Source organism: Bombina bombina, chromosome 7 (genome assembly GCF_027579735.1).
Source record: "Bombina bombina isolate aBomBom1 chromosome 7, aBomBom1.pri, whole genome shotgun sequence".
In the NCBI taxonomy this organism is placed as follows: Eukaryota; Metazoa; Chordata; class Amphibia; order Anura; family Bombinatoridae; genus Bombina; species Bombina bombina.
This window is the reverse complement of record NC_069505.1, coordinates 274,913,535-275,057,713: the sequence shown is the minus strand read 5'-3', so window position 1 is coordinate 275,057,713 and position 144,179 is coordinate 274,913,535.

Here is a 144,179-nt window from a genome sequence, read left to right as displayed (position 1 = left end):
TCAGTAACATCACTACTATATATACCAATGGGTCAATTTATATTGGATGTGAGATACATTGATTTACATCTTACAAGTGAATATTACTATATGTACCCTTCAGAAACAACTATTGTGGATGGGAGTTATAGTACAAGAATATGTTAGAAATAGGATAATATTACCTTTTTTGGGCCATTTCCACACAGGCCTTATTATATGTTTTAACAATATTAGTGTACTAAAACACCCCTCACATGGATGTGGATGACAATTATATGGTAAAAAACAGAGGACAAGATTTATGGTGAACTATAACAATATATATTATTTTTTTTTGGCTTCTTGGATGAGGGGGCAGAGGTGACTGGAGTGGATTTCCTGGATCTCCTGGTTTGGGAAGCTTCAGATGATTCTGCTGGAGTGCTGGCCACAGATGAAAGGCTGGAGGCAGTGTCCTGCTGGTGTCTAAAGTGCTCAACCAACACACCCAAGAGTTGGTTTTGTTCCCACCATCTGTCCATCTGTATCTGTATATCAGACTGGATTCTCATCATTTGAGACTGATTTTGGACAATTCCATTTAATGAGGCTGCCACGTCCCTCTGCAGCTCGATGCTACGCTTGAGTAGCCTCTCTTGGCTCCTATGAAACCTATGTTGGCCTCTTTGAATGCTTTCGCAGCTTGTTATCAGCCTCCTCTGTAGTGAAATGTATTCCTCTCCCAGGGGAGAATACAGTGGATCTACAGGCTCTTGAGCAGCAGGGATTCTAGGCGCAGGTTCAGCTCTAGCTGCTGGTGCATCATGGACATCCTCAGCTGCTGCTGCATCAGGGACATCCTCAGCTGCTGCTGCATCAGGGACAACTACAGCTGGTGCTGCATCAGGAACAAATACAGCTATATGCTCCTCTTCAGATGGTGGAGCTCTTCCAAGGGAAGCGGATGGTGGAGCTCTCCGGGTGGACTGGTAGTCCCATTGCCGACTGGTGTGCGACCACTCAGCCTGTCCAGTTTGCATGTCCTGTGTGTAAAAGCCCTGACTGCCCTGATATTGGTGGGGGGGGGGGGTTAAAGACATGTACCCTTTGGGGCTGACTTGGCTTCCCCTCAAAGCCAAAAGAATAATCCTCCAGCCAGGTATCTTGCTAGGGCTCGTCTGCCAATGTTGGTGGCATCACGTCTGGGTCCTCAACAGAGGCAGTCCAACCCAGCTCATGCCTGGGAGCATACTGTCCTTGTTGATGGATTCTTTGGACTGGTGGTTGCGGTGGAGGCATTCTTTGGACTGGTGGTTGCGGTGGAGGCATTCTTTGGACTGGTGGTTGTGGTGGATGCATGCCCGTTTGCACCCTGGTGACAGGAGGTTCTGTGGAGGAGTCAAATGATGAGAGGGATTAGTACAATCATATATATGTCCATGTGGGCATACAATGTACATTGATACATGCTAGGGCCTATACTCATTCTCATGTCAAACTCTATAACATGCATGTGCACATTGTGATTTGTGATATGAGGGTTTTTAATATGCAAAGTATACATGTATGTGTTTCATACAATAGTTATGTGTACATGTCAGTGATGGAGAAAATGTGTTCTTTAAGTGACACTATGGTCACACAATTTCCTTTAGCCTGATGTAGGCACATAACGTGCTTTCTTGAGCTAAAAGTATTGTGATGGCGAAAGTGTCCATTTACTGAAAACTCTACATGTGGCTTGTGGCCTGTGTTACTCTGAGACATGTTAGTATTTCACTATTCCACCTCATATCATGAATTTCAATGTGTTAAGTAGCATTAAATGGACATTAAACCCATTTTTATTCTTTCATGATTCAGCTAGAGCATGCCATTTTAAACAACTTTCTAATTTACTTCCATTACCTAATTTGCTTCATTCTCTTGATATTCTTTGCTGAAAAGTATAATATCTAGATAGGCTCAGAAGCTGCTGATTGGTGGCTGCACATCAATGCATCATGTGATTGGCTCACCCATGTGCATTGATATTTAATAAACAAAGAATATCAGAATAATGAAGCAAATTAGATAATAGAAGTAAATTGGGATGTTGTTTAAAACTGTATTCTCTATCTGAATAATGAAATAACAAGATTTGGTTTAATGTCCCTTTAATGTGAAATATAATTGTAGATGTTTTTGTTAGTAGGCCAAATATCATGCTCCTCATTTTGTACATGAACGTGTGATATTAAAGGATGTTATATCTCAAATACATATAATACTGGTGTGTGGGATGTTACTCACCAGCATGCTGTGCTGATGTTGCAGCCCCTGAGTCATGAGCCCCTGGAAGTCCACAGACTGCTGTGACGCTCAGGGACCTGCGTATTATCTCCTGCCATTTATTATATTCAGCCTCCTGGGCAGGACCACCGCCTGTTCCCCTCTGGTGCATGGCTTCTTGGCCCATTTTCTCCTTCACCCGCCTCTTGCAATCATTCCATCTTTTCTTTAGGTTGTCGACAGTCCTCCTCTGCAGGGCCACGCTGTTTACTGCCTCCTCGACCAACAGCCATGCATCCTTACGCCGAAGGGCAACTCCTTTGCCCTTCTCCTGGCCAAAGAGGGCAGTGTGGTTCTCCATGACAGCCTGGACTAGCGCTAAATTCTCTGCGAACGAGAAGTTCGGGCATCTCATGCGCTCATCATCCGTGGCCACCTGGCTTCCTCCTTGGGATGTCCCTGGTGTGGGTTCCTCCCTATCCTCTCCCTCCTCCCCCCTTCTGTCCCCATGTGCACCCTCTATCCCTCTTCTAAGTGTGCCTGGTCTCGGGGCAACCCCACTCCCATCATCCCTTCTGGCTCTCCCTCTCCCCACTCCACTTACTCCCTGACGGGGACCCTGCTGCTCCTCCTGTCCATAATCCTCTCCCTGCAACTCCCCTCCGCCCTACCTCTCCCTGTCATCCTCAAACTACACACTCACACACTCACACTCACTCCCACTTCAATCACACACAATCACAACCAAACACTCAGCCTATCACACTGTAAAAGATAAATAAAATGTGTGAGGTGTTAGAAAAAGAAAGTGTTGTGTATTTTGTATATGTATGTATGCAAAATGTGTGCAATATGTAGAAAAAATTGTAAGTAAATGTACAGGCTTAACCAAACAAAAATCCGACCTAACTAACTTTGATGAATTGCGCCTCTCTCACTGCTCTTACTAAATCACTGTACTAACTGTAGTGTGCTGTAGCTCCAAGAACCAACCAAACACACTAAAGAAAATAACGGCTGTGCTGGGTTTATGTATGAATTTTGAATGGCGTAATTACGTGGTGCATCTTTTAGAACTGGCGGTTATTTTTTACGATTCGTAGCCTAATTTGCATAAAACTACTCTTTATTGAGACTTTACGTGAACAAAATACTGGCGTAAGTACTTGCGACAACTAAAATGTGTATTTGCGCAGATTTTAGTTGATCGCCGGTTTTTCCTACTTACGCCAGTTTAGCATCTGACGGCGCGGTATATTGGATAGCTCGAGTTGCAAGGTGAAATTACGGGCGGCCCGGGTTCCCTCGCTTGCGCCGAAAACTACGCCGTATATTGGATCACGCCCCAGAAGCCCACAGGCTGAAATATGTAAAGAGATGACTCTAGAACCATTCACTGGCTGTCCATGCATGTGAAATAATCAGTAAGGTAAACTGCTAATCATTCTGTAGTCATCACCCAGAATGTTTGACCTCAGCTGATGACTTTACATGTCTGATAATGTCTAATGCAAATGACTCCAGAATGGTATCTAAAGCAATCCTGTTTGTCTTGGGTATTGAGCAGCTTCGTTAGTTGTCGAACGTGGAAGTAGGTGGCCCCTTGTTGACTTTGGCTCTTTTCAGAGCCACACTAAGATCATAGTCCAGATCATAAATTTGGCTCAGAAAAGAGCCAAAGTCAATGAGGGCCCCCCTACCTCCTTATTTGACAGCTAACAAAGTCGCTGATTACCAATTTCTTCTAGTAATGATTCTTTTGTAGTTGTGCTCAGCAGTTTAAGGGACAATACAGGGACACAGTAGTCAAAAATGGAAATGTACATGCATTTCAATACTGAATAAAATAATTGTATTTTTCTGTAACAGATATAATTGTTTCCTTAACTGCTTTACAGTGCACGGGGCATCCACAGCATATCTTTATATGCCCAGTACACCCACAATGAAAGTCCATGCCTGCTCAGAGACTTGTGGTGGCATTTATAGTGTTGTATTGTTGCCAAAGGGATACAAGCCATGGCTACCTAAGTAGGTGAGGTGTTTCAGTATGGGCGCACCCGCTCACAGTAATAGGTATAAAATCAATGACAACTTTTACATTTTTTGTTAAATGCTTCTATTCATAATTGAAATGCATTCATGTACCTTTCAATTTTGGCTAAGAGTCAAATTCAGAACCCTGAAAGGGAACCAAATAAGGGGTGTGCTGAATGATTGGTATACCAGTCTGTGCACAAACCGTCAATCAGATGAGTAGATGGACACAAAACGGATGGCTCCTAAGTAACGAAAATGGAGTGGAACACAAATCCGTGGTGGCTGCTCCTCTGATCCTCCTCTGAGAATTTAGAAGTAAAAAAGAGGGCGCCACATAGCGTAATAAAGTTTGATCAAAAGCAAACTGTGAAGAATCAAAAAGGCTTACCAAAGAGATATGCACCGTACTGTGACCGGTGCTATCGGGCAGACTAACACTCTCAGTGGTTAGTACACTGGTGAATCTGTGGTCTGCTGCGTCTGGACGGAGGCAAGTGGATTCTGTCAGACTTTGTGCCGGGTGAACAACTTTCTTGTCAAGCGTGGTATCGCAATGCTGCAGAAAGTGTAAAAACCGTTGGCCCTTGCAACGTGAGAATCAAAGCGAAGGACAACTTCCGTGAATATAAAAGATATTTATTCCATATAAGTACCGCTATGCGTTTCTCGACCGTAACTGGTCGTTTCCTCAGGCATGAAACAATGGATACAATTGATACAAAGTAAAAACCTTAAATACAGGTGTGTTTTAAAAAACGGAAGTTGTCAGAGTACCTAAAAATGACCAATAGTAACTTAGTCTGCACGGTAAGTATAGTTAACGCTGATTGCAATATTGACCCGTGAGTTAACCCATTAGTCTGCTAAAATTATATGACTAAAAAAAAAAAGGTTGATAAAACATCAACAAACATGATACACTGTTGGCACAATGATCGTAACTATATTAGAGTTAAAATCCTAACAGTAGACTCAAAAAAAGGGAGAATGAAAAAGGTTTGTTTGAATCGAAAAAAATATTTTTTTGTCAACAGGGTGATATAATACTACAATAAGTGTATTGAATATATGTAGCTTAAAAATATGTAAATTGCAGAAAGATGGGATTCCCCGGCTCTGGGACAAAAAGAGAAATACACCCGGGGAGAATTAGCACCAAAGCCCAGTAATCAATTGGACTTCGAGGTTCTATTTTTTAATAGTGAAGAGGATTTGTAGTTTGATTATTAGTTCTTAAATTTTCTGAACATGGACTTTGGGAAATGTCTAATTAGAAAATTCATTATATTAGCACATAAATTAAAAAAATTATTATCACTTTCATATACCATTCCGACATTCTCTGCCTTCACTTTCTCATAACACTCACCAACAAATTGCTATTATCAATTTTTTGTAATTTTCAAACTGTTTTCAGACTTTTACACCAGATATATATACATGGACAATATCATCGTCCATATCAATAACTTTACTTGGATATCAGATTTTTTTCCCTAGTACAGACCTAGCTACGACATCCCTTACACTAGTAACATTTCCACATGCACACTAGATCAAGATATCTAAGTTTTAATTACATTTTCATATTTATATATACTGGATTATGTATTTTATTTTGAGTTTACACATATTATGCAAATTAATTACGAATCTTCATTTTATCTAACCACAATCGCATACATGATCCATACAATAATGATTTTTCACAGTTCATCCTTTTCGGAATTATACGGTAATTATGGACCATCATCTCCATAACATAGACACTATAGTAGAACATAACTTATACTAATTAATTTAATATACATATATTGCATTTCACTATACACAGAGTTTGTCCCACCAGTTAGAATCCCAAAACAGCGGTTATATTATGATTTCACAGATTTTTTGCACCCATTCACACACTATCCTATATATACGGATTTATTTGAAACCAGACAAAGGTTCATGCAGCATTGTGATTATATTCACTATGTTAAAGTTATGCAAGGACATTCTAGTGTATGTCCGTATAGAGTTTACTTTATCAGTTAGAATTCTAAAATAGCAGCCTCATTAGGATTGCATAAGCACTCATTTTTATACGACCCAGTATATATACGGATTGATTGGAAATCAAATAAATGTTCATGTAGCACTATAATTTTATTTATTATGCCACAGTCATACAAGGACACTATAGCGTACTATTAAGATGACGCTACTATTAAATAACTTTTTGGGAAACACTCTTAAAGAAAAAATCTTATTAGATTTACACCTCCTTTACACATTAAGCCTACTTGAGGGATTGACTTATTTTCTTTTATTATACAAGTTTCCTAAAAACAATATATCACATTTTGACATTGTTAAAAATGTATGTGCTAATATAATGAATTTTCTAATTAGACATTTCCCAAAGTCCATGTTCAGAAAATTTAAGAACTAATAATCAAACTACAAATCCTCTTCACTATTAAAAAATAGAACCTCGAAGTCCAATTGATTACTGGGCTTTGGCGCTAATTCTCCCCGGGTGTATTTTTTTGAGTCTACTGTTAGGATTTTAACTCTAATATAGATACGATCATTGCGCCAACAGTGTATCATGTTTGTTGATGTTTTATCAACCTTTTTTTTTTAGTCATATAATTTTAGCAGACTAATGGGTTAACTCACGGGTCAATATTGCAATCAGCGTTAACTATACTCACCGTGCAGACTAAGTTACTATTGGTCATTTTTAGGTACTCTGACAACTTCCGTTTTTTAAAACTCACCTGTATTTAAGGTTTTTACTTTGTATCAATTGTATCCATTGCTTCATGCCTGAGGAAACGACCAGTTACGGTCGAGAAACGCATAGCGGTACTTGTATGGAATAAATATCTTTTATATTCACGGAAGTTGTCCTTCGCTTTGATTCTCACGTTGCAAGGGCCAACGGTTTTTACACTGTCTGCAGCATTGCGATACCATGCTTGACAAGAAAGTTGTTCACCCGGCACAAAGTCTGACAGAATCCACTTGCCTCCGTCCAGACGCAGCAGACCACAGATTCACCAGTGTACTAACCACTGAGAGTGTTAGTCTGCCCGATAGCACCGGTCACAGTACGGTGCATATCTCTTTGGTAAGCCTTTTTGATTCTTCACAGTTTGCTTTTGATCAAACTTTATTACGCTATGTGGCGCCCTCTTTTTCACCTTTCAATTTTGACTACCATATCCCTTGCATGAAATTGCAGCTTCATGTTTGAGAAGAATACAATGTTAAATACCTCTTTGTTTTGTCAAATTAATATATTTTCCTTGTTTTTTCTTTTCATGGATTTCACTGTCTCATTGCTAACCAATCACAACATTGTCTAATATCTTATGTGATGTGAACAGGTATTGTTGCTCACATACCTGCAGTAGGAAAAAAGAAAGGGGGAATCCTACTCTCTTCTCTTCAGATGGTTAAAGGGACATAAAACCCAAAATACATTATTCTTTCATGATTCAGATAAAGCATACAATCTAGTTTGATTTTTTCTCTTGGTATCCTTTGTTGAAAAGAATACCTACTAGCTCTCAGGAGCAGCAATGCATTACTGGGAGCTAGCTGCTAATTGGTGGCTGCACATAATGCCTCTGCTGATTAGCTGAGCTGATGTGTTCAGCTAGTTGCCAGTAGTGCAGTGCTGATCATTCAACAAACAATACTAAGAGTACAAAGAAAATTTGATAATATAAGTAAATTGGAAAGTTGTTTAAAATGTTATGCTCTGTCTGAATTACGGAAGATTTTTTTTAGCTTTAAACTCAGATTATTCTAAATTTATTAACAGGACAGTAAAAAAGTTACAAGTTACTGCAACACTTGGGTCATGTGAATTTGGCGCTCATGATGGGACATGAAGTGTCCCTCTAAAAGCAAAATATAGGGATCTCTCCTAAACTTATTGCCACTAAGTCTTTTATGGGGAACTTATATACATCTTAGATACAATTTGATGGTTCTCTGCTCGACGGGAAAGGTTATACAGTTATGAGTTTATTGTTTTACAGTTTCAAAAGTTTATGTTTAATGTTTATAATTATTAAAATAAAAGGAAAACACATTAGAAAAGGGAGGGGAAGGAAGACTATAGATAATTTCGTTCCTACTTCATAAACAGGACCTCATATACAGGGAGTGCAGAATTATTAGGCAAGTTTTATTTTTGAGGATTAATTTTATTATTGAACAACAACCATGTTCTCAATGAACCCAAAAAACTCATTAATATCAAAGCTGAATAGTTTTGGAAGTAGTTTTTAGTTTGTTTTTAGTTATAGCTATTTTAGGGGGATATCTGTGTGTGCAGGTGACTATTACTGTGCATAATTATTAGGCAACTTAACAAAAAACAAATATATACCCATTTAAATTATTTATTTTTACCAGTGAAACCAATATAACATCTCAACATTCACAAATATACATTTCTGACATTCAAAAACAAAACAAAAACAAATCAGTGACTATATAGCCACCTTTCTTTGCAAGGACACTCAAAAGCCTGCCATCCATGGATTCTGTCAGTGTTTTGATCTGTTCACCATCAACATTGCGTGCAGCAGCAACCACAGCCTCCCAGACACTGTTCAGAGAGGTGTACTGTTTTCCTTCCTTGTAAATCTCACATTTGATGATGGACCACAGGTTCTCAATGGGGTTCAGATCAGGTGAACAAGGAGGCCATGTCATTAGATTTTCTTCTTTTATACCCTTTCTTGCCAGCCACGCTGTGGAGTACTTGGACGCGTGTGATGGAGCATTGTCCTGCATGAAAATCATGTTTTTCTTGAAGGATGCAGACTTCTTCCTGTACCACTGCTTGAAGAAGGTGTCTTCCAGAAACTGGCAGTAGGACTGGGAGTTGAGCTTGACTCCATCCTCAACCTGAAAAGGCCCCACAAGCTCATCTTTGATGATACCAGCCCAAACCAGTACTCCACCTCCACCTTGCTGGCGTCTGAGTCGGACTGGAGCTCTCTGCCCTTTACCAATCCAGCCACGGGCCCATCCATCTGGCCCATCAAGACTCACTCTAATTTCATCAGTCCATAAAACCTTAGAAAAATCAGTCTTGAGATATTTCTTGGCCCAGTCTTGACGTTTCAGCTTGTGTGTCTTGTTCAGTGGTGGTCGTCTTTCAGCCTTTCTTACCTTGGCCATGTCTCTGAGTATTGCACACCTTGTGCTTTTGGGCACTCCAGTGATGTTGCAGCTCTGAAATATGGCCAAACTGGTGGCAAGTGGCATCTTGGCAGCTGCACGCTTGACTTTTCTCAGTTCATGGGCAGTTATTTTGCGCCTTGGTTTTTCCACACGCTTCTTGCGACCCTGTTGACTATTTTGAATGAAACGCTTGATTGTTCGATGATCACGCTTCAGAAGCTTTGCAATTTTAAGAGTGCTGCATCCCTCTGCAAGATATCTCACTATTTTTGACTTTTCTGAGCCTGTCAAGTCCTTCTTTTGACCCATTTTGCCAAAGGAAAGGAAGTTGCCTAATAATTATGCACACCTGATATAGGGTGTTGATGTCATTAGACCACACCCCTTCTCATTACAGAGATGCACATCACCTAATATGCTTAATTTGTAGCAGGCGTTCGAGCCTATACAGCTTGGAGTAAGACAACATGCATAAAGAGGATGATGTGGTCAAAATACTCATTTGCCTAATAATTCTGTACACAGTGTATTTCCTACGCCTGAAGGCAACTTCAGTAGGTGGGAGCTTTTCCTAGGACTCTATGAACTTTCAGAGATTTCAGTAATGATGGAGATACATTGGGAAAGCCGGATGGATATACTAATTGCTGAGAGAAGTTGTTTCATCCTCCAACTCTTTTTCATGTTGTTTGAGACAGATATATGGAATTATAAAACTTTATTGAACATGATAAGAGGTCCTGAGACTGTAACAATGAATATAAATATGTTTATCTGAACTAGGGGCATGATGTATTAGATATGTCTCTTGTCTTCCTTTCTGACAATAAAGATTATTTCAACTAAAAGCAAAATATAGATCTGCATACAGAATAAATGTTTTTAAAGTCACTATATTAAAGGAATAGTCAAAAATAAACTTTCATGATTCAGATAGAGCATGCAATTTTAATAAGATTGCAGTTGACTTATTTTATCTAAATTCCATTATTTTTTTGGTATATTTTAATTAAACTCATATCTAGGTATGCTCAGCAGTAGCAATTCACTATTGAGAGCTTGCATCTGATTGGTGGCTGCAAATGTATATCTCTTATCATTGGCTCAACAGATGTGTTTAGCTAGGTCCCAGTAGAGCATTGATGCTCCTTCAACAAAAGTATACCAAGTGAATGAAGCAAATTTGATAACAGAATTAATTAACTCATTAATTAATTAATTAATTGGAAAGTTGTTTAAAATTGTGCATTCTATCTGAATCATGAAAGAAAAAGCCCCCTCTTTTTTATCCTACTTTCATAAATTTAAAGAAGACCCTAAATTAACCAATCTCACTCACATATAATCTAAAATACTCAGTGACATAAGTATACATTACACTTGCTTTTTGTTATTTGCAGAAATGTATAATATATTATAGGGCTTGGAACTGAGAGGGTTGGTTATACCAACACTTTAACAGCTATTGAAATTACATGGCTGGCTGGCTGGCTTTATTTCTCTGATTTCATACTTACTGAGGTGTTTTTTGGATTCAACCCTGCCCAAAAATTGCATTAGTCACTTGGTGAAAATATGAGATGTTTTGGCTAATTATATTTGGGCTGGATCAATAAAGATTAGGATCTGAGACCATATAAGGAAAGGAAAATAAAGTTTTGTGTGTTGAATGTTTCATATTGTTGGATGTTGCAGGCACCATAACTAAGATATTGTGCCGCAGAGAGAAGATACCAGGTCAAGCTATGGAACACAAGTATTATTGCACCTGCAAAACTAATGCTGAAGAGAAACCTCATGCAGATATATAAATGTCTGTAATCTAATATGCAGTATGTTTGCTTTATTCACAGTAAAATAAAGTATAGGCACTAGTCAACAACATCAATAATTTAATCTGTATTACTGTTTATCATCATCATTATCATTTGTATGAGAGCTTGTTAGATTTGATCTGATTTTTTTAGTTATCTCCTCCCCTTCACTCCCATGGTACAGAAAGCCCCCATATGTTTTGCTGGTGAGCCAGATTACTTTGTTTGGGAAAATTTGAGCAGCAGAATCAAACAGGACCATAACAGCTTCAGAGCCAAGGTGGTCTAATTTAGATATGTGGCAGTGAGAGGGGCTGCAGGCTAGTGGGTCTGACTTAGATATGCGGCAGTGAGAGGAGCTGCAGACTAGTGGGTCTGACTTAGATATGTGTCAGTCAGAGGGGCTGCAGGCAAGTGGGTCTGATTTAGATATGTGACAGTGAGAGGGGCTGCAGGCTAGTGGGTCTGATTTAGATATGCGGCAGTGAGAGGGGCTGCAGGCTAGTGGGTCTGAATTAGATATGTGTCAGTCAGAGGGGCTGCAGGCTAGTGGGTCTGATTTAGATATTTGTGGCAGTGAGAGAGGCTGCAGGCTAGTGGGTCTGATTTAGGTATTGGGCTGACATAAAGGCAGTAGGATAAGTGGTGGGATGTTGGTATGGCACTGACAGACAAGTTGCAGGACCAGAAGTTTGATGGAATATGGCATATGTCTTACAGTGGAGCTGCAGGGACAGGAGTCAAATCTGCTGTAGGTATGGGGCTGAAAGAGGAGCTGCAGGGCCAGGAGTTTGATCTAATGTGGGCAGGCGGCTGACAGAAGAGCTGGTTTATAAGGGTTGTTGTGCAATTTGACAATGAGGCTGAATATATCAGGCAATATGAAGTGTCATAGATGCCATGTTAGCAAGACCCAGCATTGACCCTGTTTACTGCAGCGCAGAGTTGCGTTAAAGGCATATTGTTAGTAGCAAGTTTTATTTTAGTATAGGGTTTTTTTTTGTTTGTTTTTTTTAAAAAAAAGAGCTTAAAGGGACATGAGACCCACATTTTTTCTTTCATGATTTAGAAAGAGAATGCAATTTTAAACATATTTCTAATTTACTTATATTATCTAATTTGTTTTATTCTCTTGAAATTCTTTGATGAAAAGCATATATAGATATGCTCAGTAGCTGCTGATTGGTTGCTGCACATAGAAGCCTCGTGTGATTGGCTCACCATGTGCATTGCTTTTTCTTCAACTAACGATATCTAAAAAATGAAGCAAAATAAATAATAGAAGTAAATTGTAATGTTGTTTAAATTTCTATTCTCTATCTGAATCATGAAAGAAATATTTTGGGTTTAGTGATGCCCTTTTTAGGATTTTTTTAAAGATAGTTTTGTTTTTTATAATGTTTGAGCAAAAGAGCTGTGATTACTTCAGGGTAGTACTTGACAAGTGCCCTTCTCAGGACAATTTTAGAGTAGTTTTTTTTTTTTTTAAAGACGAAGAGGTATTTCTACAAATATGGTGCAATGTAAAGTTTCATCAATGAAAGTGCCCCTGGTTTTAATAGTATTTTTAAAAACGGGGCACTACATGATGAAACTTTACATTCACTTTAATACCAAGTCAGAGCTGGTGAGTCCCTGTGAGAGATCTGGTGGTCCGGTGAGCTTGATCTCTAGTAGGACTGCTATTCTGTATATGCATTCTGATGATTTAATGAAGAATTCCCTTTCATTAAGAGGAGAAGCTTACTTAGCCCTGTATCGTTATATACGAACTGCCACTCCTTGTCGATACATTCAGTGATATTTCATCATGTGGAACTTTAGCAGATTGCTGGTTACTTTGTCTCATATTATATGACTATGATATGATAAGAGTTGCAACACTGTAACCGGTATTAATTATTCAGGGATCCCTGATATAGGCTCAGGTGAATTTGTTTTTATTGCCCTTATAAATATTATTTTTCATTTACTCTACTATGAGTGTGCTGTATACACTGATTTGTTCTTAACGGAGAGGTGTCTGGTTTTTGTATTTGACTTGCATAATAGGGGGTTGCAGGATTAGGTTTGCTTTTTGCTCCCTTTTTTTTTTTTTTTATCAATTTAATCATTTAACCTTCCTGCACCAGGATCGCCACAATTAATTATATATGTGGGGTCTTGTCCCTAGCTACTTATATATTTCCACTAGCAATTTATAGATTATATATATAAATATATATATATATATATATATATATATATATATATATATATATAATTATTTTTATTATTATTTTTTCATTTTTTTGGTGGAGGGTTACCTTGGTTTTAGTATAGGGTTTTGTGATGCAAAAGAGTTGATAATTTCACCTCGGGCGCTGCCAGAAAAATGCCCTTTTCAGGACAATAGTTGGATTTAGTTTTTGTATAGGGGGCTTCTTTTAAATGGCTCTTTAGTTTAGGGATAGGGCTTGTACTGGTTGGGTTTCTAATTTTAGGCTAAAAAAAAATGTGGGTAATGACAGTGTTTTTTGAATTTTTGTAACTTAAGGAGTCTTAGTCTAGGGGTCTTGGGGCATTAGCTATTAGGAGGTTAGGGGGTAGTCTGCGATGGGGGGTTGTGACGGTTAAGGGGTAGTTTGCAATGGGGGTAATAGTGGCTTAGGGGTTAAGTAAAGTAGGGAGTTTATTGCGGTGAGGGTATTCGTGGTTTAGGGGTCAAGTAGAGTAGGGTTTATTGCTGTGGGGGTATTGACAGTTTTCGCTACAATGATTACCATGCTCTGGTTAGCTCTGGCTAGCTGTTATGTGAGTCAAAAAAAGTGTCACAAAACACATCAAAATGTAATTATGTATTATGAAAAATACATAGATATATATATAGCAAAAGATAGAAGACAGCACTCTCTGGTCTTAAATACAAAGGTTGTTTTATTTGTAGTGACGTTTCAGGGAAAGCTATACCTATATATAATCATGTGTGTGTGTATATATATATATATATATATATACTGTATATAGGTATAAATATATATTTGTGCAAAAAAAATCATATATATATATATATAAATATGTATCTTAAGAATAAATAGAACATTCTCCTATGTGCAGAACATTGGATTATGAAATATACAATATTATCTTCTTATGTTGCGCTTTTAAATAACCGTGATCGTGTTTGTTAGTTTTTTTTTTACTTTTTCCACTACATTTAAGTCTATGGGGGAATGCGATCTTGCGTTCACTACTTCTTAAAGTCTCTTTGTTACCACGACTTTGCAAACGTTAATCTCTGAGTGCAAAAAATGACTACTATCAGTTTTAACGATTGAATTCAAGCTCAAAATACTGCTCCTCTCGTAATCTGGTCCATTGTGGATGCTGAATGCATAGTTATATGCAATAGTGAAATAATTAAATGCTTAATCACATTAGAGCATTTACATTTTACATTTTTATTTCCCTTCAATTTTCTTTTTTTGGTCTCAGGATGTCAGGATAATTCCGAAAGATTCCTGGTATGCTCATACTCATTTGTCATTACATTTTAGAACTACTAATTTTAGAAGCCACAGTAGGAATCAATTTATCACCCAAACATTTCTGAAGTGCACACGTCCTCTAAAATCCCCAATAATGAACCTGTCATGCAGAAAGCAGCTTATTTTTACCATCATTATAAAAAAAAATGAACTCTTTCTTTTTTTACTTCATAGATAATATTTTAAATACTGTTCTCTGGAGACGTCAATCCCTTAGAAAATGTCTCTGCCGCATGTTGGATTCTATTATCTAATTTTATAACAGGCCTATACTGCGCAGCCTTTCTAAAACAGGTCACATGCCCTCAGGTTTCAATCACTTTGTCCGTTGTGGAATAATCGCTAGCTCTCCTATATTTACTTAGGAGCAATGTTACCTCTAATTTTTTTTCCTTGTGTGCAATTATTTTGTGGGTGTGTGCAGGCTTGAAACCGCTTGTGTGCGGCACAAGAACAGAGTGTTTATATGTATAGTATAAGATAATATTGTATATGTCATAATCCAATGTTCTGCCCATAGCAGAATGTTCTATTTATTCTTAAGAGATGTTTATTTATATATGTATATATACGCCTATATATATATATTCTGTTTACTCTGTCTTGGTCTTGCAGAACTTGGTATGCAGATATTATCAGATTTTCTTTTACCAAATTTGGGGCAAGATTACAAGTTGTGTGCGTTATGATTTTTCTGGGTGCGATATTGTCTTTTCATAAATCTATTTCCATTGCACAGATATTATAAGTCTTGAGAAATCGTGCTTGCACTTGCGCATTCGCCTTTTACACAACAATCCTCGAAGAGCTGTAGTTAATGGTTTTGTGCAACATAAAAGTTTCATGAAACACTTCAAAAATACATTACAAAGTACAGTTATACTAATATTAAAGGGTCAGTCTAGTACAAAATAAACTTTCATGATTCAGATAGAGAATGTCATTTTAAAGAATTTTCCAATTTACTTTTATCACCAATTTTGCTTTGTTCTCTTGGTATTCTTAGTTTAAAGCTAAACCAATGAGGTTCATATGCAAATTTCTAAGCCCTTGAAGGCCGCCTCTTCTCTAAGAGCATTTTGACAGTTTTTCACCACTAGAGGGTGTTAGTTCATTTGTGTCATATAGATAACACTGTTCTCAAGCACGTGGAGTTCCAGTGAACCAGCTCTGATTGGCTAAAATGGATGTCTGTCAAAAGAACTGAAATAAGGGGGCAGTTTGCAGAGGCATAGATACAAGGTAATCACAGAGGTAAAAAGTGTATTTATATAACGGTGTTGGTTATGCAAAACTAGGGAATGGATAATAAAGGGATTATCTATCTTTTTAAACAATACCAATTCTGGTAATGGGTAGTGGCTCACGGCAGCCATGTTGATTTCTGAAAAAATGCCGTTTGAACAACCATGGTAGAGAAACTTTCCAGACGCACATATGCAAAATAGCGCTTCATTCGACTTAGCTGTTTCACAGAAGAATATGTTTGAAGTTTTTTCACTATCCAAGATGGCAGCCACACCATCAGGCCCATTTGTCAAGCTCCGTACGGAGCTTGAAGGGCCGAGTTTCTGGCGAGTCTTCAGACTCGCCAGAAACACAAGTTATGAAGCAGCGGTCTAAAGACCGCTGCTCCATAACCCTGTCCGCCTGCTCTGAACAGGCGGACAGGAATCGCCGGACATCAACCCGATCGAATACGATTGGGTTGATTGACAGCTCCCTGCTGGCGGCCGATTGGCCGCGAGTCAGCAGGGGGCGGCGTTGCACCAGCAGCTCTTGTGAGCTGCTGGTGCAATGTTAAATGCGGAGAGCGTATTGCTCTCCGCATTTAGCGAGGTCTTGCGGACCTGATCCGCAGTGTCGGATCAGGTCCGCAAGCCCTTTGATAAATGGGCCTGTAAGTGACTAATGCACTTCTCTTAAACAATCTTAAATCTAGGTCACAGCAGCAGTTAACACATCAAGTTTATATGGAAGTTGGTATCTCCTGAACGCTGTTTTGGGCTGGGTGAGCACAAGCGCATGTGCAGTTGGGTGCCATTCATGACTATCGATCTTCAGAAATAGTGCATAAATTTAAGGTTCACTGCTGTTTGTGTTATCTCATATGATCATATGATGGATGATCATAGTTACTACATTAAACACTTCTATGTATTAATTGAGATATATATATATATAAATATAAATATATATATATATATATGTGTGTGTGTGTGTGTTTAAATTAAATTAAACTTTCATAATTAAAATTAAACATTCATGATTCAGATAGGGCATGCAATTATAAACAACTTTCCAATTTACTTTTAGTATCAAATGTGCTTTGTTCTTTTGGTACTCTTTGTTGAAAGCTAAACCTAGGTAGGCTCATATGCTAATTTCTAAGCCTTTCAAGGTTGCCTCTTATCTCAGTGCATTTTGAAGTTTTTTAACAGCTAGACAGCACTAGTTCATGTGTACCATATGTGTAACACTGTGCTCACTCCTGTGGAGTTATTTATGGGTCCGCACTGATTGGATAAAATGCAAGTATGTCAAAACAACTTAAATAAGGGGGCAGTCTGCAGAGGCTTAGATACAAAGTTATCACAGCAGTAAAAAGTATTTTTCTATAACAGTGTTGGTTATGCAAAACAGTATATCAATGTTAAAGCCTTTATAACTTTTTGTGCATTATTTTTTAAGTAATTTTTATTAGCCAGTGTTAATATGAGTGTAACTGTACTTTGTAATGTATTTTTTATGTGACACTTTTTTTGTTTCGGAAAACAGTTAACCAGAGCTCTAAACACACTGTAAGGATTCTAGGTGAATAACTGTACAGCCTCAGCATATTATATATTTCCATGTCCCTTTAAGGTACGGACAGACATAATTCTGCTGCATCAAATGACTCTGACTATGAACGGCTGGGTATGACTTTAGCTAAAGTTTGCTTAGTTACTTTATCTATAAGTGTGTAGGCTATAGCCTCTTTTCTCAGTCTTTGATATATATAGCAAAGTTCCTTTCACAACCTTTTCATTTAATGTACCTGAAATGGAAATTTAACTGAACTCCATCTTCTTGGTGCCATGCAGTCTGTTTATTGACAAGAATAATCATTTCTTAACCATGCCATTTGTGAAAAACCTTTCTCCAACTGTGTTCATGCAGAAAATGAAGACTGATTTCCAAACATTCTCATAAATTTCAGCCTGCTGAGATATTGCATCTGCCAGGGATTCATAGACAAGCTTTGGCACAGTCTTTTTTTCCCCATGTTTATATATTGAGTAATTTTGCCAGGGTTTTTCAACACTTCATTTGCAAATGGAGGCCAAAAGTAATCATTTTATATAATCATTTTACAAATAATTAATACAGACACCTAAGAGGACCCGTCCTCTGGACAATCTTGCTTAAAGCCCTTGTGTATCACTAGTAAAATACATCAAGGATCAAATATTACCTAGGAAATTTTACATAAGATATAAGCAAATTCTTTAGTCTGTTATGTACTTATTTTAGCACAATTCTTTGTCATGGTGTACCCCTACATTTCCACTCAGTGCTACTGAATTTTGCTGAGCTATACAAAAGATAATATTATTAAATATAGTTGCAAGCAGCAGCAAGGGTAGCCATACATAACAGTTTTGCAATGGCATACAAGCAGCTAAGTCACAGCATAATGTTATACAGCAAATTTCATAGCTCTAACATAAGTGGTTGCAGAGAAAACACATTTTTGCATAAACCAAGATGGCTGCCAGACCATGTGACATATAGAGGTTGAATTATCAAATGTCTGTCCGACCTGATCCGACAGTGCGGATCAGGTCCGACAGACATCGCTGAATGCGGAGAGCAATACGCTCTCTATATTCAGCATTGCACCAGCAGCTCACAAGAGCTGCTGGTGCAACGCTGCCCCCTGCAGACTCGCGGCCAGTCGGCTGCCAGCAGGGAAGTGTCAATCAACCCGATTGTACTCGATCGGGTTGAATTGTGGCGATTCCTATCCGCCTCATTAGAGCAGATAGACAGGGTGCCTGCAGGCTCGCCAGAAACACGGGGCCTCAAGCTCCATTCGGAGCTTGATAGATAGGCCCCAGAGCCTCATTATTACACACAAAAGTGCTCACTATAGACGTCAATAATTGAAGCATCTTGAACAAATCCGAATCTAAGTCCTTGCATAACTCTTAACAAAATTTCCCATCTGTCTCATATGCGGTTTCAGAGAAAAATACTTTTTAGATTTTTAAAAAGATGCTTACGAAACAAAATGGCTGCAGACTGTGTACTATATAGCTTTCAGATTGCAAGTACTAATGCTCACCATGGCCATACAGTATATATATATATATATATATATATATATATATATATATATATATATATATATATATATAGGTATATAAAGATATTTATATGAATATCTATTTTAAAATACATAGAACATTTCCCCCATGTGAAGAACATTGGAATGTAAAATATTTACAGTACATGCATACTAAACCATATGTGTTTAAATGTGTATATTTATATTTATATATATATATATATATATATATATATATACACACATATAAAAACATAAATACACATATAGATACATATATACGTACACATATTTAGACATGTATATGTATGTATATATATTATAGCTCTTTGCATTAAATTATCTTGTCATATACCATATACCTTTGAACCCTTATAACTTTTTTTTATTAATATTTATATGTATATTTTTTTAGATAGTGAATATTTGAGTGTGACACTTTTTTTTTAATGTTTATATGTTGTGTTTGGTGCAAATTTTAAATGTAGTCCTAACCATATAGGTCTAGCTCTTCAGTCGCACTAACTTGACGAGCGCAAATTTAGTTTGCGCTCGTGTTTACTTTTAACTTGCAATACGTGCTTAAGTTAACGCTGGCGCGATATATCAATATTGAATGCACGCTAATGTTAGCGCTCCACTTGTAATCAAGCTCTTAGGGGCCAAATTATCAAGGGCTGAATGGCCCCTGATACCCATGTTTCCGTGCGAGCCTTCAGACTCGCTGGAAACAGCAGTTATGAAGCAGCGGTCTTAAGACTGCTGCTCCATAACTGGTCCGCCTGATCTGATGCTGCGGACATCTCATACGATTGGGCTGATTGACACCCCCTGCTAGCAGCCGCGAATCTGCAGGGGGCGGCATTGGACAAGCAGTTTATAAGAACTGCTTGTGCAATGTTAAATGCCGACAGCGTATGCTTTCCGCATTCAGTGATATCTGGAAAAAAAATGCATGAACGGTTTACATTTGTAAGTAATCTTTGTAAGTCAGGTCATGTTGCCCAACTACATTTTTTTTTAATAGACAGTAATCTTATGTGTATGTATAATGTACACTGAAAATAAGCAATATATTTTGTTTTATGTGAGGCAATCTCAGTAGCAGTCGGTCGTAAATACATAAACATTGCATGGTTTTAAAGCCAGTTGTACATAAATAGCTGCTTATTTTATAACTACAGCTTGTATATTTTTATTTAACAATCCAAATGTTTAAAGCTTAGTAGGACATAATACCGATATTCTAAATTATAACAAGCTGACAAGAAAATATCACCTAGTCAGCTTTTTACAGCTATGCTGCAAATATTCCAAGTGCTTCAACATTTTGGTATCATGTCCCTGTATCTAAAGGAGAGTAAAATGTGTTAGTGTGTTAGGTATGAGGAGCGTTAGTTATGTGTAGTAGTAGAGGGGAGTTAGGAGCAGGTACTGATTGAGTGTGTTGGGTATGAAGAACGTTAGTTATGTGGAGTGGTGGAGGGGAGTTAGGGGCAGGTACTGATTGAGTGTGTTAGGTATAAGGAGCGTTAGTTATGTGGAGTGGTAGAGGGGAGTTAGGGGCAGGTACTGATTGAGTGTGTTGGGTATGAGGAACGTTAGTTATGTGGAGTAGTAGAGGGGAGTTGGGGCAGGTACTGATTGAGTGTGTTGGGTATGAGGAGCGTTAGTTATGTGGAGTGGTAGAGGGGAGTTAAGGGCAGGTACTGATTGAGTGTGTTGGGTATGAGGAATGTTAGTTATGTGGAATGGTAGAGAATCGTTAGGGGCAGATACTGATTGAGTGTGTTGGGTATGAGGAGCGTTAGTTATGTGGAGTGGTAGATACAGGTTAGGGGCAGGTACTGATTGAGTGTGTTGGGTATAAGTAGCGTTAGTTATGTGGAGTAGTAGAGGGAAGTTGGGGCAGGTACTGATTGAGTGTGTTGGGTATGAGGAGCGTTAGTTATGTGGAGTGGTAGAGGGGAGTTAGGGGAAGGTACTGATTGAGTGTGTTGGGTATGAGGAACGTTAGTTATGTGGAATGGTAGAGAGTTGTTAGGGGCAGATACTGATTGAGTGTGTTGGGTATGAGGAACGTTAGTTATGTGGAGTGGTAGATACAGGTTAGGGGCAGGTACTGATTGAGTGTGTTGGGTATAAGGAGCGTTAGTTATGTGAAGTAGTAGAGGGGAGTTAGGGGCAGGTACTGATTGAGTATGTTGGGTATGAGGAGCGTTAGTTATGTGGAGTGGTAGAGGGGAGTTAGGGGCAGGTACTGATTGAGTGTGTTTGGTATAAGGAGCGTTAGTTATGTGGAGTAGTAGAGGGGAGTTAGGGGCAGGTACTGATTGAATGTGTTGGGTATGAGGAGAGTTAGTTATCTGGAGTGGTAGAGAGTCGTTAGGGACAGGTACTGATTGAGTGTGTTGGGTATGAAGAACGTTAGTTATGTGAAGTGGTGGAGGGGAGTTAGGGGCAGGTACTGATTGAGTGTGTTAGGTATAAGGAGCGTTAGTTATGTGGAGTGGTAGAGGGGAGTTAGGGGCAGGTACTGATTGAGTGTTTTGGGTATAAGGAACGTTAGTTATGTGGAGTGGTAGAGGGGAGTTAGGGGCAGGTAATGAGTGAGTGTTTTGGGTATAAGGAACGTTAGTTATGTGGAGTGGTAGATACAGGTTAGGGGCAGGTACTGATTGAGTGTGTTGGGTATAAGGAGCGTTAGTTATGTGGAGCGGTAGATATAAGTTAGGGGCAGGTACTGATTGAGTGTGTTGGGTAAGAAGAACGTTAGTTATGTGGAGTGGTAGTGGGGAGTTAGGGGCAGATACTGATTGAGTGTGTTGGGTATGAAGAACGTTAGTTATGTGGAGTGGTAGAGAATCGTTAGGGGCAGATACTGATTGAGTGTGTTGGGTATGAGGAACGTTAGTTATGTGGAGTGGTAGATACAGGTTAGGGGCAGGTACTGATTGAGTGTGTTGGGTATAAGTAGCGTTAGTTATGTGGAGTAGTAGAGGGGAGTTGGGGCAGGTACTGATTGAATGTGTTGGGTATGAGGAGCGTTAGTTATGTGGAGTGGTAGAGGGGAGTTAGGGGCAGGTACTGATTGAGTGTGTTGGGTATGAGGAACGTTAGTTATGTGGAATGGTAGAGAGTTGTTAGGGGCAGATACTGATTGAGTGTGTTGGGTATGAGGGACGTTAGTTATGTGGAGTGGTAGATACAGGTTAGGGGCAGGTACTGATTGAGTGCGTTGGGTATAAGGAGCGTTAGTTATGTGAAGTAGTAGAGGGGAGTTAGGGGCAGGTACTGATTGAGTATGTTGGGTATGAGGAGCGTTAGTTATGTGGAGTGGTAGAGGGGAGTTAGGGGCAGGTACTGATTGAGTGTGTTTGGTATAAGGAGCGTTAGTTATGTGGAGTAGTAGAGGGGAGTTAGGGGCAGGTACTGATTGAATGTGTTAGGTATGAGGAGAGTTAGTTATGTGGAGTGGTAGAGAGTCGTTAGGGACAGGTACTAATTGAGTGTGTTGGGTATGAAGAACGTTAGTTATGTGAAGTGGTAGATACAGGTTAGAAGCAGATACTGATTGAGTGTGTTGGGTATGAGGAGCGTTAGTTATGTGGAGTGGTAGATACAAGTTAGGGGCAGGTACTGATTGAGTGTGTTGGGTATGAAGAACGTTAATTATGTGGAGTGGTAGAGGGGAGTTAGGGGCAGATACTGATTGAGTGTGTTGGGTATAAAGAACGTTAGTTATGTGGAGTGGTAGAGGGGAGTTAGGGGCAGGCACTTATTGAATGTGTTGGGTATGAGGAGTGTTAGTTATGTGGAGTGGTAGAGGGCAGTTAGGGGCAGGTATTGATTGAGTGTGTTGGGTATAAGGAGCGTTAGTTATGTGGAGTAGTAGAGGGGAGTTAGCGGCAGATATTAGTTGAGGTTCTTGGGTATGAGAAGTGTTGAATATGTGCAGTGGGAAATAGATACAGTTCGGATGTTTGCAGCAACGTACATGAAATAGAGTTACTGGTTGAGGTCCATAAGGGGCATGATTACTCCACAGAGATTTATACTTGAGTGTTTGGTTGTCAAGGAGAAAAAAAGCCTCCAGATGTTTACTAAAATATCAGTGATTGTACATTGCAATATTTAATTGTAGATAATAGTGTGCATGGTTTCCCAGGAAAGATAAAGGCTTTTATGCATTTGGAAGAGCAAAATCCATCTGTTTCAATTTAGATACGCTACGGATATGTACATGACTGGCTGATCCCATGATGGCTGGTTTGTCATTTTAAGTAAGCAGATTGAGGACATTTTTATTTCAACATATCAGCACAAAATAATGACTCGATTAGAATAATATCATTACTGTTGCTTAAAGAGACACTGAACCCAATTTTTTTCTTTTATGATCCAGATAGAGCATGCAATTTTAGCAACTTTCTAATTTATGCCTATTATAAATTTTTCTTCATTCTCTTGGTATCTTTATTTGAAAAAGCAGGAATGTAAACTTAGCCAGCCCATTTTTGGTTCAGTATCCTGGGTAACTCTTGCTCATTGGTGGCTACATTTGGGATACTCTATTGGGAGATAACTGTGTGGCTACATATCAGCAGCTAGGTCCCAGCTCCTGAACCTTCCAAGGTATGCTTTTCAACAAATGATATCAAGATAACAACACAAATTAGATAATAGAGGTAAATTGGAAAGTTGTTTAAAATATTATGCTCTATCTGATTCATGGAAGAAATGTTTGGTTTCATGTACCTTAAATATTAAAAACATTTTAGTGCCACACAATGTATAATGGGCACGAAAGTTTCCACAAATCCACTGGTTATGCTCTAGTAAGGAATTGCAATAGACATGTACTCATTTTGTCTTTTTCTTACTTTTCAAATTTAGTGGACTTGTGTCTTCTCTCACGACTAGTCTTTTTGTTTTCACTGGCTGGTAAATTATAATGTCTTTGTCTAGCCTTTCTAAGTATCATTGAATTAATGGAGTTCTGTGGTGTTTAAGGCATATCAAAATTAACAAGGGGGTTAAACATGGGGGTGAGGTGCATACTAACTTAATTGGAAGTCTTTGACTTTTGCTTCTGGGTAGAATTTATCTGTTTAAATGAGCATTCCCCCCCCCCCCCTTATATTTTATACCCTCTTCTTGTTGCCCTTTTTATTGACCAAGGCTGATTTATACATACTGACTTGAGCAGTGAGATCAGGGTGGCCACGCATTGCAATCAGAAAGCTAAGCATAACCTTTTTGGATGGCGGACTACGGTTCCCCGACTGGCAACTAGGTACTCATCATTTTTGTGACGCAGATCTGAAAGAAGTTCTAGGTGCCTATACATTATCTTACTTCCCTTGAGTGTTAGACTTAGATATTACTGAAAAGGTCTCCTCAAAAATTCTTTATAAAGATGCACTTCAGGCCTGGTCTCTAGCTCACAAATATCTTGCACAAAATAAAGTGGTTGTACCATGTATCCCAATTATAGGAACGCCGGTATTTAGAGTCGTGGCTGAAGTGAGCGTTAGAAATCTAACGACAAGACTCCAGCCGCAGAAAAAAGTCAGTAGTTAAGAGCTTTCTGGGCTAACGCCGGTTTATAAAGCTCTTAACTACTGTGCTCTAAAGTACACTAACACCCATAAACTACCTATACACCCCTAAACCGAGGTCCCCCCACATCGCCGCCACTCTATTAAACATTTTTAACCCCTAATTTGCCGCTCCGTACACCGCCGCAACCTACATTATACCTATGTACCCCTAATCTGCTGCCCCTAACATCGCCGACCACTATGTTATATTTATTAACCCCTAATCTGCCGCCCCCGCTATCGCTGACACCTGCATATTATTATTAACCCCTAATCTGCCGCTCTGTACACCGCCGCAACCTACATTATCTCTATGTACCCCTAATCTGCTGCCCCTAACTCCGCCGACCCCTATATTATATTTATTAACCCCTAATCTGCCGCCCCCAACGTCGCCTCCACCTACCTACAATTATTAACCCCTAATCTGCCGACCGGATCACACTGCTACTATAATAAATGTATTAACCCCTAAAGCTAAGTCTAACCCTAACCCTAACACCCCCCTAAGTTAAATATAATTTAAATCTAACGAAATAAATTAACTCTTATTAAATAACTTATTCCTATTTAAAGCTAAATACTTACTTGTAAAATAAACCCTAATATAGCTATAATATAAATTATAATTATATTGTAGCTATTTTAGGATTAATATTTATTTTACAGGCAACTTTGTAATTATATTAACCAGGTACAATAGCTATTAAATAGTTAATAACTATTTAATAGTTACCTAGTTAAAATAATTACAAAATTACCTGTAAAATAAATCCTAACCTAAGTTTCAATTAAACCTAACACTACACTATCAATAAATTAATTAAATACAATATCTACAAATAAATACAATGAAATAAACTAACTAAAGTACAAAAAATAAAAAAGAACTAAGTTACAAAAAATAAAAAAATATTTACAAACATTAGAAAAATATTACAACAATTTTAAACTAATTAAACCTACTCTAAGCCCCCTAATAAAATAACAAAGCCCCCCAAAATAAAAAAATGCCCTACCCTATTCTAAATTAAAAAAAGTTCAAAGCTCTTTTACCTTACCAGCCCTGAAAAGTGCCCTTTGCGGGGCATGCCCCAAAGAATTCAGCTCTATTGCCTGTAAAAAAAACACATACAATAGATCCGGTCGGCAGATTAAGGGTTAATAATTGTAGGTAGGTGGAGGCGACGTTGGGGGTGGCAGATTAGGGGTTAATAAATATAATATAGGGGTCGGCGGTGTTAGGGGCAGCAGATTATTGGTACATAAGGATAATGTAGGTTGCGGCGGTGTACGGAGCGGGAGATTAGGGGTTAATAATAATATGCAGGTGTCAGCGATAGCGGAGGCAGCAGATTAGGGGTTAATAAATATAACATAGTGGTTGGAGATGTTAGGGGCAGCAGATTAGGGGTACATAGGTATAATTTAGGTTGCGGCTGTGTACGGAGCGGCAGATTAGGGGTTAAAAAAAATATGCAGGGGTCAGCGATAGCGGGGGCGGCAGATTAGGGGTTAATAAGGGTAAGGTTAGGGGTGTTTAGACTCGGGGTACATGTTAGAGTGTTAGGTGCAGACTTAGGAAGTGTTTCCCCATAGGAAACAATGTAGCTGCGTTAGGAGCTGAACTCTGCTTTTTTGCAGGTGTTAGGTTTTTTTTTCAGCTCAAACAGCCCCATTGTTTCCTATGGGGGAATCGTGCACGAGCACGTTTTTGAAGCTGGCCGCGTCCGTAAGCAATGCTGGTATTGAGAGTTGCAGTGGCGGTAAATATGCTCTACGCTCCCTTTTTGGAGACTAACGCAGCCCTTCTGTGAACTCTAAATACCAGCGGTATTTAAAAGGTGCGGGAGAAAAAAAGCCAGCGTAGCTAACGCACCCCTTTGGCCGCAGAACTCTAAATCTAGCCGTCTGAGAGCTCCAACAGCAATTTGATCTCCTCCAATAATCATTTTTAAGCCTACTTGCATTTGCCTCATTATGCTACTGAACTAATGTGAAACAATCAAGAATTCTGGAACTCACCACCCATCTCACTTGATTGTGTTGCTTATAGGTTATGCAAATTCTATCAAGTTTTACTAAAGCTAAGATCAGATAACCTTCATTCCGTTTTAGTGGAGGATGGGTTTCCTCTTTGGGAGAGGAAGTCACATTGAGCAAGATGAGAAGAAGCATAGTGAAGGCCACATTTTCTTCAGCTCCAGGAGAATCATACACAAGAATTTTACATAGAAATTACCTCACACCTCACTGTATAGAATCACAGTTGTGAAAACAAATGCACAAAATGTGCACTTTCTGCATTACTTTTTCTTATGCCCTAAGATTAGTCAGTTTTGGGCCCAGGTTAAATGTTGGGCCTCAAAGACTTTTCACAATGAGTTATGGAAAGTTGCTGCTTTCGTTTTCTTCTAATAATGGGATTAGCACCTTCCTAAAATACATTCTATTTTTACTTTAATTTTTATTCTTCCACACAAATTTTGAAAAAAGTGGGTGTCGGCCAAATCTCCCTGTTTACAGCAATTAAAAAATATGTTGGTCCACTAACTTATAGACAGTGGTGTCACTAGGGTTGGTGTCACCCGGTGCGGTACGTTATGGTGTCACCCCCCCCTCCCCCCAGAAAGCAGACACACACAAACACAAAAACACAGGCACACACACATACAAACACTCAGACACACTTAAAAACACACTTGGATGCACACACAAACATTCGGAAACACACTCAGACACACGCACAAAAACACTCAGACACACGCACAAAAACACTCAGCCACACACACAGAAACACTCAGGCACACACACAGAAACACTCAGGCACACACACAGAAACACTCAGGCACACACACAGAAACACTCAGACACACACACACACAAAAACACTCAGACGCACACACACACAAAAACACTCAGACACACACACATACAAAATATGTAAACTGCACTGCATTAATTAGGAAGCTCATGCCTAGAGCTGCTCCCTGGCTCAGCAGAGCATCAAATGAAAGATAAACAGAGCACTCTAAAATAAACCACTGAAGAAAAGGTTTAGGCATGCAAACTATTAAAATTCTGCTCTCTGACTCTGTTCCAAGTCTGTCAGTGCACCGTCCCGGGCCGCGTGTCTACTGCTTCTTATGGCCAAGCACCTCTGCTCTCTGCCCACCCCCAGACCCCGCCTGCCCTCCCCTCCTACCTCTTCAGTGTGAACTTAGTATACTGTAACCGTACCGGTCTGGTGGGCATCATACATGACTCCTTCGCTTTAGAGACAGTGTCAGACAGTCATGCGGTCAGGTGCCAGGCACCCCCCTCATAATTTCCCAGTTCCCTATTAGAGAGACAGCACAGCAGTGAGTGACTCCACTGCTCCACACGCCACTGAGCAGTGAGCACAGATAGGCAGGTAGGTTTAGGCTAGCAGTGCAACTTTGCAAGCCCCACGGCACGCCCACAACATTCATAGTGAAATTGGGCAGTGGAGGAGCAAAGTACAAACAAGCAAAAGCAGCCGGGAAATCTATTTGTGGAAATTGCAGCGCTGTCTCAAAAAAATGAAGTGTCTACAACTTCCCCAGTCCCACTAATGTTCACAAATGCTGGCCCCTCTAATAAAAAATATATGCATCTCTACATTGTATTTCTTTGAATTTCAATAAAATTAGAAAAAAAAAAAAAATTGTGGTGTCACCCCCTGGAGGGTGTCACCCAGGTGCGGCCCGCACCCCCCTAGTGACGCCACTGCTTATAGAACAATATAATGCCAGGTTGGATGTTAATAAAAGGTTCAATATTTTCCCCAAAAACGGCACCCATACATAGAGACCTTAAAGGGATATGAAACCCAAAAATGTTCTTTTGTGATTCTGACAGAGCATACCATCTTTTTTTTAATCAAATTTGCTTTGTTTTATTCCCATGATATTCTGTGTTGAAGAGACACCTAGGTAGGCATCTGGAGCTCTACATGGCAGGAAATAGTGCTGCCCTCTAGTGCTCTTGCAAATGAATAACATTGATCCATTATGCATCCAAAGACCTGTAATTATGGATTTTGCTAATCAAAAAAGTTTCACAAAACCCATAATAAATATGTTACAAAGTACACTAACTCCCATGAACTACAATATTACCACTAAACCACCATCCCCCCTCATCACGACTTCTAAAATAAACCTATTAACCCCTAAACCGCTGTCCCCCCACATCGCAACTACTAGAATAAACATATCAACCCCTAAACTGCCATCCCCCCACATCGTGACTACCTAAATTAAACTATTAACCCCTAAACATAAAACCCCCTAAATTTAAATTAAAGTTACAATATACTAACTACCTTTAAAATAAATAAAAACTTACCTGTGAAAATAAAATCTAAGCTTAAACTACAAAAAAAACTAACATTGCAGAAAATAATAAAAATCTAAAATTACACCAAAAAAACTAACATTACATTACAAAAAAAACCCTAACATTACAACAAAAAAAAAAGCTAAGATTACAAAAAATGAAACCCCTAACATTACAGAAAATAACAAAACGAAAAAACCACCCCCCCCCAAAAAAAAAACTTCATCTATAAATAAATTACCAATAGCCCTTAAAAGGGCCTTTTGTAGGCAGACATCCCAACCTGCAAAAACTAATTTCAGGGAGGTTGGCTTCACTGCCTACTGTGCTGCGCGCCGCTGCCCCCCCCCGGTTATATACTGGACACCTGGAAACCCTAAATAAGATAGAGACTTATCATTAAAGTAGCTTCCCACTAAACTCACATTTAAAAAAAGTAGCTTTTTTGCACAACCACATATAACAAACCTATTTTCCAGTGATCGTATGCTTGTTGAATGCTCAAATATTTTAGAATGCGAAGTTTAATTACGTGCAGTAAATAAGGTAGTATTTGTGTTTTATTTAGTTTTTTAAATAAATTTTTTTATTGAGGTTATAAGAAAGTTTCACAACATATTTATCCGGTAACAATAATGGCGTAATTCTGGAAAATACATCCTTATAACAAACTTAATTTTAAACCAAAGAAATAGCTAGTCTTGAAATAAATTGTATATGCCTTCGGAGGGAAACGTGTATAATAGTCACGTAAGTTACATCTGTGTCCCGTAGTTATAACCCCCTTATGAAAAGGTAGACATTAACAACAGATAATAGGCATACGAGATTGCTAGAGTTAACCTTATAAACATGGATGTTGATAACGGGATATATGTTTGTACATAAGATAATGGAACATCAGTTTTATATTTTGTAAATAATAGGTATGGCCCATGACTTACCATGAAGAAAATTAATATGTTTATTTATTCTAATAGGGTTGAGGCAGTCGTGGGGCAGTATTTATTTAGGCGTACTCAGACCAAGGTGGTCTAGAAGAGGGAAGAAAGAGTTCAGCGGGCAAGAGCCGCTTTTGTTAGAAAAGAAGGGGAATGAAAGGGAGTAGGGGGGCGGAGCTATCTAGGAGGCCAAATTAACAATGTAAATAGGGCTATTAGGAGGCTTGTTATATAGCTACGAATTTTCAAATTTAAAGGTAGCGTTATGTGTAGAGGAGAAGATTCAAATATATAGAGGGTAGGAGGCTACTGCATGGGCTCCTCTCCTGGGGTAGTGCCAACTCTAGGCGATGTGGATAAAAGGGATATGGGTATGACCCGCAGGTAACAAGTACCGGCGGGAAAGGGAGGAGAGGGGCTCAGCAAGGACCGGCATTTTATCCAAATAAAAACTATCACTCAGGGAGTGTGATTCATTAGGGGTCTCATTATCATAAGGCTTTCAATGCATTTCCTACAGGTGACTCAAGTGACAAATTCTAGTGGACCAGAGATCTGTTAATTGCTGCACTTTTATAACAAACTTAAACAACACATTTAATATTCAATCATAGCAGTCTAAGAAAGAAAGATTATGTTATAGAATGTTAAACTATTATAGGCCTGAATCGCCGTACTATTCTTTGAAGTATATCATTGAGACTATAGGGTACCTGGTTTCTAGCACAGATGTTTCATAGACTAGTGAACACAGGCTGTTTGGCAAAACAGCGATCACGTAGTGAATTTTTCCTTCTCTATATTGTCAGGCCAGCCTCAGAAAACACAATAAGGAGTAGCTATGTAGGGGCCCTAAGGCAGTGCTACCTGTTAAATATTATTTTGTACCAAGTGTAGTTATTCTACATGGATCTGTAAAGGAAAATTATATATCTATAGTCAGACTTGTGTACCTGCATAAATAAATTATAAGTAGACCCATTAACTTAAACTTAAACCATGTGTCCTGTATTAAAAATATATGTATATATTGCAGTGATCCTACGTTGGGGATTTTTATGAGATAATAGTAAACACTAATAGTGTACATTAGAATGGCATAGATACCTTAAACTATATCTACTGATAAGGCAATATAACTTTTGTAAAACAAAATTTGACGTTTACAACATGAATATAGATTTAAAGGTAAATCTTATGCAATAAAGCTCAGCTATTACAAACACATCATAACCCTGACTGTAATTTATTTGTGTTTTATTTTATTAAAATCATAGGGGGCTTTTTGGTTACTGATGCATGCTTTGAGGGTTCCATAGCGTCCCAGCATGTGAAGTACTCAGTATAGTTGTCCCTGTACGACTTTTAGATTTTGTGTCTGGGAGCGTGTGTGATTTTGCGTTTGAGAGGCTATTTGTCACAGTAGAGTCAGTTTGATAAGGACCTGACAGCAAGGGTGTCTATATCCTCCCTTACAGGGGCGCACTCTCTTTGCACTCTTTCTCGGTTTCTAATCCTCTTCATGCGATTGTCCACCGCACACTAATGATTGAATTCAAGGTATCCTTTTTATATTGGAGTACCCTTGCATTCCTATTGGCTTAAAATTCAAATTAGCCAATAGGATGAGAGCTGCTTACGTCCTATTGGCTGATTTGATCAAAGTCTAATCAGCCAATAAGATGTAAGCATCTCTCTTCCTATTGGCTGATTTAAATTTTTTAGCCAATAGGAATGCAAGGGTACCCCAATATAAAAGGGGTACCTTGCATTCAATCTTCAGTGTGCGGCAGACAATCGCATGAAGAGGACCCTCCACATCGCTGATGCCTGCTGCCCCAACCGAGGACCACCGCTCTGGATCCGCGCATCAGAAGACCGCTCCGCACCTCCGGCAAGAAGAAAGTCGATGATCCCACGATGGATGAAGATGGATCCGCCTGGATGAAGACTTTTCTCCTCCTGCAAGAAGATGGATCGCCAGACTTCAGTAATGGTGAGTACCTATTATGGGGTCAGTGTAAGTTTTTTTGTTTTTTTTTACATTAGAGCTTATTTTTTATTTTTATGGGCAGTAAAAGAGCTTATTGCCCTTTTAAGGGCAATAAAAGAGCTGATTGACCTTTAAAGGGCAATGTCCATACAAATGCCATTTAGTGGCAATGGTTAGATTTGTTTTTTTTTTAGTTAGGTGTTTTTTTATTTTAGGGGGTTGGGTGTGTGGGTGGTCTTAATTTTAGGGGGTATTTTGTATTTTTTTAAGGGCAAAAGAGCTGTTAAACTTAGGACAATGCCCTACAAAAGGCCCTTCAGGGCTATTGGTAATTTATTTATAGATTAGGGTTTTTTTTTTTTTTGTTGGGGTGTTTTTTTTTTAGATTAGGAATAGATTTATATTAGGAATAACTTCTTTTATTTTGAATCATTTTGTTTGTTATTTTCTGTAATCTTAGGTTTTTTTATTTTTTGTAATCTTCGCTTTTTTGTTGTTGTAATGTTAGGTTTTTTTCTAATGTAATGTTAGGTTTATTTTGTGTAATTTTAGATTTTTATTATTTTCTGTAATGTTAGTTTTTTTGTAGTTTAAGCTTAGGTTTAATTAATAAGGTAGTTAGATGAGAACTGTACCTATATAATTTCTACACCAGACCAGGGAATGAAAACCCTTCAGTCATTAGGGCTTCTTCAGTCCACGGACCGCTTATCTAAATCTGCCGAACAGGTGGGGAACCTCAACCTTTCAGCTCCTGAATGGCAACCCCTTCCCAGGAGGCCCGTCCCACAGGCGAAGAGAAAAGATGTTCCAGACCCCAAGAATCAAGCTTAGCACCTCGGAAATCCACTGACTCTCCGTTTAAGGGTCTCCAATCTAGAAGTAAAGTAATCTACCAAGACATTTTTGTGAAGCACACATACAGGTACTTATCTTACCCTTCTTACTCCTTTATGCTCACTTAACCAATTCAGGATATGCTGGACAATGGTAGTGGACCCCTGTTCTCCAGGCTTCAGCTGTGTTTTGAGCTCACACACGGGTACTCTCCTTACCCTCGTCATAATGACTGCTCAACCACACTGCTCTTATTTTGTTTATTAGTTTAACAAAAACTGACCAAAATATTAGCCTAATTTAACTTGATCTAGGTAATCTCACTAGATACTGTGGGTTTTGGGCATATCTTCATGTTATTAACACCTGTTTTCAATATATTGTTTATGCACCTAATACTGATTTACAATGTTACACAGTTAATTGTTAGTTATTAATTTAAACTATTGATCTAACCCTCTCCTTCTGGACCTTTCCAGTCTCATATACCATTCTATCAGACTTTCCTCTCTCCCCCTGATTGAGTCACACTTCTTTTCAGAAATTCTTTCTTACCTTTGTTCTTTTTTTTTTTTTTATTATTCTTTTTGTTTGGGGGAAATCTATTCTTTCACCCCTGGCTTCTCTACACATATAATTATTTCTGCACACATATCTTTCTACACCCCCCTCATTTATGTTATATATCTCTAAGATCCTCTCCTTACTTTACCCTGCTCTTCAGCTGCCACCTTGCACTTCTAATATTCCCTTATACTTAGAAGGGGTAATACACTATACTCTCAGTCTTCTATTTTCCCTATCTCTATTCTTAAGCAGCTACTGTCTGCTGTATCCCCCCCTTGCCTTTAAACCATTTAGTTACGCAGCTAGATTAGATTACATTCTAAACCCAGATCACATCTCACATTTGTCTATTTCTCTCCTTATTTACATGGATCTGTGTAGATCAAGAAAATCACCTTTTGTTCTTTATTGTTCAAATTGCATATGACATTTTCTTTTGCATATTTAATCTAAGTAAAAAAGAAAAACTCTGAGGTGTAGGGTTCTAGGCTCGGACGATAACAGGCACAATACAGACATAAACTGTGACCATTACGCAACTCTATGCAAGTTATGGGATCTGCTATGTTGCCATTTTCTGTTATATAACTTTGCGACATTTTTTGGTATACCCTGATATAATATGGTATTGTATTATTTTTTTCCCTGCATGAATGTTTGAACTTGCTTTTCAATAATATAAAAATAAATAAGTTTCACCTTCCCCATTAGAAGGCTTCGCCCCTCCACCACCACCCCCTTATATTTTGAGCGGCTTTTGTCTGCTGACTTTCCCTCTCCCCCTATATACTTTGGTCCAAGAGTGGCCGATACATATGCCAACTCCCCACATTTTGGCATCTCCGAGTAAGATAGCTTTAAAGAGTATTTTCTCTTTCATTGTGGGGATCACTCGTCGCATAATATAATATAAACTCAAGTTCCATCCTATCTCGTCCAAATGCCTGTCTAATGCCATTTTAAGACATGTTATGTAATTTTATCTTTGCATATTCATTTTTGTTTTGTTGATTTGATTGGTTTACAGCCAATGTGTATCTCATTCTGATGTAATGATTGTTCAAGGATGAATTTTGTTTTTTAATATTTACCACAACTTCAATAAAAAATTATTTAAATAAAAAAAAATAAAAAAATAAGGTAGTTAGTATATTGTAACTTTAATTTAAAGTTAGGGTGTGTAAGGTTTAGGGTTTAATAGTTTCATTTAGGTAGTCACGATGTGGGGGGATGGCGGTTTAGGGGTTAATAGGTTTATTTTAGTAGTAGCGATGTGGGGGGATGGCGGTTTAGAGGTTACTAGCTTTATTTAGTGTTAGCGATGTGGGGGACAGCAGTTTAGAGGTTAATCAGTTTATTTAGTGTTGGTGATGTGGGGGGACGGCGTTTTAGAGGTTAATCACTTTATTTAGTGTTGGCAATGTAGGGGGATGGCGTTTAATAGCTTTATTTAGTGTTGGCGATGTGGGGGAACGGCGGTTTAGGGGTTAATCAAGTGCGTTAGGCTCCAAAAAGGGAGCGTAGAGCATAATTTAACGCCACTGCAACTCTAGATACCAGCGGTGCTTACGGACGCGGCCAGCTTCAAAAACGTGCTCGTGCACGATTCCCCCATAGAAAACAATGGGGCAGTTTGAGCTGAAAAAAAACCTAACACCTGCAAAAAAGCAGCGTTCAGCTCCTAACGCAGCCCCATTGTTTCCTATGGGGAAACACTTCCTACGTCTGCACCTAACACTCTAACATGTACCCCGAGTCTAAACACCCCTAACCTTACACTTATTAACCCCTATTCTGCTGCCCCCGCTATCGCTGACACCTGCATATTTTTTTTAACCCCTAATCTGCCGCTCCGTAAACCGCCGCTACCTACATTATCCCTATGTACCCCTAATCTGCTGCCCCTAACACCGCCGACCCCTATATTATATTTATTAACCCCTAATCTACCCCTACAATGTCGCCTCCACCTGCCTACACTTATTAACCCCTAATCTGCCGAGCGGACCGCAACGCTACTATAATAAAGTTATTAACCCCTAATCCGCCTCACTCCCGCCTCAATAACCCTATAATAAATAGTATTAACCCCTAATCTGCCCTCCCTAACATCGCCGACACCTAACTTCAAGTATTAACCCCTAATCTGCCGATCGGAGCTCACCGCTACTCTAATAAATTTTTTAACCCCTAAAGCTAAGTCTAACCCTAACCCTAAAACCCCCCTAAGTTAAATATAATTTTTATCTGACGAAATAAATTAACTCTTATTAAATAAATTATTCCTATTTAAAGCTAAATACTTACCTGTAAAATAAACCCTAATATAGCTACAATATAAATTATAATTATATTGTAGCTATTTTAGCATTTATATTTATTTTACAGGCAACTTTGTATTTATTTTAACCAGGTACAATAGCTATTAAATAGTTAAGAACTATTTAATAGCTACCTAGTTAAAATAATTACAAAATTACCTGTAAAATAAATCCTAACCTAAGTTACAATTAAACCTAACACTACACTATCAATAAATTAATTAAATACAATACCTACAATTATCTACAATTAAACCTAACACTACACTATCAATAAATTAATTAAATACAATATCTACAAATAAATACAATGAAATAAACTAACTAAAGTACAAAAAATAAAAAAGAACTAAGTTACAAAAAATAAAAAAATATTTACAAACATTAGAAAAAAATTACAACAATTTTAAACTAATTACACCTACTCTAAGCCCCCTAATAAAATAACAAAGCCCTAACCTATTCTAAAATAAAAAAGTTCAAAGCTCTTTTACCTTACCAGCCCTGAAAAGGGCCATTTGCGGGGCATGCCCCAAAGAATTCAGCTCTTTTGCATGTAAAAAAAACACATACAATACCCCCCCAACATTACAACCCACCACCCACGTACCCCTAATCTAACCCAAACCCCCCTTAAATAAACCTAACACTAAGCCCCTGAAGATCTCCCTACCTTGTCTTCACCTCACCGGGTCCCGATCTGTCCAGAAGAGGGTCCGAAGTCTTGATCCAAGCCCAAGCGGGGGGCTGAAGAGTGACGTACATCCTCGGGCTGAAGTCTGGATCCAAGCGGCGGCTGAAGAAATCCATCATCGGGCTGAAGTCGGAAGTCCATCATCGGGATGAAGTCTTCTATCAAGCCGCATCTTCAATCTTCTTTGTTCCGGAGCGGAGCAGAGCCATCTTCTTCCCAGCCGACGCGGATCCAACCTCTTCAAGCGACGCCTACTAGCCGAATGACGGTTCCTTTAAATGACGTCATCCAAGATGGTGTCCCTAGAATTCCGATTGGCTGATAGGATTCTATCAGCCAATCGGAATTAAGGTAGGAAAATTCTGATTGGCTGATGGAATCAGCCAATCAGAATCAAGTTCAATCCGATTGGCTGATCCGATCAGCCAATCAGATTGAGCTCGCATTCTATTGGCTGTTCCGATCAGCCAATAGAATGCGAGCTCAATCTGATTGGCTGATCCAATCAGCCAATCGGATTGAACTTGATTCTGATTGGCTGATTCCATCAGCCAATCAGAATTTTCCTACCTTAATTCCGATTGGCTGATAGAATCCTATCAGCCAATCGGAATTCGAGGGACGCCATCTTGGATGACGTCATTTAAAGGAACCGTCATTCGGCGAGTAGGCGTCGCTTGAAGAGGATGTTCCGCGTCGGCTGGGAAGAAGATGGCTCCGCTCCGCTCCGGAAGAAAGAAGATTGAAGATGCGGCTTGATAGAAGACTTCATCCCGATGATGGACTTCCGATTTCAGCCCGATGATGGAGTTCTTCAGCCGGATCCAGACTTCAGCCCTAGGACGTCACTCTTCAGCCCCCCGCTTGGGCTTGGATCAAGACTTCGGACCCTCTTCTGGACAGATCAGGACCCGGTGAGGTGAAGACAAGGTAGGGAGATCTTCAGGGGCTTAGTGTTAGGTTTATTTAAGGGGGGTTTGGGTTAGATTAGGGGTATGTGGGTGGTGGGTTGTAATGTTGGGGGGGTATTGTATGTGTTTTTTTTACAGGCAAAAGAGCTGAATTCTTTGGGGCATGCCCCGCAAAGGGCCCTTTTCAGGGCTGGTAAGGTAAAAGAGCTTTGAACTTTTTTATTTTAGAATAGGGTAGGGCATTTTTTTTATTTTGGGGGGCTTTGTTATTTTATTAGGGGGCTTAGAGTAGGTGTAATTAGTTTAAAATTGTTGTAATATTTTTCTAATGTTTGTAAATATTTTTTTATTTTTTGTAACTTAGTTCTTTTTTATTTTTTGTACTTTAGTTAGTTTATTTAGTTGTATTTATTTGTAGGTATTGTATTTAATTAAATTATTGATAGTGTAGTGTTAGGTTTAATTGTAACTTAGGTTAGGATTTATTTTACATGTAATTTTGTAATTATTTTAACTATTTTAGCTATTAAATAGTTATTAACTATTTAATAGCTATTGTACCTGGTTAAAATAAATACAAAGTTGCCTGTAAAATAAATATTAATCCTAAAATAGCTACAATATAATTATAATTTATATTGTAGCTATATTAGGGTTTATTTTACAGGTAAGTATTTAGCTTTAAATAGGAATAATTTATTTAATAAGAGTTACTTTATTTCGTTAGAATAAAATTATATTTAACTTAGGGGGGTTTTAGGGTTAGGGTTAGACTTAGCTTTAGGGGTTAAAAAATTTATTAGAGTAGCGGTGAGCTCCGATCGGCAGATTAGGGGTTAATACTTGAAGTTAGGTGTCGGCGATGTTAGGGAGGGCAGATTAGGGGTTAATACTATTTATTATAGGGTTATTGAGGCGGGAGTGAGGCGGATTAGGGGTTAATAACTTTATTATAGTAGCGTTGCGGTCCGCTCGGCAGATTAGGGGTTAATAAGTATAGGCAGGTGGAGGCGACGGTGAGGGGGGCAGATTAGGGGTTAATAAATATAATATAGGGGTCGGCAGTGTTAGGGGCAGCAGATTAGGGGTTCATAGGGATAATGTAGGTGGCAGCGGCGTGCGGTCGGCAGATTAGGGGTTAAAAAATGTTAATAGAGTGGCGGCGATGTGGGGGGACCTCGGTTTAGGGGTACATAGGTAGTTTATGGGTGTTAGTGTACTTTAGAGCACAGTAGTTAAGAGCTTTATAAACCGGCGTTAGCCCAGAAAGCTCTTAACTACTGACTTTTTTCTGCGGCTGGAGTTTTGTCGTTAGAGTTCTAACGCTCACTTCAGCCAAGACTCTAAATACCGGCGTTAGAAAGATCCCATTGAAAAGATAGGATATGCAATTGACGTAAGGGGATCTGCGGTATGGAAAAGTCGCGGCTGGAAAGTGAGCGTTAGACCCTTTCCTGACTGACTCCAAATACCAGCGGTAGCCTAAAACCAGCGTTAGGAGCCTCTAACGCTGGTTTTGACGGCTACCGCCCAACTCTAAATCTAGGCCTTTGATTTTATTGCTATTATCTCATTTGTTTCATTCTATTAATATCCTTTCTTGAAAACCATATCTAGATAGGATCCGTAGCAGCTGATTGGTGACTACACATAGATGCCTTGTGTGATTGGCTCACCCATGTACATTGCTATTTCTTCAACCAAGGATAAACTAAGAAGGAAGCAAATTAGATAGTATATGTAAATTGGAATGTTGTTTAAAATTTTATTCTCTATCTAAATCATGAAAGAAAACTTTTGGATTTCATGTCCCTTTAAATGGACAGTGAACTCTACACATTTCTATTATACATATTAAATAGCACTGAAGCTAGAGAGTCAATAAAGGATATTTAGTGAATTTTAACTACTATAAATCTGAAGAAAAAAAAGACAACACAGCAATGCTTACTGCTGAGCTAATCATGTGCTGCTCTCAGACATTTTGCCAGTATTCTCTTAAATAATTAATCTCATAGTTAATCAATGCCATTTCAAGGGATTCAACGTTAAGATATTAATTGATTTGATTTACTTTACTTGATTTGTAGCTCTTCTATTAAAATGTATTCCATTTAATTTAAAAGAAAAGTGACATGATTAAAACCACAGTTTTCTTTAATTCATCTTAAACAGAATAAAATACTATTTCTGTAAACTTCGCTTTTTTTTTTTTTTAATACAAGACTTGGCCGGTAGTATTGGTAATAATGAGAATCAATAAGGACTGTATATTGTGTGACTTTTTTTTAAAGACACAATAAAGGGACATTGAACTCAACATTTTATTCTCCATAAAATGTTTAATTATGTATATTTTTATAGTATTTTTTTTATTGAGGTTTGAAATTAAAAAAAAAATATTAACAATGTGAAAGTTACAAACATTAATCAATATTGCCATGGTTCCAGAGTTGAGCCAGTGTTCTGTGGAAATTTGCTACTGTGTGTAGATTTGCTAATTATGTAATTGCACCCCCCAAATGTTTCAAAAGAATGTGTGGAATGTGATTAGGTAATTACAAGCATGCACAGATGACAGAGAGGAAATGTAGTCCTCGTATTTCTTCTTAAAGCAGCCATGTACATGCGCGCATGTGCACAGCATTATTTCTATTCAATTACACATGTAATAAAAAATAAAGCATTTCTCTACTTCTTAATTAAAGGTCAATATGTAATCAAAATAAAATAAACCTTGTCTCCACCTCTCCATCATTTATTAATATGCACATTAATTAAGATTACTCCTAAATGTATTAAATCTAGGCTATGTTGTCTCGTCTACTTAATCAGCTCCTGTAAGCTTACAGTCAATGATACACAGGAGTAGCAAATTTTAATGTGGAAGCAAATGACTACAGAACACCGGTGTTGTGTCGAATCTGGGGATCATCAAAAATGGGAATTGGCAATTCCCGGAACCCCGCCCACACATCTCTAACCCGCCCATACATCTCTAGTAAGCTAATACATACTATCCTAACGTCCGCCCAGGCTACCTCCCACTTCTACTAAACTCCGCCCAGGAACCTCCCCAGTCCCCACTCCTCCAAAATGCCAGCTACGTTGGGACAGATGAGCCGTTACATTTACTAGTATGTTGACAACATAGTATTTGTGACAGCTTGTCACGTACGAGGCAGGGTATTTCGTATTACTATATAAAGTGGAAGAGGCAGAGTATTTCGTATTACTATATAAAGTGGAAGAGGCAGGGTATTTCGTATTACTATATAAAGTGGAATATACTAACACACTGTGTATATAAACACAATAAGTATGGTGATATATTTAAATATTCTCTTTAAATAATGACAAATAAACGCTGCCATATTCTTACTAGAGATGTATGGGCGGGTTAGAGATGTGTGGGCGGGGTTCCGGGAATTGCAGATTCCCATTTTTGATGATCCCCAGATTCGACACAACACCGGTGCTCCGTAGGGGCTGTGCTAAGTTTGCCTGCAGGATTTCTGTGAGAGTCTGGGGATGGGCAATAGGCTTGGGGTTGTGTATAGCAGCCAAAGTCCAGAGCTGCACTAAGAGATATCGGATTAGCGTTGCTAAAAAAGCACAGGATGCGCTGTGTTAAACATGGATCCAGGAAGTTGCGCTATGTTTAACGCACAGGACTAAATGTGTTCCCTGCTATTTGTGCAAACAAAAAAGGGTGGTTCCTGCCTTGAATGTTTAAAAATGGAGCTTTATTACTTCCTATCAGGGTCCAAAGTGCAAAGTAACAACGTTTTGAAATGTTATTACATTGTACTTTGGACCCTGAAATGAAGTAATAAAGGTCCCATTTAAACCATCCAAGGCTGGAACCACCTTTATTTGTTTATATATGTGGAAGTGGTGACACCAAGGTCCTGTGCCTAAAACGTTTTGTGCTGTTTTGCAGCTCTGTTTGTGACCTGGACGTCGGAAGTGACCCTGCAGGTAATTTCGCGCCAAGACCTATGGGGGAGGTGCTAAAATGCCCCTGCTGCCAGTCTGGTGCTTGGTTATTCTTTATGGAAATCCTGACGTTCTTGTTTCTGGCCTGAACCTTTGATCCTGACCCTGACGTGTTTCTTGAATTATGCTCCTTGCCTCACCCTTGCCTGTACCTTGAACTGTGGACTGGTTATCTGGCTGCTGAGCTAAGGACAGTACTCTGGATTATTTTCATGCTTTACCCTGACCTGACTACCGACTACTGCTCTGATTACCCCCTTACTACTGGCTCCCGCTGCTGTTATCCTCTAGGGTCCCATTCAAGTTTTTGTACCAGCCCTCGGCCTCTCCTGCAGAGTTGGTTCCAGCAAACGATTAATGTAACTACCTATTTACCTTATAAATATGTACTTATCATAACAAATCTTCCACATACAATTAGAATGCAGTAAACAAAATCCATTATGGGCCTGAAAGAAAATGTAAGATCCACATTTTTGATAATGTAATTGGCATTTGAATACAAATACACATACTAAGTATATTTAGCAGAACCTGCTTAATCTTATAAAGTGCCGCTGCATCATTGTGGTACTATTAATACTATGAGACGATATACTGAAATTAGGGGACCACTTTTGGACCCCATATTATAAACCTCCTATAGAATTACTTATAAATAAAGAACAAATGGGAAGCAGAGGAACAGTGATGCATATCACCTCTCATTGCCATAAGAGGATTCATAATAATAAAAAAAGGTAAATCACAACATTGTAGTTGAAAAGAAACATAATATCACATATTCCCCGAGATATAGAAATCCTTCTACTGTCTACACAAAGACTTATCTCATGTGGGATTGTCATGGGTTGGGAGGTATGTCCCTGTCACAACGCCTCTGAGTCCTGGTTTTACGAGACAGACCAAGATCCGCCCAAGACCCACTTTGCCACGCCTACAGACATCTCGGACACGCCCAGAAACCACTGTATTTTGATCCGTCCCATATGAACCCTGCCCACTGGCCATTGTCCACAAGTTTTTAACCTCCCACATCCAGTAAAATCATCTGGAAGATGTTGAGAGGTATGCAAAGTCACCACTCTTGGACCCCATCAAAATTGTAAAAAATTTAATTAGTTTTTTTTTGAAAGGATATCAGGTCTATAGCAAAAGAAAGTCAGGTGTTGCTTGGGCTGAACCTCACAACTGAAATACTTATTGACAGAGAGTGAGGTTTCAAAAAGGTTAATATCATACTATTCTCTTTCTACTACCAATTGTAAAAGAAAAAAAAGAAAACTGCTTAATCATGCTAGCGTATAACCTGAACACCAATATCCTGTAGAGTTCTTTGACATCAATTGATAAAAGAATGGTGTAATTATGCATAATTTAAAAAAATTCCAATGCACTTTTATTATTTATTTTGCCTGTTCTTCCTGTAATTTAAAGGGACACTAAACCAATTTTTTTTCTTTAATGATTCAGATAGAATATACAATTTTAAGCAACTTTCTAATTTACTCCTACTATCAATCTTTATTCGTTCTCTTGCTATCTTTATTTAAAAAGTAGGAATTTAAAACTTAGTAGCCGGTGTTCTAAAATAAGTCTCGACTTATAAGAATGCGGGACCCGCGTCACTTCCGGTGACATGACATCAGCTGTTGGAATTGTGTGGCACTCACTGTGCATGCGCAAGTGGCCAAACCTCTCAAAATCAGCTGTTTCAGTAGCAGCAAAGGGTCTAGGAGTTATATGGAGATTAGCCTTTATTGCGCATGCGCTCCCGACACACTCCGCGCATGAGCACGGCATCATTTATGGAATTAAGTTAACATTTTAATTTAAAAGTGTTTTTCCCTTAATGTGTTTCCAACGGTTTGTTATACCAGTTGCAGAGTATAAAATGTAAGAGAAATTTTGTATATGAAATAGCTAGTTTTGTTCTTTGAAACCACAACCCATAAAATCAGGATGAGCTTGCAGGGAAATCACATGTTCTTATTTTATCACTTTCAGTACACACACAGGCTTTTTTATATTATATCTGTCTGTATATCAAAGTCGAATATTTAGAACAACTGAAAACTAACATTTTATTGCGTATTTCTCCTACCTCACACTCGGGGTGTTGGCTCTTTACACATCTTTTATATAGCTTATACTAAAGTATAGAAAATGTCAGTGTAGCTAGGGATACCACAGGCAAAAATCAGCTATTTCAATTGCTGATATAAAGGTAAACAAGCTATTTGTAAACAATTGAATACATTCCAGCAGGTAAAATGTAAAATTGGGAACAAATTGAAGAGTGGAAAACATTAGGGTAAACTTTCCCTATAACCTTCAGATTGTATTTTTTCCTACTGCTCCAGGTTAGGGGGTATCATGCATCACCTAGAACTAGAATAGACACCTAGAATATTCTGCATCAGTGATCAGTGCAGCAGTTCAATTATATCTGTCCTTAACTGGCAATAGCAAAAGAGATAAGATTAAAGGGACCTTGTACACTAGATTTTTCTTTGCATAAATGTTTTGTAGATGATCCATTTATATAGCTCATCTGGTGTGTTTTTGTAAAAATGTATAGATTTGCTTATTTTTTTAATAACATTGTGCTGATTTTCAGACTCCTAACTAAGGCCCAATGTTTTGCTTGTGTAAAGGGTCTTTTCATATGCAGGGGAGGGGAGATGTCTGCTCTTCTTGCTTTCTCAGTCCCTTTCACTGGGTGACCCAGCCTAACCTCATTAACAGTACTAAACTGGGAGCTTCTAAGTAAGTTTTTATGCTGTATTTTTATAACAATATCTGTGCATATTCTTCTTTATAGTAGTGTCTATTACATGCTGTTATATGAAAATTGGTGTACACTGTCCCTGTCCCTGTAACATATTCAAGAGGTATAAACCTGGACTGCAAAACAATGTGAAAGCTTGCTTACAAAATAACATTTTTAAATGTATTTCAAACATTTGTTTTGTGTGCAGATCTTTTGTAATTCTCCTTTGCTGATATGTATTATGTATGTGTGTGTATGAATAGATAGACAGATGATAGATAGATAGATAGATAGATAGATAGATTGATAGATAGATAGATAGATAGATAGATAGATAGATAGATAGTGGAACATGAGAACATTTAATGTTCATAGCTCGTGAGCGTCAGTTCTAAGAACTTCTGAGACATAATAAGCCTTGGGTAAGAAGCCAGCAGAATCTCATCAGAACGTTGTGGTTTTTGGTCAGAAGATAAACTAAGAATTATTGTAAGCTCTACAATTTCTGGCACAATGCTTTTTAATTTCACTCTTTTATCAGTCACTGTATCCCTGTTGCCTTGTCAATGGAAATACACAGTTTAGGAACCGTCATTCCTTAAAAGGAAAACTTAAGTCAAAATGAAACTTTCATGATTCAGATAGAGCAACTTTTTCAAATTCACTTCCAATATCAAAATGCACATAATCTTTTTATATACACACTTTCATGAGCATATATATATATATATACGTTTTGTGATTGGCTGATGGCTGTAACATGATGCAGGGATAAGGAAAATGTAACTTTCAGAAAAAAATGTAATACTTGTTTGAGAATTAGACTAAGGGGCCGATTTATCATAATGCGAGTGGACATGATCCGCTGTAGCGGATCATGTCCACCGCACATCGATAAATGCCGACAGCATACGCTGTCGGCATCTATCATTGCACAAGCATTTCTTCAATGCCGCCCCCTGCACATTCGCTGCCCATCGGCCGCTAGCAGAGGGTCTCAATCAACCCGATCGTATCCAGTTGGGCTGATTGCTGTCTGCCGCCTCAGAGGTGACAGACGAGTCTTATGACCGCTGCTTCTTAACTCCTGTTTCAGGCGAGTCTGAGGGCTCACGCGGAAACAGATGCATATTGCGGCTTGATAAATTGGCCCCTATGTGATTATTCATCTTTTTATTTGTTGATTATGCAATTCTACTGTATTTAGAGCATCTTTAAAGAGACATTCTAGTAATTATATATATATATATATATATATATATACAGTCGTATGCAAAAGTTTAGGCACCCCAAAGTTCACAAAAGTCTGGTGAATGTAAAGGGGAGACCAATAGTTGCAGGCATTGGGTCATTATTGGAACCATTGTCAAAATGGGTGGATCAATTTCTACAACCCATTGTCAAATTAATACCCAGTTATGTGAGAGACACTACCCATGTCCTGCAACTAGTGGATAATGTTCCATGGCTAGAAGGATACAGTTGGTTGACTATAGACGTCACCTCCTTGTACTCCTCAATCCCTCATCACCAAGGTCTAATTGCTATAGATTATTATCTAAGGCTTTATTCGGACCTTACGGATGAAAAAAGAGTGCTCTTTGTTCAAGCAGTCAGGTTCTTATTGGAACATAATTTCTTTGTGTTCCAAGACACTTATTACCTCCAGAGACGTGGGACTGCTATGGGGGCAAAATTTGCTCCCTCCTACGCCAACCTATTCATGGGTTGGTGGGAGAGGTCCCACGTCTATGGAGGTAATATTGATCACATTGTTCTATACTTGAGATTCATTGACGACCTGCTCATAATTTGGTCGTCAAGTGAGTCAGAAGCAAGTAATTTTGTTGATAACATTAATATGAACAATGTAGGATTAGTATTTACCTCAGAATGGGACAAGGATAGGATCAATTTTTTGGATGTTACCTTGACAGGAAATGTGGAGAGTGGAAGGATTGTCTCCACCCTCTATAGAAAGCCTATTTCGGGTAACAGTCTTTTGCATGCTCGTTCTAGCCATCCACAGCATGTATTTAAGGGCATCGCTAAGAGCCAGTTCTTGCGAGCCAAAAGGAATTGTTCACTTGAAAGTGACTTTCTGTCTGAAAGTAGGGATCTCAGGGATAGAATGAGTGTTAGGGGTTATCCCAAACAAGTCATTAACAAGGCCTTTTTTGAGACTAAAGGAATAAATAGGAATGCCTTATTAAAGACAGACAGTGTTTATAAAAAACCAGAGTCTAAGGCAAACGAACATAAACCAAAGTTCATTACCTCTTTTTCCACACAATATGATGCGGTTTGCAATATTGTGAGGAAAAATTTACCTATTCTAATGGGAGACAAGTCTCTTAGACATACTATAGAAAAAGGCTGCATGTTTGTCCCTAGAAGAAATGTTACCCTGGGTAATATGCTAGCACCTAGTATGCTAAGGAGTGATAAAAAAAGTAGCCAGTTCCTGGTTACATCACAATGGGACATTTAAATGTGGCAGGAAAAATTGTGGCTCATGTGACCATATTCACAGTGGTGAGGTATTCCAATCTACTGTTACCGGCCAAACATTTTCCACCAAGGGATGTATTAATTGTAGGAGTACCTACATCATTTATTTGGTGGAGTGTATTTCTTGCCGGAAACAGTATTTAGGAAGAACGACAAGAGAGGTGGGAAAGCGTATAAAAGAACATTTGTCATATATAACAAATAAAGTGACTTGTTCAGCGCTATCAAAACACTTCATAGAGATACACGACCAGAATACAAAAACACTGAGATGGCAAGCTGTTGAACAGATCAGAAAACCTCCCAGGGGTGGAGATAAGCTTCCTATCCTATGTAAACAAGAAACCTATTGGATATTTAAAATGCAAAGTTTGCTCCCCCAGGGCTTTAATTCTGAGTTCGACATCATAAACTATTGGCAAAGATGAATAAGCATAATCTATAAATAATTAAAATTGCATTCCATAATTTTCTGTATTAGATATGCTTAAGAGCTTTATTATGTCTATATGTTTTACACAATTGTTTAATGATATGTCCTGATAGCAAGTGTTGTTGCTATAAATTTGAATAACTCGTAATAACGCTGTTGCAGTAAGTGTACGCACAGTTCAACATTGTTTATTAATGTGTGTTTACTTGTTTACTTGATTACTGTCAAATAATGTAAATCATATTTCTAGCTATTCAGCTAATGTCTCAGTTTATGTTCCTATCTTTGAATTTAGCTATCTTGTGAATGTACATATACATATGTATCAATATGTTAGCACATTGAATACCCCTAATTTGTTCACACACTTTTGTATGTAATAACACAGAGTGATAAGCTCATTAGGTCTAATTTTTTGTCTTCAATATCACAATATGTTTTAAAGAGGGTTTAACTGTTTGATATGTATACCCATCTATTAAATGTGATTAATTGGTGTCAGCAAGCATGGAGTTAAAATTTCAGATTGTTTGTTTTTAGCCAATCAGGAGAAGTTATTTGCTATTTAAATGTATACCACATATGTTATGCATCAGTCTATGATTACGGTCAGGAGGACCGAAAACGGTCAGACTATGTTCTGATATTTTTACTGCTTGTCCTGTGCTTTTATCCTGGAATAAAGCATTATTGATTCTGATTTACACTGTTTGGCTGCTAGCATCTTTATTTATCCTATTTATCCGGTGGACTGTGGGGTGTCTACCTTTAATTAGCAGCCTCACATACTGTTCTAACCTTACCCCTGCTCGATATGCATTATACCATCTGGGATATTTAAGAAGAAAAGGTCGGTTTTTATGGTGGCGCTATCTTGGATCTGCCTGCACTTTTCAGTATTATTGCCTGAATGTACGGATGCTGAAGGAGCTGGATGTATTGTGTACTGTCACAGGATTCCCCGGCTGCATCACGGGCTCAGTGATAGCCCAACAAGGTATCTGATTGGCGGGCCAGCAACCACGTGACGCGTGACACGGACAGTCACGTGATACCGGAAGAGTATTATCCTCATTTGTGGACGCCGAGACAGCGTGGTTCCTTGGAAATAGAAGCCTCTGCTTTGTGAATCCCTGAAAGCCGCATTCTGGGTGAGTGTACCGGCATCTACTCCCACGTTGTGTCTGAGGACCTAGTGGGAAATTGTTCCGGTACTAGTTTAATTTCATCTGGATTCTACTGACCATGATGCTTCCCATTTCGATTTGGGACTGTAACCAGTAATAGCTACATGTCTAATCTGCATTTCCACACAGATTTATCGTCAATAATTTGTGTTTAGGACTATGGGACTAATTGCTCATTGAAGATGGGACTTATGGTTTATTGCTAGATTTATCTGCCTGCATATTTATGTCCTTTTTGTGATTTGACTATAGGCTTTACTGTCATCTTAAATATCTTTATATCTCCCTTACTGCCTCTTTATCTTTCTAACAAATATATATACAGTCGTATGCAAAAGTTTAGGCACCCCTGACAATTTCCATGATTTTCATTTATAAATAATTGGGTGTTTGGATCAGCAATTTCATTTTGATCTATCAAATAACTAAAGGACACAGTAATATTTCAGTAGTGAAAAGAGGTTTATTGGATTAACAGAAAATGTGCAATATGCATCAAAACGAAATTAGACAGGTGCATAAATTTGGGCACCCCAACAGAAATATTGCATCAATATTTAGTAGAGCCTCCTTTAGCAGAAATAAAAGCCTCTAGATGCTTCCTATAGCCTGTATTGAGTGTCTGGATGAAGGTACTTTGGACCATTCCTCCTTGCAAAACATCTCCAGTTCAGTTAGGTTAAATGGTTGCCGGGAATGGACAGCCCGCTTCAAATCATCCCACAGATTTTCAATGATATTCAGGTCTGGGGACTGGGGTGGCCATTCCAGAACATTGTACTTGGTCCTCTGCATAAATGCCAGAGCAGATTTCGAACAGTGTTTTGGGTCGTTGTCTTGTTGAAATATCCAGCCCCGGTGTAATTTAAACTTTGTGACTGATTCCTCAACATTATTCTCAAGTATCTGCTGATATTGAGTGGAATCCATGTGACCCTCAACTTTAACAAGATTCCCAGTACCGGCACTGGCCACACATCCCCACAGCATGATGGAACATCCACCAAATTTTACTGTGGCTAGCAAGTGTTTGCCTTGGAATGCTGTGTTCTTTTGCTGCCATGCATAACGCCCCTTGTTATGACCAAATAACTCAATCTTTGTTTCATCAGTCCACAGCACCTTCTTCCAAAATGAAGCTAGCTTGTCCAAATGTGCGTTTGCATACCTCAAGCGACTCTGTTTGTGGCGTGTGTGCAGATAAGGCTTCTTCCGCATCACTCTCCCATACATCTTCTCCTTGTACAAAGTGCGCTGGATTGTTGAACGATGCACAGTGACACCATCTGCAGCAATATGATGTTGTAGGTCTTTGGAGGTGGTCTGTGGGCTGTTTTTGACCGTTCCCACCATCCTTTGCCTTTGCCTCTCAGATATTTTACTTCTGGCCTTAACAAGAACTGTGCCTGTGGTCTTCTATTTCCTCACTATGTTCCTCAGAGTGGACACTGGCAGCTTAAATCTCTGCAATAGGTTTTTGTAGCCTTCCCCTAAACCATAATGTTAAACAATCTTTCGCCTAGATTTAGAGTTTTGTCGGTAAAGACCCGCGGTGCTAACGCTGCTTTTTTTTCCAGCGCACCCTTAAGACAACGCTGGTATTTAGAGTTGTCTGAATGGCTGCGTTAGGCTCAGAAAAGGGAGCGTTGAGCGTTGAGCATAATTTAGCTCCACTTAAACCCTCAATACCAGCGTTGCCTACGGTAGCGGTAAGCTGGAAAAACGTGCTCGTGCATGATATCCCCATAGGATACAATGGGGCTGAGCTGGCTGAAAAAAAACCTAACACCTGCAAAAAAGCAGCGTTCAGCTCCTAACGCAGCCCCATTGTTTCCTATGGGGAAACACTCTCTAAGTCTACACCTAACACCCTAACATGAACCCCGAGTCTAAACACCCCTAACCTTACATTTATTAACCCCTAATCTGCCGCCCCCGCTATCGCTGACACCTGCATTATACTATTAACCCCTAATCTGCCGTTCCGGACACCGCCGCCACCTACATTATAGCTATGAACCCCTAATCTACTGCCCCTAACAATGCCGACACCTATATTATATTTATTACCCCCTAATCTGCCCCCCCCAACGTCGCCGCCACCTACCTACACTTATTAACCCCTAATCTGCCGACCGGACATCGCTGCTACTATAATAAATTTATTAACTCCTAAACCGCCGCACTCCCGCCTCGCAAACACTATAATAAATTGTATTAACCCTTAATCTGCCCTCCCTAACATCGCCGCCACCTACCTACACTTATTAACCCCTAATCTGCCGACCGGACCTCGCCGCCACTATAATAAATGTATTAACCCCTAAACCGCCGCACTCCCGCCTCGCAAACACTATAATAAATTGTATTAACCCCTAATCTGCCCTCCCTAACATCGCCGCCACCTACCTACAATTATTAACCCCTAATCTTCCCCCCCCCCGCAACATCGCCGCTACTATAATAAAGTTATTAACCCCTAAACCTAAGTCTAACCCTAACCCTAACACCCACCTAACATAAATATAATTTAAATACAATTAAATAATATTCCTATAATTAAATAAATTAATCCTATTTAAAACTAAATACTTACCTAGAAAATAAACCCTAATATAGCTACAATATAACTAATAATTACATTGTAGCTATTTTAGGATTTATATTTATTTTATAGGCAACTTTGTATTTATTTTAACTAGGTACAATAGCTATTAAATAGTTAATAACTATTTAATAGCTACCTAGTTAAAATAAGTACAAATTACCTGTAAAATAAATCCTAACCTAAGTTACAAATACACCTAACACTACACTATCATTAAATTAATTAAATAAATTACCTACAATTAGCTAAACTAAAATACAAATAAATAAATAATAATCTATAATACAAAAACAAACAGACAGAAAATAAAAAAATATTACAAGAAGTTTAAACTAATTACACCTTAGCCATCTTCCAAGGAGCCGACGCGGAGCCATCCTCTTTATCCGGAGTCTTCTAACACAATGACGGTACCTTTAAGTGATGTCATCCAAGATGGCGTCCCTTCAATTCCGATTGGCTGATAGGATTCTATCAGCCAATCGGAATTAAGGTAGGTAAAATATGATTGGCTGATTCAATCAGCCATATTAGCCATATCCGATTGGCTGATAGAATCCTATCAGCCAATCGGAATTGAAGGGACGCCATCTTGGTTTTTTAAGGGGGGTTTGGGTGGGTTAGAGTTGGGGTATGTGGGTGGTGGGTTTTAATGTTGGGGGGGGGTTGTATTTTTATTTACAGGTAAAAGTTGTTATATTTTAATATCACCCTTCCACCCACACAAAAAAATAATTGATCTATATATATATATACATACACACAGAGCTGATATCAGCGCTACAGGGAAAACAAACCCAGTAACATGGAGAGAAACACACCAGTCTCTAAGATTAAGAGTCTTCCTGTATGGTAGAAACATTCACTTCTATTTGATAAGTGGAAGGAAATCCAGGACCACCTTGCTGCCTGATTCCCAAAGAACAGAGCCAACCAAAAAGTGAGTCCCAGCTAAATCTACAGCAAATAGAAGAAGGAAAGGGCACACAGAAGGACTGGATCTAGGTGTAGTATGGTCAAATTTCACAAAAAGAACTCACAGGTTAGCACAAGTAAAATTTGCACTCACTTGTAACACCCTCAAACAGTGTGAGGTATGGTGGTTGCACAGGGACTATTCATAGCCTAAAGGGGAGAACCGTATGATTACTTGTACCACTTCTTTGTCTCACTTGGAAGGGTTCCAGAGAGTAGTAACGTACTCCCAGCAGTCCAGGGAAACTCTCATGTATAGGCACCTATAATGATGCTAGCTTCTAAACCGGATCTGAATGGGGATCTCTGACTCTAAATGTCTCTTAGGCCTGCCCAGAGGGATATGTACTGTAGTATAGCTGCACCACAGTACATATCCCTCTGGGCAGGCCTAAGTGGCAGCAACCAGGTGAGGAGTGCAAAGACAAGTGTGTCTTGCCTACAGTCAAGCATGGTGGTGGGAGTGTCATGGTCTGGGCCTGCATGAGTCCTGCCGGAACTGGGGAGCTACAGTTCATTGAGGGAACCATGAATGCCAACATATACTGTGACATACTGAAGCAGAGCTTCAGAGACTGGGCCGCAGGGCAGTATTCCAACATGATAACGACCCCAAACACACCTCCAAGACGACCTCTGCCTTGCTAAAGAAGCTGAGGGTAAAGGTGATGGACTGGCCAAGCATGTCTCAAGACCTAAACCTTATTGAACATCTGTTGGGCATCCTCATACGGAAGGTGGAGGACTAACATCCACCAGCTCCGTGATGTCGTCATGGAGGAGAGGAAGAAGATTCTAGTGGCAAGCTGTGAAGCTCTGGTAAAATCCATGCCCAAGATGGTTTAGGCAGTACTGGAAAATAATGGTGGCCACACAAAATATTGACACTTTGGACCCAATTTGGACATTTCCACTTAGGGGTGTACTCACTTTTGTTGCCAACGGTTTAGACATTAATGGCTGTGTGTTGAGTTATTTTGAGGAGACAGCAAATTTACACTGTTATACAGGCTGTACACTCACTACTTTACATTGTAGCAAAGTGTCATTTCTTCATTGTTGTCACATGAAAAGATATAATAAAATATTTACAAAAATGTGAGGGGAGTACTCACTGTTGTGAGATATACATACATATACACACATATACATATATATACACATATATATATAAATATATATATAATGAGCCAATCAAATACAGATGTAGGTGTGTCACTGTAACCAATCACACCTACACACTCTATACACACAAATATTTATACTGTACTTATATATAGGTATATATACACACATATAGTGTATTGCCTATAATGTCACATGACTTTATATATATATATATATATATATATATATATACACTGTATGTATATATATATATATATATATATATATATATATATATATATATAGGGAGTGCAGAATTATTAGGCAAGTTGTATTTTTGAGGATTAATTTTATTATTGAACAACAACCATGTTCTCAATGAACCCAAAAAAATCATTAATATCAAAGCTGAATATTTTTGGAAGTAGTTTTTAGTTTGTTTTTAGTTTTAGCTATTTTAGGGGGATATCTGTGTGTGCAGGTGACTATTACTGTGCATAATTATTAGGCAACTTAACAAAAAACAAATATATACCCATTTCAATTATTTATTTTTACCAGTGAAACCAATATAACATCTCAACATTCACAAATATACATTTCTGACATTCAAAAGCAAAACAAAAACAAATCAGTGACCAATATAGCCACCTTTCTTTGCAAGGACACTCAAAAGCCTGCCATCCATGGATTCTGTCAGTGTTTTGATCTGTTCACCATCAACATTGCGTGCAGCAGCAACCACAGCCTCCCAGACACTGTTCAGAGAGGTGTACTGTTTTCCGTCCTTGTAAATCTCACATTTGATGATGGACCACAGGTTCTCAATGGGGTTCAGATCAGGTGAACAAGGAGGCCATGTCATTAGATTTTCTTCTTTTATACCCTTTCTTGACAGCCACGCTGTGGAGTACTTGGACACGTGTGATGGAGCATTGTCCTGCATGAAAATCATGTTTTTCTTGAAGGATGCAGACTTCTTCCTGTACCACTGCTTGAAGAAGGTGTCTTCCAGAAACTGGCAGTAGGACTGGGAGTTGAGCTTGACTCCATCCTCAACCCGAAAAGGCCCCACAAGCTCATCTTTGATGATACCAGCCCAAACCAGTACTCCACCTCCACCTTGCTGGCGTCTGAGTCGGACTGGAGCTCTCTGCCCTTTACCAATCCAGCCATGGGCCCATCCATCTGGCCCATCAAGACTCACTCTCATTTCATCAGTCCATAAAACCTTAGAAAAATCAGTCTTGAGATATTTCTTGGCCCAGTCTTGACGTTTCAGCTTGTGTGTCTTGTTCAGTGGTGGTCGTCTTTCAGCCTTTCTTACCTTGGCCATGTCTCTGAGTATTGCACACCTTGTGCTTTTGGGCACTCCAGTGATGTTGCAGCTCTGAAATATGGCCAAACTGGTGGCAAGTGGCATCTTGGCAGCTGCACGCTTGACTTTTCTCAGTTCATGGGCAGTTATTTTGCGCCTTGGTTTTTCCACACGCTTCTTGCGACCCTGTTGACTATTTTGAATGAAATGCTTGATTGTTCGATGATCACGCTTCAGAAGCTTTGCAATTTTAAGAGTGCTGCATCCCTCTGCAAGATATCTCACTATTTTTTACTTTTCTGAGCCTGTCAAGTCCTTCTTTTGACCCATTTTGCCAAAGGAAAGGAAGTTGCCTAATAATTATGCACACCTGATATAGGGTTTTGATGTCATTAGACCACACCCCTTCTCATTACAGAGATGCACATCACCTAATATGCTTAATTGGTAGTAGGCTTTCGAGCCTATACAGCTTGGAGTAAGACAACATGCATAAAGAGGATGATGTGGTCAAAATACTCATTTGCCTAATAATTCTGCACTCCCTGTATATATATATATATATATATATATATATATATATATATATATATATATATATAAAAAGGAAAGGAAAATACAACTCCGCACTCAGAAAAGAAATCCAATTCTCGGCCACCAGATAAAATCTTGAAGTTTATTCGAAACATACAGATCCAGGTAAAAAGTGTAAAAGCACAAGGTATACACTAGTGCATAGCTGTACGTGTTTCGGGCTCCACCTAGCCCTTGCTCACCAGCTGTATGCTCCTTATTATTATAATTATATAATAATTATTATTATTATTTCTATAATATATGTCCTCCATTGTTTACGATAATGCATTATTTATTCTATTTTGTTAACAATATATATGATTTGCGCCCCTGAAAAAAGGTGCCTCGGATCTGACCAAACACTGGATGGGACTACCATTGACTGTTTCAGGCAGGATAGCTCTCATCAAAATGGTCTTATTTCCCAAGCTGCTCTACATAATGCAGATGTTGCCACTACACAAGAAGGACTTACTTTATTGGAAGTCACTCTTTTTGTCTTTTATCTGGGCTGGGAAAAAACACAGAATTCACTCCAGTAGAATGATGAGCACAGTTCCCTCGGGAGGTATGGTGGTCCCTAATGTCGAGCTCTATTGCTGGGCAGCACAGGCGAAGTACGTCCTGGACTGGCTAACGGGGAATAGTCATTTCACAATCCCAGAACTAGAGCGGCAGGTGGTTCAGCCATGGTCGCTCTCTGTTCTTCCACATCTTAAGGCTGATAAGCTAGACAAGTCTCTGATACATTATCCCCTCATGTCACAGCCTTTACAGGCTTGGAGAAAACTATGCAGCAAATTGAAATTTAGTCATGAAATATCGAAGTACTTACCCCTACAGGGGAATCCACATTTCGTGCCAGGCATGACCACGCTGACATTCAAGACCTGGAAGTCCTTGGGACTAGACAGGGTGTCCAAGATGTTGGAGGGTACTGGGAAAACTATATGTACTTTCTCACAACTCCAAACGACTTACAATCTGCCACGTACGCATCATTTCGCCTACCTTCAGGCTAGGCACTACGTCTTGGAGTTGGTTAACTCAGAGGATTTCCCTGAAACTAACAGTGGTGTTCACCAACTCTGCAGTATATACTCTCAGGGTTGCACTTCTATTTCCCCAATATACCAGACATTGTTGGCCCCCACTAACGGACACACCCTGGAATACCTAGGGGAAAAATGGACTGGGATTCTGAATGCTCCTATAGCCAAAGCACAGATTCAAGACAGCATTGAAAATGTTCGGAGAGCCACCTTGGCGATGAACATTAGAGAATCTCACACAAAAATCTTGCAGTCCGCCTATGTGACTCCCCACCAATACAGAAAATGGGAAAGGGATCACACGGGGAACTGTCCGAAGTGCTCTAAGGCACAGGCGACCTTGTTGCATATGCTATGGGAGTGCCCCAGACTGAAGAAGTTCTGGGGAATGATTTGTCATTGGCTACGTACCCTGAACATACAAATGGCAACGCTTACACCACAAATGGTAATATTCCTAGATACACCTGAACTGCCCAGAAGTAAGACAGCTTTTCTACACAATGTCATTCTCCAAGCGAGGAAAATGATTCTGAGGTACTGGATAGATAGACGTGCACCAACCCTATTGCAGTTAAAAAATGAGATACATGCACAGCTGATACACGAACAGGTAGACACTATGGGGGATGTAGCAAACCGCACGGCACGTTTCATGAAGAAATGGGACACTTACTTACACTCACTCCATGCTTCACAATTGGCGAGAATTCTATACCCCATACGCAATTCCGAATATCTGTTGGAAGCTCAGTTGCGAGGAGAATGGAAGGTAGATTTTGCAGAACAGTAAATAAAGAGATATCGCTTCCTTAGTGGAAGGTGGGACGGGAAGCAGGCGGGTGGGACTGACACCCTGGGGGAGGAAAGAAGAGCCGGCTGGCTGAGTAATAGGCTGCATAGGGAGGAGGGGGGAAAAGGGGGGGGAATAAATTTTTTTAAAAAACTGTGAGAGATATGTCATGTTGATGTAAAACCAATTGATGAATCAATGCTAGTTTGATATTCTGTAACAATTTTCTATCCCTGATGATCTCTGACTTCCCAGGAATAGGGGAATGTTTTCTTTTCTTCTGTTTTGATTCATGTTATGTCTCTTCACTGAATAAATAAAGAATTTAAAAAAAACAAACAATATATATGATTTAATACGTAAATAATATACATTTGTTTTCTCTCTCGCTCTCTCTCTCTCTCTCTCTCTCTCTCTCTGTGTGTGTCTCTCTCTCTCTCGTGCGCCTTCACTTGCCGGTCCTCGCGCTGCTGTTTGTCACCCCTGCGCGTGCGATCAGCTGTGCTCTTCCACTTGCCGGGTCCTCGCGCTGCTGTCAGGTCGGGTGGGTGCGCGTGCGATCAGCTGTCTAAGGCCAAGTGTTTGTCTGTACTGCGCATGACGGCTTCAGACAAACACTTGTCTTTTATAATATAGGATATATATATATATATATATATATATATATAATTTCTCAAAAAAAATTGCCACCGCCCCTCCCCCCGTTTATCTGTCCGGTATTTTTGTGGCAGACACCTGCCAACCCTATCGAAAAATGTTTCATATTAATAATATGAATGGGATCCTGAAATACCCCCATCCCACTGTCTTTACTCAGCATCATTCATTTTTATATATTCTTATGTGTAATATTACATTTGGTTTCTATTTTTGTGAAAATTATAAAACATTGATTTTTAGTAAGATTGTCATTTAAGATGGGAAAATCTATAAAACAGTAAAAAAAACACGAATGACGTCCATCCTTCCTGTCTTTTTACGATAAAAACAAAATGTATAACTCACTGTTTGGAGTTTTTGTCTGAACTTACTGTCCAGTTAATTGAAAACAGACCCATAGACTGCCTCACTCAGCCAGCCTAAGAGATCCACAGCAGTCCTGCTCAGGCAATTAGCACTAATTCATGTCACTGTGTTACTGATGACAATTTATGTCCTTTTACTGGCTCCTCAATTTTCTGCCTTTTTATAATATCCATCCCTGAAAAGGCTCAGCAGGAAACCATCATTAAACCATTATAAAATAACTAAACAGAAAGCAAATATCAGCAGTCTGGCAAATAAAGGGCCCCATAAAACCAACAGCTGCTCTGTAGTCATAGGCTGATGTAGTGCTCTCAATTTAAAACAAAACCAAGTCAAGGGACAGTAAAGTCAAAATTAAACGTTCATGATTTAGAAAAAAAACATGCAATTTTTAACAATTTCACAATTTACTTCTTTTATCTAATTTGCTTTGTTCTCTTGGTGTCCATTATTGAAAAGCCTGCATAGGTAGACGTAGAAGCAATACACTACTGTGAGCTAGCTGCTTGTCTGTCTCACCCAATGTGTTCAGCTAGGCCCCAGTAAAGCATTGCTCTTCTTCAACAAAGGATACTAAGGGGCCCATTTATCAAAGGGCTTGCGGACCTGATCCGACACTGCGGATCAGGTCCGCAAGACCTCGCTAAATGCGGAGAGCAATACGCTCTCCACATTTAACATTGCACCAGCAGCTCACAAGAGCTGCTGGTGCAACGCCGCCCCCTGCTGACTCGCGGCCAATCGGCCGCCAGCAGGGAGCTGTCAATCAACCCGATCGTATTCGATCGGGTTGATTTCCGGCGGTTCCTGTCCGCCTGCTCAGAGCAGGCGGACAGGGTTATGAAGCAGCGGTCTTTAGACCGCTGCTTCATAACTTGTGTTTCTGGCGAGTCTGAAGACTCGCCAGAAACACGGCCCTTCAAGCTCCATACGGAGCTTGATAAATGGGCCTGTTTGAGAACAAAGCAAATTTGGTAATAGAAGTAAATCTAAAAATTGTGTGCTCTATCTGAAACCCAAAAGTTTTCTTTCATGATTATGTCCCTTTAAGGTCTATTATTTCTCAACTCTGTATGTTTGTGAATTTTTGCCTGCAGAAATAACTTGCCCCTTCTTCACAGCAAAAAATGTTCTGAAATAGTTTTGAGAGCTTCAAAACCAATAATATGTAATAATATCTTCAAGATAGTAAAATTGGCCAAAATAATCTTACAGAAACCTTTGGGAGAGCATGACATTGTGAATGGATTAATAGAATTAATTTACCAACAAAAAAAAATAATCGTGACAGCCATGAATGAACAGCATATTGCGATTTAATTAAAAATGAATCAATATTTCAGGATTAATAACCTTTAGCTTATAATGCATCTTAAATAGAAACTATACTTAGATTTTTAGAATTTTGTTTAAACAAATCAAAACATTTTTATCCACACTGGCTGTCAATGTGTTAAGTATAGCTCTTGGTGATGACTAAATTTAATAAAGATCTCAGAAAGCTGTTACTGTGAGACATAATTTGATTCTTACAGCAACAGTATTGGAGCAGAGGTCACATGACTGGCTGCTTTTATTTTAATAGACCTGTGTACATTGTTAGCATACATTCTTTTTTTCAAAATAAGTTTATTAACAATCACCTAGATTACGAGTTTTGCGTTCGTGTTTTAATGCTGAAAAAATTGTAATTTCAGTGTTAAAACAGCACCGCAGCCATTACAAGTCTTGTCGGTATAGCTGTACTGCAAGACTTTTAGCCTGTAATGCAACGTCAGTCCCGCACACGCTGCCATTACAAATTTTGCGGTGAGGCTAAAAAGCTTGCGTTGCTGCCTATACCGACAAGATCCGTTTCGCAATCTAAAAGCAGTAGTTATGAGTTTTACAACAAAACTGTTACATAAAACACATAGCTAAACTGTTACAAAGTACACTAAACACCCATAAACTACCTATTAACCCCTAAACAGAGGCCCTCCTGCATCGCAAATACTATTATTAAGTTATTAACCCCTAATCTGCTGCTCCCGACATCGCCGCCACTAATAAAATGTATTAACCCCTATTCCTCCTATCCCCAACATCGTCACCACTATAATAAAGTTATTAACCCCTAAATCGCCGCCCTCCCGCATCGTATACACTATTTAAATATTATTAACCCCTAATCTGCCCACATCGCCCCCACTATACTTAAGTTATTAACCCCTAATTCCGCCGCCACTATGATAAACCTATTAACCCCTAAACCGAAAGCTCCCCACAACAAAATATACTAACTTTAACTATTAACTCCTAAACTGAAAGTCCCCTACATCGCAATAAACTAATTTAAACTAGTAACCCCTAAACCTAACACCCCCCCTAACTTTATATTAAAATTACAATTTCCCCATCTTAAATTAAATTAAAACTTACCTGTCAAATTAAAAAAAAACAAGTTTAAACTAACAATTAAACTAATATAACTATTAAACTAAAATTAAACTAACTACCAATTAAAGAAAACTAAAATACACATTAAAAATATCCTAACACTACTCTAAAATTACAAACTATCTAATTACAAAAAATAAAAAATACTAAATTACAAAAAATAACAAACACTAAATTGCGAAAAATAATAAACGAAATTATCAAAAATAAAAAAGAATTACACCTAATTTAATAGCCCTATCAAAATAAAAAAGCCCCCCCAAATAAAAAAAACCTAGCCTACAATAAACTACCAATAGCCCTTAAAATTACCTTTTGTAAAGGCATTGCCCTAAGTTAAACAGCTCTTTTACCTGAAAAAAAAATCTTGTTTACGAATAGCCCAAACCCTAAACTAAAAAAAACCCACCCAAAAACTCTTAAAAAAAATCTATCACTAACCCCCGAAGATCCACTTACAGTTTCTCAAGTCCCGCTTGAATGATCTTCATCCAGGCGGTGAGAAGTCTTCATCCAGGCGGCCTCTTCTATCTTCATCCAGGCGGCGAAGTCCTCATCCAGGCGGCGAGAAGTCTTCATCCAGATGGCCTCGTCTATCTTCATCTAGGCGGCGAAGTCCTCATCCAGGCGGCGAGAAGTCTTTATCCAGGCGGCCTCTTCTATCTTCATCCAGGCGGCATCTTCTTTCTTCATCCTGATTTGAACAGCCAATATTAATATATGAATTTTCAAAATCAAATCAGCCAATAGGAATGCAAGGGACGCCATTTTGAATCGCGTACCTTGCATTAAAGATTCTGTATACGGCAGCGACCGTATGAAGAGGATGCTCTGCGCCGGATGTCTTCAGGATGGACCCGCTCCGTGCCACCAGGATGAAGATAGAAGATGCCGTCTGGATGAAGATAGAAGAAGCTGCCTGGATGAAGACTTCTCACCGCCTGGATGAGGACTTCGTCGCTTGTATGAAGATAGAAGAGGCCGTCTGGATGAAGACTTCTCGCCGCCTGGATGAGGACTTCCCTGTCTGGATGAAGATCGTTCAAGCGGGACTTCAAAAACTGCAAGTGGATCTTCGGGGGTTAGTGATAGGTTTTTTTTAAAGGTTTTTGGGTGTTTTTTTGTTTTTGTTTGGGCTATTCGTAAACAAGCTAAATGCCCTTTTCAGGGCAATGCACATACAAATGTCCTTTTCAGGGCAATGGGTAGCTTCGGTTTTTGTTAGAGTTAGTTTTTTTTATTTTGGAGGGTTGGTTGGGTGGTGGGTTTTACTGTTGGGGGGGTCTTTGTATTTTTTTTCAGGTAAAAGAGCTGTTTAACTTAATTTAATTGGGTATTAGAGTAGGAATAATTTGTATTATTTTTGATAATTTGTTATTTTGTGTAATGTGTTTTTATTTCATTTTAGGGTGGGTTTTTATTTTTAGATTAGGGCTTGTGCATTTCATAAAAGAGCTGAATGCCCTTTCAAGGGCAGGAAAAATAGCTAAATGCCCTTTTAAGGGCAATACCCATACAAATGCCCTTTTCAGGGCAATGGGTAGATTAGGTTTTACTTTATTTTTATTTTGTGGGTTTGGGGGGTGGGAGATTGTATACTGTTAGGGGGTGTTTGTTTTGTAGCAAAAGACCTGTTAACTTTGGGTCAATGCCCTAAAAAAGCCCTTTTAAGGGCCACAAAAGGCCCTTTTAAGGACCCTTGGTAGTTTATTCTAGATTAGGCTTTTTTACTTTGGGTTGTTTTTTTGTTTTTTTAAAAGGGTATTAGAATAGGAATAATTTTTATTGTTTAGATAATTTCGTTTGTTATTTTTTGTAATGGTAGGTTTTTTTATTTTTTGTAATTTTAGTGTTTTTTATTTTTTGTAATGGTAGGTGTTAGTGTAAGGCAGTTTAGGTTTTATTTCACAGGTAAGTTTGTATTTATTTTAACTAGGTAGTTAGTAAATAGTTATTAACTATTTACTAACTAGTCTACCTAGTTAAAATAAATACAAACTTACCTGTGAAATAAAAATAAAATCTAAGCTAGCTACAATATAACTATTAGTTATTTTGTATCTATCTTAGGTTTTATTTCACAGGTAAGTATGTATTTAGATTTAAATAGGTATTATTTAGTTAATAATTGTAACTTTAATTTAGCTCTATTTTAATTATGTTAAAGTTAGGGGTTGTTAGGGTTAGGGTTACGTTAGGTTTAGGGTTAGGTTTAGGAGTTAATAGTTTAATTTACGTTGTTGCGATGTGGGGGGCTGGCAGTTTAGGGGTTAATATGTTTATTTAGTGGTAGTTATGTGGGAGGCCAGAAGTTTAGGGGTTAGTAACTTTATTATAGTGGCGGCGATGTCGGGAAGCAGCGGAATAGGTGTTAATAGATATATTATAGTGTGGGCGATGTTGGGGTGCAGGGGAATAGGGGTTAATAACTTTAGTATAGTGGCGGCAATATCGGGAACGGCAGATTAGGATTTAATACATTTATTTAGGTGGCGGCGATATTGGGAGCGGCAGATTAGGGGTTAATAGCATTATGTAGGTGTCGGCGATGCCGTAACGGCAGATTAGGGATGTTTAGACGTAGGGTTTATGTCAGGGTGTTTTTTCTTTCCGCGATCGCAGGTGTTAGGTTTTTTTCCGACCCGCTCTCCCCATTGATGTCTATGGGGAAAGCATGCACGAGCACGTCAAAACAGCGCTTGGATTGTGTGCGGTATGGAGCTCAACGCAACCATATCGCACGCACAAGGCGGCTGTTTGAAAACTTGTAATGGCTGCGCTATAGAGGTTAAAATAAAGCAACTTTTGTTGCATTCGTTAATTTCCCTATAGCGCGCATAACTCATAATATAGCTGAATGTAATCACCATGGGTTGTTAGAGCAAGAGATTTTTAAGGTACAGCAACTATCAGTGGTGTGCATGAGTGTGCTCATACATATGAACACGTATTCAGTGGTGTGCACAGGGGCCGAACTACCGGGGGTGTAGAGGTCACAACGGCGACTGGGCCCCCGAAGGTGGGGGGCAGCTTCAGGGAAAAAAAAACTTTTTCCCCCCAATAAAAAACATTGACCTGCCACTGCCTGCACTGATATCATGTGAGTGTGACGTGATGCTTCACTAGTGTCTCTGTCTCTGAGTACAGGGGTTAGTGTTTCTGTTTTACCCATTGGTGTTTATGTGTGTGTGTGTGTGTGTGTGTGTATGTGTGTTTGTATGTATGTGACAGTGTGTGTGTTTATGCATGTATGAGTGTTCGTGTGTGTATGTTTGTGGAACCAGCAGATTACAGACCTTGTTACTACAGCATGGGGGGGTAAACAGTGTCACTATACAGTACCACTATATACAGAACGGGGGGGCTGGACCATGTCATAGACTACTGTGGTCACTATATAAAGTACTGGGGCGGGTAGGGTCAGGCCATCCATCTCACTGGAAGATTACAGACTGTGTCACTAACTCACTATATACTGTACTGGTGGGTTAAACAGTGTCACTATATACAGTAATAGGGGGTCAGACCATCTCACAGACTGTGGGCACAGGGTACCCCCTTTTGCAGACATGTAATCTGATTCACAATTTTTATTTTTGTGTTAAATGTTTTTTTTTTTCTGACCCGCTCTCCCCATTGATGTCTATGGGGAAAGCATGCACGAGCACGTCAAAACAGCGCTTGGATTGTGTGCGGTATGGAGCTCAACGCAACCATATCGCACGCACAAGGCGGCTGTTTAAAAACTTGTAATGGCTGCGCTATAGAGGTTAAAATAAAGCAACTTTTGTTGCATTCGTTAATTTCCCTATAGCGCGCATAACTCGTAATATAGCTGAATGTAATCACCATGGGTTGTTAGAGCAAGAGATTTTTAGGTTTCAGCAACTATCAGTGGTGTGCATGAGTGTGCTCATACATATGAACACGTATTCAGTGGTGTGCACAGGGCCAAACTACCGGGGGTGCAGAGGTCACAACGGCGACTGGGCCCCCGAAGGGGGGGGGGGCAGCTTCAGAAAAAAAAAACCTTTTTTCCCCCCAAAAAAATATTGACCTGCCACTGCCTGCACTGATATCATGTGAGTGTGACCATCAGTGTGGTGTGGTCGTACATGTGCCTATTCAGGTGTGTATGTGTGTCTGGTTGTGTATATGATTGTGTATGAATCTAGCAGTTGTCGTACATGTGCCTATTCAGGTGTGTATGTGTGTCTGGTTGTGTATATGATTGTGTATGAATCTAGCAGTTGTCGTACATGTGCCTATTCAGGTGTGTATGTGTGTCTGGTTGTGTATATGATTGTGTATGAATCTAGCAGTGGTCGTACATGTGCCTATTCAGGTGTGTATGTGTGTCTGGTTGTGTATATGATTGTGTATGAATCTAGCAGTGGTCGTACATGTGCCTATTCAGGTGTGTATGTGTGTCTGGTTGTGTATATGATTGTGTATGAATCTAGCAGTTGTCGTACATGTGCCTATTCAGGCGTGTATGTGTGTCTGGTTGTGTATATGATTGTGTATGAATCTAGCAGTGGTCGTACATGTGCCTATTCAGGTGTGTATGTGTGTCTGGTTGTGTATATGATTGTGTATGAATCTAGCAGTTGTCGTACATGTGCCTATTCAGGTGTGTATGTGTGTCTGGTTGTGTATATGATTGTGTATGAATCTAGCAGTTGTCGTACATGTGCCTATTCAGGTGTGTATGTGTGTCTGGTTGTGTATATGATTGTGTATGAATCTAGCAGTGGTCGTACATGTGCCTATTCAGGTGTGTATGTGTGTCTGGTTGTGTATATGATTGTGTATGAATCTAGCAGTGGTCGTACATGTGCCTATTCAGGTGTGTATGTGTGTCTGGTTGTGTATATGATTGTGTATGAATCTAGCAGTTGTCGTACATGTGCCTATTCAGGCGTGTATGTGTGTCTGGCTGTGTATATGATTGTGTATGAATCTAGCAGTTGTCGTACATGTGCCTATTCAGGTGTGTATGTGTGTCTGGTTGTGTATATGATTGTGTATGAATCTAGCAGTTGTCGTACATGTGCCTATTCAGGTGTGTATGTGGGTCTGGCTGTAAGCTTTTGTTGCTTTGGTCAAAACAAATGACCTTTTTCACATGAGTTTGAGGCTAGTGCACAGGTTGTAGAGTTGTTCTCTTTTATTTGCTTATGGTTGGTTTTGTCCTTGCAATAGGTGAACTTACTTGCTTTAGCCAAAACACTGTACTAACTGCCTCATCATATAAGGTTGACCCTAGTGCACATGGCTACATTTTATCTTTTCAGTCACCTATTAAAACTTGGAGTGTGTGCTGGTTATATTTCTTCTATTATAATCCCTGTTCTTACAAACCCCCCAACATTTAAAGGAAACTATAGATGGTGAATCTGGTGGCTTAGTGAAGGAGATTCAGGGCCACAGACGGTGGAGTCAAGTTATGTTAGGAGAGTGGTTGTAGCTGGGTTGGTGAGCAGATTGGGGTGTGTCAGGTGGTCCTTGGCAAACCGTGAATCTTGTAAGGTTCTGGGAGGCTGCAGAAGGGGCAGGAGGTGTAAGGCTACAGGGCACTTACCGGTTTGGGTTCAAGACCACGCTAACATGATGAAGGTTTGTGTGGCTAGAGATCTGGGGCGCACTATTTTTGGGTCGAGTTATAAGAGGAAGCATTGTGCTAAGGATGTTGTGGTTTAGGAGGAAGTATGACCTGAGAATAGCACAGCAATGAAAGAGGAGTGCACTGAGGTTAGCGCAGTTGGTACGTATTCGTTTGTTTTTTTCTACTCAGACTTTGTAACCTGCGCTAAGGATAGTGCTAATTATGTTTTGAGAATTTTAAGTGACCTTTCTACAGCATTGGAACCAAAGCTTTCACAGGAAGTATTTAAAGGCTCCTGAGAACTTCATACTGTGCTTTGTTATTTTCACAAGAAGACTCTGACATTCCTCTTACTGACTTCTAGCTGTCGTTATTTGGATTAATCTTTAATGTATTTCCCTTGCTTTAATGCCTTACTACTAATGCATCATCTCCTGCTACACTGGTTCCAGTTTATAAACAAGTTACTTCTCTTAATACCTTATAGTGGAAAGACTATATCAAAACTATGGCATTTCCATAAAATGCAGGACAGTTGGGAGTCTAATCACTCATAGTTGTTGACACTGGAATAGATCTTAATTCAACAGTGCTCAGTGGTGACTCTTAGGGGTACTATGCATCCCATTCATTGCTCCTAACCCTCCAACGTGCCTGATGACCTGTATTTGCAAGGTACACAGAGCAAGGAGACATGCAAAACAGGGAAGGTGGGTTAAAAAAAAAGAATGGCCAGCTGTCCCTCCCTCAGCTTTACCTTTAGGTCAAATGTCCCAGTTCCCAAACCCCCAACCCTGGGTGACCTTTAGCATTTGGAGGGGCCTGAGCAAGAAAGATTTGTAGAGACCCTCAGCCCAGTGATCTTATTCCCCTCTGCTATAAGTGTTAAAAAAGAGCACTATATATTACAACTCCTGATACCTTAAACACTTCTTCATAAACTAAATACAGGATGTACATTGCGCCTTCTTCTACCCTCATCTGTTAGACTGCAGGACCCCCTAAAGTGCAGGGCCCTGGGATTTGTGCTCTTCTCACCCTCCCCCAACCCCACCCATTTGTCTGCCCAGCCTTGTCTATAGTAGAGCTCCCCCAGTCATAGCCCTGCCCACAAGTCTTCCTAACACTGTGTCAACTCCTACTTCCTGTATAGAAAGAGGTATGCAGATGAATAGGTATTAAACGCTGAGCTTCCCCACCAGTACCCCCTAATATTTAGCTTTGGGGTTAACTTTCTACATCCGCAAATAATATAGTCGAAAAACACTTATGGTAGCGATATACAAATGCCCCAACTTCAGACCTCTCAACTGTCAGGGCTGGATTTACAGCATAGCTGTGCCTGCAACCTTAACTAAGATAGCTGCTGGCAGTGAAATAACTGCACCATGTATGTGCGGTGGTCATCTTTGTTAAGGCCACTGCAAGTATTGTGTATGCCGGATACCACACATGCTTAATGCTTGCAGCGACCCTAACGGCTGACCAGTATTTATAATAGGCAGAGGCAGGCACCCCTCTATGGAGAGAGCATATAGGCACATGCCTACTCTGCCTTATTATAAATCTAGCCCTGCCAACTGTCCCTATTTGAGGGGAACAGTCGCTAAATCTGAGTTTTGTTCTGCTGTCCCTCTGAGACAGCCATATGTCTCTATTTGCTGAATTTTCCTTAGCCCCACAAAGGAGCACCAAACAAGACCACAAGCCACCCAGACACACTCACGGCTGCCCAGACACACCCACAAACCCACCCCTAACCACCCACTACCACACCCCCTTCCAAAACAACTCCTCCCACAAAATGGCAACTGGCCCCATCAACCTCCGGATTTCCTGATACCCAGCCACAAATATTGGAAGGTGTGCCCAACATTGTGATATTTCATAGGTAAACGCCTCAAAGACGGAAGAATCAAGAAAAAAATCATCTTTGATTTTCTTATGAAACTGCAGTGATTTTAAACTATTTTTATTTTTTCTTAGAATTTAATTTGAATAATTTTCTAGTTTCTTTTCTTTCTTTCTTGTTTTTGTAGTGTGTTTACATAACCTATAATTAACAACATACACAATAAAAATAAAGAAAACACTGTCATTCCTGCTCAGTTTAATAGGTCTCTAAATATTTTCAAAACATTCTGGTACTTGAACATAAAGGGATGGAATTTATTCCGGGGTAAAGTGAGGATATGGCATTATCTAAAAAAAAATAAAGGACAGGATTTTTTATTTTTTTTTGTATAATGGGTTCAGAAGAATTGTGTTTAAAGTCAATATCAAAATTCAGCTGAAAAGCAAATACATACCTGGAATACATTAAAGGAAACAAAACGTGTAATTTGAAATGCTCAGCGACGCGTTTCAGAATCCATTAGCAGCACTTTTGTATTATTCTGATCTCTGCAAATAATTGTTTCATTGAAAAGTTATTGCTGCTTTTGTAATAACTTTTCCTGTGTAATGCATTTCAAATTCCACTTCTGTTACCCTTTCATCCGAATCACTGTAGTGAGAGTTTCTCAGCCCACTGTAAGCTCATGAAGAGTAATATTCAATATATCCCATTCTATCACTTTTGTAAAGTAATTATTGGAGGTTGGATTGAATTTATAACTTTAAAGGGACATAAAACAAGTTGGAAAAGAGACAAAATATAATAATATGTACTTTAATTACTTTACCTGCAAATGTATACTGCAGTGCCTTGTCATTAACCCTTTCTTTTAAGTTTTTTAATTGTACAGCTCTAACTCTCCCCCCACACACAATTCCTTTAATGGCTGTATCTACATCCACCTTTGATTTGGTATAATGCAAGACTTTAACACTCATTATCTGCTGGAGCATGTCTATAAGCAAATAAGCTGCTGTGAACTCAGTTAAAATACAATGCCTGTGTTTCTGATGCTAAACACTTATGGGGGGGGGGGGATCAGACTAATCCAGACAGCATGGCTAAGTAATTAATTTTTCTTATTTTTGAAAATTATTTTAAAATACTTTTTTTATGCAAACTATTATTAACTTAATTAGCCCTTTTAGGATATGTACAGATCTCAACATGTTTTATGACACTTTAAGTGACAGTCTAATGGAAAAAACCCACATGTAATTCATTAGACCATTTGATTTTTGCATTTCTGACCTAGTTAACTAGGGTCAGTCATGCAATCTTCAGAACTGACCCAGATTGTGCAGGATTGCCACAGGTTGGGGGTTCTACCTGCTTTCCCTTCGTCTGCAGTTCCTCCCATCAGGGCAAATGTTTCTTGAGATTTCCCCAGCTTGCCCCTGGCACTCCTTGACTCTTTATCATCCAAGCCATGCCTGAGACTTCACATGCCAAACAATTGTGAGCTTCTGTCCCCCTCACATCCCTGTCCCCAATGGCTCATGGGAGTGTAGGGACGCATTGTAATGCAGCTTTTGCTAGCTCGCATGTAGATTTCTGCAAGCATTGCAACTACCAAGTGAGACTTTGTGCGTCCAATGACTGAAGAGAGGTCTGATGTTGGCGCTGCTGTGGAGGCCGGGGGATTATGGCTCTGACTGTGGGACCAGTGCTAAGGATAGCTCTTTTTGTAATGCCAAACTTGGAAGCAGACTTGCGTCAGAATTAGTCCCAAAAGTTGCACAGGAAGTTTTAAAAGTCCATTGAATGCATCATTCTGTGCTTAATTGTTGAGTTGTGAAGTCCCTACCATTCCTGTCCCTGTTTTTCTTAACTGTGGTTTGACCCCGACTTGATTCAAATCGAGAACACATTGTTTTAAAGTTTCCAATTTACTTATTTTATCAAATCTGCTTTGTTCTCTTGTTATTCTTGGTTAAAGAGATGTCTAGATAGATAGTGTGCACTTCTGGAGCACTACATGACAAGAAATAGTGCTGTTATCTAGTGATCTTGCTAACGTATAACATTGCTGCAAACTGCTGCCATATAGTACTGCAGATACGTGCTCCTGAGCTTACTTTCCATAATTTCAACAAAGTATGACAAGGAAAAGATGAAAATTTGATATTAGAAGTAAATTGGAAAGTTGTTTAAAATTGTATGCACTATCTGAATCATTTGCATACAAAGAGAGAAGCGCTCTACCAGGAACGAACAACAGCTCAGTGGCTTGTTCTATGGCGATTTACCACCCGGAAGCAGCCTCTTTTAGACCAGTGTGCTTTTCACAGAAGAAAACTTTCCTGAAGTATATCAGTCTGATCCCGCCAAGTAAGGTCAGTCCAGCCCCGAAATACCAGGCAATTCTCCTCTGAACAAGGAACATGACAACCCCAGACGATCGTTTCGGCCTCCTATGGGCCTCGTCAGTGAGGTGCAGCCACATTCCTCTAAGCACACTGGGCAAGGAGTCCACGTCTGGTTTCCCCCATCACCCATAGGGAGACTTCCCCAGGGTCATAATAATTTGCATACAAAGAGAGAAGCGCTCTACCAGGAACGAACAACAGCTCAGTGGCTTGTTCTATGGCGATTTACCACCCGGAAGCAGCCTCTTTTAGACCAGTGTGCTTTTCACAGAAGAAAACTTTCCTGAAGTATATCAGTCTGATCCCGCCAAGTAAGGTCAGTCCAGCCCCGAAATACCAGGCAATTCTCCTCTGAACAAGGAACATGACAACCCCAGACGATCGTTTCGGCCTCCTATGGGCCTCGTCAGTGAGGTGCAGCCACATTCCTCTAAGCACACTGGGCAAGGAGTCCACGTCTGGTTTCCCCCATCACCCATAGGGAGACTTCCCCAGGGTCATAATAATTTGCATACAAAGAGAGAAGCGCTCTACCAGGAACGAACAACAGCTCAGTGGCTTGTTCTATGGCGATTTACCACCCGGAAGCAGCCTCTTTTAGACCAGTGTGCTTTTCACAGAAGAAAACTTTCCTGAAGTATATCAGTCTGATCCCGCCAAGTAAGGTCAGTCCAGCGCCGAAATACCAGGCAATTCTCCTCTGAACAAGGAACATGACAACCCCAGACGATCGTTTCGGCCTCCTATGGGCCTCGTCAGTGAGGTGCAGCCACATTCCTCTAAGCACACTGGGCAAGGAGTCCACGTCTGGTTTCCCCCATCACCCATAGGGAGACTTCCCCAGGGTCATAATAATTTGCATACAAAGAGAGAAGCGCTCTACCAGTTGTTGTTCAGAGGAGAATTGCCTGGTATTTCGGGGCTGGACTGACCTTACTTGGCGGGATCAGACTGATATACTTCAGGAAAGTTTTCTTCTGTGAAAAGCACACTGGTCTAAAAGAGGCTGCATCCGGGTGTTCGTTCCTGGTAGAGCGCTTCTCTCTTTGTATGCAAATTATTATGACCCTGGGGAAGTCTCCCTATGGGTGATGGGGGAAACCAGACGTGGACTCCTTGCCCAGTGTGCTTAGAGGAATGTGGCTGCACCTCACTGACGAGGCCCATAGAAGGCCGAAACGATCGTCTGGGGTTGTCATGTTCCTTGTTCAGAGGAGAATTGCCTGGTATTTCGGGGCTGGACTGACCTTACTTGGCGGGATCAGACTGATATACTTCAGGAAAGTTTTCTTCTGTGAAAAGCACACTGGTCTAAAAGAGGCTGCATCCGGGTGGTAAATCGCCATAGAACAAGCCACTGAGCTGTTGTTCGTTCCTGGTAGAGCGCTTCTCTCTTTGTATGCAAATTATTATGACCCTGGGGAAGTCTCCCTATGGGTGATGGGGGAAACCAGACGTGGACTCCTTGCCCAGTGTGCTTAGAGGAATGTGGCTGCACCTCACTGACGAGGCCCATAGAAGGCCGAAACGATCGTCTGGGGTTGTCATGTTCCTTGTTCAGAGGAGAATTGCCTGGTATTTCGGGGCTGGACTGACCTTACTTGGCGGGATCAGACTGATATACTTCAGGAAAGTTTTCTTCTGTGAAAAGCACACTGGTCTAAAAGAGGCTGCATCCGGGTGGTAAATCGCCATAGAACAAGCCACTGAGCTGTTGTTCGTTCCTGGTAGAGCGCTTCTCTCTTTGTATGCACTATCTGAATCATGAAAGAAAATGTTGGGGTTTATGTCCCTTTAAGGGCACTCAAGTTTTTACTAAAATTGATTTGAGAGGGCCTACAATCTGGTCTGCATTCAAGAGGGAACAAATGGAAGACAGCTTTTTGTACTCATTATGGACAATTTGAATACTTAATTATACCATTTGTATTGTGCAATGCTCTAACTTTCTAAACTATGGGATAGATTTATCATAGTGCGAGCGGACATGATATGATTTAGCGTATCATGTCCGCTGCACATCGATAAATGCCAACAGCATACGGTGTCGGCATTTATCATTGCACCAGCAGTTCTTGTGAAATGCTGGTGCAATGCCGCCCCCTGCAGAGGCCGCTAGCTTTGGGTGTCAATCAACCCGATCGTATTCGATCGGGTTGATTTCTGTCTGCAGCCTCAGAGCAGACGGACAAGTTATGGAGCAGCGGTCTTTACACCGCTGCTTCATAACTTCTGTTTCGGGGGAGCCTTCAGGGGCATCAAGATCCATACAGAGCTTGATAAATTGGCCCCTATATCTTTAGATACTTTATTGTAATCTATTTTGACAAATTGTCTCTGTTTCTTCTGTAGAATTGTTCGGCTATATTGTATTTTATCTCTTAATCATATGATGAGGGATCCCTACCAAAAAGGCAGAGTTACGGGAGATTTATTACCTTTGCAAGGTTTTACAGAAGCTTTATTAGAGACTTTTCAGGTATTTTTGCCCCTTTCACTTGCCTTATCACATTTTCTTGGACACCTGAAGTTCAAGTAACTTTTAATACGTTTAAGGCTTTCTTTACGTCTGCTCCAATCCTTTTTTTTCTAGAGGTGGATGCTTCTAACATTCATATTAAAGCCATTTTATGTGAGCATGTGGGACATAAAGATGTATCCAATACCCTTCTATTCAAGACTTCTGTCTTCAGCAGAGGAGAATTATGATGTTGGAAATTGAGAGTTGCTTGTCCTTGGAGGAATGGAGGCAATGTTTATCCAATTACAGTCTTCACTGATGATCACAGTCTGGAGTATCTTCGTTCTAATAACAAACTTTATCCCAAGGAGGCTTTTGGGCTTTAGTTTTGTTAAAATGTATCATCCAGATGTAAAGAATAAGAAGGCAGATGCTTTATCCAGGATACCAGATGATGCGTCCTTCTATACAAACTGATACTGTTTTGCTTAAAGGACATCACTGCTTCAGGTGGTTTGTTATTCTACAGTGGTAAGATATTTGTTCTCTGATGTGACTAAAAGTCCTCTGATGTGACTAAAAGTCTTGCAATCCCATTATCTCTCTCTCCTGGCTCTTAATGTACTAAGAAGGTTTGGAAGTAATTTCTAACACTTTCTGGTGGCCTCAGTTGGTTTGTCAGTTGAATGAAATGTTTTGCTTCCGCTGTTGCTGGTCCGTTACCAATTCCTAAAAGACTGTGGTTAAGCGTATTGATGTATTTTATTGTGGATCTTATGATGGATATGGATATGAAATAATTTTGTTGTTATTGATTGACCAAGTTGGTTCTTATTCTGGTGATGTGTCTTCCTTCTGCCAGTGTGAGTGTGACAGCTGCGTTGTAATTTAAGATGATTTTTCATTTATATGGATTACTACTGAATATTCTGTCTTATAGTAGGTCAAAGTTTACAATTTTGGAAACAATTTTGTTCAGTCTTCATTTTACACTTCAGGTTATGATCCACAGACTAAGCAGAGAAATTATACACTGGAGCAGCATTTTAGGTGTTTATTGTATTTATTAGCAAGATAACCGACCATCTTTCCTTTCTACTGCTGAGTTCCTCAATCCATTAAGATGTCTCCCTTTTTTGCAACATACGGTTTCCCAATGCTCTTCCAGATTTGCCCTTCTAGGAATGTAGGGACATTAAGATTAAAGAGATTCTTAATCCTGTGGCTGTATATTTGGGTCTGTATCCTAGTTATTGGATTCATCCAGTTTTTCCTATTTCTCAGTTGAGCATTGTTTTTTTCCTCAACGTCATGCTCTTCCTTCACCACCTGTTTCTGTGGAGGAAAGTTTGGGAGAATTTAAATTGGAGAAGATTTTGGACACTCTTATTCATCATAGAGGTGAACTTCAATACCTTGTTAAGTGGAAGGTACAGTTAGGCCAGTAATAATTGGACACTGACACAATTTTCATAATTCTGGTTATGTACGCCACCACATGGGATTTGAAATGAAACAACTGAGATGCGATTAAAGTGCAGACTGTCATCTTTAATTCAAGGGGTTGAACAAAAATATTGCATGAAACATTTAGGAATCGTAGCCATTTTCATAAACAGTCCCCTTATGTCAGGGGCTCAAATGTAATTGGACAAATTAACACAATCATAAATAAAATGTTAATTTTTAATACTTTGGTGAGAATCCTTTGCAGGCAATGACTGCTTGAAGTCTGGAACGCATGGACATCATCAAATGGTTTCCTTCTTTGTGATGCTTTGCCAGGCCTTTACTGCAGCTGCCTTCAGTTGTTGTTTGTTTGTGGGACTTTCTGCCTTAAGTTTTGTCTTCAGCAAGTGAAATGCATGCTTGATTGGGTTGAGATCAGGTGATTGACTCGGCCTTTGCAGAATATTCCACTTCTTTGCCTTAAAAAACTCCTGTGTTGCTTTCACAGTATGTTTTGGGTCATTGTCCATATGTAAAGTGAAACGCCATCCAATCAACTTCGCTGAATTTGGCTGAATCTAAGGTGACAATATAGCCCTATACACTTCAGAATCTGGCTGCTTCTATCTTCTGTCACATCATCAATAAACACTAGTGACCTAGTCCCATTGGAAGCCATGCATGCCCATGCTATCACACTACCTCCACCATGTTTTACAGATAATGTGGTATGCTTCCGATCATGAGCCATTCTAAGCCTTCCCCATACTTTTATCTTTTCATCATTCTGGTACAGGTTGATCTAAGTTTAATCTGTCTAAAGATTAGAATCTGCTTTTCTATTCTTGAGGCTTATGAATGGTTTGCACCCAGTTTTAATTTAGCCCTCTGAAACCCCTGTAGTTATGCTCCTACCACCCAATTCTAGCCCTGTTAACATAACATAACATAGTAACATAGTAGATAAGGTTGAAAAAAGACTGAAGTCCATCGAGTTCAACCTATACAAATCTAAAATACTTACAAAAAGCTCCAGTTAAGCTTAAATAACCCCATTAAAATGTGACCCATTTAATACTAGCAATCATATCCATGAATTTTGTTTATATACAGAAATTTATCCAGACTATTTTTAAATGAATCTATGGTATTGGCATTCACTACCTCCTTTGGTAATGAGTTCCACAATTTTATTGCTCTTACAGTGAAAAAACGTTTCCGTTGCAGGAGATTAAATCTCCTTTCCTCCAACCTTAAATTATGACCTCTTGTCAGAAACAATTTTCTTGGAATAAAAAGAGCTTCTGCCATCTCTGTATATGGGCCTTGAATATATTTATATAAAGTAATCATGTCACCTCTCAAGCGCCTTTTTTCTAAAGAGAACAGACCCAGTTAAGAGGATCCATTTGTTACTAGAGTAGACACTATCACTTAGGGCTCATTCCATTGAGCAGTAATTTGGTTTGCATGAGGTTGCAAACTGATAAAATGCTGTCGGAAAATATTTTCTCTTTCCATAGAAAGTGTTAGAAGCCGTTAAGCGCTAATTTACATCAGGTTTCCAATGAAAGCACAAACCGTTAATGCACTGCCGGAGGCTGTCGATACATTGAAAAAAGTACACCCAACTCAACTAGGTGTAAAAGAGGAATAATTATCTTTTTAAGGCCTATTTCCCATTGAAATTTTAAAACTTACAAATAATGAAAGTGTTTCAATGTCAAAATATTTTGTAATATTTATTATTGTCCCATGTATAGGAATAGTTGCACTTATGTTCATTAAAAAGTGCAGCATGCATATTACTATTGCTTACTACTGAGTAACTTTTGGGGGGCCCCAAAATATTTTGCACCAGAGCCCTCTGTTCTGTAGGTCCGCTACTGAATACATGCAAGCACATATCTACAACATTCAAACTAAACCTATGCCTAGGAAAGCAATAAATATTACATATAAAGTAGAAATAAATTATAATAAAAATCAGTATTTGCTTATAGTTAAAAAAATATGTATTTTAAATAAGTTTGTTTTGTTTTTTCTTTAGGTCACAGGTAAGGAACACAGATGTTAAACGTAAATTTTAGTGTAAGATCGGATTACCATAGCAACTAATTTGTTATGGTGCAATTTTCGAGAAATCCGACTTTGGATTGGAATGTTAACTTACACCTACACGAAAAGAGAGACTGCATGCACTGCGCAAAATATTTCAATGGAAACCTGATACTAAAATGGAGCAGTAAACTACTTTTAACGGTCGGCAACTTCAGTAGTTTATATCTCAATGGAAACCAGCCCTTAGTTAGTACAATTTTCATTGTCTTATCATTGCTGTTTAATTCAATCAGAGACAGAGATCTGGAAGAGTTTTGCTTGGGAATCCTTCAGTGTGCATATCAGTTCTCATATTAGGAAAACTTAATTTCCAGAATTAAATCATGTAAAAGTGGCCTACGGAAATAATATAAGTATGCTGCAAAGTATTCTAACTTTACATAATCAAACATTTTAGATTACAATCTCAAAGTGTTTGCTGTTAATAGCAAATAACTGTTAAAGGGATATAAAACCAAACATTTTATTTAATGATTCAGATAGAGCATACAATTTTAAACAACTTATAATTTGCTTCAGTCTCTTGTTATACTTTGTTGAAAAGGATACCTAGGTAGTCTCAGGAAGAGCAATGCACTATGGGAATAAGCTGCTGATTGGTGTCTGCACGTATATGCCTCTTACCTTTGGGTCACCTGATATGTGCAGCTAGCTCCCAGTAGTGCATTGCTGCTTCTTCAACAAAGAATACCAAGATAATGAAGCAAATTTGATAATAGGAGTAAATTGGAAACATCTGTTGTAAATTGGAAACATCTGTTGTAAATTGGAAACATCTATGTTGTGTTTCTTATCCCTTTAATAAGTGTACTTTTTTCTTTTTAGAATTTGCTACTAAATTTAGTTATACTGAGTTTTTCTAATCAACTCAACAAAACCGACACTAGGAGAAGTAAGGTATCTACACAAAAAGACAATTTACAAGGCTATGTTTAAAAAACAAGGAGATGAGAGAAATAAATCTCTTTATTTACTATGTACTTGTCAAACGTTCTGCAGTAATATCATGTTTACACAACTAATTATTTGAAGCAACACATTTTTTATTTGATGTTGCTTATCTTAGTGATCAAAACAATAAAAACAAGCAATAATTGTAGACTTCAGGTGATTTGTAGCATGTAAGTGAAAGGCAGAGGTACACTCCGATAAAAAATATATAATTTAAAGGAATATTGTACTCTGAAATCTCATAATTCATTTGAAAAAGCAAAATCGTAATGTAGTTTTACCTGAAAAGAAAAGAGAACAAGTTGTTTGAATTTATAATGAAACTAATACACCACTCGAAGCATTTAACTCCCTTATTTATCAGCCAACGATCCCTAGCAAACGTACCTATCAGCCATGAACCCCTTAAGCCACCAGGACGTAGGTACTACTTTACAGGACACTTTAGATAGCGTACCCACCACAGCCAGAGGCAGAAAACTTCTGCCTTCATATGGTAATGGAATGCTGATTGTGCTCCCTTTACTATATGAAGGCAGATTGTCGATGCTAACTCTGACACTCTGTGTCTGCTGTCATGGGCAGTGTAGGAGGGAAGGAGAGAGGCGGGTTGGGCAGGGAGGACAAACAGGGAGTTCCCTACCTATGGGGAGAAAATTGGCGAGGGAGGGGGAGTAATGGGCTTCTACACTACACAAATGGGTGAGGGAGGGCGCCCCAGGGACAATCGGTTGGGGGGGAGGTTGAGATCACTACAATATGAAATTTATATAATAATACAAAAATAAAAAAAACATATAAATACTAGCAGACAGGCGCCAGTACCTAAGATGGCGGCTATTAGATAGAGGAGGATGGGTTAGAGAGCTGTTTAAGGGGGAACAGGGAGATGGGTTTCCTACACTAAATTATTATTTTTTTTAAATCCCTTAAAGGGACACTGAACCCAATTTTTTTTCTTTCTTGATTCATATAGAGCATGCCATTTTAAGCAACTTTCTAATTTACTCCTATTATCAAATTTTCTTCAATCTCTTGGTATCTTTATTTGAAATGCAAGAATGTAAGTTTAGATGCTAGCCCATTTTTGGTGAACAACATGGGTTGTTCTTGCTGATTGGTGGATAAATTTACCCACCAATAAAAAAAAAGTGCTGTCCAGAGTACTGAACCAAAAGAAAGCTTAGATTCATTCTTTTTCAAATAAAGATAGCAATAGAACAAATAAAAATTGATAATAGGAGTAAATTAGAAAGTTGCTTAAAATTAAATTAAATTTTAAAATGAAAGAGGGAGGGGTGTCAGGTGGGAGGGTAATCTCGACACTACAGCTAAAATTAACCTTACAAGCTATCTGATTAACCCCATCACTGCCAGGAATTTCAGAAATGTGGTGCACAAGCTGCAATTAGAAGCCTTCTAATTACCAAAAAGCAATGGCAAATCCATGTATGTCTGCTATTCCTGAACAAAGGGTATCCCAGAGGAGCTTTTACAATAATTTGTGTTATCATTAACATTTTCACTCAAATTATTTATATACCGCATGTGCAGTACATGTGGTATGTAAATCATTTTAGTGAAAATGTTAATGATTTTTTTAATACAATCTCATTTGGCTGCGAAATGGTGGTATGAAATATATTAAAATGAGCCTAAATCAATACCTTGGGAGATCTATATATAGTTTTGATAGGTAAATTTAAAAAATGAGTAAATTTTACCACTAGTGACCTTGCCACTTTATCTGTTTAACCCCCAAAAAGGGATTAAATACATAGTTAAAGAACTGTTCAGGATCTGGAGAAAACTGATGCTTGTAAGCGGAAACTGCTGATGACACAATCAGCAGCATTATAATGGCCAACTTCCTAAACATGGGCCGCAGGTCAATATCTTAAAATCCTTAAGGGTCACATATATATTTATGATTATTAAACATACAAATAATAATATACTTCCTAAACATGTTCAGTGGCCAGGGGATTTAGGTAAAGTTGCAGGGTACTGTGTATCATTTGCTCTCCCTTTCAGGGGGCTCTTTTGAGTTTTGGCCACCCAAAGCACACATTTTTATTTCTGTCTTTTCCTGGGGCTACAAAAAAACTCTGGTAAACATTCTTAGTTCTGTAGTTTCCTGTGCCACCAGGCACACTTCCTCAGAGATCCTGACTAACATCAAATGCTAGCTTATATTGGGGAGAGGTAGATCAATCAGCCAATAGTGAACAGGTTGATAAATAATGTTAAATGTTTAGTTAACACCATTTGGTTAGTTGACTGAATTGATCTAGGTCTTACCAATCATATTTAATACCAATCCTAAAGTCAAAGCTTTTTCTGTAATATCTTCTGAGCCCCTTTGACCACCTTTACAGAGCGTTTTGCAGCCCTGGGTACCCCTTTTCACCTGCAACCTCTGATGCAATGATCCTATTCCTTTCTGCTTTCTTCCTGACCTCCGCCATTCCCAACGCCACCAACATCAGCCACAATGCCACCTAGGAGCACATGACCAGAAGTAAGGGGGTTGAGCACTATATTGGATAGGCCTACCCCATTGCCAGATGCCATAGCAACACCAGGAGCACTGGGCCTACCACTGCCAGAGGAACCAAACTGGAAGTACCCAGAAAAGTGGTATGACAGATGTTGCCTTGTAGAACATCCCAGATGTGGCAAGGGCTCCCATGCACCCACATACCCCTTAACGACCAAGGATGCCCAAAACCCATCATTTAAAGGGTACATGATTTAAAAATTAAAATAAAAAACATACGCCTAGATGACGAGTTTTGCGTTAGAGGCTGTGTGGTGCTAACGAGCAGTTTATGCTCACTGCTCACTTGGAGACAGTGCTGGTATTACGGGTTTTTACAAACCCGGCATTAGCCGCGAAAAAGTGAGCGTAGAGCAAAATTTAGCTCCACATCTCACCTCAATACCAGCGCTGCTTACGTTAGCGGTGAGCTGGTAAAACGTGCTTGTGCACAATTTCCCCATAGGAATCAATGGGGGAGAGCCGGCTGAAAATAAACCTAACACCTGCAAAAAAGCAGCGTAAAGCTCCTAACGCAGCCCCATTGATTCCTATGGGGAAACAAATTTTATGTCTACACCTAACACCCTAACATGAACCCCGAGTCTAAACACCCCTAATCTGCCTCCCCAACATCGCTGCCACCTGCATTATATTATTAACCCCTAATCTGCCTCTCCGAACACCGCCGCCACCTACATTATACTTTGTTTTATAAGTATTAAATCTAAATATAACTTAAAACCTTTATTTCTATAGCATTTTCTTGTGTTTTGTTATGCAAACTAGCAAGTGATAAGGGTTCATATAAAGTTTCAAAAAGCGCTAAATTTTATTGTGTTGTTTTGTATTGAGCTTGAGTGCATTATTTAACTACTTGTAATACAAGTGCAATGAGTACGCAAATAGTGCTCCCTGTGCTAGCTATTTAAAGTACACTAAAAAGTTAAGATGCTCTGCTTAAAATTGTCAGCCATCCACTGGTAATACCAGATTGTGTATTATTCTTAGCGCGAGATTGAGCACAAGATAACATATCCTGCGCAATTGTGCTATATATACTATATATATATATATATATATATACTATATATATATATATATATATACAGTATATATATATATATACAGGGGTGGAAAAATATCACTATGATTTACTAGTCAGGGGTTAAAAGCTACTAGCCTAGAGAGAAAAAGTAACTAGTCCAGTCAATGTTAAAGATAGGATAAAGTCAAATTTCTAAGTCGTCCACTGAAATTTCTAAGTCGTCTGGGACTAGTGCACCACTGGAAATTCCAAGCCCTGTATAAATATATTTGTATTCTCCTTTCTGAATATTATATATGGCCGACATACATATAAATGTTTAATCACCAACTGTGGTAACAATACGTTACATACACAGTGCCATCTATAACATAGGGAACGCCCCCTAACATGTTGAACAGGAAAGAGTGTAGGTACCGCTATTTAAACAGGCACCAGATTGGAAGATCTACTCTCGACAAAGTTCTGAACAAAATGCGTAGTATTTTTTTTAGCTATTATGTCCCTGTGAGGCATCCATAGCTCCTTACATTGGTTACGCTAGCTGGGAAAGAGTACAGGATTTGGATCGAACACAGTAATTCCGTTCCTCCACTCTGACATCCCCACGAAGCAGCATCTCTCCAGGAGTTTTTACGGGGTCGTGCAGAGGGCATATTTTATTCTGTATGATATGTTTGTTTTAAGGACATATTTTGTTATCTATACATGAGTGAAAGGTGATACATCTGGATCTGGACTTGGGATATAACAGCTCCTTGTTTTACCTGCATCTCCATTTCGGAAAGGTTGACTCCGTCTGATGTCTTGATTTAGATGCTTTTATCTTCTTATGTCCTGTGAGCAGCCTATTGTGTGGGGCAAATAAATCTCTGTTTAGACACTGCACTTAAATCTGCTGTGCACATCTCTCATTTTCACTTCATAAATATATTGTATGTGTGTATTGTCCGTCCCTTTAAGTCTTCAGTGATGCAATTCACACCACCACCAGCTTTCTGTGCAGGAACAGTGTTTGAATCCTGATCCTCTAATCACACAAACCATACGTGCGTATGCTGCTGAAACTGTAATAACGTTTGCTAGAAGCATTTTTACTAATGGAACTATAATGCAAAAATACTTTAATTTAAAATTTAAATGTACCCACACACAATGTTGAACTTTCTATCCCTTTAAAGAGACAGAAAAGTCAAAATTAAACTTTCATGATTCAGATAGAGCATTCAGTTTTAAACAACTTTAGACTTTCAGTTAGTTCCCGTAGTGCATTGCTGCTCCTTCAACAAAGGATATCAAAAGTATGAAGCAAATTTGTTTACAGAAATCAATTGGAAAGTTTGTAGTTTTTTGTTTAAATTTTATGCTCTAAAAAAAATAATCAGAAACTGCTGAATTTATTCAGAAATCTAAAGAAAATTATAGCAGTTTCGAGACCATATGAAAATATGTGAAACATACTCTAAGCCATTGGTATTCAAACCTGTCCTCAGACCTCCCCAACAGGCCAAGTTTTCAGGATTACCTTGGATGAGAGCAGGTAAAATAACTATGTTTACTTATCAGCTGATTGTTTCACATGTGCTCCAGTTCAGATATCCTCAAAATCTGTTTTTTCCTCATGTGATATCAATATCTTCCATTATAAACGAGATACAATCACAATGAATTGCCTAGCGTAACTAACAGAACTAATACATAAGACTCATAAGTGACTCGCAAAATTCTGGAGTGTCGTATATGACAGCTATTGTAATATGGTGCCGTACGTGACATAAGAGACCTAGATAATGTTTATACCTGATGAGGTTGTGCACGGTGTTTAGCAGTTGATCTGCCACAAAACATATTTAAACAGAATAAAATGCGAGGAAGTTACTTATGTACAAGCCCTGTCTAGAAACGAGTGTTTACATAGGCGTTAACAATACACGCCTTCAAATATACGTCACTGCTCAAGAAGTCATGTGACAGGTGACTACCCAATCAGATGTGTCATTAACGATTGGCTACTACCATAGGAGTGTGTATGTTTACTCACTCCTGATTGGCTAATGGTACTACTTTAACAGTGAGTTCGGCGCGAGTCTGGTTAGCCTTTGACAAAGCCACTAGCGTGGCGAAATGCGCATCAGGCGCTCTCTATGAATGCTTAACTATTTGCCTTTGTGGGTTATTTTGTGTATTAGTACTTGATAGGAGTTATATACATAGTTACTATTTATTCAGTGTATACTTGTCCGGTATGTGATATGGGCTCCATCTACTATTAGTCCATTATCTGACAATTGATATTTACTCTTTCTAATCACTACACTACCTGACATATTGTAGATTGGGACTCTGGCAAGCTTAGGCACTGCTCCAGTATTGCACTAGATAGATAATTTGTTGTGTGAGGTCATTCCTCTTTATAGCTTAGCTTTTGTGCAATCCGTGAGCATTTTGTGGTGCCTCCTTGCCAGACTCTATCATTTAACTCACATTATAGGTGGTTACCTGGGCATCTCAGCATTCAGTCTTCATTTTAACTGTTTTTAACTCTGTACTGTATGTGTGGAATTTTCCACCACTTTTATTTTAACATGCATTATTAAAAGTTATATTTTATTATACTTGGCTCGCTCCCAGCCAACTCACTTACACATTACTTTAATTTGTGGCTACACTGTGTGCTCTGATATATCCATTTTTCTCTTCATATTTTCCTATATTTATGCTAGGATATTGAGCACCCCCCTGTCTACCAATTAGACTAGAGATTGACTCTCTCTACACAGGGTTGAGATATTCTGTTTCCCTGTAAGATATACCGTATAAATTGAGTTGGGGACATAATTAAAACTACATTGTATACTTTCTATTTACATTTATATATCCTCAAAATCTGGCCTGTTAGGGAGTACTGGGGACAGGTTTGAAAACCAGTGATCTAATCTGAGGTGTGATCTAAATGTTATAAAGAAATATACAGATAATATTTTAAAGCGCTCCAGCGTGCATGGAAAATAACATTCCAAATAATTAAATGTAAGTGGGTATAATTATCCAAGGTCAGAAAATGGCATACACATTTTCTTACTAGAAAAAAAGCTTTAACCCTTTGGCTGCCAGCGTGGACTGTAATGAATTTTCTTTGACACAATGTGGATTATATAAGGAAAAGCAGCATTGGTAAAGGTTCTATTATTGCATTATTAACTAGAAAAATATGTTATGCCCAGGGGGCTGAGGATAAACAAAATTTGTAGTTCTCAAGGTCAACAGATCAATAAAAAAAAAGAACATAATTTTCAGTAATTATTCTAAAGACCTCATGCGATTCAAAAGACTATTAAAGTTTTTTTTGTATAGTATATAGTAAAGGACATAATTTTCAGTCATTATTCTAAAGACCTCATGAGATTTAAAGGGCTATTCATTTTTTTTTCTACATAGTGTATAGAAAGGATGGTCAACTGGTAAACCTAAGGCTACATGTGGCCCTTGGAACTAGTTTTTTCGGCCCTTCAGGAAAAGCTGAACTAAAAATGTGTGCCAAAGGTTTTGTGGTCCTTGGAAAAAAAAGTAACTAAAAATGTGTGCTTTGGCATGACCGCAATTCAGAAGAGCCCTCTGGAGAGAAAGGCAGAAAGTACCATGCAACCCTACCTAAATATATAGTATGGTTATATAATTATAATTTGTTAGTTTAATAGCCATACATTTACATGCAGCCCTTACGCCTTCTAAAATATTGATTTGTGGTGCCTGTGTGCTTGGAAGTTAGCCATCACTGGTTTATAGGATAGGGCACTCCCTAACAGGCAGGATTGTGAGGCTTCTGAGTATTCTGAACTGGAGCACAGGGTAAATAATCAGCTGATTGGTAAACATGGTTATTTGACCTCCTCTCACCCAAGGTAATCTTCAAAATCTGGACTGTTAGGGGGCATGAGGACAAAACCAGTGGGATAAGGTGACCAGATTTTGAAATGTAAAAAGCTGGACAGTTGCTCGACAACACAAAAAAAATGAATGATTAGACAAGGTTTTGGTTGTAGTATGAGATGCTGAAGAGTTTGAAGGCTAAAAAGTCACATAGCATAGCAAACACTGTCAGATGTTATTGCCATACCTTGTATGTCCTACCACTGCACTGCCAGGTATAAAGAAGTCTGCTGCCTGCACAAAGCACTGCTCTACCAGCCTCTTCTAACGATGTGATCAAGTCCCCCAGGGGCCTGAAACGCGTCTGATACGGAGGGTCAAGGCTCTCTCACTTTGTTTTCCTATTTTTGTTTTTATTGTGCATTGTTTGTGCCCTCTTTGCTTTTAAGCCATGTTGGAATAAAGTTTGATGAAGTTTTACCGGTGTCTTTGGTTTCTTGAGTGCCCGGATTTCTGGATACTATTGCTCTTCTAATGATACTATGCAGTTTGTCTACTATATATCAGTTACAATGCTAAGTTCTAGCCACACTCTCTCAGAATCTGTTCTGCTCACCTCAGACTCCTACAAAAAAGTGCTCAGAGCTTACTCCCCCTCTATTACACGCTCACAACGTGCTGTCCCACAGCAAGAAAACAGGAAGATTAGATACAAGAGACCTTATAAATACAATCTCTTATACTAGACGACAGTTAACAATGTGTAATATAAAAAATACATATACCTCTTAAAGTTATAGGAGGCTGCTAGTCCGTACTGAACCTCCAAGAGCCAGTAGACTTGTTTTTCTAAGGTGGAACTATTTTGTATGCTCTATCCAACTCTCGTATTGAGTAATTACTACTTTAGTTCCTCTACTCAGAAACCAACATTTACAAACCTTGATTTTTTTTTAGGCCTTAAAAAATGTGAGATAAAAAATATTTAAATGGATATTAAACAGTCTGCTTCATAATTTTAATAAAAAAACAGTGGGTTATACTTAAGATAAATGATTGCAATCTTTATTATTCATCATTTTTAAATTATTTTATCTTTTATATATTTTCTTTTAAACTTCATGTTTACAGTGTCCATTACTTCCTGTCACAGCCCTAGTATTAGGCTGGGGTCTCTACAGGAAGGCTTATCTAGCTAGATGTTATAAATCTTCTAGAGTAACTTGAGTTAGTTTACTATTCAGATAATGCTAGAGAGAACAGTATGTGTCTGGTTGGCTCATGCGTAGAAATGGCAGAATGCAACTTAAGTTCCAAAAAATGTCTCCTCTCTTATCTCCCTGAGAGCAGTGGATACAATGAGAAAGAAAAACAAAATACATACTGTAGCAACTGGGTTGACAAGCTGTGCTCCATTCTACTTTGGCTGGGAGACGTTAATAAAGCTGTAGGACACTACATGACCTCGAGACTGTGGAGAAGACTCACACGGGACATCTTAAATCCGGAGGAGTAACAGTGAGTACTGTATCTATTCACATAGAGGAAGATACCTGAATGATTTCTATAGACTTTAGCAGTAAGCCCCATTACTAAGGTGCGGTGGCTATAAGGTTTGTGTGGTAAAGATACCCCAGATGTCTGTAATTGAGGTATATTTATTCTAAAGGATAAGAAAAGCAGAAGAGAAAGTGTTTGCTTCTTATTGGTACAAGCAGATATAACACGTATTGCGGTTTTACACAGGTTTTTTATGTTCAAATGACTGGAAGCCAGGTTAAAGCTGCAATAATGTGTGTTTATTGTTCCTGGCTAATAAAGGATTCCTAAAAATAAAAAAGACAGAGGAAGGCAGCAAGTGAGAGGAGAGGGGACAAGGAGAAGGGAATAAGAAGGATAAAAAGTGAAAGTTAAAGAAAAACAGAACACTCCTCACTCCTGCTGTACTCGTAGGTTGGTGCAAGTAGACAGCTGATGGCACCAAGTGTGCCAGGACCTTGTGTTGGGCCTAACAGTTGAATAAACTAAATGTAGCTACCAATCAGCTAGTGCTACCCATGGTGCTTAACCAGAAATGGATTTAATATCCCTTTAATAATAATGTAGAAAATTGTTATATACAAACACTCTGAGAAGCTGGGAAGGCAGTTATCAGTGAGTAAATTATATCATTTGTAACAAACTGTAATAGATTGAAAATTGATAATGGGAGTAAATTAGAAAGTTGGTTAAAATTACTGCTCTATTTGAATTATAAAAGAAAAAAATGGGCTTAGTATCCCTTTAAGATGATGCTACTTCCTAAATTGCTTTATCCTATGAATATGCTGCCTATTATGATCCCGAACAGAGACATTTAAAAATTGAATTAGTTTAAGGAAGCTTCAGTTGCCCTTTGTGAAGGGAGGAATTAGTATTCCCCACATCTACTCTTACAATCTTGCCTCATTGGCAAAAGTTACCATAGACTGGATACAGAACAATTTTTGGAACACTCCATACTAGAGGGTTTATTAAAATCATATTTACTCCACCTAGAGTGGAAAGATATCCCGCCCCTAGTTAGTAGTAATAGCATGTATGAAGGTGTCTTGAAGGCTTGGAGCAAGATACACAGAATTTTGGGTGTCACTCACCAATGTTCAACTTACTTGTCTATCATAGGAAATCCTAAGGTCTTCTCCTGGAATGGATACCCTGTTTTTTAAAGAATGGGAAAAGGTTAACCTAAAAATAATAGGGGATTTGTTAGATCCATTTAAAAAAGAGTCTTAAGACCTTTATCAGAAATTCAACTAAAATTTGAGTTACCAGACTCACATTATTATGCATATTTACTGATATCTCACTATATTGAAGACATTTTGAAAAATGTCCCTATCGTATGGGAGCAGCATTGTCTTAATAAAAACTTTACAAAGAGGAAATATACTTATTCTATGATTTACAAAGCTCTGTTGGACTCAAATTCTAGTAAGACTATGATAAATATAATAGAGGGCTGAAAGTAAAAAGCTGGAATTCCTCTCGTAGAATTCGATTTGGATAAAAGCCTCAAATGTATTCAGCAGGTCACTTATGATTTATACTTCAGGGAATCCCAGGTTAAATTGTTACATAGATTTTATGTTACTCCAAGTAGGAATGGGTGAATGTGCTGAAAGTGTAATTTGTTTGGTAGTAGTCCTGTGGACGTTCGTTTTGGACAATCGAATGTTGATAAGAATGAAAATCCATTAAAATTTGGTAATCTAAAGTTACTTTCGTTTTCAAATGTTCACAATTAAATTGAATATCCCCATTCGAAATTTCAAATGTAACATTCGATTTAACAAATACTATTAAGAAGTTCAATAGTTCATGTGGTAGGGAATTTAGTAACTTGACACATGATAGAAATAAATCAAATGGAATGTTTCTACTTCAAATATTACACAATTCAAATATTGCATTTAAAGAGAGCATTAGAGATATTATTACAAATATATTGATTCAAATTTTTCGAATTTCGAATAGAATTATTAGAAAAATTCGAATAGAATATTAGATTTTAAGAAAGCATTAGAAACTATTACATTAAACAAATGTTAGAATGTTGTGCAAATATTTGAAATTCGAAACGAATGAACAAATTTGTTAAAATTTGTTCAAATTTTCGAATGTTGCAAAACATTTGCCCATCCCTAACTCCAAGAAAATCTAGCATATGGGCTAAATGTGAAAATTAATGTAGGAAATGTAAATGGGTTAATCAGTTATTAAACCATTGCCTTTAGAATTGTCCAAAGATCAATCAATTATAGGCTAAAATTTGCTTTTGGATATCTAAAATTTTAAATATAAGAATGCATATGAAGTTTACAAATATTATATACTTGGTTGATAAATTGGTAAATAGAGAAGGCTCTGTTATTTGCACTGGTAATGCTGATGACTAGGAAATGTATCTTGAGAGAAAGGCTATCGTCCCGTACTCCAAATGTTAAAGATGTTCTTTCAGCCTTGAGAGATCAATTAATCATTGAGGTCTTTGATGTATGTATTATATGAAAAAGACACAGGAACTGGAAAATTTGTAGAAAAATGTTTTTTTTTAATTAAATCTTTAGAAATTCCAGTTCAGAAACAAATGATTTCACCTTTACTGTGTGGCAAAATAGGTCTCATTAATTGGGGTCATGAATTGGATTTAATTTTTTTTTACTGAGGTTAGTGAATATAGTCCTGTTGTATTTATATGTACTTTGTGAGAAGGACTTAAACCTTATTTACTGTGTAATGTACAGGAATACATCCTGGTTTATGATGTATTTGTACTATGTTGTGCATCTTTTTATTGTTTATGTAAGCTTTTTTGACCTAAACAAAAGATAAAAACTTAAAAAAATAAATAAAAAAAAGGAAGTGCATGGGTGCATTTACATTTTATATATAAGCATTTTTCAATATACTTCCATTAGTAGAAATGGTGATTCTAGTAAAAGCTTCAGCAGGATACACACATATGCTGTGAGTGCACTGTGTGCCAGCATTCAAACTCCACACCTACTCAGAGAGTCAGCAGTGCATGTATGACACACATTAAGTCTTCACTGACACAATAAACACCATTGCCAGCAGGACCAGAATGGGAAATCAAACCGGCAATGGAACGTTTTGAAGACCAGCCCAGCCCCAGCATCCTACAGGTGACAGATGACATCATAACCCTCCTCACACTGCCTCCTACATAACATGAGGATACACACTGACCTATGTGACCAGGCTCTGTCTGGCTCCTCGCTTCGCTTCCGAGCTTCTCATCCTCAGCCACCTGCATCCTAATTCTATTATCCTTCTGCTGCTGCTGCCTCCGAGCTGTGAACAGGCGGTGTAGGCGGGACTACATGTCCCATTACGCACGGAACAAAACTCTGAGACTACAAGTCTTGTGCAGTCACAACCTCTTCAACTCTGCCCAACGGATGTGGCCCTGCAGAGACAGTGGCCCAGTGGGAAAACTCCTGGTATCCCAGTGGGCCAATCCGGCACTAATTGCCAGCTCTCCGAGCAAGTATGTTTGATTCCTGATCTTCTAGTCACGTGTAGCATATGTGCATATGCCGCTGAAATAGTAGTACGTTTTACTAGAAGCATTTTTGCTAATAGAAGTAGATTGCAAAAATTCTTCCATGTAAAATTTAAATGCATCCATTTCTTTCTGTTTATTTAATTATTAATTTTTGGATATTATTATTGATTTTGTTGTTGTTTGAATTACATGCTGTTCCATGACATAACACGATTTCCTCTGTCATATGTGATCCCTGCTGGCAGTATCACTTTATTTACTTTTCTAGGGGTTTAATCTCATAGTCACAAAAATGCAATTTAGCCATGAAAAAGAACCCCTTTAAAACCAGTGATATTTTATTCATTCATTCATTTTCTAGTTGTAGCTCTAATTCTATCTCCTGTATCTAATTAACATGCTGTAATATCTATTTTCTCACTTTGTTCTGTAATGATAATATTAGTGTGGGAGTTGTGAACAAATGTAGCTTGTGCGAACACTCTGGTTTTTGGCGCTGCAGACGTTTTTGACTCTCTATGACATCGCTTCCTCATTCAGACTTATCTAATACAAGTCATAGATATAAATGTAGCTATCAAGCAAAAAATGTGTAGTGAGGAGCGAGGAAAATCATATCAGCAAATGCCAATGTTTAAAGGTATGTTGTAATTGTAATATTAAATGTTTAATTATTGTTAAGGAAAAATGTTTTTAATTCTGTATATATATATTTTTCTTATATGTTATAAGGGATTGACAAGTGATATTTTTAAACATTTACATTTACTTGTCAATTCAGCTAGTATAGAAACTGCTGTATATGCAAAGTAAGTATTTTCAGCTACAGTAACACCCAACGTTTGTATGAACAAGATAAGAAGAAGACCACGAGGTGCTGATTGTGAAGAAACAACACATGGCCTATAAAAAGAGAGACATCGCTGCAATCTAATGCTGCACGCCACACACACTTGTATTACTATGTAAAATGACTGGTTGTCATTTTTGTTGTAATATTTTTAATTGTACAATTATAACCTTATTAATTTGGAACAGCTGTCTGATGTTAATTTTTTTCTTCAACAATTTGGTGCCGAAACCCGGGAGTTTGAAAGCGATTAAGGACGGAGCCAGGACTGGAACTATGAGGACAGGAGACCACAGGCGCCAAAAAGGTGAGAACCTTTGTTTCTCAAATTGCTCTCCTATCCTCTGATTCCTAAACCCTCTGTCCTGTCGTGAGTACAAACTCCCAAGAACCTGAGACAGTTGTATTTTATGTTTTATGTTTTAATATCTTTTGTTATGAATGTGTGAGTGTAAGAGGTCCTTTACGGCGTGTGAATGTACTGCTCCAAGACGCCCCTCTGCGGAGAAAGCAAGTGGGAGCAGTAGTGTGTTAAGTAAGAGGATTCTACTGTCCTCAGAGACAAATGTTTTCTATTTTCTGTGTTTGTTAAGTAAACGTAAACTGTTACTAAAATGGTCTGTACAGCAGAGGAAGAATAGAAGGTTAAAGTGTGGGTAGCTGCAGAATTTCTTACTAGTCAACCTTGGTCTGTCAGTACAAAGTCTCTGGGTATCCCCTATGCTCGGCCTATGGACATCGTTGATTAAGTTCAGCTTCAGTCCATTGCTGCTATTGGGCATAGTGCTATTCCCAGAGAACAAGGGCGAATTCTGATCTTTTTGATCACCTCTTGGCTTTGTTTCTGAAAACCTTGGGCACACTGGTTTGAGTTTGCACGCTCCTATACTGAAGGGCGCATCCCTGAGCTGTAGTAGACTTGTCTCTAATGATATATAAAACTGTTGATGTAAGTCCCCTAGCATGGTTTGATTTTGATGATATAAGAGGCCAAGTACTTTTAGGATTTGTCTCCCTACTGTTTATTATTTGGGTTTGTTGGAAAATTAGGAGGGATTTTTAGTATGGAATTTATAGTGTGGGACTTTCCCTGACAGCCACAGTATTGCTAAGAGTCGAGAGAGAAGGGTAAGAGTCCCCTCCATCATAACTGGGTTATGAGAAACGATTCTTAGAAAGGGTGACATGAGGTCATCCTTAAGCAATGGACGTCCAAAATTTCCTCAATAGCCCACAGGAGGAAATGTATAAAGAATATAGTATGTGGGTCAGCTGGCATCTACCTGAATGGTGCAAGCTGACTAAGGGAATGGATGTTGGGTTTCCAAAGGGGGAACCTTTGAATTATTCCACTAGGAAAATCTCTATAAAAATAACTGTAGAATCCTATAAGAAACAGCCCAATGTATTTTTTCTGTAGAAGACAAAGTATGTGTGCTGCAGCTGCAGTTCTGGGCGGGGGCTTCCAACCCCCCTTCCTCCAGCACAGAGCAGAACAATTTTTGTTGTTTTTTTTTAACCCTTTTTTGTCCTAGACTTTATGTGCTGCTAGAAAAGTTATGGTCAACTGAATTAAATGTAAGATTATGTATGTTTTGCACACACACATATGCAAGTCTTCCATTAAAAGACATAAGAGTGTATGCTATGTTTGAGGGCATTTAGGGCTTTTACATTTCTGCTTGGTATTTATATGGGTTAACTGGAGTTTTAAAAGGCTAGCACTGCTGTGACTTGCATAAGTGACACTGCAATAGACATACATTGTCCCTTTGTACATTATGGTCCTTCTTTGCAGTAGAATTAATATAAATTACAATATATACAAGATTCTAGTAGTGAATCTTTAAGAAGTCTGATTTGCTAGTTACTTTATTGGTAATTACAATTTTACTACTCAAGTATTTTCACTACTGATAGACCACTAGTACTTACCCCTCTGAAAGTTATTTGGTCGCTAATGGTAGCCCTTGCATTTATAAGGTTAGATATTTGGTTGTGGGTCTGATTGTATGTGGGCACTGGCAATTAGCTGTCTATTGTCATTTGTGACTGCATGCCAAGGCCTTGTGGACTATGTGCCCTAGTCCTGGGGTTTGTGTGCATTTTTTATAGAGTGTGTAGAATCTGTGTGCCAGTTTGTCAGTGAGTATCTTTGTAAGTGTATTTGATAATACATACATGCTTGTGAGTGTGAATATTTATGTCACAGTGTGTACATGTGTGCTGTATATGTATGTATATATGTATAGATGTATGTATGTATGTATGTATGTATGTATGTGTATACTGTGTATATATACTGTGTATATATATATGTATATATGTATGTTTTTCTAGGTAGGTTTGGGAGGAGGAATGCATTACTGGGAGCTAGCTGTTGATTGTAGGCTGCACATAGATGGACCTTTTCTTTGGTTTACCTGATGTGTTCAGCTGACTACCAGTGGTGCCTTGCTGATCCTTTAATAAAGAATGTCAAGTGAATAATGATATTTTGCTAATAGACATGAAATGGAAAATTGTTTACAACTGCGTGTTCTAAGTAATAAAAGGAAACTGTTGGGTTTTAGTATTGCTGGGGAAAATAATTTGTGCCACAAGTTTTGACTGTAGTATCTTATGTGCCCAATACCACCTCATGTCAAGATGTATATGCCCCAAGGGGAGGTAACCTTGATGACTAAGGTATGGGAAAAATGCTCACTGCCACATTGGTGTCAGGACTGAATAAATAAATCCATAATAAATTGGTTTCTCAATTGGTTTCCGCCCATTCTGATTGGCGAGATAAATCAGTCCCAACACTAATGAGCTTAGCGAGCTCAATACAAAGGAACATAGAAGTATAGAAAAAGAAAACACTAAGGGTAATGCCAGTATGTGCCCCTGGGAAATCCCAATAGAAACAGTTTAAGGGATAAATGAGGGGGAACCCAGAAAAGGTAAATGTTATAACTGTGGGAGAACATTTGATGGATTCCAGTGCTACCAATCATGTCTGAGAGCAGAGGGGGTGATGCCTTTGTTCGCCTGACCCTCTCTGACATACAATACCATTTTGTGGAGTGTTTGGTGGACACTGGAACAGACCGCAGTGTTTTCAAAAGAGCTATAGCTGTTATGAAATTAAAGGCACATCAGCGAGCAATAGATCCTATCACTATGGCTAATAATAGGGTAGATGAAGCAGCCAAGAAGGCAGCTCTCATGATACTCCAACAGTCCTCTGCAACTGTGGAGAATTTGACAATGGATGTCTTGAAAAACCTCCAAAACCAAACAGGTTCCCTAACTCAGAGCAAGTGGAAAAATGCTGGTTGCAAACTGGAAAATGAGGTTTGGAAACATGGGGATGGTAGATTATGTGCACCTACAGTGCTATATCCTGTTTTAGCCAGTTTATCTCATCTCCCTTCCCATGTTTCCAAAGGGGGAATGATTGCAAGTGTTAATAAATTTTGGTTTGCACCAGGTTTCTCACAATTTGTAACTGAATGGTGCAAGAAATGCATGATGTGTGTTAAATACAATTCAGGTAAATTGACAAAGGTGGAGATGAAACACCTTGTAAAACCTGACTACCCATTCCAAAGACTGCAAATAGACTATATTCAGCTGCCCAAATGTGGTGTGTATGAGTATGTTTTGGTGTGTGTAGACATGTTTTCCTCTTGGGTGGAGGCCTGGCTGGTTGCCAAGGCAACAGCAGGTGTAACAGAAAAAAAAAGCTGATAACTGAAATTGTGTGCAGATATGGTTTACCTAAAACAGTAGAATCTGATCAAGGGACTCATTTTACTGGGCAAGTGTTTGCAGAAATGATGAAAGGGTTGCAGATTAATCGTCTGGGAAAGTAGAGAGAGCCAATGGTGTTTTAAAAAATAAAATAGCTAAGATCTGTAAGCAGACAAAACTTACTTGGGTACAAGCCTTACCTTTAGCCCTCTTTGCAGTAAGACACACCCCAAAGGGGAAGCATGGCCTTTCGCCATTTGAAATTTTGTTTGGTAGACCACTAATAGGTCTTTTCTTTCCACAAGAATTACATGGGCAGTATGCTTCTCTAACTGATTATGTTGTTCAGCTGCATGAGCAACTGACTAATTTGTATGGGAAAGTTTTCTCTTCATTACCAGATCCAGAACAAATAACTGGAACTCATCACCCGCACCCTGGAGACTGGGTGGTGATAAGAAGATACGTGAGGAGACACTTAGAGCCCCGGTTTGACGGCCCATACCAGGTGTTACTGACAACACCCACCTCAGTCAAAGTGGAATGGAAACCAAACTGGATACACGCCTCTCACTTTAAGAAAGTGAACTTCCAGGCCGGTGATAAAAACCTGTGTCAAAAGGGTGAGACCACTGGGGACAAAGTGGGTTAACTAACTGCCAAAATGTATATACTGTCCTGTTTTTTCTGTGTCCTTTTCTTTGTGTTTTATACCTCTATACACCAGTGAAGGGTGACAAACGGACAAATTCCATCTGGCTTTTACACCAACAAACCGCCAAGCTACTGAATGCCACAGACTGTTGGATATGCTCTCATGTTCCTGCCAATCATAAAGGAATCCCTTTAATAGGTGTACCAATATCAATGAATGATTTAAATGTGACAGATTACAGCTATGATGTTCAAATAGATATTGATAACTCTGTTCATAATGCTATCTCAGATCAAGGTACATACTTAGAACTTGCTGGTATAGTTTCTATAGCTATAATGTGTCTTGGGCCAATGTATGTTAATTACATAGCAAACATGAAAGGTCGCATATTTAGTTTGCCCAAGGTATATGTGGGGGAAACAGATTGTAGAAATGCTACTTTAACATTTAATATGGAATCTAACAAAGTACCATGTGATACAGTAACTGCTGATTCTAATAGTTTATGTTTTTGTTCAACATTAAAAGCTTTGTGTACCATTAGGTGTGCTTGTCTTGAACAGACAGACAATGATGAATGGACCTGTCAAACTCAGTTATATAACAATATGAGATGGTTTCAACTATGGCTGGGAAAGATGGTAAGATTATTCCAATGGTCCTTAAACAAGGTATAAGTAAGAATTATTCTCATCTGGATGTGGTTTCCTGCCTGGACAGGTTGGGTAATTGAGCTAGCAAATAGAATTAACAAATATGCTAGTATTATGGATGGGATTATTAATGAGACTACAAGTTCTACATATGAATAAAGTAAAAGAGTTACAACAAAGATCTAGAGATATAGCTAAGGAAGGATGGGATCGATTGGAACCTGGTTTAAAAATATGCTTACAAATCTTTTAAAACCCATAGTGGTAGTGATAGGAGTAATTCTAATGTGACTAATTGTTTGGAAATTGTTAATGATTTGTGTTTCTCATTGCAGAAAAAGATGAAGATACCGATTGTTTAGGGTGATGATACAACAGCTATAGAGATGACCGACTGATAACTTAGTTCAGCTACCTGCCTTCCCTGCAGACCCTCCAGTCATTTTAGGAGACAGGTGGAAGGATCTCATCTCTGCAAGGGGGTCCCACAATTGCACCTCATCAGCTTTGGGCCTACTAGAGGATTTGGACCTAGGCCTGTGAAGGGATGCAGTTCTGGCTGCTGTTGTTATCTGTTTAGATAGAGATTGCATGTTTTGTGTTTGCTACCAATAAAGATGTGTGAATGCTTAGAGGAAATGATAACTATGTAGGCAGATCTGGAATGGAGGCTCAGCATCCCACTGTCTATGCAGCTTATCTGTATACTCAGTGATATACAGTCTGTCTAAGGGGTCATTTCCAGGTAGGAAGGTTGTTAGTTAGTCAAGTGAGAGACACAAAGTAATAATGGCGTGATAATAAACGCAAGGTAATAGATAAATACATGTGATAATAAAATTATCAAAAGGGTGAGAAATGTTAAGGAAAAATGTTTTTAATTCTGTATATATATATTTTTCTTATATGTTATAAGGGATTGACAAGTGATATTTTTAAACATTTACATTTACTTGTCAATTCAGCTAGTATAGAAACTGCTGTATATGCAAAGTAAGTATTTTCAGCTACAGTAACACCCAACGTTTGTATGAACAAGATAAGAAGAAGACCACGAGGTGCTGATTGTGAAGAAACAACACATGGCCTATAAAAAGAGAGACATTGCTGCAATCTAATGCTGCACGCCACACACACTTGTATTACTATGTAAAATGACTGGTTGTCATTTTTGTTGTAATATTTTTAATTGTACAATTATAACCTTATTAATTTGGAACAGCTGTCTGATGTTAATTTTTTTCTTCAACATTATGCATTGAAAAAAAAAAAACTTTGCAATGTACTTTCATTACTTATTTTTCTGTCAATATATTTTCTGTAATTTAACTCTGAAAATCTGGGGTTATCAAATTCAGAGAATATGAAGTGCACACTGAAGACGTCACAAGCCAAACCCTGCTACATATATGTCCCTAAAAGGCCTTAGCAGAGGAGAAAATATGCTGCAAAACAATGCAAGTTGACAAACCTTGTATACTATTCTTTATAAAATAATGAAAATTGTGTGCGTGCAGCAAAGGAGGTGTCAATGTGTTCAGAAAGATTTGATGATTGCACAGTATATTTATTTATTAATTTGAAAACTACAAAAATAAGTCTTGTAATTAAAATGTTTTTTTTCCCTTTAACTCATTTTATTTTTATATTCACACTTGCACACTTTGGGAGCTAAATAAATAAACAACTAAAACGAAATTATCGGCATATAAAACTGCAATTTCTATATCTTCCACTTATATTTGTATCCCCATTGATTTGAAGAACCCCCTTCCCTGAAACAGAAACAGGCCCTGCCCACATAGACCCAAATATAAGTAAACCACAAACCAACTCCCCCTTTACTAGTTTCATGTCCAGTGGTATGGACAAAGAATAAATCCAAAACTATAAAGCTATAAAAGAGGGGGTCAATAAGGATCCAAATATAAGTGGGCCAAGATATAGACATTGCAGTTTTATCTGCCAATATTTTCTCATTATTTTGGCCCCTTAATTGGATCCCCGTTGACTTGAAGAGAGATTATAAAGCAATAAACAATGGTTGGGAAAAATAACAGAACTACAAAATATACGCTGCAAAAAATGTACATAATTTATTGAGAAACAACAGAGAACAAAACATTTCTTTCAAATTTAGAAGAGGACTAAAGAATATTAAACCTGTAATGAGTCACAAAGGTATGCTGAGTCTTCCAAACTACAGCTTGACAAATCTCAGAAACTGAAGAATTAGCCTGCAAAGCCCAAGACGATGACATTGTCCTAGTTGAGTGAGCCTTAATTCCATCAGGAACAGGAACTTGCTGAAGCTTGTAAGTTGTGATGATACACTTAACATTTTAAACATCAATAATCTGCTTTACTGGAGCACAGTTTTTCCTTTCTTCAAAGGGAATAACCAACAAAATGAGATGTTTTGCGAAAGTCCTTAGTTTTTTCCAAGTAAATATGAAGATATCTGAACAAGCGTATGAAGGTATTGACCCTTAAAAGGCTTCTTGTCTGTACAAAAGGTGGGAAGGACAATCTCTTAAATCATGTGAAAAACTAACACCACTTTAGGAAGAAACTCTGGAACTGTACAAAGGACTTCCTAGTCCTAGTGAAAAACTGTATAAGGTGAATCAGCTGAAAGAGCTTGAAGTTCAGAAACTCGTCTAGATGAAAAATGTTCATCAAAGATTCAAAAGGGGCCGACATCAAAGTAGACAAACGCAAAGGAGTGACAAAAAGATCACACCAGAGGTTTGACATGCAGAAAAGCTTGAAAAAGCTGATGAATCAAATCCTCCATGACCATTTTGACACCAGTAATTGCAGAGATCGCTGAAACTTGAACTTTCAGGGTTGAAAAAATTAAGCCTTTTTGGTATCCATAAATAGAAGCTCCAAAATAGCAGATGCATACACTTGGGGGCCTATTTATCAAAGGTCTTGCTGACCTGATCCAACAGTGCGGATCAGGTCCGAAAGACCTCGCTGAATGCGGAGAGCATTGCACCAGCAGCTCACAAAAGCTGCTGGTGCAACGCCGCCCCCTGCAGACTCGCGGCCAATGGGCCACCAGCAGGGAGGTGTCAATCAACCTGATCGTACTCGATCGGGTTGATTTCCGGCGATTCCTGTCTGCCTGCTCAGAGCAGGCGGACAGGGTTATGGAGCAGCGGTCTGCTTCATAACTGCTGTTTCTGGCGAGTCTGAAGACTCGCCAGAAACACGGGCCCACAAGCTCCATTCGGAGCTTGATAAATGGGCCCCTTGATCTAAAGAGAGTTTCTGATTTTGCTCTGAGCAGACGGGCAGGGTTATGGAGCAGCGGTCTTGGTCTTTAGACCGCTGCTACATAACTGCTGTTTCTGGCGAGTCTGAAGACTCACCAGAAACACTGGCCCACAAGCTCCGTTCGGAGCTTGATAAATGGGCCCCTTGATCTAAAGAGAGTTTCTGATTTTCACACTGGGCTTCAAAAATATTCCAAACTTTATAAATAAACTGAAGAAGTAGAATTCTTCCTGGCCCAAAGCATAAAATCTTAAGGGTTCTCTGAAAGCCTTAACTGCTGAAGGGGGCACGGTTCAGCATCCATACCCTGAGGAAAAGAGATTGAGGTTTACTGGCTCTTGACAATGGAGATCTGGAAGAACTAGAAGATTCCTTGGAGAATCCACAGCTAGTTTAAGTAATAGAGGAAACCAATACAAGGTCTTTTGGGCCACCAAAGCAGAACTGCAATGACTATTGTCTTGTCTTTGATGATTTGGTGAATAACCCTTGAGATGAGGGAAAAGGGAGGAAACACATATGCCAGGCTGAAATCCCATTTTGGGATAACACATCTGTTGCCTGAAAATTTTCAGATGGATAAAGATTTAAAAACTTATCCAACTGATGATTGCTTGGAGAAGCCAAAATGTCTATTTTTGTCCTGCCCATGGTTAGAATGTAATCTAAAAACACTGGAGGATTTAACTGCAATTCTCCCTGAAGAATTTAATGCCTACTTAGAAAATCCGCTTGAAGGTTGTCGCAACCTGGAAGATGAACTGCAGTGCCATAAAGTGCTCAAGACATGTGCCCGCTCCTGAGCATACCTCAGTATACCATCATGGAAAGGAATTTCAGCAATTAATACGAAAAAGAAAAAAAAGTCTTATTTTTTTTTTTTTTTTAAAGATTGCTGATACAAATACCTTTCTATCCAGGAAGACTACTTTGACATAGCAAAACAGACATGCAAATATTTAATAATTAAAGATACCATGTTTCAAGCATGTTTTTTTTTTTTTTTAAATAAATTTTTTATTGAGGTTTTTGCGTAGAACATACATAAAACACAATACACAATTTTGCAAAAGGAACAAAATACAGAATATAAACAGAATTACTCGAAAAATTTCGGATATCATACAATAGCTTGGTGAAAGGCTGATGAAACCTCTATTTTTCAATAATATATCACATGTGGCTGACCTGTTAGAAACAAAGATTCAGGCCCTATGGGCCAAAAATATGAAAAATAGTAGCTGACTGATGGTCAGGAGTCTAGCTCATTAGGAGCTTCATAAGTGGGGGAAGGGGGATATTCAGCGGGTAAGCACCGCTATACTTATTAAGGAGATAAAAAGTGGAGGGCGGAGCCATAGGAATATAGGAAAATAGTAGGAGACTTGGAGGGGCCTATTAATCTTGGTGATGTAGGCTGAGTGATCTGTTGGGAAACAAATAAACTATAAGATATTGACTCCCTAAATTTAGCTAAGGAGCAGGGTTATAGGAATATAAGTATTTTATAATTAGAGGGGGATATAGTGGGCAGCAGGTCAAAAGGGCATAATAGTGCACAATAAAATTGAGTATCAACAGTGTGGAGTAACTAACATCATATCCACACCAACCATGCATATCTTTCAATCATGAAGTAAGTAAAAGAGTATATCTCCTCTTATATAGGTATAATACCGATCTCCAATATTTGCAATGCTCAAAACTTGATAACACATAGATATATATACACTAGAACAAACAATCCCGCCAATAACACAGAGTCCTCTTACTCACATAGTAATAGACAGGAATAATATCATTATGGAGATAATAATAGACTAGTTAAATTGCAATCACGTGGACATATGTAGTCAAAGACTTGTAATTGAACAAATTTCATATATAATCTACGTTAGTGCGATCAGGGGAGTAGTATCTTTATAAGTTTATGCCATATGTTGACTATAATCATGGGTAGTGAACTAGGGTAAGGATACGTATTAAGCACTTAAGTATATAGTACAATAGGTAGAAATAGGCAATCAACTGTGCTAATTGAGTTGTCACTATTCTAATATGGTCGCAAACAAATACGTAAATAACATAGTAAAACACCTTGCGACAAAATAAGTGATAAGCCTCATTGGTATCCTAAAGCATAACATAATATAAAGTCAAAGTGCGCGTCTGGGTTTGATATTGTACAGATTCCTGTTAGTCTACCCACCTTAACAGCTGCCCATGAGTTGATTATGGAGTGAAAATTAGCATTAAACCTTTCTGCACCTATATATATCTAATCCCCATAAGTAGATAAACTGAAGTTTCATCCCTGACCTGTATATTAGTTATCTAGATACCTATCACTATGACATAAATTATACAAGGGAAGACAGGGTATAGAAAGATAAAAAACCCAGATATATATTCTATATGATGAGTCATTGGGGAGACTACGCATCAATGCCAGGAGATGATAATGAGTGTTTACACCACGCTGCTCTATCTGTGGGCAAATGGAGAAAACTGTGCAACATAGGGTGTAAAAACATTGATAGCAGTGCAGCAAATATAAAAGTCAATTAACACCATAGGAATTAGCATAAGATAAGAACTAGCCTACATATAAGAATGAAGTACCAAATGTGGCAATGCATGCTAGCAATCTATATATAACTATAGCGCAATAACTTAACCGATTTTAATAATCTTAACATATTCTGAGAACTGAACTGAACATATAAAATCAAATAGAAAAACTAACATCATGTTCTAAAGCTGATGTAAATAATATCACAGGGCATTTGTAGTTGTCTTACTGTAGAATACTATCTGGTGATCATAATACCCTCCAGAGACAACATTATAAAGGGGAATAGTGAAAATCAAATTCTTTACAGCCATAAATCATACAGTAATATTACAAGGCAATTGTAGTTATCTTGTTATAGAGCTTAGGTTCTGTAAGACTACAGGGGTTTATATGTGGCTATCAGATAGTCGTAGTATTTTTCATTGTCTCATTGTTTCAAAACTCCAGTTCGCCAAGTTGGGCAAAACGTCCTTTACATAGCAGGACAAATGTTACTAGTATATGTATTTACAAGCAAGCGTGGGCTAAGTGAACTAGGGCTAACTGCCCAGGTTTTCGGGGCCACAGATACAAATTTACCCCACTCCAACTTTTGCTTTCAGCTGCGCTCTTGTTGTTGGGGAGATCTGCCAATATACTGTGCTGCGGCAACAGCACAGAGCACTCAGGAACAGCAAGCCGGCTCCAGTGACTTTCAAAGCGGCTAGAAGGACCATCTCAGGGCCCTTTCGCAACAGCAAAGGCAGTACCTCTATTGACATGAGGAGTGATTCAGGGTCTGACAACCGTCGCAGCTTCGCCCTCTGAGGAAATAGCCCTGATGCTCCGTTAGCGCTTGTTGTGACCGGCGAGCTATCAGGGCTTAACAGATCGTATTGGCTCCATGGCAGGCATTCTCGGTCTCCTTCTGTAATGCGGAAAGGAGGGAGGTAGTGTCGCGCCGCTGGTGCTCTTTCCAGCAGGGGTTCACTCCACAGGGTTTCGGTTTCTTCCAAGCCAGATGCGCTCGTGATATTTCCATGTAGCGCTGATCTCAGGGTATTAGATAGATCCTCAAAACAGCCAGTGAGCTGTCGGTTTAGCCCCTGCAACAGGGCAAAAAGTTCCTCCACAGGCTCCTCCATTTGCAATGTAGCTTTAGGTTCCTTTCTGTGTTGACCTAATCAAGGGTAGGTGTAGTCAGGCCTACATATGGCGCCATTTGCAGTGCAACGGCTCCCTTTCAAAAGGGAGGTTAGAATCTGTAATAAGAGCGGCCGTTGATTCAAACAGAGTGTCCTTCCTTCATGTATTAGTAAGGAAATGTCCACAATAAAACTTAGCTTGATTTTTATCTAGAATAAGTCACTTTATGTAAGCATGGCCCAGGAGCTCAAGCAAGACACATCTGCTCTCCTCGGCTGCTGGCTCCGCCCCCCCTCAAGCATGTTTTTTTAAGTGTTATGGTTGTATTTATAGTTTTTCTGCATTTCTAGTGGTTCGTTCTAGTTGTTTGTTGTCTGAGTTATAAGTTATTGGGCCATTTAACACAACTGTATATGTTAAAGGGACATTAAACACTAAAAACATTTTATGTACATCCCCCTAATCATGGATGCTTCCATTTTGGAACCTAGGTTATACTGCAGGTATCTGAAGGAGAGTTACTGCACATGTGCAAACACATCAGCACATTGGATGCAGCGAAAGTTAGATTTCAATATAGCAGCACCCACCACTAGAGGGAGTCTGGGAATAACCTCAATACAATGCATATAAAATGCATTTAGGGCTCGATTTATCAATCTCGGGCAGACAGGAGCATACATATTCGCCCTGTCCACCTGAGCTCTCCTCTGGTGGGCAGCAATCTGCTGACGGAATTTAACATTGCACATGAGCGCTATTTTGCACTTGTGTCCAATCCCGCCCCCTGCCCGTGGACAGCCACTCACTCGTGGGCAGGAGCTGTCAATCTCCCCGTTCGGGGATGTGGACAAGTAGGTAGAGAAGCAGCGGTCTGATGGCCGCTGCATGATAAATCCTGACTGCAGGTTCTCTTGTGAGAACCTGCAGTCTTAGGGAGGAGAAGGGCTTGATAAATCGAGCCCTAAGTGTTTAAGCTTCATTCAATGACAGGACCTACACTGGCGATCAGCTAGAAAATATAGGTTAAATGAGCCTCAATTAATATAAAATATGATCTAGTCTGAAGACCTCTCAGCAGTATAACAAACGTCTATGTATGTCTGTTTGGCTTCAAATATTTTATCCAATTCAATACGCATGACAAGGCATTCTCGTCATGCACATAGCTACTGTGCGGTGCTAACGAGCAGTTTATGCTCACCGCTCACTTACAGACAGCGCTGGTTTTACGAGTTTTTACAAACTAGACAAGAAGGGAGCATTTTGCTCATTACCGCACTCCAATACCAGCGCTGCTTACGTTAGCGGTGAGCTGGTGTAACATGCTCGTGCACGATTTCCCCATAGGCTTTTTTATTTTGTTAGGGGGATTAGATTAGGTGTAATTAGTTTAAAAATCTTGTAATTTGTTTATTATTTTCTGTAATTTAGTGTTTGTTTGTTTTTGTACTTTAGATAATTTTATTTAATTGTATTTAAATGTATTTGATTTAGGGAATTAATTTAATTATAGTGTAGTGTTAGGTGTAATTGTAACTTAGGTTAGGTTTTATTTTACAGGTACTTTTGTATTTATTTTAGCTAGGTAGTTATTAAATAGTTAATAACTATTTAATAACTATTCTAGCTAGTTAAAATAAATACAAACTTGCCTGTAAAATAAAAATAAACGCAAGCTAGATGCAATGTAACTATTAGTTATATTGTAGCTATCTTAGGGTTTATTTTATAGGTAAGTATTTAGTTTTAAATAGGAATAATTTAGTTAATTATAGTAATTTTTATTTTGATTTATTTAAATTATATTTAAGTTAGGGGGGTTAGGGTTAGATTTAGATTTAGGGGTTAATAACTTTAGTATAGTGGCGGCGACGTTGGGGGCGGCAGATTAGGGGTTAATAAATGTAGGTAGGTGTCGGTGATGTTAGGGGCGGCAGATTAGGAGTTAATAGTATTTAACTAATGTTTGTGAGACGTGAGTGCGGCGGTTTAGGGGTTAATATATTTATTATAGTGGCGGCGATGTCCGGCTTTGTTGATTAGGGGTTAAAAAATTTTTTTTAGTGTTTGCGATGCGGGAGGGCCTTGGTTTAGGGGTTAATAGGTAGTTTATGGGTGTTAGTGTACTTTTTAGCACTTTAGTTAAGAGTTTTATGCTACGGCGTTGTAGTGTAAAACTCTTAACTACTGACTTTAAAATGCGGTACCAGTGTTGACAGGAGAGGGTCTACCACTCACTTTTTGGCAGACTCGTAATACCGGCACTATGCAAGTCCCATTGAAAAAGAGGATACGCAATTTACGTAAGTGGATTTGCGGTATTTCCAAGTCTGGCCAAAAAGTGAGCGGTGGACCTGTACCTGCAAGACTCGTAATACCAGCGGGCGTTTAAAAGCAGTGTTAGGACCTCTTAACGCTGCTTTTTAAGCCTAACGTACAACTCGTAATCTAGCCATTAGGGTTTATTTTACAGGTAAGTATTTAGTTTTAAATAGGAATAATTTAGTTAATGATAGGAATTTTTATTTAGATTTATTTAAATTATATTTAAGTTAGGGGGTGTTAGGTTTAGGGTTAGACTTAGGTTTAGGGGTTAATAACTTTAATATAGTGGCGGCAACGTTGGGGGCGGCAGATTAGGGGTTAATAAATGTAGGTAGGTGGTGGCGATGTTAGGGCCGGCAGATTAGGGGTTAATAATATTTAATTAATGTTTGCGAGGCTGGAGTGTGGCGGTTTAGGGGTTAATGTGTTAATTATAGTCTTGGCAACGTTGGGGATGGCAGATTAGGGGTTAATAAATGCAGGTAGGTGGCAGCGACATTGGGGGCGGCAGATTAGGGGTTAATAAATATAATGTAGGTGTCGGCGATGTTGGGGGCAGCAGATTAGGGGTTCATAAGTATAATGTAGGTGGCGGCGGAGTCCGGAGCGGCAGATTAGGGGTTAATAAGTGTAAGATTAGGGATGTTTAGACTCGGGGTTCATGTTAGGGTGTTAGGTGTAGACATAAAATGTATTTCCCCATAGGAATCAATGGGGCTGCGTTAGTGAGTTTTACGTTGCTTTTTTGCAGGTGTTAGGCTTTTTTCAGACGGCTCTCCCCGTTGATTCTTATGGGGAAATCGTGCACGAACACGTTACACCAGCTCACCGCTGACTTAAGCAGCGCTGGTATTGGAGTGCGGTAATGAGCAAAATTTCTTGTCTTTTAACGACGGGTTTCTGAAAACTCGTAATACCAGCACTGCAGATTAGTGAGCGGTGAGAAAAAACTGCTCGTTAGCACCTCATAGCCTCTAACGCAAAACTTGTAATCTAGGTGTATGTTATTTTACCTGCTCTCATCCAAGGTAATCCTGAAAATCTGGCCTGTTGGCTCATGGCAATGTGTTAGAAAAGTAACTATTTATGAAAAATTATCTGGGCAGTGCATGGAAGTTTTTAATTAAATATACTATAATTAAAGGGAAAGGAAACTTTAATATGGAATACAAAACAAAAACGTAAACGATTACACAAATTAGTGAATATGGCTGAAAAAAGTAACATTAAAATTGTTTAACCCTTCTTTAGATGCTATTATACTCTCCTCCCCAACCGTCTCTCGTTTCCAAGCTTTTTATCAGTTTCCATGCAGCAGACAGTACGCCAGTCACAGCGCCATTGACAGAAAGCAGAGCACACTCTCAGCGCCTCTGCTTCATTGGCTGTTAAATGATAACAGGTAAGTATAGAAAACAAAGCCCCTAAGAGGGTTAAAATATATCATTTTCATGTAATTTGGTTGCTGATTTATTTAATTTTTAGCAGTATGCTTACTTAGTGCAATGTTTGTGCTTATTAATTAAATTATAGGTATATAATGGCAGTGTGAAAATTCTGATGTTAAAATCCCTTTATATCACTCCCCTTAATACTTGCATTTTAATTTATAACATTGTGGAAGATTCTATTCCAGTTGAAAACTTACCAACATATTTTCTGTCTATATAGTTTTTGTATATAAATTCAGACTAAGTAATGTGCTATAAAACACACAAAGTATACTATATACTTCATGTCGTGGATTTTTGTCTTTAAATGGATATGAAAATAAAAATAAAACTTTCATGGTTCACATGGTTGGTTTGTTAGATGTTTTTTAATTTACGTCTGATATCAAATTGTCTTTGTTCTCTTGGTATCCTTTGTTGAAAAGCATGCCTAGTGTTAGGAATTATTGTTAGCATGACTAGCGCCATCTTGTTCTTCGCCGCCATTTTGTCTTAGGCATTCATCTTGGGTAATGAATCTTTTATTATAGTGGTTTATTATGTAGTAAGTAATATGCTTATGTTAGGGAGACTTGCATAGATATAATAGCCCTGAGAATGACCCTAACAATGTGCTTGGATGCATTGTTATCTGTGATTTGTGCTGGGCTAGGAGGCCCAGTTACTGTTTATCTGTAGTTAGGTATTTCTGTAGAAATGACTCCCTAACACTACTTTTCTTCCAATTATATTTTAAATGAGTTTCTTTGTTCTTATAGAAATACTATGTGAAATGATGTAATTATGAATACGTCACTTGTTAAACCTATATGCTGTAATTCTTGGCTATAAAAGTGCCTAACAACTGGTAATAAATAGAATAGCTTTTGGAATCATAGCTGCGTGGTCTGAAATCTATTCTCCTGGACGTCCTGAACAGATAAGTACTAATTTCCAGCTTCTATGGTGTGCCCGATGCCCAGTCCTGAACTGACACCCCCTCCTGAAACCAACACGTAACAGTTTCTGGTGTCAGCTCGTGGGATTTACACGGGGTGAGTGGATAGTGTATATTTACTCTGCTTTCCCTCTGTGAATCTGAACCTAAATTTAGTTGGTTTTGAATATATGATAAAGGGTTAAAAAAGGGATTCCTGCATTAAAGAAAGAAGCAGGGTTTGTGCGAAGGTTTGAGTCCTGTCGGCACTTGTGATAAATCCCTCTAGAAGGTTAATAGTCCTGTGCTAGTTCTAGACAGGTTAATAGTCCTGTGCTAGTTTATGACAGGTATTGTAGTCCTGTCTGGTAAGCGTGCAAGTTAAGTTAGCATGCAATTTGACGGTAGTTTTTAAGTTAAGTTCCCCGGGCAAATTGGCATCGCTGTGTTGAAGTTGTCCCTATACATTCCTATAGTAGATTTTTGTTGCCTATCACTGGAAATTGGAAACTAATTTGTTTGCTTGCTTGCTTGCTTTTTATTGCTATATAATTGCTGTGCTGTTTTGTGCTTAAAATATATATTAAGTGACTGTGCATTTTATTACTGCTGCTCTTTTTGTGTTGTTAAAGAAAAGTGGGGTCTGCTCATAGCCAAATATTGTTAATAATGCACAAAGAAGAGGAAAATGTTATTGCATTTGTAATGTCTACAAAACGGTTAACAAAAAAAAAGCAGAAATATTTCAGGCAGAAAGGCACCCACTCTATAGAAAGGGAGGAGGGATCATAAAAACATCTGTCAGTGAGCAGCTGTGTAGAGTCCGTGAAGAGAAATATAAAAAAAAACTGTTTCAGGAGCTCCGTTGTATGTGTGTGTGCAGTAATGAAAGGGAGATTTAAGTGTAACAGATTTAATTATTTGAAATGTGTTTATCTCAATTTGTGAAGACATGGCCAATCTTTTCAAATTCAGATATGTACAAATACATTTTAAATTTGGAGGAAAATTAATAAATATATGTTTTCCTGAAAAAAAAAAGGGGGGGGGGGAGTGAATTGCTGATATGCGAGATGATCTAAGCTTGTGTGTATCGCTGTAAAAATGACGTTGTAATGAGGTATTTTTAAGTCTTATTGTTACAACTTTAAAGTCATAAGCATGTTTTAAGCAGTTTTAGTTTTAAGTGATATTTGTTGTATGCAAATATAAAAAAAAAACTGTCCACCTGATGCAGCATATAAATATATTGTTTTTGCAAGGAAGCAAGGAAACTAATTAAAGGATTTGTGAATGTGCGGATGATTGAGTGACTTGTGGTCATGTTCTGGTAAATAAATATATAAAAAATAATAAAAAAAAGATTAATAGGTTGATTCAAGTATGTTGTATTTGTAAGTAGAAAATATGAAATAAAGTTATAGGTTTTGGGTCCCTTTCTATTGCAAGTAAATTAATTCAGTAGAAGTTTTTTTTTTTTAATATACATGGGTTTTACATGATAAATGGTTAGTCCTTAAAGGGACAGTGTACTGTAAAATTGTTTTTTGATATTAATGTATTGTCAATGGCTTGTTATACAAGCTGAATAGTTTAAAATGTAGGAGAAGTTGTATTTGCAAGTTTGTGTATATATGAAGTAAATTGTAATGGGTTGAATTGTTTGTCTGTAAAATCAGAGCTCAGTACGTAGACAGAGCACTAGAAAATTGTCATTTTATTATTTAAAGGACCAGTTCACTCATGTGAAAGGAGTTCAGGAGAAGCAATAACACTGTATTAGTAGTTTGCAAAATATATATTTTTTTGGGACCTTTCTTTGTATTATTCTTTTTAAATCTGCCATTTAGTTAGCAGATATTTATTTTGCAGTGTAACTGAATTCTCTCTGTAATGCAAACTGAATTGATAAGTTGTCTACAATCTTAGTGTTGCGATCTGTTAGACTAGCGAAGAAAAAAAAAAGACAAACAGAGGAGTGAAAATATTTAAAGGGATACAGGCAAACTGATATAAAATCTGAGATTTTAAGGAAATATTTACAGAGAAGACAATGAGGTTTACTGTAAGCCTAACACTAGTATATTTAACTTTGTCAGCAGTTTCAATTAAAGATAATTTTTAATTTGAGTAAAATGTCCCTTTAACTAGCCTGCATCCCACTGTGAGTGCGTTTTTATGCTGGTTATGCTTGCTTAGGCTATTTAATGAATGTTAGTATACATTTTTATTATAAGTAAGGCCAATGACTCATTGGGAATACTTTAAAGGGGAAATTTTATTATTTTTTTTTGAAGAGAGCTTATTTTATTTTTTTGTTATATACATTGGTTACATTTGGCTAGAGAGCTGCAGAATGGTGAATATCAAATTATAAACAAAGTTAAATCAAATAATTGTGTTGTTATTAAAATTTTGGTTATGTAAAAGTATAGACTGGATTCTAGCAGCTTTTCACAAATTATTTGTGCCACACCTGATTTACTTAAAGGAACAGTCTACCATATAATTGTTATTGTTTTAAAGATAGATAATCCATCACAGTTGTATTGGTATGCTTTTTGCCTCTGTAGTTGCCTTGTATCTAGGGGCCTTCTTCCAGCTCCCTGGTCACATGACTGTGACTGTTTATGGTCTATTGTCTTAAATTTAGCATTGTTTTGTGCTGGATCTTGGATGACCCCCTGTGCCTGAACACAGTGTTATCTATATGGCCCACGTGTATTTTGTCTCTCTGTGTTGAAAAGACATTTAAAAAGCCTGTGATAAGAGGCAGCTCTCAAAGGCGTAGAAATTAGCATATGAGCCTACCTATGTTTAGTTTAAACTAAGAATACCAAGAGAAAAATTTGATGATAAAGTAAATTGGAAAGTTGATTAAAATTAAAAGTCCTATCTGAATAATGAAAGCTTAATTTATACTAAAATGTCCCTTTAACAGTGGATTTGCATGGTGCATGCGAGCAGGAGCTATATAGAACAGTGGCTGTATCATTATTATCTAATTATTCCCAAAATTTTATACTTAGGTGTTTGTGTGTTCTTTTGTAAATTTATGGTTTGTAAATTTTATTTGTAAATATGCAACTGGAGTTTATTGAGCATCTGCGGTGATTGCATCATTAGTATGATATCATAGAATTGTACATGGTAGAATTTGCAGAACCAGGGTATAGATGGTTGTTTTAGGATTTTAATTATTTTGTAGTGTTTTGCGAGTGTTGTGTTTAAGTGAATGTAAGTATATGTGTTGAATTTCAGGTTAATTCTGGTTGTTAAAAGTTTGTGTCGGCTGTTCATGTTTTGTTTTGTAAAATGGACAATTGGTTTAAGTGTTTTCTAAGAGAATGTTGTGTTTTTATTTTTCGTGAATGCGTGTGGTAAGGTGCTGTATGAATGGAATATTGCATGTGGAGGTGTATTTGATTTTGCTTGCTATTGAAAATTGTATTCTGCATGCATGAGTGGAGTGCATAATTTATCTTTTAGTTTTTTGTTATGTTGTGTTTGCGTGCCACATGGGATGTTTCACGCAAACAAGGGGGAAGTATTGATGAGTATTGATGAGTATCTTTATGTGATAGGGGTGATTGTTTTCAGGTAAGAAGGTGAACCTAAAACGTTTTGAATCTACTCTTACAATGTTATTGCCTAACCACCAGCTGTGCCCTAAATTTCCCTGTCTTATCCCTATGCAGGATGCACTACGTCCCTAGGATTGTCTAGAACTTTCCTTCATTGGGAATCTGGTCACGGACATCATCTACCTTGATGGCCACTTCGGTCGTAGCCTGTATACTCATACCCCACTCCTTTTTCCCTCCCTGGTTACTTCTATCTCTTCATTGTCTTTCTGTTTTTTGTTTTGCTCTCATATTTCAGATGCCTAAAATGTTTTATTTTTCTATTTGGTTCTTAACACTATATTTGTATTTGCAGGATGAGATCATGCAGCTGTATCCAGAGATTAAAGACACTAACTGAATTATTTTTGAGTTTTCCATATTTAGGTAAAATCTGTACAGATAAAATTCCATAAGTGCACTCTTCAAAAGATTAAAGATGGAATGCAAGTAAACCTTTAAAGAAAGAAAAGATGAAGATAAAAGACCTTTTGTCAAGCTTGTTTTTTTTTTCTTTAAAGTTTTATTTTATATCCATAAAAGTGTACAAACATACCACATTACAATACATATCAAATCATTGCACCACACAGGGCCAAATATCATACATTGTAAAAACGATTCGTTTAGTCATATATTCATATTATTCAATATCTACAGGTAACTCACATCAATAATTTGATTGCACACAACGATGAAGTTTTTATATAAACAAAACATACAAAACATACAAAAAAGAACAAAAAAGAAAAAAAAAAAAAAAGGGAAAGTTTATGAGAAAAGACCCCCTCCATCCCCCGAGCCCGACCGCACATGTTGCGACACACAACCCAACCTCACTCGTTACCCTCGCCCCAGCTTCCAGGAAAGTGTCCCGCGTATATATTGGACAGTAAAAACTCTGATTCACAAAATGGTTTTAACACCTTTTTTTGACATGCCGTAGGGAGAGACCTAATAAAGATTTCCCATTTCTTGAAAAAGATGGGTAATTGGTCTTCTTGTGGGTGGGGTATATGAAATTGTTCTGTGGTTAATTGATTTAATAAGGCTTTTTTAAAATGGGATATATTGGGTGCAACTCGCGCCTTTCAAAATTTAAAAATAAGACTACGAGCAGTTAATACAATTGTATTTATAAGCCTATAATTTTTGCTTGTGCCTTGATACTTTACAAGGAAAAAAATGTCAATGGGTTTTAGATCGTGATCTAACTGTAAAGTTGTATTCATCCAAAAAATAATCTTCTTCCAATATTGGAAAATTTTAGGGCAAGCCCACAAACAATGGAATAAATCTGCCTTTATTGCGGAACATCTGGAACAAAGGATATCTGTTTTATACCATTTAGATAACAGACCGGGTGTAAAATATCGCTGCAAACCTATTTTAATTTGGGATTCTCTCCACACAGTTGGAACCCCACTTTGTTGCACTATTTTAAAGCTGGAAATAATAGTCTGCTCATCTATGTCCGAAAAGTGTGGAGACCATTTTACTACTATGTCAGTGATCTGAGTATTAGATGACTTTTGCATTATAAGTAAATACAATGAAGAGATTGCGTACACTCCAGATGCGTAATTTGATATCCTATCCTGAATATCCCCTAATGACCATTTATTCCCATATCCGTACAATAGCTCTTGGAGATAATGTCTGATTTGTAAATAGTCATAAAACTCCAGAGCCTCTAAATCAAAACTCCTGGCTAATTCTGCATAAGATATTGGAAGTCCTGTATTTCCCGAAATCTGCCCCATATATTTCAGACCTTTTATTTCCCATTCCTTAAAAATCCGATTTGACAAACCTGGTGTGAAGTTAGGGTTACCACAAATAGATAGATACTTTGAAATGTGCACTGGACACTCTAGGTTACTACACAGCTTCTGCCATGCCACTATGACATTCTTAAACATGGATAGGTAGAAGATATTAGAGGGAAGAGAGGTCAGCGGGCAGTGCAGTAGCGCCTTTAAGTAAAAGGGAGCGACCAACCTAGATTCCCATACATATGCAGAAATTTGTTCTTTTTTCGTTAACCAGTCTATCGCGAACCTGGAGATACAAGCAAGATTGTAGGCCTGAATGTTATGTAAAGCAAGCCCCGCAGCCAATTTATTGTTCATAAGTCGTTGACATGTAATTCTGGGTTTAGAACCTTTCCATAAAAATCTTGAACAGGCTTTGTTATATTTGACTATATCTTTTTTGTGCAAGAATAGCGGAATATTCTGTAAGATATATAGTACTTTGGGAAAAATAACTGTCTTGATCAGCATCACTCGGGCCGAAAGGGATATGGGCAGCGCTGCCCAATCCTCCAGTAGTTTGCAACAATGTGCCAAACAATCTGCATAATTAACCTTATCCCATTCCGCCGGATTTCTTGATAATAATAACCCCAAGTATGAAATCTGATGAACTTCCAAAAACGGGTGTTTTATGCTAAGTGTGGGTGCTTTATGAAGCCACAATAGCTCTGATTTTGTACTGTTTATCTTATAACCGGAGATCATACCGAAATCTGAAATGATACCTTGCAAGATTGGCAATGAGGTCCTAAGGTTGGAAATAAATACAAGCAGGTCATCTGCATAAAGAAGCAGAACAAGTTTCTCCCCGGCCAATGAGATACCTGAAAGCTCCTGGCGCATTAATATAGCCAAAGGTTCTAAGCTGATATTGAACAAAAGAGGAGAGAGTGGACAACCCTGCCTAGTACCTCTATGCATAATAAAGCGCTGAGACAAAACATTATTAACAATCACCGCAGATGTAGGAGCGCTATAGATTAGTTGGATGTATTCATTAAATCGCCCCGATATACCGAATTGGTCTAGGGAGAAGAACAAATGATCCCAGTTAACCCGATCAAATGCCTTCTCTGCGTCTACTGTCAAGATAGCTTTATCTATGTTTTTATGATAATTGGAGAGTTCATATCTGTTCCAGTAGGACTCAATAAGTATTAATAATTTCTGCATGTTTCTCACCGGGTTTCGCCCTGGCATGAAACCGGATTGATTCCCATGAATTATAGTTCCAATACATGGTTTCAAACGATTAGCTAATATAGCAGCCAGGAGTTTATAGTCCATATTAAGGACTGATATAGGTCTATAAGAAATAGGTAGCTCTGGGTCCTTGCCCTTTTTCAAAATTAGAGAAATATTTGCGGCCGCAAAATACTGGGAACATTTAGAACTCCCAGAAAAATAATGATTATACAGTTTATGCAATACCGGCACCATCTGAGATTCTAAAATTCTATAAAATTCAATAGGTAAAGAATCAGGCCCGGCTGCCTTGTTCAGTTTCGCATGTTTAATTGCAAAAACTATTTCCTCCTCAGAGATAGGAGCATTTATAGAGTCCCTCATTTCCTCGGATAGTTTCGGGACCTTAATCCGCTGCCAAAATTCTCTTTTCTTACTTAAATCTGGTGGCTCTAATTTATACAGATCTTGGAAAAAGTCGAAGAAGACCTTTTCAATATCGGAATGGTTCGTGCAACGGGATAAACCCAGTTTAATTGCCGAGATAGCATGCCGTGGGGAAGATTTAGTCAGCCTAGCCAAAAACTTCGCCGATCTCCCTTTATGTCCGCCATATATAGCTCTTAATCTGATCTCCTCCTGAGTACTGTTTTGTTTTATATGTATGTCTCGCACAGTTTTAGCATTTACATATAAATCCCAAAGCTGCATGGAGGGATTATTGATATAGGCTTTATAGGAGTTCTTGAGTTGGTTAACCAACTGCCTCCCAATCTGACTACATTTCTTTTTCCAGGAGACCATATAAGATTTTATTTCCCCACGAAGCACAGCCTTGGAAGCTTCCCAAAATACCTCAGTTTTATCTAGATAACTCCTGTTATTTGTGGAGAAATCTGTCCACTGCAGGCGTAACCAATTTTGAAAGTTCAAATTATTACTTAAGAATTTAGGGAAGAAAATATAATTGCCTCCATGTTTTCTTTGTGGCGGATTACAGACCAACGAGATAACCGCATGATCGGAGATTATAATATCCGTAATGTCCGCAGACCAGTTCCAATTGAGGAGAGAATCCGAAATAAAGAAATAATCTATCCTTGACAGTGCCCGCTGAGCCTGTGACATGCATGTAAACGAGCGGATGTCTGGGTTCTGTGACCGCCATATATCCACTAAGCCCAGCTGTGCACAGAATTTATGAAAAATCCGAGCCTTCCTACATCTAGCATTAAGTGACCTATTTTTTAAATTATCCAGTGTAACATCTGCCACAAGGTTGAGGTCCCCCCAATGATTAAATTAAGACCTATAAATCTATGTAATTTGACTGCTAATCCTGACCAAAAATTATTATCTATTTGATTAGGTCCATAGATGTTACATAATGTGTACTGTATCTTATTAATTTCAACTTCCAATATTATGAAACGGCCCTCAGGGTCCACCTCAATATTACCCAAATGGTAATCCAAATTCTTGCACAATAATATGGCCACCCCCCTTTTTCTAGAAGGGGATGGAGCTGCAACCACCTCCCCAACCCATTTAGACTTAAGTTTAGGGAACTCTTGCGATTTTAAATGTAGTTCCTGTAGCAGGACAATACCAGGCTGTAACTTACCCAAATGTTTAATTATGGATTTACGCTTAATTGGGAAGGTTACTCCCCCTACGTTCCAGGATAGTAAATTTAGCTTAGAGCCCATCCGGTGTTCAGTTTATTTTAAGTATGGCAGGGGGGTATGAGTGAATGCCGCTGTGCAGCCGGGTCGGAAGGGAGAGGGGAAATAAGAAGAAAGGGGGATAAAAAAAAAAAAAAACCCCAACCTTTCTGTTTATATAACAACGGATTTGTCGTTCTCAACAAATAAAACAACAATCCCCTTTGCAAAACAGCCCAAAACACCCAGTACATGTTTGTTACGACTTTATGGGACCCCCTCATCTCTACAAAAAGACTCCGCTTCCACTACATTGTTTAATATGAGGGATTTGCCATCTCTCATGACTACTAGTCTCGCAGGATAAATCAGTTTAATATTATAGTTGCCCTTCTGCAATCTACCATAGAAGAAGGACATGTCTCTCCTCTTGGCCAGGGTTTCTGCTGAAAAATCCTGAAAGACTAGGAGTCTATGAGAGCCGAATACAAAAGGATTACATTTTCTATAGTGCTTGAGATATAACATCTTATCTTGAAAATTAATAAATTTGAAAATAACTGGTCTAGGTCTATTACCTTCATTACTTTTTCGGCGTACCCCTATCCTGTGTACTCTTTCTATCTGAAAGGGGGCAGCAGGAGCAGGAATCTGTAAGGCCTGGGGAAGAGTTATAGATACAAAAGCCATCAAATCCTGAAATTCTGATGTTTCTGGGAGACCTATAATTTTCAAATTATTTTGTCTTGAACGGTTCTCAAGGTCTTTAATCTTAGCCTGCAAGGATGTAATCAATTTACTGTGTGACTCTATACTAGGTTCTTGTATATTCAGTCTATCTTCTATATCCGAAATTCTATTTTCGGCTTCCTCAAGCCTTGAAGCGAATTGTCTGACTTCCAAAGTGAGATTCTAAATTTCACTTCTAATTTCAGATTTAATGGACTCAAATTGGGGGGTCAGTATTTTAGCCACTTCTGCTGCGAACTCTACCAAACTACTTCCTGGTAAGGAAGGGACATTTTTTTCTGAGACGGCTTCAATACTGGAATCCAATGTCCTGCTGCCCCCCCTCTTATCCTTAGTTTTGGGAGGCATGGTAGTGGGGGAGCCTTTTTGATGCATAAATCTATCCATAAACTTCTTATCAATTACGAGGAAGGGGGAAAAAAAAATTTAGTCTTGTAGTAGTAATTTACCTCAGCCTAACACTACCTAACAAACTAGTTTGAATTCTTAAGAGGTTTTGTGAGTAATATCTTTTGTGGAAGGGCAAAAGTAGAGAACCTCAACTAATACTTAAATTAATAGCCCTATATTATATATATTCTAATAGTGATTTTTATTCTTGCCTAAACCGCAAATTCCCCATATACTAACCTGTGTCCTTAATACTATCTAAATATTATATGGGCGAAACCTTAACCTAACTCTACCTATCGCAATGACTTGTGATCTTGAATATATTTCTAAATAGTGTATTGTGTGAAAATTAGGCAGGGACAAAGTATCAACTATTATTTAAACTGGTCACCCTATGTTGTATTTATTCTAAAAAAAAAACAAAAGAGAAGAAAAAAGTCCAATTTTATCTAAACCAAGAGCTATGCAAGGGTAGAGAGTATCAGTGAGTACTTAGATTAATCACCCTTTATTATACTTGGTCTAATGTTGGTGCGGATCTTATCAAGGGTAATAACTACCTGTGTACTGACCTATGTCTTTAAATACTGTCTACGTGATATTTGTGTAAGAACCTAAATCTAACTCTACCTACTTTAGTGAATTGTGGTCTTAAGTGAGTTTCTAAAAACGTATTGTGCCAAAAAAGAAAAATAAACACGGGCGAACTATCAAGTATTTCTACCACTGGTCACCCTGTAGTATATATGATCTGCTAACAATTCAGTTCATACCTAGGCCAAAAAAAAACAAAACCCTCTGTGCATTACCAAGACTCCTGAAGTAAATTTCTATGTATTATATAGGAAGAGGCAAAGTCTCAATCTTCTTTATATTAATCAGCCCAAATTAATAAACATGATGAGTCTGTAACCTCTATACCCTAATAATTATAATAACTTCTTATGAGGGGCAATTCTAGTCAAGTACAACTAATATTGTAATATAGTGCTCTCGCATTCACTCAGTGATTTCTATGATTCTATTAACTAATAAGACCTATAACAAACAATATAGATGAGTATTCCAAAAGCCCTAGCCTCAATACATTCAATTAGTACTAAAACGTTATGGTATCATGAATCGACTGCACAGACCTCCATACAGGTTTCTTCCCCTTAATTTATCCCTTTTCAACGTTAGGTAATTAATAACAAACTCGCTTGTGAATTTGGGACCCTTATGAAAGCAAATAAAATTAACATGCTAGACCGACATACAGATCTTGCTTCTTAACAGCCATAAACATATACAGGAGAAAGCATGTAACAATTGAACCGATCTTAGGCAAAAGGATCATTTAACACTGATAGTCATCCACATAAATAGTGCTTATACGATTAAGTTCCAACTCATAGAGTCCTGGATCCAGCCCAGCACCAGAGAAAGGGCTATTCACAAAGTAACACACTGTTATTTATGGCAAATACAAATATAGCAGTTCTACTTATCACTTCTTGTCTTCAGAGGATTCCAGTTCAGATGTGTGGAGGAAGTAAGCCAATTGCGCTAAATGTGTAGATCTCATACATCCGCGGCAAACAATGGATGTCAGGAACCGGGCGCCGCTCTGGAAACAGATCCACAAACCAGGCTGTGGTAAGAAAAGAGACCGCCCGAATCTTCACCGGTGTTCACCGGACCCGGTATCTCCACACGCCCTCGATACTGGACAGGCTGCAACCCTCTTAGGGAACCTGGATGGCTTCACTGACAACACCCGCCCCCTTGATCAGGGGCCGACTTACAGAGCGGGGAAGGGATAAATACCAGCTTTAGACCGCTACTCCAGGCTCCATCAGTCTGGAGCGGGGCGGGATCAAACACAGGACACTCCGTGAAACTGTACACTCCCACTCAGCGCAGATCCGTCGGATACACCGGCTACAATCTGGGGCTCAACACACTCGGTTCCAGGACCAAGTAGAATGCACCCGACCAGGCAGGTAAGTTTTTGCAAAAAGGAACCCCAGATTTTTTTTTGTGAGACAAGCCGCTGCAGGACCATAGGAAGCCGACTGTATGCTCAGACGGTAGCAGTATGTAGAGCGCTGCGAGTAGCTTTGTTACACTCCGATAAACCTTAATTAGTGTATGGTATCCTTCATAGTCAGACTCAGACTCTATAGAAAGCCTCGACTCATGGCTTATTTAATTGGGTTATAGTCGGGAGATAGAATAATACATGCAAAGTGCTTCAGCCACCAAGCACATTAAGGCTGCACTGTAGACTTCCGTTGCGGGACCTTGTGATCCAGTATCCGGGCCTGGAAGGATTTCCCGGCCAAGGAAAATCTGCAAGCCACTGGCAGTTAACAATCTCCAAGACACTAGATCTTGGAGCGGGAGCATACACCTGCACTACCTGTACGCTCCGCCTCCAGCAGGAAGTCCCCTGTCAAGCTTGTTTTAACCACCATACTGCAGTAAAAGTTGCTGAAATATCTTTGGATCCATTCTTTGCTTTGAAATCTGGTACCAGCCCCAAAACTGGACTCTGAGTAATCCATGACTGTCTCCTCTGATGTGTGTCGTCAGAACATAAAGACTATCCTTCTCTGGACTGTGCCTTGCCGGTGGATATGGAGGACCTGTTATGCTGTTACAGGGTCAACCAATTAAATTAGGGGAGTATTGTTTAAACTCGTGTACTTATATTTCTCGTTTTGTACTATTGTATTGGTGTTATTTTTTGTTGATCACATTAGTTATAGTCATATAGTTTTGTCTGCAGAAAAGTGTAACCCTTTAGATAAGTGTAAGTCTAAACTTTGCAGTATTGTAACCTATTGAATGGCCCACTGAGTATAGAAAATATGTTTGCGCCTTTATAATTTAAAGAAAATGCTGAAATATATCAGAATTTTTTAGACCCTCCACCCTGTGGAACATAATGAGGACATGTCTCAGCTAGAAGTTTATATTAATTAGACAGAGAAATATTTGTTTAGGGAGTAGCATAATTATAGTCATATTTTCTACATGCCATGGCTCTTATTGGAGCTATGTTATGAAAACAAATGTATTTTGTTTCCCTTTTATTAATTGGTATGGTACTTGCAATTTGAATTTGGTAATTCCAGATGTTTGTCAAAGAAAGGATTTATCTTACCATACAGAAGTGTTTACCTTTAAGATATTTTGTAGTTTTAAATGATGTTATGATTGTATTCTTTCCTCATACAGGAGTGTGAGAGAATTTAGGTTGCATAAAATAATTAGTAAACTATTAAATGTTTATATCAGATGAGATTGTTGACTATTAAGATCATAGTTGGAGAATTATAAACATTATAGATAGTAGCTGTGCAGAATAAAGCAATACTAGGTTCTTTTACTTTTAGTAGTTCAAAGTAACCGTGTAAAGAAATTCATTTGAGAGAAAATGTTTTTATTGACTGTTTTATTTTTCATTTTTGCTACAGGGCAGGCCTTAGCATAAGTTTTAGTATAGCCATGCAGCCTCTTGATGAAGTTTAGCCGTTTTCACTTGCCTAATATTCATGAAGTATCATTTAAATTGCATAGAGAAGCTGTGAATTATTCTCTGTAAAGTATCAATGTATTTAGTTTGTATTATATATCCACAATGTTTACATAGGATGAGTTAAGCTAAAGGAATTGTGATGCTTACAAAAAAAGATGAAAAAAGTTTTATTTGGACATAATTGTGATTGTATTGGGGTGTGTACTCATCTTGTGCTGTTTCTGTTTCCTTCATAGACTCCCTGTGACTTGAGTGTCTGCTTGCCATGGGGATCCACTGGCTGCCTTGTCTACCCCATGAACAAACCATCAGATTTCCAGCATCTCCCTGCGGAAGAACACTGGATAAGCACCCCTACTGCAAATTAACTGTTGGAGAACTGTATTATAGCAAAGTGTCTGAGGAAGGTGAAGCGCTCTAAGAGGACAAAGGCTGTTCTTAAAATGATCAGAGGCCACCTAGAGACAGTTGTGCTGTTACCATGTCATGCTTTACTGTGGAGAAAGGAACTGTTGGAAATATTGGGTGTTGCTAGCAATGCAGGTGGAGAAATAAGAGATGCAGCGTTGTTTGGGGGTAGATGGGGGGCTGGTTGGGTCTTTGTGCAGATAGACCAGTAGTTTGGGGATGCTGGGAGGTGAACGGAGAGTATTGGATGGACCGCACCTATGTGACAAATTGTGCCCTATTAGCCTATAAAATTATACCACTACATATGAATATTTTGCTGTATATTATTCTCACATAGAGTCCTGTTACCATAGTATTAAGCTTATACTGTTGTTAAAGGCTTTACTAATTTTCTGCGCCTGTCTATTTTTGTGTTATTCTGTTAGAATAAAAGAGTGGTATGTTAGGAATTATTGTTAGCATGACTAGCGCCATCTTGTTCTTTGCCGCCATTTTGTCTTAGGCATCCATCTTGGGTAATGAATCTTTTATTATAGTGGTTTATTATGTAGTAAGAAATATGCTTATGTTAGGAAGACTTGCATAGATATAATAGCCCTGAGAATGACCCTGACGATGTGCTTGGATGCATTGTTATCTCTACAAGATGTCAAACGGCTGTGATTTGTGCTGGGCTAGGAGGCCCAGTTACTGTTTATCTGTAGTTAGGTATTTCTGTAGAAATGACTCCCTAACACTCCTTTTCTTCCAATTATATTTTAAATGAGTTTCTTTGTTCTTATAGAAATACTATGTGAAATGATGTAATTATGAATACGTCACTTGTTAAACCTATATGCTGTAATTCTTGGCGATAAAAGTGCCTAACAACTGGTAATAAATAGAATAGCTTTTGGAATCATAGCTGCGTGGTCTGAAATCTATTCTCCTGGACGTCCTGAACAGATAAGTACTAATTTCCAGCTGGTATGGTGTGCCCGATGCCCAGTCCTGAACTGACACCCCCCTCCTGAAACCAACACGTAACACCTAGGTATTCTCAGGAGCACCAATGCACTGCTGGTAGCTATACACATATGCCTCTTGTTATTGGCTCATCTAATGTGTTCAGGTACCTTCCAGCAGTGCAATGCTGTTCAGCACCTGACTTTACAGTGGGTAAATACATAGTTATGTCCCTTTAAAGCTAAAGATTAACTAATGTTTAAAGGGACATTAAACACTTTGAGATGTAATATGAAATGATAGATCATGTATATAAAATAAAACTTTTGTCCCCTTTTCCTGTAATTCCATTTTGAAATTGTGAGCTTTTCAGTTTCTGTTAGAAATGGAAGTGAAGAACACTGTTATATTCCACACAGCCATTGGCTAAACACTCTAGTGACCTATTTGAAACTGTCCCTGATTGGTCACAGCAGAGAAGGTGACTTAAGTTACAACATGGCAGCTCCTATTGTTTTATAGACACTAAAACTTTACAATTATTTTGTCACTATTTAAACAGCTAATAAAACTCTCGAAAATACATCTACATGTTATTCTCAGACTCATTTTTTCTTTGAATGCATCATTCTGTCTAGCATTTATTTTGGTGTTTAATGTCCCTTTAAAGGGTAAAAAATAGTCTTTCATGATTCAGACAGAGCATGCAATGTTAAAAAACTTTCCAGTTAACTTCTATGATCTCATTTGTTTTGTTCTTTTTGTATCATTTGTTAAAAAGCATACCTAGGTAGTCTCATGAATAGCAATGCACTGCTGGGAGCCAGATTCTTTTGTGAGCCTCTTGTCATTCGCTCACCCAATCTGTGTAGCTAGCTCCCACTAGTGCATTGCCCCTCCTTCAACAAAGAATACCAAGAGAATGAAGCAAATTAGCCAATAAAAGTAAAATGGAAAGTTGTTTATAATTATATACTCTATCTTACTCATGATGGAAAAAATATTGTGTTTCATTTCCCTTTAAACATGTCTTGTTTATGTGAAAAAGTTGTGCTTGTTCACACTCCCTAGAGAAACTAGAAAGCAAAGTCTGTAACCTGGTTCCTTCAAAATTCTAGAGATCAGCAACAGATAGATAGATAGATAGATAAATAAAGAAAAAAAGAGATGTATATATATATATTTATATATACAGTATATATACTGTATATACAGTATATATATATATATACAGTATATATATATATATATATATATATATATATATATAAATATAAAGAGAGAGAAAGATATGATAGATAGATAGATAGATAGATAGATAGTTAGATAGATAGAAAGATAGTTCGATATATAAAGAGCGAAAGAGATGTAGATATATAGAAAGATGATATATATATAGATAGATAGAGAGAGAGAGAGAGAGAGAGAGAGAGAGAGAGAGAGAGAGATAAAGAGATAGATAGGTAGACAGGCAGATAGATAGATAAAATGAGACAGGTATATAAAGAGAGATAGATAACGAGAGATAAATAAAGAGAGATAGATAAAGAGAGAAAGAGAGAGAAAGAAAGAGATGTAGATATAGATAGATAGATAGAGAGAGAGAGAGAGAGAGAGAGAGAGAGAGAGAAATATAGATAGATAGATAGATAGATAGATAGATACAATAACAACAGTGGAATATAAATGTATGCAGCAGTGCATAGAAATGATCAATAAAAAATAGAAAATAGTATAATAAATTTGACTCCAGTAATCTGATCACTGCAGAGGCAAAATCAATAGCTAATCGAATTTAATAAAAAATATACGGTGTAAATCATTGAGAACTCATTACACTATCAAAATAATGAAATAATATAGGTACTTACATAGATAGCAAATTGTACATCCTTACATCTTGCTGAGAAAGTTAATAGAAACTGTGTCTCAATGATGTTTACCTGTGATCTGGAGTAGGGAAGTAGACATTACTAAATTATACGGGATTGAGCACAGTGATTATACCATTGTATCTCTGCAGAGGGAAAAACAGTTAAAATAATGAGTAAAAATAATGAGAAAATACGTGGCTTTGTGCATTAAAGGGACATAAATGTGAAAAAAGAAAATAATATAACGTTTTATTATTGGTCTTTTACTTGCATATAGCTATGTATTTAACCCCTGAAAAAGTGTTAAACACATAGTTAAAGACAGCTCCAGAGCAATATACTGCTGGCACCTAGCCAAACACATTTGGATTCTGAATACACGTTAGAAAAAAAAAAATGATGAATAGTAAAACCCAAGGAAGATGGCAGTAAGAGAATTCCGCCATAGGACGCTGCTTTAAATGGCAATCTGTTTATTACTTTTCTTTTTAAAGTGGATAAATCAGCGGCTCCATATAATATTCGCTAAAAGGATTTCATGGGAACACTAGTATTTCCTACATGCACCTTTATCTGATCTGTTTAATTCATCACTGTTGAGGGGAAATCGTCTGGATTAAAGGTGAATTACTAATGTAGACCCGCTCCATAAAAAAGGTAGTGGGAGGCTCTCCGGGCAGCGGCCATGTTAGGATGTAAAACTAGTGGCCTCAAGAAACATCTGCATAATCCGCCGAATATCTGAGACTGAGAACTCCATATTTTTTTAACAAACTGCCTATATCTATATAGCAGACAAAGTACAATGACTTATACTAATATTGATGAGTTTGCCTTCAAATTAAAGAATGCTCGCCAGTATTTGTATTTCCCTGGTGGAAGGATCTAAAGCCACTTAACCTGAAAACATGGGAAGGGGACACATACAATACAAAAGTGCACAATAAAACTTGCATTTTAAAAATCATAGAAAATGAAAAATTTAACCATTCACACATAAATATGCAGAAAAAAAATTGTATTTTTAAGGTGCATTAAAGTCGTAACAAAATTATTCACTAAAAATTGTACTTTATACTTTAAATCGAGCCCATAATGTGAATTATAAGTGAACATGAGTCAGTAAACTACGTTGAATAAGATGTAGAAATCTGAAGAAATCTAGTGAATATTAACCATTGTTCCATTCAGTTAATAGTCTAAGTAGCTTATTCCAATACATTAGAGTGAAAAGTGCCTGTCATGGTTTTTAAATTTGAAGCCATTTTAATTAATTTAAAAACTCTGTGATAACCGAATGATCACAAGCATTCTTAATATGATAATACCTCCTGTAATTTAATTGTTTAAATGCGATAGAAAACACGTTTTTGCACATAATCAGTACAAATGCCAATAGAGTATATTGCAAGCCACAAAAATATTAAACGAAAAGCAAGTAACCTGGGTAGGGTGGTAGGTGAGATCAAATGACTGCCTCTGTAGAAAACTGTGCCTTAGCCTGTATACCCTATGCTGCATTATATATTTTTCAAAACTGAAAATGACTATATCAGGTTGGCTGCCAGTAACAAAGCAGTGATTGTACTCTAAGGCTGCCAGTAATATCTACAAAACTGATTGTTCTCTCAACTTTGACTGCCAGTAACCCATACACAGCAATGATTTTACTCCATTGAGTGCTAGTGATTTGACTCACGTTGCTTGCAAAGTAGGCTGCAATGCATAACCCCAGAGTCAAAACTTTTTACTTTGAGTTTTTTCTTTTTCTGCAGGTCATTTTTAAATGACAAGCTAAGTGGGGGGAGGGGAGCGCTCTGGTGTGAGCTGTGAGTAGGATTGTGGTTAGATGTGTTTTATGTGAGCCAATCTTTGATTGGTGTCAGTGGTGAATAAAATAAAATAATGACATTCACTTTAAAATTAGGCAGTTACACTAAAGCACCAGCTCAGTTGCAATGTGTTCTCTTCAAATAGTGCTTCACTCTGGCTGCACTGTGTTAGGAAACCTTACACGGTGTAGCCAGAGCTCAGCGTTGTTTGAAGTTCCTGTATGTGCCCATTCTTTCTGCAGACATGCTGTATTTTGCGCGATGATATTTCAGATCACAGCATGTTCTGCCTTTGGGTGCATAAGTAAATTAAAAGATTTATTGGCAGCCAAGTTGTTGAAGAGACATTATATATATTATATGTATAATTATAGTTACATATATAATGATCTTCCTGTTACAAACACAGGCTGCTCTATATGTTACATATAATTACAATTACTGAAAACTCTGGGTGTCGCTGATCGCTTGAGACCACATGTGGCAAACACAGAATGCTCTACTTGTTTGACATGACATGGAATTCTCTAAATGTTCCTGACATATAATTTTCTGTACATTATTTACATAGATTGGTCCGCAGGTTCCAGACAGATGCCTCATATTACAGTTTAGCCCCAGGCTTTTCCAGCCACTTGTATAAAGCAGCTATAATACCTGACCATGCCTTTGACTGATCTCAAGGGATACTGAAAAGTAATACCAAACAAAACATGTCTTGATTTATCCTAATTCCAGGAGTTCACCATTGAGACAGAGAAACAACACAAGGAATTCCTGTGAATTCCCTGTTATATCCCCCCCCCCCCAGCACAGAGAAGTCTGGTTGAGCCAGAAGAATTATTTGATTTCATATATATGGAATATTTATGCAAACAGTGTTTTGGTGTCAGATGTTAGATCTCATAAAACAATACAGTTTACCTTAGCATTATATAAAATAAAAGATGATCACTCACAGAAGTGACACTTATTTAAGAAGGGATTACATTACAAAAAAGTAGTAAGTATAATGAAATGATTTTTCAGCAATGGGGTAGTTACAGAGAAACATAATTCAGGAAGCGTTGGTATATGCACAAGGCTTTGCTCAGGATTAGTATTAAAGGGACAGTAAATATATTTTTTCTGCAATGTATAATTTTGCAGAATAAACGGACAGATGATACATCCATCAAGGAAAAGTCAGAGGTGCAGGAATGCAATCTGGTTACTTTGTATAGGGTCAGTGTTATGTCACCTGATTGGCTGTACTTCCTGCGGAACTGAGGTAAAGGTCAGTCTGCTGCTGGATATGTAAACACCTACCCTTAGGGGGCGCTAAACTGTAGTCTACTTTTCTGTAATCTCCCCACCAACTACATAATTAGTGTTCTGCAATGTTTAAAGGGACAGCCTAGGCAAAATTAAACTTTCATGATTCAGATAGGGCATGTCATTTTTAAAAACTTTCTAATTTACTTTTATTATTAAATTTGCTTTGTTGTCTTGGTATTCTTTGTTGAAATCTAAACCTAGGTAGGCTAATATGATAATTTGTAAGTCCTTTTATATAGTTGGTAGTAAAAAAAAATGGTAGGTGTTCCTTGTTTATCAAATGGCCCCTATCTACACCATACATGTAGCACAGCTATAGTAACCAAGGCTTATGGGAAATACAGGCGCAGCTCACTATTGAGATGCATAGTAAATTGGCCACTGGACTGGACAGGCACAGCTCTGTATACAAGTGAGTAGTGTAGAGACAGACAGTTTGGTGAGCATATACTGTATCTACAGATACAGCCAAACCTTCTACACTCACATATATGTATGTGCACATGCTGATAGACAGATAAATGCACATTTACATGGCAATGCCTTCTGCACTGGCTCTGATTCCATCACCAAGTGCAGCCTGTGGGACAATTACCACCCTGCCCCCTGGCTCAGTCCACTCCACGACAGAGCTCACTATCTAATCTATTAAGGTGCAGTGCTATTTGATATGGTCTATGCTTTTATTATGTCAAAGTGTACGGTTTCCTACAGGTGCTTGCTTGTTGTATAATTATTTTCTGATGTATTACTATTATAAATGCATTCATTTTTATTCCCATGTATTTGGAGGATACACATGGAACTTGTCAGTTGTTTAAAACCACAATATCTTTTGCTTTCTTTCAATTACCAGAAAAGTAAGGAAAGTAAAACACAGCACAGAGAAGAAGATGGGCGAATTTCTCGCTGCATAAATCTTAATTTGCTCCTGTACCCTGCCAGGAGCCTGAGGAATTGAATGTGCTGAGCTGTGTGCATGAATTATTTCTCATTTCCCACAGAGGAAGGAGTCTGGAAGCAACTAAAGAAAACTATATATTCCTCTGAAGTCACACATCACAGAGACCCCTCTCGCAGACCCTCTCTGAGTTTCCATACAGAGGATTCTGGGAAACTGGCTGATACAGTTCAAGTATCAGCCATGTACCCAAGTGGAGAAAAGGGGCTTTCCTGGGTAAAAACAAATCTTAAACTCTATAGGGCTATATAAATGTTTATAACAGCAGATATTGTAGCTAAGATAGATGTTTCTGTGGGTTTGAGGCAAGGAGTATAAGAGGCCTTTCTATAACTTTTGTGACTTCCATTGTTAGTAGTTCATCTTTTTTTCTTTGTTTCAAACATCAACATGAAACTGAAATGAGGTAAATACATAAAGAAAAAAATATATAAAACAAATTATATTAAATACAGATAAAGTAATAGAAAAGAAAGGCAACCTAGAATAAGAAAAGTTGGTGTAGGAGCCTGTAATGGGTCTGTAACTTGCTAAGGGTTTAGGCAGCAAGGGAATGGGACAGGAGAAGAGGTGGTGTCTAGCAAGCAACATTCTTGCAGAATAAGTGGGAAAGCTTTCTATGTTAAAAAGCCTGTGATTCTGAAGTGGATGAGTTTCCCTCCATGTATGGCGGCATGAGGTAAAAGTTAGAGATGTCAAATCCATTCCATGTAAACCCATTACCCTAATATAGGTACCTCCCTCAATTGACTAGCTAGTTTGGAGAGTATGGCACCCTAGTGTCGAGAGGCAGTGGAATTTTGCATACAAGGAGAGGGAGAACAGGGGAAGTGATAGCCAGGCTGATGGGAGGGGCGGATCTCTGCAGGTTCGCCTGTCTGCCCTTCCACGCGAGTAGGTAGGCCAGAAGATCTCAAAACCCCTTAGTATCATCTCCTACCGAGCAGAGGGCCCTCTGCGGTAGTCCGATAGCCGCTGTCCTCTTGCTGTCCTGGGTCTTATAGTATCTCTATGCCGCCATAGTTGGATTGTCAGCTCAATTATATGTATTAGGTTGGCCGTGATGGCCTGTTTTACCATCCACAAAATTGTCTGAGTTTCAGTTATTATATGTTTGGTTAAGTCTTATACTGGGGAGTGACCGGTGAGGCCTTTAACCCTTAAAGGGACATTAAACACTAAATAAATGCTAGACAGAATGATGCATTCAAAGAAAAGATTAGTATGAGAATAACGTAGATGTATTTTTTACAGTTTCATTAGCTGTTTACATATTGACAAAATAGGTGTAAAGTTTAGTGTCTATAAAACAATGGGAGCTACCATGTTGTAACTTAGTTACCTTCTCTGCTGTGGCCAATTAGGGACAGTCATAAATAGGTCACTAGAGTGTTTAGCCAATGGCTGTGTGGAATATAACAGTGTTCTGCACTTCCATTTCCAACAGGAACTGAAAAGCTCACAAATTCAGAATGGAATTACAGGAAAAGGGGACAAAATAAATAATAATAGTATATTGCAGAGTTTTTTAAATATATACGATTTAGCATTTTATATTACCATCTCAAAGTGTTTAATGTCCCTTTAAGGATTACAGAGAATATAAGGCAATAATTCAGCAATCTGAGTAAGGGACAATAAAGAAAAAATGTAAGTTACTGGTGAAATAGAAAAGGTCATTGACATTAAAATTCCATGTAATCCCCTGTCACTATTTTTCAACCACCGAGTAGGTATCTGCTGCTCCCTATGCTTCAAACTGTTAGACATTATGGGGAACAGAGCAAATCATCTCATTTAAACAAGTTGATGCCCCCTCCTTATAGCTTCTCTGCTAATTGTACCTCTTCTTTCTTTGCTCTCTCTCAATTTGGTTTTTATGTTATGGAAACATTTTCTGTGTAACAGTAAGTAATGTTGTGTCTCCATCTGCTGGTCACAAGAAAGCAGTACAACATCATCCCTTTTTTAAGAGGCTTTTAAAGTATCTATCTATCTATCTATCTATCTATCTATCTATCTATCTATCTATCTATCTATCTATCTATCTATCTATCCAGTCTATATATGTGCCGGACTTGCATTCCAGTAACAAACCACTTGAAATGCCTACTTAGTATGTTTCTATTTGTATCTTATTTGCTGTGATCAGTTATAGATAGATAGAAATGAGCTCTTGCACTGATCGAGCAATCATTATGTAGCATGTTACAGGATCAGTGGTCTGGATCCTGTAGGATACCCTCAAGCCTGTCTGGAAGGTATTTAACCTTCAGCCACATACTTCTGCTGCCTGCACTATACACTTCTGGTTATGAGTCTAACTACATTTATCAGTTTAGTTTTGTGTCTTTTTAAGATCTGAAGTGTGAAAGAGAGGTCCCCTTGTTTTTTCATGTTGTTGCTGTTGATTGCTCATTAGAATGTTTGTGGTGTGATTTCATTAAAGGGACACTGAACCCAAATTTTTTCTTTTGTGATTCAGATAGAGTATGCAATTTTAAGCAACTTTCTAATTTACTCCTATTATCAAATTTTCTTCGTTCTCTTGCTATCTTTATTTGAAAAAGAAGGCATCTAAGCTAAGGAGCCAGCCAATTTTTGGTTCAGACCATGGACAGCAATTGTTTATTGGTAGGTGAATTTATCCACCAATCAGCAAGAACAATCCAGGTTGTTCACCAAAAAATGGGCCGGCATCTAAACTTACATTTTTACTGTTCAAATAAAGATACCAAGAGAATGAAGACAATTTGATAATAGAAGTAAATTAGAAAGTTGCTTAAAATTGCATGCTCTATCTGAATCACGAAAGAAAAAATTTGGGTTCAGTGTCCCTTTAACATTATACACGTGGAAGGTTTAGCATGCAAGTAAGGTTTATCAACCAAGAACAAACAACATCTCAGTAGTTGGTGGGAGCCCAGTTGTACTTTTTTACACAGGAGAAATTTTCTGATGCAAGACAAGTTCTCCTCTGTGAAAGGCACAAATGGGCTAAAAGAAAGCTACTTTAAAGTAATGATCCACCAAAGAACAAGCTACTGAGCCATTGTTCGTTCCTGGTTGAGAGCGTCTCTTTTTCTCTTTGTATACTTGTATTATGACCACGGCGTACGTCTCTAAGGGTTTTTGGGGAAACCAGATGTGGACTCCCTACTCAATGCGCCTAAATAGATATTGCTCCACCTCACTTACGTGGCCCACAGAAGGCTATTTCTGGTCTTGCCATGTTCCTCGTTTGGGAGGATTGCCTGATACTTCAGGCCTGGACCAACCTTTTTCGGCGCAATCAGACTCATATACTTCAGTAAAGTTGTCCACAGTGCAAAGGAACAGTTGGTTTAAAGAGGTTGCTCCCAGGTGGAAACTTACCATAGAACAAGCTACGGAGCTGTTGATCTTTCCTGGTAGAGCTTATCTCTCTTTTTGTATATTACCTCCTTGGATACCTGAGGGGCTGCTGTTTGGGGGGAAAAATGTCTGTTTCTTTGTATGCAACATGGACAACAGAACATCTTTGGCAGACTGCAACTTAAATTGTCTGTTACCAACATGCAAACATCCCAAAATTCAAATTAACATCCTGGAATACATGTGTTTGTCAAGGGAGTTTCTGAGCAGAACAGAGGTGAGGCTAAGCACCTCAGGGGTGGAGTCTAGTCCTGCTAAAGCTTTAGCAGTCAGGGGCAGGGTTTGAGTCTCTGCTCTTTCTTCCTTTTTTTCTTATGTGTCCTGGTTCCTTTAATGAAAACACGGACATGTAATGGTGCCACAAAGTAAGAAAGGAAATATGGTCTCCAAACCTAAGACAATCCAGTGGGACCATATGTAGTCCTCCGCCATCCCTAGTAACTCTCAAACAAGGGAAATTGTTACTCATAGAGGCCTATTGGGCAACCAATCTGAGTTAAAAAAAAATACCCCTGGCCAGGGACGTTGCTAGGTGGAAAAAATGCTAGGGGCTTCAGAAAGGAGGAAAGGAAAGGAGTGAGGGAGAGGAAGAAGAGAAGGAAAAAGATAAAGGGAGGGATAGAGAGAAGGAATGGAGAGGTGGGAGAAAAGGGGGGAGAGAGAGAAGGAAGGGAGGATGAAAAAGGAGGGAGAGATGGGAGGAAGTGAGAGAGAAGGTAGGGAGAGAAGAGATGAGAGAAAAGGGATGGAGAGGTGGGAGAAAGGGAGGGAAAGAGCAAAGGGTGGGAGGGAGAGAGAGGAGGAAGGGAGAAAAAGGAGGGAGAGATGGGAGGAAGTGTGAGAGAAGGAAGGGAGAGAAGAGATGGGAGAGAAGGGATGGAGAGATGGGAGATAAGGGGGGAAGGGAGGGAGAGAAGGGAGGTACAGGTAAGAAAGAAAGGTAGGAGAGAAGGCTGAAGAGAGGAGAGCAGGAAGGGGGAGAAGGGAGGGAGAGGACAGTAGATAAAGGAGGCAGAAGAGTAAGGAGAGAAGGGAATAACAAAGAGGATATAAGAGAAGGAAGGAGGGAGAAGGGAGGGAGGGAGGCAGTTGGGGGTGTAAGCTGTGCCACATAAGTTAAACTATTTGTCAGGCAGGTGTTTAATCATTTCTATGATAATTTAGTGCATTCTGTTTCATTAACCACCTTTCAAGCATTTGTATATACAAATGATCAGAAGCTTGCAAGGCATCTCTACAGCCATATATCACTGGTTGAGTTGTTCCTGAAAATGTGACATTTCAGAATAGGCTCATTTATAAAAGTCACCTTTATAACATCACCCTAGATGCATTAAATATAGAGAAGGCTCTCCGGTGAAACGCATCTTTACTATTTATAAATTAAAATAAAAAGTTGTTTCCAGTGAGATGCAAACTTTCGGCTAGATTACGAGTTTTGCGTTAGGAGCTGTGTGGTGCTAACGAGCAGTTTTCTCTCACCGCTCACTTACCTACAGCGCTGATATTACAGGTTTTTACAAACCCGGCGTTAAAAGGCAAGAAGTTAGCGTTGAGCAAAATTTTGCTCCTTACCGCACTCTAATACCATCGCTGCTTAAGTCAGCAGTGAGCTGGTCGTACGTGCTCGTGCACGATTTCCACATAGGAATCAATGGGGAGAGCCGGCTGAGAAAAAGTCTAACACTTGCAGAAAAGCAGCGTAAAACTCAGTAACGCAGCTCCATTGATTCCTATGGGGAAACTAAAGTTATGTTTACACCTAACACCCTAACATGAACCCGAGTCTAAACACCCCTAATCTTACACTTATTAACCCCTAATCTGCCGCCACCTGCATTATATTTATTAACCCCTAATCTCCCGCTCCGGACACCGCCGCCACCTACATTATACTTATGGACCCCTAATCTGCTGCCCCCAACATCGCCGACACCTACATTATATTTATTAACCCCTAATCTCCCGCCCCCAATGTCGTTTCAACCTACCTACCCCTATTGACCCCTAATCTGCCACCCCCAATGTCGCTGCCACTATAATAAACATATTAACCCCTAAACCGCTGCACTCCCGCCTCGCAAACATTAGTTAAAAATTATTAACCCCTAATCTGCCGTCCCTAACATCGCCGCCACCTACCTACATTTATTAACCCCTAATCTGCTGCCCCCAACGTCACCGCCACTATACTAAATGTATTTAATAAGTTTGTATTTATTTTAACTAGGTAGAATAGTTATTAAATAGTTATTAACTATTTAATAACAACCTAGCTAAAATAAATACAAAAGTACCTGTAAAATAAAACCTAACCTAAGTTACAATAACACCTAACCTAACCCTACAATTAAATAAATTAACTACATTAAAAACAATTAAATAAATGAAATGAAATTAGCTAAAGTACAAAAAAACTAAATTACAGAAAATAATAAACAAATTACAAGATATTTAAACTAATTACACCTAATCTAATAGCCCTATCAAAATAACCCCCCCCCCCCCCCAAATAAAAAAAACCCTATCCTAAACTAAACTATCAATAGCCCTTAAAAGGGCCTTTTGTGGGGCATTGCCCCAAAGTAATCTGCTCTTTTACCTGTAAAAAAAAAATACAAACAACCCCCCAACAGTAAATCCCACCACCCACACAACCAACCCCCCAAATAAAATACTATCTAAAAAAAACTAAGCTCCCCATTGCCCTGAAAAGGGCATTTGGATGGGCATTGCCCTTAAAAGGGCATTTAGCTCTTTTGCTGCCCAAAACCTAATCTAAAAAATAAAACCCACCAATACACCCTTAAAAAAACCTAACACTAACCCCCTGAAGATTGATTTACTGTTCTGAAGACAGGACATCCATCCTCAAGGAAGCAGCAGAAGTCTTCATCCAAGCCGGGGCGAAGTGGTCCTCCAGACGGGCAGAAGTCTTCATCCAGACGGCATCTTCTATCTTCATCCATCCGACACGGAGCGGATCCATCTTCAAGACATCCGACGCGGAGCATCCTCTTCAAACAAAGTCTTCTTACTGAATGATGGTTCCTTTAAGTGACGTCATCCAAGATGGCGTCCCTTAGATTCCGATTGGCTGATAGAATTCTATCAGCCAATCGGGATTAAGGTAGAACAAATCCTATTGGCTGATGCAATCAGCCAATAGGATTGAAGTTCAATCCTATCGGCTGATCCAATCAGCCAATAGGATTGAGCTGGCATTCTATTGGCTGTTCCATTCTATTGTTTGCATTTTTTTTTTACAGGTAAAAGAGCTCATTACTTTGGGGCAATGCCCCGCAAAAGGCTCTTTTAAGGGCTATTGATAGTTTAGTTTAGGCTAGGGGTTTTTTTTTTATTTTGGGGGGGCTTTTTTTATTTTGATAGGGTTATTAGATTAGGTGTAATTAGTTTAAATATCTTGTAATTTGTTTATTTTCTGTAATTTAGTTTTGTTTTTTTTTGTACTTTAGCTAATTTAATTTAATTTATTTAATAGTTTTTAATTTAGTTAATTTATTTTTTTATTTTTTTATTTATATTTTATTTATTTAATTGTAGGGTTAGGTTAGGTTTTATTTTACAGGTGCTTTTGTATTTATTTTAGCTAGGTAGTTATTAAATAGTTAATAACTATTTAATAACTATTCTACCTAGTTAAAATAAATACAAACTTGCCTATAAAATAAACCCTAAGCTAGATACAATGCAACTATTAGTAATATTGTAGCTATCTTAGGTTTTTTTTATAGGTAAGTATTTATTTTTAAATAGGAATTATTTAGGTAATAATATTAATTTCTATTTAGATTTTTTGTAATTATATTTAAGTTAGGGGGTGTTAGGGTTAGGGTTAGACTTAGGTTTAGGGGTTAATACATTTAGTATAGTGTCAGCGACGTTGGGGATGGCAGATTTGGGGTTAATAAATGTAGGTAGGTGGTGGCGATGTTAGGGACGGCAGATTAGGGGTTAATATTATTTAACTAGTGTTTGCAAGGCGGGAGTGTGGCGGTTTAGGGGTTAATTTGTTTATTATAGTTGAGGCGATGTCCGGAGCGGCAGATTAGGGGTTCAAAAATTATTTTAGCCTTGCGGGAGGGCCTCGGTTTAGGGGTTAATAGGTAGTTTATGGGTGTTAGTGTACTTTTTAGCACTTTAGTTATGAGTTTTATGTTACGGCGTTGTACCATAAAACTCTTAACTACTGACTTTTAAATGCATTAGGGATCTTGGAGGTAGAGGGTGTACCGCTCACTTTTTGGCCTCCCAGGACAGACTCGTAATATCAGCGCTATGGAAGTCCCATAGAAAAAAGACTTTGCAAAGTTTACGTAAGTCGTTTTGCGGTAAGGCCAAAAAAGTGTGCGGTGCCCCTAAACCTGCAAGACTCGTAATAGCAGTGGTAGTGAAAAAGCAGCGTTAGGACTTGTTAACGCTGCTTTTTCAGCCTAACACAAAACTCGTAATCTAGCCGTTTGTTTTTTACTTTAAGATATTTTGCACCACCAAGATGTGCACCAGATGAATGTTTACGAGGGGTCTGATCTGTAGGGGTGCACTGTGCATGACCCTGAATAAACTCTGAGATTGGCATTTAACCGGTGCATCTAATGCTGACCTCAGCTTTACAATAAAAAAATAAAAAAGCTGAATCAGTCGTTTTTTTTCAGCATTGCTTTGCAGTAGCTGTTGCACAGTAGTATCCTAGGGCTAATTAAAGGGACATAAATCCCAAAATTCTTCTTCCATGATTCAGATAGATCATACAATTTTAAAAAAAATTCCATTTTTTTTTTATTATCCATCCATGAGCAGGTATGAAAGCTCAGGACTATGCACGTGCCTGCAGCACTATATGTCAGCAGTTTTACAACAATGTTATACATTAGCAGGAGCACTAGATGGCAGCACTACTTCCTGTCATGTAGTGTTTCAGGCATGTGCACGCTACCTACCTAGGTATCTCTTCAACAAAAAAATAACATGAGAACGAAACTAATTTGATAATAGAAGTAATTTAGAAACTTAAAAAAACTTATGTCCCTTTAATTAAAGGACATGAAAGTGAAAAAAGAAAATGTTAAAACTTTTTCTAATATTGCCCTATTGCCTGCATATAACTATGTATTTAACTTCTGCAAAATGGATAAACACATAGTTAAAATCAGCGTTAGAGCAGCAAATCACTACTGTGACCAACCTGAATACATCTAGTGAGCCAAGGACAAGGGGCTTATGTACGTATCCACCAATCACCAGCTAGCTCTTAGTAGTACATTGCTGCTCCTTTGCCTACCTAGGCATTCTTTTCAACAAAGGATACCAAGAGAACAAACTACATTTCATTAAAGAAGTTAAATTATTTTATTTTTTTAAATTGAATGCTCTGTTTAAACCATGAAATTTAAAATTTAAATGTCATATTCCTTTAATTTGCCCTAAAGAATAACACGTATTGGAATACTGTGAGAGTCTCTCTATTCTTAGCAAATGTAGGGCCATGCTTGAATATCTGTGTGATATAAAAGAGCTGATCAAATATTCTCTCTCCTGCAAAAGTTCTGACACAGAATGTAGGTTACTGCAATGTAAGAATTCACTTCCAGGCTTTGAAGTTATGATTCTGTCTGACTTCACAGAAATATTCTCCCCATGAAATAAGCATTTATATATTTGGCACAACCTCATTTCATTTTTCTTCAGTTGCACGGCTATCTATATATCAATCCACTCTGCCACAAGCCACAAAAGATTCCAGACTTTATTTTTCTCTTTTTGTGTATATTTCGGGCCCTTGCAAAGGTCAGAAATCCTCTGCTGTGACATTACTAGCTTGGTGTAAAGCCTTAATTCACAAGGCTTATTTGGTTGCGGGGAAATCACTCAGGGCCGGCTCAACAATGGGACCAAGTGGGTCCCACAGACCCAGGCGGCACTTGACAGAGGGCGGCACTTCAGTCAGTGACTATTATTATAGTCTGCCAACTGCCGCTCCTGACTGCCTTCTGTCTTCCCCTCTGTCAGGCTCAGCTAAGTAACATAATAATCAGCGTCATAGAGTGAGAATACACATGAAGATGAAGACTGGTACAAGGATTATCAAGTGAGTGAGCTGGTAGATATGAGACAGATGCAACTGTTATATTGAGTAAATCAAACAATACTTTATTGCTTGTATATGGGCGATCTAGAAACAGCTTTATTTCGTTTTTATGTACTTGATGGATCCTATATAATTAAGCATGCAATTCATAATTATGATAAAATAATTTTGAAGTTTAGGAATTTTAATGGCAGGGGGGGGGGGGGGTCGTCATTTTGATCTTGAACCCAGGCAGCACAATGTCTTGAGCCAGCCCTGAAATCACTCACTGAGCCCATTACTGATCATTCTTCTAGAGCAGTTGCTACTTCTTGGGCCTTTCATACTCATCAGATTTGTAAGGCAGCTACTATCCCTTTGATGTGTAAGCTTCCTCTCAGGATTTTGTCAGGAAAGTTCTGTGGGCAGTAGTGCCTGACCAGCAGCATCCTGCCTTCCCTGTTCGCCCCCCCTATTTCATGGTCCCTTGTTTACTTCACTGCTTGGATATAGATCCCATGTGTGATGGCTGGTGGACTCTCACCATCTGAAGAAAGAAAACAAAATGTATGCTTACCTGGTAAATTAATTTCTTTCATAATAGTGAGAGTCCACAAGCCCCGCCCTTTCTTTTTTTTCAGATGGTGGCAGTTCTTGTGCTCTTCTTTGCCCCCCTTTATCTTTCCTGTATTTTCCCCCTCATTTACTTGGCTATATGTCTGACTGAGGGTCATGGGAAGTGAGAGGGATTTAAAGTGGTGTGTTGGGGGGTCTTTTTCCTCCTCCTAGTAGTCAGGAAAGGAATTAATTTACCATCTAAGAATACATTTTTATTTTTTTTAACACAGTTTAAAAGAGAAATGCAGCCACTGCAAAAATGTGCAGCTCCCACTCTGTATTATGCACCCTAAACCGAGGTGCATGATAAGGCTAATTAAAGATCCAATATCACTAATTTGTGAATGTGCACCATTTCTGCCACGGGGTACAAGAATACGGAGATGGCAGCACCCGGTATTCAGATATGGAGCTTCACTAATCAGCACTTGTGAAGATTTAAAGTTAGAGAATAAAAAGAGCTGTAAGCACAGTACTATCCGAGGGGCTTAAGGATACAACTAGCACCCTCTTTTCATATTCCAGATGAGAATTTTGTCTTAAGGTGGCAAGAAATTCTGACACAGTGCTCACTTGATTTAATGAAACTCACATTAGAATATGAAAGAACTCAATATGATCAACTAACAAAATTAGTAGAAGAGGCAAAAGTGCAAACTAACAAGTTTGCCTCACATCAAGATTTTGAGGCTCTAGACCAAAAATTAAAATTTCATATTGATAAACTAAAGGAAGAACTTAATGAGACAAAAAATAGAAAACTGCAGAGAGACTGGTCAGACCACCAAAAAGGCAATATATATAAAGCAAATTACAAACGTAGGAATATGAGACATACACAAGAAAATAGAGGTAAAAATACCGCAGCAGAAAGCTCCTCTGCAGAATCTGAAGTGTCAGATGAGGAATTAACACCAGTAGCCACAACAACAGCCATAACACCTATAACCGAACCATCCATTACTAGGATTTTTTTAGAGAAGGACTTGTTCCCACCCAAAAGAACTATAAAAACAAGGCAACAAACCAAGACAAAACCGAACAAACAAAAATGAAAGATGAGGAATTACAAATCATAAATTTGGCAGGGATTACTTTGAGACAAGAACACCACACTTTATTATCTAAGGGGCTTTCTTTCATTCCTACCCCTAAATATGACACCTTTAATTGGGTTAAAGATACACATTTGTTTGCCAGGAAGCTGGCACTACATAAATATCATAAGGAGGCGAATAAAGCATGCCTCACATATATGGGGGTGGATGAAGAGGATCAAGAAATAGTCACTCTAATGAAAACACTATTAGATGAGAACGATGACACTGACGCTGCCCAAAAGAGCAGTGTGGTCAAACCTAAAAGTACCTTCATGCCCACTATCTCAAAATATCCAACTATAGACAAATTTGTGACACTGGTAACCACAGAACTTCAAGCTCTGAATTGCAAAAGTAAAACTAAAAAGAACCTTAGTTTTAAGGAAAGAAAAGCATTAGCCGAACTGAGCAACAATAAAGATATAACTATCAAGAACGCCGATAAGGGCGGTAATCTGGTCATCATGTCCAATACCCAATACAAGAAGATGTGTCTTGATATCCTAAGTAATAAAGATAATTATCTAATCCTGCCTAAAGATCCAACAGTAGTATTTACGAAAGAATTAAAATCTATACTAGATAAAGGATATGGTGAAAGAATCATAACGAAATCTGAATATCAATATATGTGTGATTTAAAACCCAGAGTAGCAACCTTTTATAGCCTGCCAAAGGTCCATAAAGATTTAATGACACCTCCAGGAAGACCAATTGTGTCTGGTAATGGATGTCTGACAGAGAAAGTCAGCATCTTTGTAGATAAGAAACTAAGAGAATATGTACACACACTGACATCATATGTCCAAGATACTAAGGATGTCCTTAAATGCTTGGAAAACATCTATGTAAATGAGAATACGTTACTAGCAAGTATTGATGTGGAGAGTTTATACTCAAATATTTCCCATTCTCTAGGTAAACAAGCTATACAATTCTTTCTACAAATGACTAATCCCAAGGGCTGCATAGCAGATGATTTTGTAATTGACCTCCTAGATTTTGTGTTGTAACACAATTACTTTCTTTTTGATAATAAAGTATACTTACAGAAAAAGGGCACAGCAATGGGCACATGCTGTGCCCCGACATATGCTAACTTGTTCCTGGGGTGGATTGAACATACATACATCCTAAATGAAGAAATTAATCCATTTATGAAGTATATGGACTTATTTATTCGCTATATCGATGATGTCCTAATACTATGGACAGGTTCAAAAGATGAATTTACTAACTTCATGTGCTGGCTGAATAACAATACGCATGGTATGCGTTATACCTCAACAATTGAAGAAACAAGCATTTCTTTTCTGGACCTAGAGATTAAAAAAGAGTCTGACGGATCTCTTAGTACTAAACTATTTAGAAAAAAGACATCAACTAATAATCTCCTAAATTGGAAGAGCTACCATCCAAAAAGCCAACGGATGGGCATCCCATTTGGCCAATACTTAAGGGCTAGGCGCAATTGCAGTTCTTTGGAGGATTTTGAATCAGAAGCCAAAGAACTTAGAAAAAGGTTTAAAGAAAGGGGGTACCCAAACAGATGCCTCAAAAAAGCATATCAACGTGCGAAGGTGTTAGAAAGATCATCTCTATTACAAGAGAAAAGAGACATAGACAAAAAGAATGCCAGTCAGCATATTAGAATTATAGGCACCTTTGCTGAGAAACATAGCAGCATTCAACACATTTTTCAAAAACACTGGCACGTACTGCAAGAGGACCCTGACTTGTCAGAGGTAACTGCTGAGAGACCAAACATAACTAACAGGAGATCACACAACCTTAAAGATACTCTGACAAAAAGTCACTTTGCACAAAGTCAACAGAAAACATGGCTCCAAGAAACTAAGGGGTATTTCAAATGTGGTCGCTGTCAGGCGTGTAAAAACATGTCTCCAATGAAGAAATTTGTACACCCACAAACAGGGAAGAACTACCCTATTAATGAGTTCATGAATTGTAGAACTAAGAGAGTAATATACGTTGCCATGTGTAGCTGTCCCCTAATCTACGTGGGTGAGACTTCAAGGGAGCTAAGAACAAGAGTCCTAGAACACTTAGGTGACATTAAATGGGACAGGAATGTACCAATAGCTAAACATATGAACACAGTTCACAGTCAAGAAAAATATCAGATATACTTCTTTGCCATTGAACAACTCAAATTGAGGGGCAGAAGGGGTGATATTAACAAACTGTTACTGCAGAAAGAATGCAGATGGATACACGAACTAAAATCAGCATCACCAAAGGGTCTGAATGAAGCGATTTCTTACAAGAGCTTCCTTTAGAGAAAGTATCAGAGCAGATGCTAGATTAATGTGAATATATCATCCATCATTAAATTAGAGGTATCCTGGTTTAGCTATATACTTTTGAACATTTGGTAAAAAGAGAACTCAAATATACAATTTTTTCATATATAAAGGCTAGTGATTTCTGCTTTTTAGTAACGCAATAAATGAAATACCAAAGAAGTGATACATACATTTTTTGAGTATATTTGTAACTATATAGATACAAAAGCACACCAAGTTCAATCTACAGCTATATCTTGTACTGGTAACAAAAACTGTACCAACATTTTATGGAAAGGGTGATACCTATGTAAGCAGTACTTACCTCCCTGTGAAACCTAAGTATAAAAAAAATAATAACTTCCAAAAAATATTAACGACTAACGATGATTCAGCTACGTTGTTTTTAGTCTGGGTGCATGCTTCCAATGGTTTAGATAATTCTATATTGTTCTCTTTTTGATATATAATATATGTATATCAAAGTAGAGAACTGTAATAACTATTATTATTTTTCATTAAGTACTGACATAAACTATTCCAATTTGTACCTATGCTGCTAAAAACAGAGGTAAGCTAACCCTGTCTTAAGGAGTTTTCCCTGACACCATATTTTTCATCTATAAAACCACATGAAAAAATATTACTGAAATGACAAATGCTAATATGTAGATGTGTTGATAAAAACAGAGACAACTGAGATTTTTTTGCTGCATGAAGATATTGTGATACTATGTATTTAGTTCACGTATATATACATGTAAATATTACATACACTGAGTTTGCAAGGCAGCAATAAAAAACTTTCACACTAAATCCCCCAATTAACATATTGTGGACAAATAGACATTATAAACATTTATAAAAGATACCGATATTTACAGCATTTGAATACTAGGCTGTAGCATACTATCGCCGTAGCTATGGCGGTGAACACTTCCACTATACACAAAGCCGTTACCACTGCAACCGTTGATTACAAAAGACGGGCTATGAGGCTGGGCCGGCCCTATGCCCTGACGAAGTCACGCACAGTGACGAAACGCGTCGGTGGGCGTGTTCTAACTTTGGTGTTCAAGCAGTTATCGAAGCCTAGGCTTGTTGTGTGTTGAGGAATAATAGCGTTTTGGTATACTGAATTTTTAGCGCAATAGCGCATACGCTCATAGTTGTACACTTCTATTGATAAACTTAGCTTGTGTCATAGAGGATAGTCCCTTTGCGTAACGATAAGCATATAGGACTAAATTGAATACTCTCTAGGCTAAACTAGCTATCCTTTCAATTGAAAGGCGTTCTGAGGTACACTATGTATTAACAATGTATTACTAATAACGCTACATCCTCACTATATGATAGAGTACTTCTATCTACACGAGCTTTTAGGTGTGAATTGCAAGGGTATATTGATATTGAATGAACGTTGTGTGGTTTATTAATAGGGACAACAGTAAGAAATCGGCTGACTGGGTTAAATCCCAGCAGTACGCAGGAAGGAGGACGCCTTTGAGCGCATAGCCTGTGTGTTTGTGTTTGATTTACATACTTACATATCCCTTACTCCACTACTAGATTCATTCAACCATTATCTGCTCAGGCACCTGTTAGATCACACTGCCCATATATTTTTTAACCTTTGGTTTTATCTTATTGTTGGATCATTACACATGATTTAATATAGAAACAATGGGTGATTACCTGTTTCTTTATTATGGTCCAATTTAAGTATATTGTCTGTCCTTGTATATATGTTAAATAAAGTGTTATTTTTAATCTATTCTATATAACCCAATAGTTCCTAATTCAGCACTTGGCTTAAATGTCATAAACCCTTTGAATTTTCCTAACTTACTATATATCTACTGTAGTTGTTCCCAGCAGTTTAATGTCCCTTTAAGTGGCTCCCATTTTCACTTTTGGGAAACAGGAGAATTAATAGTGGAAGGAGGCAGAGCTGTGACCTTTCAGCAAAATGAAACTTTTAAGTGGTAACAAGGGATGACTAAAAACATGAGATGATATTTGTCAAGAATGGGTATTTGAATTAGAATTAAAGGGATAGGAAAGTCACAATTAAACTTGCAAGAATCAGATAGAGCATGTCATTTTAAGACATTTTTAAATTAAGTTCTGTTTTCAAATGTTCTTCGTTCTCTTGGTATCCCTTGTTGAAAAGGAATACACACATATCCTACACTAGTGGGAGCTAGCTGCTGATTGGTGCCTGCACACATTTGTCTATTGTGATTGGCTAACTAGATGTGTACAGCTAGAACCAGTAGTGCAGTGCTGCTCCTTCAGGAAAGGATAACAAGAGAATGAAGCAAACTTGGTAATAGAAGTAATTTGGAAAGTTATTTAAAATTGTATGTTCTATCCAAATCATGTAAAAAAATTGGAGGTTTCCTGAGCCTTTAAGTGGTTGGATACTTCACAATCTCTGGACCTGGAGGGGTTAACAAAAGTGTCCAGAAGACACAAATATCAAGAGTTGGTGAAGATAGGAGGGGGGGGGGGGTGACGACACCTTATGCCAGTGATTTTTAACCTTTTTTTTGCCGTGGCACACTTTTTTACATTAAAAAATCCTGTGGCACACCACCATCCCAAAATTTAAAAAAAAAATCACACATTGTAGCCTAATACAGCATATATATATACACATACACACAAACACACACATACTGTATGTATTGTGCTGTTATGCCATGCCTCCTACAAACTACCCCTGCACTGGGAGTAAAAAACAAGCAAAGTTTAAAAAATATGTCACACTGTTGTCAGTCTGCCGTGGCACACCTGAGGATCTCTCACGGCACACTAGTGTGCCACGGCACACTGGTTGAAAAACACTGCCTTATGCTACCAGTCTCCGCTTGATAGAAGATGTAAGGAAACTCAGAGTGGAACTTACTGAATTACTGGCTTGACTGGGAAGGCACCTTGTTTTTCAGCTCTCCGAATATAACTTCTTCTTATTTAAAACTGGATATTCAATTACACTTTGTTTTGAGTCACCTAAATATTGATGGACTGTGTTTCAACAAAGGATACCAAGAAAAATAAGTACATTTGATAAATGAAGTAAAAGTGAAGGTCAATTTTGATGAATTAGTGCCCCGGTTTTTAATAATCCTATTAAAAACAAGGGCACTTAAATTCTTTAAAATTGACATTTCACTCATTTTCTTCAAAAACTCCGCCCATCGCAAGCCCTCTATGCG